The sequence below is a fragment of the Maylandia zebra genome, linkage group LG14, assembly GCF_041146795.1.
Source record: "Maylandia zebra isolate NMK-2024a linkage group LG14, Mzebra_GT3a, whole genome shotgun sequence".
Lineage (NCBI taxonomy): Eukaryota > Metazoa > Chordata > Actinopteri > Cichliformes > Cichlidae > Maylandia > Maylandia zebra.
The window spans coordinates 14,079,924-14,224,102 of NC_135180.1; the positions used below are offsets into that span (position 1 = coordinate 14,079,924).

Genomic DNA, 144,179 nt, shown 5'->3' on the forward strand with positions numbered 1-144,179 from the left:
GGCAAGGGAGACGTAATGCAAGGGTAATATAATTACAAAAAGGACTGGACTACCTTAAAGAACCTAAGCAAACAATAAACATCAAAATAGGTTAAGCATAACACACTGGGTCACACGACCCAGGACCATGACACTTTCAGGTGTATGGACCAATGTATTCTTTTCTGATCAAACCAGAAAGCTTTAATGAGCAGCTGGATTTGTCTCGCATTAACTGGCTGGACACAGATGACATCGAAATGCAGCTGATTGAACTGAAAAGCTCGACTCTGTGGGGGTCAAAGTTTGCAGAACTATGAACGCAGCTGGAATCCACAGCTGTGCGTGTTCATGGAGCTTGCATTTTCAGCTGCTGGACATTACTACCTGACAAGTTTAACTGCTTTCAGAACATTGCAGAGACCTTATTGACAGTTGGCTCTACATATCTGTGTGAGCAGATTTTCTCTCACACAAAGAGTGTCCTCAGGTAGCCGTCTGAATGCTGGACACTCGGAGACCTGTGTCTCTGAGTGGGAGACCAGAGATCACATTAACGTGTATCTCTGTATTAACAAACATGCCATATTGGCCCAGTTTATTTTTCTTATCATTGCTGTGAGGAGACAATAAATAGCATTTGGATTTTCTGTTGTACAGTTTATTTGCTGTTATGGAGTTCTTGTTATGAATAAAAAAAATGTCTTTTTTTGTTTCAAAATAGCTGAAAACTATTCGCTGATAGCTGCCAACATCTGCGAACAAATATAATTCGATAAAGTTGTTCTATATAGTGTGTAACTGTTAATATAGAGCGTTATTAAATTTATTGCTAATGCAATCATATGGCACATTGACTTCTGATGAAATTTTAGATGGCACTCATCATCAGAAAGGTTGCCTACCCCTGGACTAGAGCAATGACATCATCATTGAGTTTGTCAGTGTTGTAAGGAGTAAGCAATGTAAAGAATACACTAATAGGTAATTAAGTAAAGTTACCTCCAAATGTGGTGCCATGATAACTAATAAAAATACACAATAATACACAATAAAATAAAGAGGTGGTTTAAAAAAAAATAAAACTATGCCACAGAGTCCACAGAGTCAGTTAAATGTAGTTGTAGTGGTAAACTGTTCCACAGCTTTGGTGCCACAGACCGACAGAGGTTCTGTCCCTCTTAGTCTTTAGTACAAGGAACAACTAACAAAAACAGCTTTCTTGGTGTATAAGAAAGTAAATACAAGAATTTAAAAATGAATCCTAAATCTGTTGGGAGTACCTGTTAAGAGTACAAAATTGAACTGATGAGAACTCACTTGCTAGCAGCCAAACAGCCCGGAAAACAGGCAGATGAGTGATTAAAGATCTTGCTTGATGAACTTGTGCGATCAGTGCATGAAAACTCCATACAGCTCCTCGTCTGCTTTGTACTTTTTATATTGTCAGTACCGCCGTTGTTTCACTGCATAACACAGCAGCATGTGAACACAGCCATGGTTAGCAAGTACAATACAGAAGAAAACATCAAAGGAATACTGAAATAAAAATGTATAAATAAGTTAGATAAGAAATGGCACATTGTGCACATGAAAAAATACAAAACTTTATCCTCATGAAAAAGTAAATTAAAAAAAAAGATGTAACACACCAGTTACAGGAGTTTTTACATTTCAGCAACAGTCCATATGGTGTCATGCAATATATGTAACAGACAGTTTCTGGTATATGAAAGTGTTCCAGTTCTTCTGTTGATCATTATGCTCCTGGGGATGAGTTGAGTCATTGTATTAGAACAGCAAAATCAAATCAAATGAAGACTATAACAGCACACATTAAACAGAGAAAACATATTAGTCTGAGTGGTATATTATTTCGGTCAATTAATTTTAACTGGAATTTATTGTTGGTGAGAATACCTTATTATAGAAACATTATCAGAGAACTGATGCCGTATCTGAAACCGTATTACTGTGTTTATAATATTGAGACCTTGAGTGTTTTATTGTGTCCTGAGAAAACAGGTTGGCTGCGAAATATCAACAGCAAAATGTACAAGCACACACGTTCATATCTACACACGCACACAAGGTCTTGGTCGTCAGATATGCTGTACAGGTTTCCTTTCTAGACCCACAAGCAAACAAAAAGAAACACAGGTATACATGAACCCCATATATAACTTGGTTGGTTGGCAGCTCTCAATGTTGAGTGCCTAGTTTTAAAGTGACTGGATCGATACAGGGGAGTGAATTGCCAATTTCAGTTTGTTCTATTGAAATTGGCTGGCAGTGCATTCTTGAGGGAGAGCACCAGATATTGGCAGTGACAGAGTGGAATTGGATTTGTAAGGAGAGAAAGACCAAGAGGGAGCATAATGATCAACAGAAGAACTTGAACACTTTCATCCCCCAGCATGTACTACATGCAAGCTAAATATGCTCTTATGTATTTGCTGGACAGTTAAATTATGGCGACAGGGATAGAAGCCTCTCCTGCTTGAATGATTACACACAGAATGGCTCATTGCATTGTTTATTACCATCGAGCTCTATGTTGGAAGACTACTGTGCCACTACGTGATAAATACCTCATGTTCTTCCTCACTATTCTGCTTTGCAATGGTATAGAATAAATTTACTACTAAAGTATAACATGAAATGGCATAGATTATGTCTTGGATGTCACGTTTGGGATGAGCTAAATCAAGCAGCACTTGATCATGGAATAACTTTTCTTGGTCTCATGAATACGAGACCAGGGAAACTTCATAGTCATGAAATTATGTGGAAAGGAAGCCCCCTGTCAAAAACGGGACTGCATCTTAACAAGGAAAATCATGAAACTCATCAACAAGGAGTGCATCATACAACTCCTTAGGATAATACTTAGGAAGTGCTTTTATAATGCCAAGATAAAAATGAGCAATGCTGGCAACATGTAGCTCTCTTATTTCAAGTAGAGCTCTGTAGTATGTTGACATAATTCAGAAATTCTCATCCTCGAATGTAAATATCCACTTGCAGCCAGCTGTGGGGGGTTCTCCAAATTGAATTATTGGATTTGTTGACCCTTTATTTGCTAAACTGATATAACCTGAGAGTAATGTCCTCACATTTACACAAACAATTATTTCCCAATAAATTAAAATTTTTTACATAATATTCTATGTTCTAAAAGTTCCTAAAAAGTTTCTTCTTCCTGGTATAAAAATTCAGTTTTCTACTACCAACTGAGTGAATTTGAATCTGTACATGTGTTGACTACTGCGTTGAAGTGCTACAGCAACAACGGTGTAAAGATTGCTCTCTCTAAGTCACATCTTACGTAAACCATTGAAAATGCACAGTAATCTTTAGTTAAACTATAACCATACAAGCATAAACATGCAGACACACCCATACAGACTCCGTGACTGTGGTAAATGAATGATTTTAACACCCAGATGAGGGGATTTTGGGTTTCACTTCTTCTCTCAAACAGTGGAGACACAGCCCTGCACACACACAACCATTCATGGAACAGTAAAGGGGGCTGAGCCTCCTTGTCCATGTGCAACACTTCCACATCCTGTGGATTGAAAAGCTGTTATCTCTCTTGAACGGGGCACACTTTGCTCCAATCTCCAAAGAGAGCCAAGGTAAGATTACAGAGGCAGGCAGTTTCAGTCAAAAACTAATAACAATACCTTACAGTGTATATTACAGTCTTTTGATTGTACTGCACGAATTATGATTTTGCTGAATAATGATATATAAACAGAAAAGACAATTTTACATTCAAAGATCTTTCTTGTTATGACTACATACCTACAAGAAGCTGATGTTCAGTGGGAATTTTCTTCATTTTTTAACATTTTGTAGATTGTAGGCGCTTAAATTATATAATTATACTCACATTAATGTGGACAAAGAAAGACTGCATTAATGATTATGTTGGTTATATGAAGCTCTTTGCCAGTGGCATAAAAGCATAGTGTAAACTATATTGCGGTTCCATTGAACAGATATCTTATGAGGGTTCTTTGATGCTGATTTTCTTTTCTTTTTTTTGTTGTTGTTGTTACGATGCACATCACATATGCAATTTTTATGCTAGTCTTAAACTTAATTACAGGTAGCTAACTGCCTCCTGGTCTGTCATTGAGTTTAATAAAAGTTCTATTTAAATATAATATTTTAAACTTGCTGTACTCAGGGAACCTCAAAAGTGCAGCTGTAAAACAGTGTTAGTTTCAGGATTTCTGTGTGTTGGAAGATTTAGTGAAACCTACTTTTATGTATTCAGTGGAAGCCAAAAGGAGGAGTAGAGAGCCTAAAGAATTTGTACTTTAAACATACACTATGTTTGTGTATTTTTTTCTCTGTGCCTTACATTGCATGTTTGCAGGTGCTTTTCAGTGTTTCTCTATAATGTGCAGCTGATTGCTAACACACAGGGGCATGCAGACATTTGGCTCTCTGTCTCTCTCTACGCCCTCACCTGCTCTTCACAGCACATTAAACAGGATAGCTATAAGCTTCTCACACACCCAAACAGACACATAGCCACACACACACACACACACACACACACACACACACACACACACACACACACACACATCCAGATATTCACCTTGTTTTTGTCTACAAGAGTAGACTATACTGGAGTGAAGCCTAATTGCTTGAGCTGTATGTTGGGTGCCTTTGCAAAGAGTAGGCTAAGCCTGTTGGACAGCTTTCCTTTCCAGATTCTTTTTCAGTCTCACTCCACTCTCCTTCTCGTTTATAGTTTTATTTTACTGAATTTAATACCTATCCCACCTTTGTAAGACTTGTTGCCAAAAAATCAAGGTTAATGGAAGGAAAATGTATGTGTGTGTTAAATATGTTTTTATTTATTTTTATTTTTTTGCACGTCTGTGAGTGTGCCTCCTGCCAATGGGCATCATTACGCAGCTAAAGGTTTTTGTACCTCTGAGACCTTGCCTGTAGTAAACTTGCTATCATTAACGAGTGTTAATGATGCTGGCCTTTGTAATCACTGTGTACGTATGAATATTTTGTTCTTGTGCATTTTTTCTCTGTTAGATGGCGAAAAAACGCTTCTCTAAGTTGGAGGTGATGTTAATGGTGATGTTTACGATTATGAGTGTTATATCAATCGCATTCATAGTTCTTTTTGCCACGGGACAATCTGGTGTGAAAGAAGGTAGGTGGACCACAGAGAAATACACATCTAAGTTTTAAGCAACATAAAATCACTTCCTCCTTTACTTTTCTTTTGCTCACATGATTATCATTTCTAAACCAGAGAATAATCTGCACACTAATGTCAGTTTGTAAAATTACAAGGTTTACCCTTTATAATTGTGACTTAGTTGTATTGTTCTTTTCTCAGAAATTACAGATACATTTGTGCCAACATGTCCCAGCATGCCTCTGGGTGAGAGAGTAGATTGCTTCCCTGATTCTGGAGCATCACAGGTAAACTAATTTCCTAAAGTGTAAAGTGTATGTATGGGGATTTTGTTTATTTATTAATTTATGAATAATTAAATAAATAAATATTATTTACACAATTTAAGCATTTGCTATTGTGACAAAAATCACTTCTAATAGTAACAGTAATGACACTACAAATAATTATATTGGCAACAATACTCTTAACAGGAGATATGTCAGGAACGTGGCTGTTGTTGGAGTCCACGGGATGAGAGTAATGTTCCCTGGTGTTTCTTCCCGACCAACTATGGATATACTGTGGAATCACAGGAGACACCAAATTCTTATGGTAAAACCTTAAACCCCCTCTGTATTCTTTAATTCAGAGTCATGTGCTCACTAACTGATAAAAATATGCACATAAATAGAAAGAAGTCTGTATGTGCTTGGACTCAGTAGAATATTCAAAAACAGTCATGAATATATATATATAAGCCCAGCCTGAGATTTGTATGTGTTGGGAATTGAACCAACACATAAAAATGAAAGCATTCCTTTTTTTTATCCATATCTAATTTAAAATGTAATACCATTTGGCAAAGGTATTGCTTAAGGATACTATGCAAATTAGTACAACAGAGCCAACTAAGTACTCTGTAACCTTTTATCATGGAGGTAAAAGAAGTTGGCAATACATATTGTTTAAATAAAGTCCAGTCTAAGTTCACCTGAAGATTTTAATGTGGTGCTACACCTGAATTGAACGACTGACCCTGACGAATGTTTGCTCACACAGTTTCTCTTTATAATAAAATATAACAAAACTGAATTGTTGTTTTGTTTTCATTTTTTAAACTTATGTTTCTTATGTAACTGATTTCTACATTATGTAAATATATTGTATTATGTGGATGATATATTAAACTTCTTGCCATCTTACTGTCATCTGTTTATTTTTGCAGCTATAAAGGCAAAACTGACAAGAATGGAATCTCCACCTCTATTTGGTCAACACATAAAGGAACTGGCAATTGACGCAGAAATGCAGACAAAGAATCGACTCAGATTTAAGGTGAACATTGACACCATTCTGGGTTTATATTCTTGTATGCATGTTTGCAGGGCCAGATTTTACAGCAAAGTAATAAATTATGAGATACACTATTCATTTCAGAAGCAGTTTAATCAAAGTATCTTTAATATAAAAGATCGTGGCTCAAGAGTTGGCAGTTCATCTTGTAATCGGAAGGTTGCCGTTTCGAGCCCCGGCTCGGACAGTCTCGGTCGTTGTGTCCTTGGGCAAGACACTTCACCCGTTGCCTACTGGTGGTGGTCAGAGGGCCCGGTGGCGCCAGTGTCCGGCAGCCTTGCCTCTGTCAGTGCGCCCCAGGGCAGCCATGGCTACAATGTAGCTTGCCATGACCAGTGTGTGAATGTGTGTGTGAATGGGTGAATGACTGAATGTAGTGTAAAGCGCTTTGGGGTCCTTAGGGACTAAGTACAGCGCTATACAAATACAGGCCATTTACCATTTACCATAAAAGCTGTTGAGAATGAAGAATAGAAATATACACAACTGAGTATTACTGAGACAGCGAGAGTTCTGTCTAACTGCCTAAAATGACTGTTTCCTTTCCCTCAGATTTATGATCCCAACAATAAGAGGTTTGAAGTCCCCCATGAGCACATCCTTAGCCTCAACCCTACACCATCCAGTCCCATCAACAACACACTGCAGATCACACAGAAACCCTTTGGCCTTACTGTACACAGAGAGGAGAACCAAAACGTTGTGTAAGTGCTCATTGTGTGTATATACCATGTATATTTGCTGTTTCAGATTGGATATACAAAAGATATCAGACTATTCAAACTGTGTGTATTCATTAAAAAAAACACGATTCACATGAAGGTAATTGTTATTATAATTTCTTATGTACTTTATACATTTTTTTTTATATACTATGGTTGCGCTAGTAAAGAGGGATGAGGGCATTTCTGAGTTAAAGCATGTATAGCAGCAGAGGATTGCGTAGTGTGGAGGAGATTTTCCATAATAATGCTAAGATGCCATGGTACTGAAATTTTAATATAAGATAAATTGACTTATTAAATATTTATTTAGAATTACAAGTATTACTTATCAGAACTGTCCCCTTAAACATTTGACACTGGAAATTCGGAACCACAGGTTATGTGCATCACTTGAAGCAGATGTGTAAGGAAGCCACAAAGGTGGTCTCAGCAGCACACCAACTCGCTGTCATGCAAAACTGGCAGGTGACACCATTCCATGTTACAAGACAGTTTCTCAAACAATAAGTCATTATTTTCGTGTTGATTCAGTGCATGCTTTGTTGGCCCTGTGTGACATTGCAGTGACAAACTCCTCCACAGAACACACAAACACAGATAAATAGAGCAAAACAACAATTGCATACATTAGTGCTAATGGTGTTTTGTACATCATTATTGGCTTTTATGGTGCATGACAAATTTCCCTACTAGGTAAATGTGGATTTATTTACAGGAAAAGTGAAAGCCAAAGCAACCTTTGAAAATGTTTAATTTATAGTAGGGGTGCAAATTGTGTGGATGTCATCGATATAGGTATCACTGCGGCTTATCAGTCTTCCTGGATGTAACGATAATGAAATTTACAACCAGGCGCCAGTCAATGCGCCCTTTGTGCAGTTGTTTGACAAAAAACTAATTATTATTATCATTGGTGGGGAAAGGTTAAAAGGAGGTTTTTATCATTTCATTCAATGTAGGAAAATATATTTATTTTTAATAAATTCCATTGGTATAAAAAATAGCTTGTAGACAGAGGTCCACAATTATTTCATGAAAAAAATAGGATGTCCATTTTTCTGATTCAAACTCTCTACAGTGTACGGGGATTTCTTTGGTTGATTGCAAATGTTCAATACTTAGAATAATCTCTGTGCTCTAAAATACTGATAACGATAGTTTACACTCCTGTAGTTGATCTTTGCTCTTGGCAGAAAGTGGTGAAACAAAAGTTACACTGCCAATAGAGAATTCATATTGCTCAGACATGCCAACACATTTCAAAATGACAAAACATGTACAACAGTCATTTTATCTAATCCTTTGCTTTTAGTGTTTTGTCTTTTATTGGCTTTCTTTCATTGTTGAGTTATGTTTCTATAAGAAAAAAAAGAGTCAGTTAATTATTTTCTTCAACACTCTTTACTTACAAAAAACAAATAATGAAAGACAAAGTTAAAGTCACAGTTACATAAAATGAAAGCTGTTGGTTTGACCTGCTTTTAAAAGTTGCATTTATCTTTCTCAACACTGCACACAACTTTTAGTCACAGGCCTTTAAAATTATTTTCAAGATAAATTTTAAGATAAGCAGATGAAGATTATTTGTGATTTAGCAACCAAACTGATCCTTTTTGGCACTGTGGGTGAAGCATAGCTACAGAGACAACCATTGTGGGATTTTTAAGCACATGGAATGTTTACCAAGATCTAAATTGTTATAATGTAATTATAGTTTGATAAGAATATGAGAATAAGCAGGCCATGAACTGTAAAAAGTCCATAAAATACAGTGATAACAATATTTACATATTTACTTTTAAATCATAAAAATTGCAGGAGGTTACCCCAGGTATTTATTATGGCATTAAATTCCACTGACATCTGTTATTTATTTACTATATAGATAAATGGACAATGTTGCTCATAATCATTCTATTAAGCCTGTGTGCCTGTCATGTGGAAATGATCTTTTTGAACAGAATTAGGGTTAAGATGTTAAATGAAAATAATATCATATATTTACAGCATTTAAAACCTTTACTTGTAATATCTGACAGCTGTTTGAAAGTTCAGCAGGCTTGGTATTTCAGTAACCAGTGTATGTCTTGTTTTGAAGACTACAGAAATGTTACCCAGAGGGCTTATTACAGCTTGATGGGATGGCCTGTCTACTCGCTGTTTTTTTTTTTCCTGCAACTCAATTTGTCAAAATGTCTCTGCTCCAGAAGCTCCAGAAGCTAGGTGAGGCTAGACTCTGAGTAGGCAGGACTTGGGAGAGGGTTGGTAGAATTTTAGTTAATGGTTGTCTTGATACAACACATTTTATTTCGCCTGTTTTTGGTTGTGTAGTGAAGGTGTTGTGTGGCCCTTGAGTGGTTAGCTTGTGTTTTGCGGGCCGTTATGAGTTTCATGGCCACTTTTGATATTGCTGGATTTATGGCAAAGCCGTCGCTTGCCCTGCTGGATGTTTGTAGGAAGAGGGATATGCATGAGGTGGCAACATATTACGGGATCAGTGTCTCCACTGGTCTACGCAAAGCGGAGCTGAAGGCCGCTCTGGTGTCTGGGCTGTTGGAGAAGGGGGTGGTTGTAATGCAAGAACCCCCGAGCACACCCAGTCTGGTTGGACTTAGTACCTACAGCGCCTCATGTTCCAGGCCAGGTCGTAGAACCTCCAGTGTCTACACCTGTGGGCCAATGACACTGCCCCATTTTGATCCGCTCTCCACCCAGTCATCGGAGGGTTCTAAGCAGGATGCTAGGCTCAGAGTCCGTCTGGCTCATCTCCAACTGGGAAAGGAGGAGCGTGAGTTCCAGCTGAAAAAGGAGTTAGAGCTTAGGCGTTTGGAGGCGGAGCTGGGTAGCGCTAGGGAGGTCGAGCTGAAGAAGGTGGAGTTGGAGGCGGAGACTAAGGTCAAGCTGCGACAGCTGGAACTCCAGCAGGCCTCCTCCCCTCCTGTGGCGGCCTTGCTGTCACAGACAGAGGTACAGTTTGATGTAGGCAGTAATAGTCATCTGGTCCCTGTGTTTCGTGACACTGAGGTGGAGGTTTACTTTGAATCATTTGAACGGATAGTGACAGCCTTGCGTTGGCCGCGGGATGCGTGGGCCATCCTGCTGCAGTGCAAGCTGGTGGGCAAGGCACAGGAAGTTTGTTCCTCGTTGTCCGCTGAGTGCAGTTTGGATTACGACAAACTGAAAAGTACTATCCTGTTAGCCTACGAACTAGTCCCCGAGGCTTATAGGCAGCGATTTCGGGGGTTGAAAAAGGTGCAGGGTCAATCCTTCCTGGATTTTGCGAGGGAAAAGAGTGTCCTCTTTGACCGATGGTGTATGGCCTGTAAAGCTGCAGACCTAGTTTCGGTATGGGAGTTAATTCTCATTGAGGAATTTAAAAACTGCATGTCCGAGCGGATGGCAGTACATCTGAACGAACAGAAGGTCTCCACGTTGCAGCAGGGCCGCGACACTGGCTGACGAGTTAAGCATGAGCGACGCGGCACCCTAGCGAAGGCTAGCGGTGCTAGTGGTGAGCAAGACACAAGGGGAGAGGTACCTGTGCCTCGTCCCAGGTAAGACCGGAAATGTTTTAATGTTTTAAATCTGGCCATTTAATAGAGGACTGCGAGGCCTACAGACAGCCAGCCTCAACACCACGTAAGCCAAAAGGGATGGGGCTGTTTAAAATCGCTTCTCCTGTTAACAGGTGGACCTCAAAGCCAGGGGAGGACTAGAGTGTAGTCCAACAGATAGTGGTCCCGTCTAGTTTGCGTCAGCATGTGCTACAATTAGCCCATGATCATTCATGGTCAGGACATTTGGGGGTAACTAAAACGTATGACCGTATTCTGCAGCACTTCTTCTGGCCAGCAATGAAGGCAGATGTTACAAGGTATTGTAATACCTGTCGCTGGGTTTCGGGCAGGTTCACCCGGTAGAGGCAAAAGTCGAGGCTGTCCTCAGCTACCCAGCCCCAGCCACTAGGCGGGAGCTAAAGCGGTTCCTGGGCATGAGTGGATACTATCGCTGTTTTTGTAAGAACTTTGCGGTAGTTGTGGCCCCTTTGACAAAGCTATGTAGCCCCAAAATCGCTTTTGAGTGGTCAGGGGAATGCCAGCATGCATTTGAGTCTGCAAAATCTCTCCTTTGCAGCGCCCCGGTTCTGGCAGCCCCCAACTTCTCTCAGCCTTTCAAACTGGAAGTTGACGCCAGTGCCACCGGAGCTGGTGTGGTACTGTTACAGGACGACACAGAGGGTGTGTGTCACCCAGTCTGCTGCTATTCTACAAAGTTCAAGCGTCATCAGCTAAACTATTCCACCATAGAAAAAGAAGCTCTAGCGCTGCTGATGGCCTTGCAGCACTTCACTGTGTATGTGGGCTCTAGCTCCTTTCCAGTTACGTTGTATACAGATCACAATCCCCTTACATTCCTCCAACGTATGTACAACCACAACCAGCAACTAATGCGCTGGGCATTGCTGGTGCAGGATTATGATCTGGTTATCCAACACAAGAAAAGGACTGAGAATCTGGTGGCTGATGCACTCTCGCGCAGCGCATAGTGATGGGTTTGCTCTGTGTTTTGTATAGTGTGAATGTAAGGTCTAGGTCTAGGTGTGGAAAAGGCCTGCTGCGTGCGTGCGTGCGTGCGTGCAACTGGGCAGTGGTTTTGCTTAAATGACGGCAGCCTCCATTTCTTGGCCTGCCTGGTTATTCCTAATAGCAGCGTTGCTGTCTTATTCTATTGAAGCCTTATAGTTGTTTTCTTAGTTGAAGCGGTCGCCATCTCTTTGGGTTGGCCTGTCAGATTTGTCATTAAAGCAGCGTTGCTGTCTCTTTCTGTTGTTACTGCTTATATGATTATTGGGTTAATTAATTATAATAAAGATTTATTTTGTGTTAAACACCTCTGCCTGGCATCCTTTTCATTTCAACCCGGATCCAACTGTTACTGTCCCCCTCCCTCTTCGTCTAGCTTTCATGTGGGGACGTAACAGTCTCTGTCTCATTCCCACTCTCTTCTTGCTCCATCTCATGCTCATTTTCTTTATTTTTGTGTCTCACACAAATTCACTCTTATCTGCTCTCCCTTATTCCACATCCCAGTGCATCAGTGTGTCTCTTCACTTCCTACTTAACTTTACTTTTTTTCTGGTTTGACATTCAGGTTTGACACTAGAATGGCTCCAATTGTGTTTGAAGACCAGTACATACAGCTGTCTGCTAAGCTCCCATCCCATAATATTTATGGCCTGGGGGAGCATGTCCATAGGCAATATCGGCATGACACAAACTGGAGAACCTGGCCAATTTTCACAAGAGATGCTTTTCCTAATGGGGTAAACACAGCACACACACACACACAAACACAAAGAGACATATGTGCTTAAAATAAGGCCTGCTCAAATCAGGCCTGCTTAGTTGTGCGTGTGTGGCATGTTTACATGTGTGTCTTACATGTGCATTTGCCTTCGCAAAAGGCTTATAATTGAATGCCTTGTAAGCTGATTATGCCGTGTAAGCACCCCCTCAGTTTCAGTAAGTCTCCCACATGGTGGTCTCACAAGGCACCAATGCCCTATATTCATTTGTCTCCTCCTTTCTTCTCTACAGGGAACACATAACCTCTATGGACACTATCCCTTTTTCCTCTGTCTGGAAGATAATAGTGGGAAGTCATTTGGGGTGTTTCTCCTGAACAGCAATGCTATGGGTAAAGTTACGCTAACACAAATGCAAGAACACTTGTTGGTACTTGGATAAAAGCAAATACACATGGGTTCGAGCACGCAAACAAATGCACACGTACGCATAAAAAAACATTTGAGCAGCACTGTGTTTAAAAACTACAGAATGTATGTGCACAAGCACTCTCATACATACTGCCAAAAAAGTACAAACATATCGTATGTTTACACTGATACATGTAACATCGGGACAAGAAAATCATCTCTAAATGGTTCAAGGGCATACGAACCGCCAGTTAATCCTCATCCCCCAACACAAAAGGAGCTACTGTTGCATCAATCAAAGAATTGTGCTGACAAATCAAAGAGAATATTTCATGACTGCTTTATTCTGAGAAGGAGATGACTGAAAGCATTAGTGATTCCCACTGACATGTTTCTGTCGCTTATGCTTACAGTTGCTTCATGTAAGTTTTTTTAATATATTGATTTCCATAGAAATTGACGGATACGTCCTCCTTATACTATTGTGTTTAGGTCTAAAGTAATAATTCTCTGAAGAATTAAAACAACAAGAAAGTTGGTTTATCAAAACAGAGGACCGGTGGTACACAATGGTTTACAATCAATTTGGGGTTGTAATTTATTTTTAAACATAATACTGATACTTATACGTTTTGTCTCTGTGTTTTCACCAGATGTGACACTGCAGCCCGCCCCAGCTGTGACCTACAGGACAATTGGAGGGGTGCTTGACTTCTACATTTTCTTTGGTGACACACCAGAACAAGTGGTGCATGAATTCCTCGAGGTGATTTTCTAAATTCAGAAATATGTCTGGCAGGTTTTCTGGTTAATACTGTTGGGTGAAGTGGGTTTTGTGTTGCCTTGACGTGGTAATTACATTAAAAGTATTTCCAATCATGCTATTCAGCTCATTGGCAAGCCTGTCATTCCTGCCTACTGGTCACTGGGATTCCAGCTTTCTCGGTGGAACTATGGCAACCTCAGTATAGTCAAGGAAACAGTGGAGAGGAACCGTGCTGTGGATCTTCCATATGTAAGATTCTGTCTGCTTGGTTTTTATTCCTTATTTGTCTTTCATAACATGCATATTTTAGAAAAACATTTTCTTCAGACTATCTAAAATTGCTGTCAGAGCTACTGCCGCCCCCTTAAACATCTGTGATTTTGTCCTTATGATATTTTGATAACATGTTGAACAACTTTGCTTACATATTTTACCTCCATTATATCACAATATCATGCATTGTATGTAATAAATGTAGGTTCCATTTACATACCACTGTTACTGACCATGTGGCCATGATGAACATTCTGGAAATGGAAAACATGTGACTTGGTGTCACTGACATCACCTAGCCTTTTACTTCTTCCTAGTTCTTTGTTTCTTCCTTAGAAAACATGCATTTTAAAACTCGAGTGTGTGAAATGTAGTGGCAATGCATGGTTTTTATAGAGAGGGAATCCTTTGACTACTACCACAATTGTAAAGCTTTCAGAGGTCGGGGAATGTGGGGAATCAATACTTCACCTTGTGCACCCCTTGTTAAATTTGAAGCACTCATGCACCACTGTGTGGTTCCGGAGGCAAGAGCCTTAACCACTACACTATCTGTGGAGACGTGATACGAAGGTGGAAACAGGAATTCGACAGACAGACACAATGATAGGGATGGCCTTTAACTTACACAGGGTAATCCAGCTTTCTGTCAAATAATGGCGAGTCTGCTGGGCTATATAGGTTCAATCCTGGGATCACTATTTTTCATACGTCACTGAATGTTAGTGGTGATCAAAGATCAATCAATCGACTTCCTTTCATTATCTCATTCACGCTGAACTGAATGCTAAAACTACTCCAGTGCCTATTCCTTTCTGAGACATTTGGTAAATATCAATTCTAGTTGGCATTTTCTTTGGAATGAGCCCTACTGCTTATCTTTGTCGAGCCATGAGAGGTAACTGCTAAGAGTCTTTTCGATACCGAGTCTTTTGCAATGCTGTACATTTTTGTCTTTAATTACTAAGGTAGACTCCTATCCATGTTCTTTATGTGTCCCAATAAAACATTTTAACTCTATCACAACTCAGCAGTGATGGCAACAGTCGAGGATGTCATTTGAACTCTGTTTTATCTAACGCTCAAATGCAAACAAATTTCCAACCCATCTCAATATTTCACTCTTATAATCTCCAATCTCTTTTTTCATATCCAAAGACATTAGGATGCAGCTGCTTTCTCTCCGGCTGTACTCAGGGACATGTTTGATAACCATTAGATAGACCACAGAGGGTATTATCACATTCTCCCTAATATGTCTGGAGCTGATTACCATTAGAGGAAGGATCTGGCAGAGCCTTCCAAACCATCTGCTCCATCGATATGAAGTAGATTTTGGCAGGCAACAGACAGAGAGCAAGCATAAAGTCACACCCTGGCAAAAAAGGAAGACTGTGTTAACATTGCTATTGTCCTCCCAAGGTTTAGCAGCACATTACCAAAGTTGTTTGCACTCACATTAGGTCTCCAAAAGTCCATCAGAGGTCTTTCTGTTAGTAAGACTCTATGCAAATGTTCAATATTTCTTTTGCTAGCTATGTTAAGATGAAAATATACAGTGTGAAAGACACATTTAAGTAATGCTGAAAATGATGATTCTTTTTAGCAGATGTGCCAAAATTAAGCACAAAAAGAAAAAAAAACACGAGTGGGTACATTTAGGAGGCATTATGAGACATTTGGAATCTATTACACTGCAATCCAAGATGCAAATTTAATTTTAATAAATAGAAGCCATGCCAAAAGTTTTGTATTTCAAAAGAAGCTTTGAATATCTAATGCCCATTTCTAAAACTCATTTGAAATTAACTCACAAGGGTCAATGCATATATAAAACTTGGTAAATTAACTTCATATGCTATTAAATTTAGAGCTTTTTTTGAAACACAAAGATTTTGGCTATGCTAGCCTATATAATTTCTGAAGTAAAAAAATGCATGCACATCACATACCAATGCAGCATTTTTCTTTACCCTATGCAGGACATTCAATATACTGACATAGACTACATGGAGGATAAAAAGGATTTCACCTATGACAAGGTGAAGTTTGCAGAACTTCCACAGTTTGCTGAATTCCTCCATGAGAAGGGGCAGAAATATATCCTTATCCTGGTAAGAAATACTTTGCTGTTCACAAAATAATTTGTGTAATGGACATGTTAACAAATATTACTACATGAACTTATTCTTGTATTACAAGCAATTTTGTGATATGAGTTCTGTATATAATGTGTGATGATACAATAATACAGTACACAGTAACATCTTTGTAACATCAGATACAACAAATAACAATTGAAACTCATGCCAATGGTGCTGTGTAATTTTTATGTATTTACTGATTTGTTTTCAACTTATATTATTATGACAGGATCCAGCAATAGCCACCAGTAAGAGGGTTGGGGATGCTCTGTATGAGTCCTATGACCGTGGAACTGCGAAAAATGCTTGGGTCACTGAAGCAGATGGAGTGACTCCTCTAATAGGAGAGGTGAGCCACATTTGTGCACAAACCTAATTTAAATAATTACATGCACACAACAAACAAGAGGAAACTCACTTAAAAAGAAAATTACTTAATTAACTTTGAAACTTCAGCTGTGCTTTCAATCAAACTTAAACACAGGAATGAATGGGAACTATTTTCAAACAGTTTAGAGTCCGCTACTTTTAAGGCTTATGAAATTAGAGGTTATATATTAGCATATTCTTTCAGTTATCAAATTTGGCTTTTTAAGATAAAGCCTTTCAAACCTTTTAGCTGCTTAACCCAAAACATAAAAAAGCATAACAGATTTTGATCAAATCAGACAGTCAAACAGTTTGACTGGCATCCAAATGACTCATCATGGTCTGTTATTTATTTAACCTTGGGGGACTCATAAAGGGTTAACTAATAATAAAATTAACAAAACTATGTGAACTATAACTATATAAACTTTTATTTTACTATATAAACTTTTATGAACAATTTAAAACAGTTGTAAAAAATAAAGGACTTTATGCAGCCATGTGAAAAACTAAATATAAGCATCAGTAGATATACCAGTAGGGTTGTGTGTGGTATGGTTCCCACTATATAGATTCAGTCTGGTTTAATTCCTGAAAGGCACGCAATGATGCAAAATAATCGATACCTCCCCTAGAGGTAATGAATCTTTTTTGAAAATGTAAGCAGTACAAATATCTTTACTTCATCTACAGTTTGTAGCTCTGTTGACTAGTAGCTCCTTCCTGCTACTTATCCTCTTAATTTCTATTGAAGCAATAATAGCACACATAGCTCTTTACAGGACTGCTTATATTACTGACACAATCAGCTGATATTTGATGCAAGGTCACAGGTTTGTTCTCATGGAAAATAATTTTCCATAGAACAATCATAGAACATAAATATATTCATTGAGAGATCTTTTTCCCCGTTGAGAACATTTTTTAAAAAAGAGAGTGGAAGTGCAGAGTAAAATGTCTTGCTCAATACTTTCTTTAGTGTTGCTTTTGATTATGCACACAGCGAGACCCTGCCCCACTGTTAATAGTTTTTCCATCCTGTTTATAACAGGTCAAACATATGCATTGATTCTGCATTAGTGCTTAATCTTAAAAAGTTCTGCATCACCACATCACACATTAGCCATGGGTCTGTGCGTGTGTGTGTGTGTGTAGGCCTGTGTGTGAATGTGTAATGGCGAGAAATACAGAGAAAGGTAGAAAGAAAAGACCCATAGTCCCCGCGTTCATTTATATGCATCCAGCTGTGTGGGTTAAAAAAAACTTTTTTGTAATTTGTGGTTTGTTTCTGCACACAAGTGTGGCCATACTTGTGTGCAGTTTATTTACATATGCAGTTCTATGTATTCTCATTGTGAACATTCAAGTGTCTCTGCCAACAACCTCTGCTGTTGCTGCCTCTGTAATCAGGTAGGCACTGAAACAGACCTGGTATATATTCTGCTTTTAAAATAGATAATAATTGCTGAGAAATATGTAGATAAAAGCTTTTCCTGGCACCCATGTTGGAGTGCCTGAGTAAAATCATAGCAGGACCTCATTCAAACAGGTGGACATTTCTGTTCATACCACAAAAGTAAAGCTAGATGAGAGTTAAAATAAAGGGCAGTGGGGAGAGCTAAAAGAAACCTATGTGGATTTAAAGGAAGGTTTAACTGTTGACAGAAACATGCACAGAGAAAGGGGTATGTGCAGACAGTCAGAGAAACACAAATAATGGATTAGATGAAAATGTAAAGGGAAACAGACTGGCTGTCTTACTGTGGCATGGTGACAGAGACATGCACAAGAAGCAAAGAGACAGAAGAGACAAAATAGATAGGTTATCAGATACAGACAAAAAAGGAGGGGGTAGACGATATGCGAGGTAGAAAGAGACTTTGGAAAGAAGGTAGGCAGAGGGACTGATACCGGTAGAAGAGAAGAGAGACAGGTGGATAACAACTTCGAGAGACAGACTGGCAGACAAAAGACCATAAAAACAGTAAAAGAAACAGTGAGATATGCAGCTACAAATGACAGCACATTCCATATCCTGTTGTCAGAATTACTACGCAGCTGGAGATGACAAAATCTGGCCTTGAAGGAAGGAAGGGCTCAAAAAAAGATGCAAGGGAAAGCATCTGCAAGGGACTATCAATGAGCTTTGACCTTGGATTTCTGACCATCTGCCAAAAACATCTGCCTATAAATCTTTGTGTTTGTGTGTGTGTGTGTGTGGGGGGGGGGGGGGGGGGGGGGTGTCTGTGTGCGTGTCTGCAAGCACATGAGCGTACATAAGTATGATTCATGTCTTTGCTGAAAACGAGGTTGTAATGTTATTGCCCATGGAAGTAAAGGTAAAAGATAGCTAGAGTGGAGCAACCTTGAGATTTAATATCTAGTGTGCTCTTCAAGAGTGTTCACATACAGAAATACAGCCACATACACACACACAAACATACACACACAAACGCACAAAAACTCTGTCTTTCTCAGTGGATTAATCATTTTTCTCAATACATGTCATTAAGGATGACTTCTAACACACAGTCACGTCTGGAGATTTCTATTGCATTATCGATTTCTCCTCTCCTTTCTACTCTTCCTCAACTCATTTGTCTCTTTATCCCTTTTCTCCTTAGCCATCTCTCTCTCATCAATCCCTCTTCTCCTGTATTTCATCTGTCCTCTATTTTCTGTCATTGCCACTTCCCTAAACTGGTCCTGCAACATCTACATAGGAACATTTATATTTTTCCTGCAGAGCTCATAATTTTGACTGATCGTGCCCTGTTATGTTGATTGGTGATGTTGTGTTATGTTGATATAGATTATTTTGCAGACTAAATTGCTGCTTTGTTTCAGACATGTTTCACATCCATATATGTTAAGTGCATAAAAAATGAGCACATAAATAAAAAAATTTGTACTTACACCTACACAGAACCAGAATTGTAAACTGTGAGTGATGATAACTAATGTAGACTAGTCAAGGTTTTTTTTCTCACATTCTCTCCCTCAAAGGTGTGGCCAGGAGAGGCTGTATTTCCAGATTACACCAGCCAAGCCTGCATAGATTGGTGGGTGGATGAGTATGAGCGATTCTACAGGGAGGTCAAACATGATGCACTGTGGATTGTAAGTCAGTTTTGAATACAGAAAACGGAGGTATGAATAGTTGTGGCCTGACCGAAAATTGTCAAAATGGCCAAGGGCCAAGAAAGAGCATTAATAATAAGAATTGTGTTAACTTAACAAACATGGAAAAAAATTTACTTCATAACCGTCTTTAAACAAAACAAGAGTCCTCTCACTGAAATCTACTGTATGTCCTTGCAGGACATGAATGAGGTCTCTAATTTCAAGCAAGGATCAGCAAAGGGCTGTGCTTCAAACAACCTCAACTACCCTCCATTCATTCCAAGTAAGAGATGTTGTTTTTTATCTTCTGAGCCATGATCATGCTAATCATTTGACGTACATGGCTGTTCTTATAGCTGTAAATTGTGGCTTTTAGAAGAAAAAAAAGAAAAAAAGAAATCCAGAAAAAGCTGGGCAGTCATTTAAAATGCAAACTGAATATTATGCTACTAAAATACCAAAGAAGAGGCCCTGAACTATAGAAATTATATTTCAATAAAGAGTAGAAAATGATTTACTATGGCAACTACAGGGAGAGCAGAATTATTAGGCAAGTTGTATTTTTGAGGAATAATTTTATTATTGAACAACAACCATGTTCTCAATGAACCCAAAAAACTCATTAATATCAAAGCTGAATGTTTCTGGAAGTAGTTTTTAGTTTGTTTTTAGTTTTAGCCATTTTAGGGGGATATCTGTGTGTGCAGGTGACTATTACTGTGCATAATTATTAGGCAACTTAACAAAAAACAAATATATACCCATTTCAATTATTTATTTTTACCAGTGACACCAATATAACATCTCCACATTCACAAATATACATTTCTGACATTCAAAAACAAAACAAAAACAAATCAGCGACCAATATAGCCACCTTTCTTTGCAAGGACACTCAAAAGCCTGCCATCCATGGATTCTGTCAGTGTTTTGATCTGTTCACCATCAACATTGCGTGCAGCAGCAACCACAGCCTCCCAGACACTGTTCAGAGAGGTGTACTGTTTTCCCTCCTTGTAAATCTCACATTTGATGACCACAGGTTCTCAATGGGGTTCAGATCAGGTGAACAAGGAACAAGGAGGCCATGTCATTAGTTTTTCTTCTTTTATACCCTTTCTTGCCAGCCACGCTGTGGAGTACTTGGACGCGTGTGATGGAGCATTGTCCTGCATGAAAATCAGGTTTTTCTTGAAGGATGCAGACTTCTTCCTGTACCACTGCTTGAAGAAGGTGTCTTCCAGAAACTGGCAGTAGGACTGGGAGTTGAGCTTGACTCCATCCTCAACCCGAAAAGGCCCCACAAGCTCATCTTTGATGATACCAGCCCAAACCAGTACTCCACCTCCACCTTGCTGGTGTCTGAGTCGGACTGGAGCTCTCTGCCCTTTACCAATCCAGCCACGGGCCCATCCATCTGGCCCATCAAGACTCACTCTCATTTCATCAGTCCATAAAACCTTAGAAAAACCAGTCTTGAGATATTTCTTGGCCCAGTCTTGACGTTTCAGCTTGTGTGTCTTGTTCAGTGGTGGTCGTCTTTCAGCCTTTCTTACCTTGGCCATGTCTCTGAGTATTGCACACCTTGTGCTTTTGGGCACTCCAGTGATGTTGCAGCTCTGAAATATGGCCAAACTGGTGGCAAGTGGCATCTTGACAACTGCACGCTTGACTTTTCTCAGTTCATGGGCAGTTATTTTGCGCCTTGGTTTTTCCACACGCTTCTTGCGACCCTGTTGACTATTTTGAATGAAACGCTTGATTGTTCGATGATCACGCTTCAGAAGCTTTGCAATTTTGAGACTGCTGCATCCCTCTGCAAGATATCTCACTATTTTTGACTTTTCTGAGCCTGTCAAGTCCTTCTTTTGACCCATTTTGCCAAAGGAAAGGAAGTTGCCTACTAATTATGCACACCTGATATAGGGTGTTGATGTCATTAGACCACACCCCTTCTCATTACAGAGATGCACATCACCTAATATGCTTACTACCAAGGCTTTCGAGCCTATACAGCTTGGAGTAAGACAACATGCATGAAGAGGATGATGTGGACAAAATACTCATTTGTCTAATAATTCTGCACTCCCTGTAAACTCTGCAGTTATAATTAATTATAATAATTTTTAATTAGTAATCTATTAAATATTAGTATTATTATTAATTAAGTTAATTATTTATTTATTTTGTGGCTACCTAATTCAAAATGGGCACCTGTCAGTAAAAGATGCAAGTTTTAATGATTTTCATTTTTTCCCCATTTTCTGCCTTTTCTGTGAAAACTAGTCATACTGGTATGCATTTAATACAAAGAAACAAAGGATACCATAGAAATGCAGGTCATCGCCCAAATATTGTACACAACTTGATAAATTAGCTACACTAGCACACATAATAATAGAAAAGCCCTTTATTGTCATCGTACATGCACAGTGTATCCTAGATGGTTTTCTAGAAAACTCATCTAGAATCGTAGATCCCTTAAGAAGAATTTTGAAAATGACTCTTCTGCCATGTCTTTTATTCTGACTGTGTCCCAGATAGGATGATCATAACTGGAAAAGGCACGCTCCCCTGATGCCATCCTTGTTATTGCCCTCCTCCTTAGTCATCTTCCTGCATTGCTCTCTTTTCTGTCATTTCCTCATTGCTCTGACATCCTATAGGAGTATACATCAATGTCTATCTCATTCTTTCTGTCCTTTTACTTCATCGCAACACCATCACTGTTTTTTCGTATTCTCTTCATGCCTCCTCACCCCTTGTTCCAGCTCTTCACTCCTTTATCTTTTCTCTCCCTCAGACATTCTCGACAACTTGATGTACAGTAAGACTCTGTGTATGGATGCCAAGCAGTCTTGGGGAAACCATTATGATGTCCACAGTCTGTACGGGTACTCTATGGTGCTGGCTAGTGAAAAGTGAGTACATCAATAATCAATGACAGGAAGAGTTCAGGTTGTGCTACGAAGGCCAACTTTCTGCCACCCATTCAGTATATTGAGACTCTGGGAAACTCAAAATACACAATGTAATATACATACTGGTGGTGGTCAGAGGGCCCGGTGGCGCCTGTGTCCGGCAGCCTCGCCTCTGTCAGTGCGCCCCAGGGCAGCTGTGGCTACAATGTAGCTTGCTATCGCCAGTGTGTGAATGTGTGTGTGAATGGGTGAATGACTGAATGTAGTGTAAAGCGCTTTGGGGTCCTTAAGGACTAGAAAAGCGCTATACAAATGCAGGCCATTTACCATTACCATTTACATAATTTTCTAAATGAATAGTTGTAGAATCAGATGTTACTGACCCATTGTGCTAAAGTCCAGAGCAGTTGACTTGACTTCAATGTGTTAAATCCGAAAACTTGTTTTAATGAGTCTAGCTTCCAGTGTGTTTGAATGAATTTCTCATTGGAGTCTGGCGCTGAAACAGTTTAGTGACCCATTATGTGCACAAACTTAGAAAGGAGTATTAAATATATTGTCGGTGCCAGCAATCTGTTGAGGAGGGATAAAAAAGTGCTTCACCATACTCAGGTTTATTATTATTAATGTTTTATACTTGCTAACCAGTTAGCATTGGTTCATCTTATTTCCTTATCTGAATGCTGTTGAAGGGCTCCAATTCCATTGTCTTGAACTACAGTAGTCCTTGTTCTCAGCAACCTTGCTGAATTTGGCATAGATGTGTATGAGCCATTTTTTGGCCTACTGCAATTTCTTATTACAGTGGCCTCTGAGCCCATTGCTGATCCTCCAGAGAGCATAACAAGGCCTACCATCACTACCTGCAGTCCAACGCAATGCAGTGGGAGTTCTTCTTAGAGACAACATACTCAGCAGACAGAAAAACACTGGGGAAAATAAAATAAAGTTCCCTAGCCAGCCAGCATTTAAAGAACCAAGAGACTAGGGATGGGTACCGGTTCTGACATAAACGGTAGTAACCAGACCGAAAAGCAGCGCACATTTCGGTGCTTACTTTCCTGAGATGTCATACACTTTGGATTCCAGCCAATCATTTTACCTTTGCAAGCGTAGTAGGCGGGCCCAAGTACGTACGTTCTTTTAGAGCAGAGCTACAGATTAAAAATGCCCAAGGCGAAGAGGTCAAAAATCTGGCTGTACTTCACAGCAAAAGATGCAAACTCAGCAGCCTGCAACAAGTGCTTTAAGATGAACTTTTTAAAAGCCGAGAACTGCACCGTATTTGATAGCTTGCTGCGAGACCTCACATCGAGCACATCTACTGCTGGTGTGGTGCCTGTTATCGGTCCCGGAGTTAGCAACATCCCCCAAAAACCCGAAGAGGAGAGTCCTGGCTCCTAGCCCTGCCAGTGTAGCAGAAATGATGACGGATGATGATGGCAGCAGCAGCCGTTCTTCTCTGGGTCACTAGCTTAATGTTGTTCGTGTGTAATTTACGTTGAGTAGGCTAACCATGTTATTACATTAATGCAGGTAAGGTGAACTAGCAAACACCATCGTAGTTACATGCGGCTGTCTTCTTGTTTGATGGCAGATACTCCCTTCACCCTGGCCAAAAAGGCTAAAATGACCAAAGAAAAAGTGGGAAACAGTTAAACATGAGAGGTTTTTGGACAAAGTTGGTGTCTCCCCCCCCTATTGATTAAGCACTTTTTCCAGCCAAGAGTGATAACATAAATCCCCTATAGCTGCAGAAAAGGCTAACATTGTTATCTTTTTACAAAAAAACAGCTGAACATGAGAGGTTTTTAGACAAAGTTTGTGTTCTTCATTCTTTAATCACCGGTTCAAGCACAGTTTAAGCACCGGCACCGTTTCAAAAGTACCGGTTTGGTACCGGTATCGGATAAAACCTAAACGATACCCATCCCTACAAGAGACATGATTCAAAGTTACAGTTTGACAGGTTGGTTTAATACAATTTGTAGACCTAAGACAGCACTGTGGATCCAGAATAATGGTGAAGAAAACTGTTGCTGCTGATCTGTATCAGAAACCTAGATGTCAAATTTTCCTAACAATGCAGCCAGTAATATAAAGTAATATAAAACTGTAATATTCTTCTGCTAGTGTATCCTGACTCATCAGTGCATAAGCTTTAAGAGCTAACTTGAATGCCAATAAAAATCATTAACAAAAAAATCTCATAAAACCATTTCACAGCCTTGCATTTTCCTCAGTGTGGCAAATGTTTTATAACTTTTATTTAATGTTTAAACTCTGCTCATGTCAATTCTCCGAAGTTACATCACTACCCTCGTAACCACATTTACACTCGAAAGAAACAATCTGCCTATATATGGTAACACACACATACACAGACACAGCCCACTCAAGACCATGAAATACAAGCTCCCTGAAGTGAGCTTGCTGACGCACTGTTTTGGTATTAAAGCTAGCTCATCATTCTTTTGTCAGCTTTCCTACTCATTTCTTTTCTTCTTTCTTAGTCTACTAATTAAAATGTATTACTGGCAGGAGACACATTTTGTAAACATCATCAGGGCTTTATATTGTCGTGGAGATTGATAATGCTTCGATTTTGTTTGAATAAAATATTAATGTGTAGTGGTAAATCAATTCTGGCTACGCTTCCTTGCGTTATCTATCTTTCTCTCTGATCATTTGTGTTTGTGCATATGCATGCAATATCTGTTTCTCCCTTGTGCTCTCTCTGGCTCTCTTTTTTGTCCCATTGTCCTTTTATCTTAATGACCCTGTATCATCTGCTTGTCTTCTTGTTGAATTCTCTGCCACAGAGCTCTGCAGCGTGTTTTTGGAGCAAACCGTACCCTGTTGCTGACCCGCTCCTCCTTTCCAGGTGTGGGAAAATATTCAGGTCACTGGCTGGGGGACAATGGTGCCAACTGGAATGACATAAAATGGGCTATCCCTGGCATGCTAGAGTTTGGCCTCTTTGGAATACCCTATGTGAGTAGCAAACATTCAGAGAAGGTCATGTAATGGTCATATAATTTTTAAAATAGCTAAAATCATTTGATAAGACAAATAAATATGACCATTCAAGTTTTTATTTTCACTTCAGCAAAGCATTGAAGAATGAAAACATATATATCTATATCTATATATATATATATATATACACACACACACACACATATATATATATATATATGTGTGTGTGTGTGTGTCATTTGTACTCTACAGAAAGCTCCAGAACCAGGCATAGAACTTAATCTGTTTGTTAGCGTGTGTTTCTGGCACTTGGATGGTTCTCTCTTTTGCTTTTTTTAAAGAAGATTTAGTTGTCATTGGGATGTATGCTCCATCATAATTTCAAACAGCAGACAAGAAGAAGTGTGTCTTGAATAAGATCCATTAAAATGTCTGCACCAACAGCAGTTTTCTTTCCTGGAACAACACCACGTTCAGAAAACACACTCCTAGCCAGTAACCGAGTGGACCTTGTACTTGCTTGTGTGTATCGCTAGTTTCCAGATTTCAAACAGCAGTAAGAAAACGACAGGGAGTCCAGTGCACATGCAAACACACACATGCACACTCCTCCAGCTGTGCACAGCAGGTAGTCATATATACATGCCAACTTCTCCTGCTGGGACTGTGTCAAGCAGATTTTGGGTTCCTCAGTAGACACACGCTCACACGAACACAGAGAGAAAGACGGAAAGAAAGCAGGAGAAATAGGATTTGGATCGATTCCCTCCCATTGAGGCTGTTGTAAAATGTGGCCGGTAGTAAACAATAGAAAGCAAACAGTCTCTGCAGACTGGCCTTTGACTGAAGTCTCTTTCTTGGACTCCATGAAAGCAATTAATGTAAATATTTTTTTTTATTTTTTTATTTTTTTCACCTTTTATTGTTTATTTTATTTTCACTTACTGAATACGGGACAGACTTGACTGGGGGAAAGAAGGGGAGAAAGAAAGAGGGAAAGAGAAACAGCTGAGAAGAGGGACGGGGGAGAAGGGCAAAAGACAAAAACCAACAGAACGGGCAGAGAAAAAAAAATGCATATGCAATTAATGTAAATAAAGATTACAACCCACATCTACTGTTTGCCAGTAAATCCTCACTAAATGGAGCCAGCATGAAGAGAGGCATTTTAGAAGATAAATATAAAGGCAGTTATCACACTGGTGCTACAAGAGATTTGTTAACCTTACAGTTGGACCATTTTTTAACCAGGCCATAATGAAACATTAGTAATCTAGAGATCTTTTGTTTTCAAGTTCAAGTTTTCTCAGAGTTTGTCAAATGTTATTCCAGTTTGATTTTTCCGATATAACAATATTAGGATGTTGTTAGAATTGAACCTGTAGGTTTTGGCTAAATGTCATTGTAAATGTTTTTCAGATTGGAGCTGACATCTGCGGTTTCTTTGATGACTCCACTGAGGAGTTGTGTCGTCGCTGGATGCAGGTCGGGGCTTTCTACCCCTTCAGTCGGAACCACAACGCTGAGGGGTACAAGGTACTCCCAGATTTATTATATTAGATTGTCAATCTATATATTACAACTTTGCTGTTTGGTGCAAAGTACTGCAGGGTATACACATTATTCTATAACATTGTATAGGTGCTATGAAATCCGAGCAGTTAAAAACTTTTTGTAGCCGTGGAGATTATCACCTCACTGGTGCAAGTACAGCTGAATCTGTGTTTAACACTGAGGATGCAAGCTGCTGAAAAACACAACATTTGAGTCTGAAATAAAATATTACTCACAATCTCAATGGTGCAATGAAATTTAAAGGAATTGATATTAATATACATAAAGTTATTGCAATATGGTGGATTCTCCACATCAGCTGCAGTATTGCACTGACTGCCTTTCTTAACTTTCTGACTGGACAATCGCTCTTCAAGAAGAGAGTCAGTATTCATTTTCAGTGACAATGATTTTCAACAGGTGGTAATATTAACAGAGTAAAAATTATGTTTATATTTAACAAGCAGGCTAAAACGTTAAATGTCACAGGTCAGATCAGTGGCTTAATGTCACTGAGAAACACAGGGAAGGTGCCTGCTGAGCCTAGAAGAGTGCTTGTATTGCCACTGAGCTATTTATACAGATGAACACAAATGGCTTATGCGAAAAATCATTCTACACTATTGAATCGCATGAAAACTGATGCTCCCACAACATTTTCCGTTTGGGGTGGGGGTTGGTGATAGTACTTGCTTGAAGACAGGGACACGATGATGATGAATCTGATGTACAATTTCCACTAAACAAGACAGCTACAGTGTGACCTTTGCTTTGCCCTAATCATGGCGCTCATCACATCCCATACAGATAGTCCAAACACACACACAGACACAAATGAGTTTTCATCAGACTGTCAGAGTTGCTGGAGGCATAAATGATTAGCCAGATGAGAGGACCACGGCCTGTAAGCAGCTAATCACCCTCACACTTACCACACTTACCACTGTCATCAAATTAACATCATACCTCTGTTTCTTTCTCTCACTTTTTCATTTATTTTTTTCCTTTTGCTCTTTGTCTTTATAAACTGTACTTTTAGATTGCTCCAATGTAAAGGTAATTTTGTGGTTATTCATTATGATTAAGGTTAATGTGTATTTGCTCATGGTAATTTTCCACTTTCTCATCCCTCCTCTTTACTGCTTTATCGTCACTCACTTCCTTTAATTTCAGCGATTTTCTTTCCTTCTCTTGCTCAAACATATTCCCTCCTTTGCCATCTTATCTCGTTCCCATTGTTTTTCAGTAACTAATGGACAAATATGTGTTTTATTTTCTCTATTATTTCTTGTTCATTAACACCATTCCCTTACTCCATCTTTCTGTCTCCAGCCTCAGGATCCAGCTGTATATGGTGCTGACTCAGCACTGGTCCGGAGTTCCAAACATTACCTGAACATACGTTATACACTTCTGCCTTACCTCTACACGCTATTCTACAAAGCCCACACTGCAGGAGAGACTGTTGTACGTCCTGTTCTGCATGAGTAAGTCCCATCTACTATTGAGTTAAGTCATTATGCTACCAATTCAAACAGCGACACAAATAAACTGCAGTTGCTTCGATTCACCTGTGGACATAACTCACAAATACCTATTCCTAACCACCAAAACCTTAAATCTTCCAAAAGTATTTCTCATGTACTTCATACTGTGTATTGCTGGAGACCTCAGTAAGTGCAGTACTAAACCGGGGCGTTCTGAGGAGTGGATGTCTTTTCATCTCAGCTAGGTCACTTTGGCATCATCTGACAGATCACAGATGATATTACACTGCTGTGACCTCCTAATGACCAGATCACACAACATAGTTGATAAATCAACCTCCAACGATGGTGACATCCATATTTGTTGATGTCCTTGTGATTCCTGTGACAGTGGGCACTGTGCTAGTTGCATACAAGCAAAGTAATTTATTCAATAATAGGGCATTTGTCTTGGTCACTACCATCATTCTGATGCCACAGAAGAGTGTGACATTATCATCTGCAAGGTCATAGGTGATGTCACAGTACCTCTGAAGGTGTATCTAGGAGCAAAGAGAAGACTAGCATCATGTTGTTTGGATAACTCCCTGGTTATCCAAACAACCTGATGCTACTATACCATAACTCTGTCCACAAATACTCCCACCAAGACGGAAATAGACAGTATAAACAACTGTCAAGGCAGGCAAAAACAAAAATTCCTTGATTTCCTTTTTTTCCTAAAGAAAGAAAATGAGCAATTTTACATAGTGAAAAGCTCTGTTCCAAGTGCCTGAAAGCTAGTAGCTGAAACCTGGCAACCCTGGCCTATAAACTAAAAAGTGATGTCACTGGCAATGAATGAAAGGACAACATGCCAACAGAAACTAAGACCTTGGCAAGACAGCAATTCCAAATCGAGTGAATACACTCCTGTTTGAGTGGTTTTATTTTTAAAAAGCACAAGAAAAATTAAATGTTTTGGCAATCAGACAACTAGCAAACCACATGATAAACAGATAGCGAGAAGCACAAGGACCGTGTTGCAGTACAACTGTTCATCCCTTTCACCATTCAAAAAGACACCAAGGGCATTAACAAAACATAATGGCATCCAAGTGACAAGTTGTAAAGTATATGCATGACTCTACGAAAGAAAGAAACGGATTGGAGATTAGTAGCCACACAGCTTAAATGAGCCAGCCAGGGTAAAACATGGAAAATGTGATCTAGTAAGACATGAACTAATAAATTGGAAAAATCAAAGGGTGAACATTAATTTAATGTTAAGATAAAGTTTAGAATTGTAACAAAGCATAGACATCCTAAAGCTTTTCTAAACCATAAACTGGAAAATAAAATGTACGGTCTGTAGTTTAATTACATTTTGGCTGGACACAGCATAATGACAAAGATGCCTAATTTAATATATATTCTTCCTTGCCCAAGGTTCTATTCTGACAGCGCAACCTGGACAGTAGATCGCCAGTTCCTCTGGGGAAAATACCTGCTCATCACACCTGTATTGGATCCAGTAAGTTAAAACACAGAGAGAGAGACATATCAGAAACAGAATACATATACATATGAAGATACTTTGGTCAAAATGACATCATACACATTACTTAAAGAAATGTACATAGAAAATGGAGAAACATGTCTTGCAGCTGAACAGCTACTCACTCACACAGTCACACACACGCACACAGCGTGACCTCCACTGGGAAAACATGACATGGGATTTTCTTTGTTGCCCTCCCCTACTCTCATCCCTCTTTCTTCTCTCTTCCATACCCTCCCTCTTTTCTCTGAGCTCTAATGAGAGCACTGACCTCATTACGAGCAGATTAGAAGTGTAGATAGAGTGTGTACTCTTGTGTTTGTTTCAGTGTGTGTGTGTGTGTGTGTCTGTGCGCTTGGGTTTTGGTGTGTGCGTGTGTGCGTGTGTGTGTGTGTGTGTGTGTGTGTGTGTGTGTGTGTGCATGCGTGCAGCTGCCTGCATATGTAAATGTGTGTGCCTGTAGGCACATATGTATGTGTGCATATGCAGTGATTGCGGTCATGTCAAAGTGGCCTGAATAATAAGCAATTTAGTGCGGCCTCTCGTGAATTACAGAATAGTGGAAAGCGAATTGGATTCATTGTCGGCCTGAGGATGAAGTAACTTCAATCAGTGTAATTGTGAAAAAAGTTTCTAATACAAGAACTGTGTGTGTGTGTGTGTGTGTGTGGGGGGGGGGGGGGGGCTTTGTGATGCTTTAGAGTTTACGTCTTACAGAGTATAGGGAAAGGAAAGGAAGAAGCATGAGGCAACTGTGCAGGATGTTATTTTTGTGAACCAAGACAAATGCACCTATTTGGGATGCCTTCACAGCCAGAGACACAATTCAACTGCTGTTGTGCAGTTGGAAACAGGATAGGATAAAAAGACATCCATTATCAGTGGGTGTGTTGGGGCATCAATTATGACTCACTGCTCATTTCCCTTCTCTTTAAAAGCAATGTGCTTTCCATCAAAGTGCCCTGATAATTGAACAGAGAGAAATGTTTAGAAGTCCTCCAAGGAGGGGAAAATATGACCTTCCTTGTGATGGTGAAGACATGCCCTTGAATAAATTTACAGTAGGTAAAGTTATTCAGGAGTTGGATTAAACATTTGCTTTACAATGTTGTCTTTGTCTGTAGGTGGCATTGGGAAGAACTGCAGGGTTACTTTGGGTAAATAGGGTCATCTTCCAGAGCCTGACCTATAGAGGTCATGCGTTTAAACGTACACGCTATACCAGCGGTCCCCAACCTTTTTTGCGCCACGGACCGGTTTATGCCCGACAATATTTTCATGGACCAGCCTTTAAGGTGTCGCGGATTAATACAAAAAAAAAACTAGTACCGGTACCGAAAAAAAGAAAATTTATTCATAACATGCGTGAAAAGACCCAGGAAAACCGAGTAAACAATAAAAACGGCAACAAAATAACGCTGAAAACCGATAAAAACCCTGAAAACTATACATTTCACACCTGAGCCTCAACTGTGAGCCTGCTACCAAACGACTCACGGACCGGCACCGGTCCGAGGCCCGTGGGTTGGGGACCACTGCTCTATACCCAAACGTATTTGCTTATCTGGCTTCATATGTATATGTATTTGAGTGACGTCGCATCTTAATCCATAGGGTTTAATATGATGTCGGCCCACCCTTTGCAGTTATAACAGCTTCAACTCTTCTGGGGGGGCTTTCCACAAGGTTTGAGAGCTTACCATTATTCCAGGAGAGCATTTGGGAGGTCAGACACTGATGTTGGAGGCCTGGTTCACAGTCTGTGCTCTAATTCATCCCAAAGGTGTTCTATTAGGTTGAGGTCAGGACTCTGTGGAGACCAGTCAAGATCTTCAACACCAAACCTGGTCATCTATGTCTTTATGGACCTTGCTTTGTGCAATGGTGAGCAATCATGTTGGCACAATGCAGTTAGACAAGTATTGGTCTCTGACAACCACCAAATCCAGACTCAGAAGTGTGACTCGTTACTCCAAAGAACACTTCTCAATGCGCCCTAGTCCAGTGGCAGCATGCTTTACACCACAGCATCTGATATGTTGCATGGCGCTTGGTGATATAAGGCTTGGCTGTAGCTGCTCTGCCATGGAAATCCATTCCACTGTTCTTTAGATCAGCGGTCCCCAACCTTTTTTGCACCACGGACCGGTTTATGCCCGACAATATTTTCACAGACCGGCCTTTAAGGCGTTGCGGAAAAATACAACAAAATAAAACCAGTACCGGTAACGAAAAAAAGATTTATTCATAACACATGTGAAAAGACCCATGAAGACCGAGTTAAAGATAAAAACGATAACAAAATAACGCTGAAAACTGATAAACACCCTGAAAACCATACATTTCACACCTGAGCCTCAACTCTCGCGGCCCGGTACCAAATGACTCACGGACCGGTACCGGTCCGAGGCCCGGGAGTTGGGGACCGCTGCTTTAGATAATCTGAAGGCCACATGAAGTCTGGAGGTCGGTAGCGATTTACTCTACAGAAAGTTGGTGACCTCTGCACACTGTGCACCTCAGCATCTGTGATTCTACATGGCCTACCGCTTCATGGTTGAATTGCTGTAGTTCCCATTTGGTTCCACTTTGTTTTAAATCCATTAACAGTTGACTGTGTAATATTTTATAGTGAGTGAAATTTCACTACAGGACTTGCTGTACAGGTGGCATCCTTTCACAGTACGCTGGAATTTACTGAGCTTCTTAGAGCAACCCATCCTTTCACAAATATTTGTAGAGTTAGTCAGCATGCATAGGTGGCCACTTGTGGCCATGGAGGGGATTGGAGCACCTGAATTCAGTCATTTGGATGTGTAAGTGAAAACATTTGGCAATATAGTGTATGATCCTGACCAGTCTGCATAGTTATTTATGCATACATGGACATTAAAACTTTTGTATTATCATTTATGTAAGGTTATGACTTTTACAAAAGGGTCTAAATTTTCGTTTCACCATTTTGGAAAACAATGCCATGCAAATAATGTTCAGGTACAGAGCCCGGCGCCTTAATGGATGCCCCTGTTTCTGTCTGTTTAGACAAAAACAGTAAATTTTCTTTTACCATGAAAATTGTTTTCATGTGATTAATCAGCTTAAGAAGGGTTATATTGCAGTGTCGTCGAAGTGTTTTTGTCCTCTTGTATGCAATTTCAAAAGGATTCGGGTGGCAAGAGTATGCTCACTATATGTGACGGCTGTGTCATGCTCTGAAGGGCAATATAAAGAGATATCATCAAGGGTCAAAGGATGATCTTTAACAACCCTTGATATTCTACACTCACCTTTTTAACTATTCTCTACTATACTCTATCTGTTCTTTATTTATTCCTTTGTCTACTTGCCTATCCATTTCTCTAATGATGCTTTCTCCATCATGCAGATCAATCAATGCTTTAACCTTGATCTCTGTGATAAACTGAAGAGATCTCCTGCACTCTATCTCTGTCATCCCCTCTGGTCTTCATCCATACTTCTACTCTCATGCCCGTTTCTCCCTTTTTCTTTTCAGCTCATCCTTTCATCAAACGTTGGCTCCCTCGTCTCATCTGCATTCTCTTAATCAGCTGCTGTCTACTCACCCTTGTGATCCCATTTCATTTCATCCCACTTCTCTTTCACTCTGTGTCTCATACTCTCCCTCTCTTTCTCTCTCTCTCTCTCTGCTGCTCTCATTTAATTCAGCTGCCATCTGATCATTCTGCCAGCATGAATCTTTGGCTCACCTGATCAAATCTTACCTTATAGCTAACTGAGATTCAGTGCTCCAAATAAGGATACAGGCTTCGTGCTGTTTCCCTATCAAACGCAGTTAGCAACCATGCTAAGTCCTGCAGTCCCTTCCCGTTAGTCAGTGGTGTGAGTGATAGGAGCCGCGAGCAAATCCGACACCAGAAAACGAGGTATAGGGGGAGCATCCATTTCCCCAGGCTGTCATCCTACAGGCTGTGCAGCAGTTGTGGCTGGTGATTTACGTCAAAGTGTGAATCTGTGGCCCTTAAGGGGGTGTTAAGTCATTTAATTTGGTTAGCAGGCCATTATTTTTATATATTTGATCATATTTTAGTCTTTCTTCTTTTACTATGTCCTGTTTTTTTCTTTTACTTCTCAAATTTAATAATTTGGTGTTATTTGTCATTGTTTAAATATGCCTCGCCACTATTCTTCTTGTCCTCCTGAATCCCCTATTTCATGTTCCTAATGACAGACCTTAACAGTCCACAAAAAGGACAGCGTGAGAGAGACAGAGAGAGAGAGAGAGGAGGTGAGAGAGTAATTGGAAGGGAGATGCTTTTGCCATCAGTGCCTGTGACAGGCCTTGGCCTGTGCAGTTGTCACACTGTATTTCACAATATAGAATTTTTTTGAGAAGGACCTGTAGTTTGCGCTTTCTTTAGCTGTGCCCCCTGTGAATGTCTCTCTCTCTCTCCCTCTGTTCTGCACTGTCACAAAGAACAGGGAAGTGACAATGCTATCAAAGGCTTGGTGCTCGTCTATTGATTGCCCCCGTCTGTCCACCACCTTAAGCCATCAAAGGCTGTCACCTATCAGTTGTTGCTTGATGCCGTCTTTCCCATCGTCTCTTACATCATAGTATTGTAGACTGAAATGTCACAAGGCCTGTGTGGAAACTTTGTATTGGATGATAGGCAATTTAAGAACATGTTTACTTGATGGGGACATTTTATCTTCATTTTTACAATTAAGTTGCAGTTATATATAGCAGAAAGGGCTATCCTCACTTTATCCTCACTTTATTCGAGGCACTTTCTCTGGAGATGCAAATAGATAGTCATGCAAGTGTTGTGTTCTTGTGTTTTTTGTAGGGTGTGGATAAGGTGTCGGCATATCTACCTGATGCTCGGTGGTACGACTACGAGACGGTAAGGATATTTTTTCCTCATTGGAAATGTTTCCTCTAAAGTAGCACAACTATCTGTTAGATGTATGGGTCTGTAACTGTATTTGTAAAGTAGCACAACTACTGCCTTTAATGGAGTTGTATACATTAATTTACACACTTGTAGAAACCACAATTCTTTAAATTCTTGCTGAAATGTTCACTTTACTTAATAGCAAAGGTAACTACCAGAGGCTTACTGGAGGTTGTCCAAGTTAAGTGCAAATTCATAAATTGCACTCTTTTTATGGTTTGATGGTCATAAAACTGTGTATAACCCACAATGCAGGAAAGCTGGGTTTTAACTTCAGACATCACAGTATAGGCAGTTTTTAAATCCCATTTAGGGAAGCAAAATAATAGAATATCTTCAATATAATACACTCTCAATCAAAAACAGCTTCCTTAAAAATCTCATTGAGCTGAATTAACATAATAAGCCTTGTAATCAAAATAAATCAGATAGATTTGGGGGGGGGGGGGGGGGGGGGGGGCTTATCACTATCATGTTATATTTGTCACAAAAACATGTAAAGCACAACCTGTCACATGAAAGTTGATCCCTCAAGTTGTTGTTTGAGACTGAGAGACTAAAGTGATAAGACAGAGTAGGAATGAGGACAAAGAGTGAGAGAGGGGACAAGGAAGAAAAGAGAGAGACTATCTCCCTGACAGAGAGATAAAAGAGGTGTTAAGTTCCTTTGGGACCTTATTTAGCCGTCACAGTGGCGATGTAAAGCGCCCACTGATCAGATGAACGATTAGATTGGCTGTCTTACTGCCGGCCCCTTGTCCTGGTTGGTCCCCTGTGATTATCTGGGTAGGAGGATAGAAGGGTGGGGGAGCAATGATGTAGTGAAAATGACCATGAAAAACAAGTTACAGAGCAAAGAAATACTGGAGAAGCACTCGGATGAGAACAAAACAGATGGGATGGGAGTTGAATGAAAAGAAAGGGGAAAGGATGGCTAGCGCAATTACACAGAGATAGAGGAAAGCATAAACAATAGAGAGGATGAGAAAGAGGCAACAGAAATGAAAATTACAGTATGCAGAAAAGAGGAAGATTGCAAGACTAAGAGGAGAAAGAGAAGAGAGGGCTAGAGAAGACCTCCTTAAGGCAGACAGTGAGGGGGAGATAAGATCTGAAATTGCTTATAGATGCTCCACTAACTCTAGCCCACACACACGCCCATATTGTACTGCATAAAATGACACACACGCACACACAGAAACTGACACATGCACACCCGGACACACCCTCACATAGAGCTCAGTGGGAATGGAGGAAACAGGATAAAAAAAAAAGAATTAGAGCATCACAAGAGAAAAAACAGGACACGGTGAAGGAAGGAAGTAAAAAGGAGAAAAGGAAGAGATTTTTGTTGTTAAATAGTTTTAGGCTGCTCTGAGGATTTAGTCCTCAGGGGATCAAACAGCTGAGCTCTAACTGGACCAGAGATGAATGGAGGGACACGTTTAAAAAGAGAGAGACAGAGAGAAATGTGAAGTTTATCATTATAATATTTTGAAAGCCAGTTTAACATCCAGATTTCATAAGGCCTGTTGTCAAGGGTGAGACAGGAGAACACCCTCACAAAAGGCCCAGTGTTAGTTTGTTTCCAAATCAGTTGTCTTTTATAAATTACAGGGTGGTCACCTCATAATTGTTGTTTACATACTCATTTGTGAATACCCCCCCCCCGCGCTCTGCTTATAGTATGAGACTAGAGTTTGATTAACAATTACTGATGATGACTAACTGATTTAAAAGATCGGTGAACTCTGATTAAATACGATGAAGTAAAAAGTGATTAAAATTACATACCCTACATATGTATGGTATAAAAATAATTATATTTTTTCAGTAAAAAGGAAAAACAGTCTGCATCGCATAGATTCTTTTGCCCACAAGAGGGAATTCAGTTAAATTAATATTTTATTCTGCTATCCTTCTGATCAGATGGAACAAGTGGGAGACCGCAAAAGGCATGTTGAAATGTACCTACCAGCAGAGAAGCTTGGATTACACATCAGGGGTGGAGCAATCCTCCCAACACAGAAGCCTAATGTCACCACAACATACAGGTACACACACACACACACACACACACACACACACACACACACACACACACACACACAGAGAGATTATCACAAACATGTACATAATGGCAAACGTTGTATTCTTACATTTGGTGCATTTGTTTTATTCATGTGAACGCTATTTGTAATTTTATGTGTGTTTATGTATATTTAACTAGTCGGCGTAATCCCATGGGTTTGATCATTGCTCTTGATGACCATGACAGCGCAGCTGGAGAGCTATTTTGGGATGACGGTGATTCCCGAGGTATTGTCTCCTTTTTTCTTTTTTTCTTTTTTTTTGTCTGTTTGCTAGTATGTTGTGTATTGCTATTACCACTGACTGGATTCTGGATACGTTTTTTTTTCATCAAATGAAAGTTCTTATCTTTTTGAGTACAAAAAAAGGATATTAGCCAATCACTTTCAGTTAGCTCATACGTATCAACAAGCTGAAGCTGTTACACTTTGCTGTGTAACTATGCATCATTTGTGTCCAAGTGCTGTGACAAAGATAAAGCTCTGTGTGTGCTTCTCTTTACAGACACAGTTAAGAATAGCAACTACATCCACTACAAGTTCACTGTTACCCAGGTAACTTTCCCACACAAGTTCATACATCCTTTCTTTCAAATTGAGCCAAAATATTTCTTTCAATCTGAGCTTAAGTCTAAAGTTCAAAACCACCCAAGAATTTTGACTTTTTCATTCCACTTTACCACTCATGGTTGACCAATGTTGGGATGCTAAAGTATTGCTGGATCAAACGTTTTTTATGCTTTAAACTGCACTGAGGACTAAATTGGATGTTTAATGTATACATTACGTTACATTACATTACTCTGGGGTGCATGGCACTAAACTTAGTGTGTGTTTTCAATTTGCAAATCTGGGATCATTTTTAGAAGGTCAAATTATGTGACTGTGTCATAATCATAGTCTGCTGTCTTGTAGGGAACACTGACGATGCAGGTGACCAACAATGGTTACAATGACCCAAACAACCTTAAGTTTGACAACATTATTATCCTTGGGGTACCTACTGTCCCCGCATCCGTCTCTGTGACTGATGTTGATGCTACAAACACTACTACAATATTAGATAACAACAATATAGACTACGATGGAGCCAAGAAGGTAAATACAAGCATGTTTCTAGACATAATTATGCAAAAAAAGAAGCAACCTTTATTGTTTTTTTTCTTGTTTGTGTTTGTCACACAGTCTTTATTTATAACACACGTGAATGTAGATTTTGTCAGACTATAGGTGATCTGCAGCAGCAGAAACCATTTTTTGAGTAAAAAAATCAAATATAGGAATAATAAAAAGAAAATCTCTAATCTAATATCGACAAACAAGCAACATATATGACAGATATATTTAGTGAGTAGTTAATGGAAACAATCAATATCAATATTATCAATCAATGAATTAATATAATAATAAGAAGAAGAAAGCACAGACTCTAGTATTGCATGACTGATGCAGAATGGATGACTTCTACAGCAGCCACACTTCTGTCATTTGTTTCAGTTTGACCAGGAATGAAACCATTATTGTTCACTTCAAGGTTAGCCTCTAAGTGTAACAAATGTTAACAATTTACATTGGGTGAAAATCATAAAAAAAAAAAACATCTGTGAGAGTGTGTGGGGGCATGTCATTACGAGAAAGAGAAAAAAAGAGTGAAAATGAACAACTAAGAGCAATGATTCTACAATAAGTGCCCAGGATTAGGAGCAAAAAGGCAAGAGTCTGTAAAGTGTCGAGAGACGCTTTAAGCAGTACTTTTTAGATTTGTTGTGTGTGTGTGTGTGTGTGTGTGTGTGTGTGTGTGTGTGTGTGTGTGTGTGTGTGTGTAAAAGTAACTGCATGTACATACACTATGTTACGTTCCCCTGGGGGGGGGGGGGGGTCTAGGCGTTAAGGGGGAAGCAACAAAAGTGACCGGGTCAGAAAAAGGAGTCAGGGAGGCAAAACAGTTAAATAAAACAGTTTTATTGAAGTTATTCAACTAAAAGAGACGGACAAGCCGTTATCACCATAAAACACCAACAAAACACAAACAAAACTCAGGCGTTGGTCAAATAAAGCAAAAAGTCAAAAGGAAAGCGCAGCTCACTAGCTGGAAACCACACTACACAGCTCACTAGCTGGACAACACACTACACAGCTCACTAGCTGGAAACTACCGCAGAAACACTCAGCTCACTCGCTGTACCCACACAAAATGGCACTCTGGCCCAGAGCTCACCCTGCTCTGGGCTTAAATACCTTTAATTGCTGATGGGAGTCAGCTGTACAGGAGGGAAAGGTGGCATCTCAGGTAGGAGGTAGTGGGACACGCCCACACAGGCACCTTCAGGAGGAGGCCCTGCTAGGGCCGTAACAACTATCAAGTATATGTAGCTGTGGCAGTGTTTGTGTAAATCCTTGAGGTCTCCTTGGTCACGGGCACAACCTTACATTTATCACAAGACACTGAGTTGTAATAATTTTCTGCGTGTTAAAGGCATCTGTGCTGTTAAACCTAAATTCTGGTTTGTCATGTTCATCAGTCTCCTTTTGCCTAGTCTGACCAATGAACATAGCTCACAGCTGCTAAAGATCATTAGTTTCATACACACTAAAATATAAATCAATATTAAACAAGTCAGCCTGGAAGCTAAAATGTGTTTTATTTGATTACTTTATTTGATTTTTAAACAATTCATTCTTACTGTATGTTAGGGATGTTCTTGGTGACTAACTTGTTAGTGATGTAAAGAAGAGAAAAAAATAGACATAATAGACAAAAAATAGAAAAAAAAAAGTGTGGACACTTTGGCTAACCTTAGCAATGCTAGCAGCGGTGATGCTGTCCACATCCCGATGTGTCATAAAGATGACACAGTCACATCGCCAGGCAGATCTGGGCTTTGTTCTCAATGGCTTCTGTAATCCCTGCACAAACACTTTCCTTCCTTAAAATTTATCCAATCCACAGGTGCTGACCCTGCAGAACCTTGACTTGATCTTGGGGGAGACGTATGTGGTAGAGTGGAAAGTACTACGTATTAACTGTCATCCAGAGGACAATGCAGATCAGGCTAAGTGCGAGGCCAGAGGCTGTATCTGGGATGTAAGTAGCCTACTGAATTTCTCATGTCGTAGGCTAACATACACATATCATTTAATTTTTCTATCAAATAGTTGGAATTCTGTGTTAAAGGTAAATGATGAAAAGTGCAAATGCTTTCATTATATGGCAAATACTACTATGCAGACCAGCAGAAATCCAAATGAAGCATATTTGGATAAACATTTTGCTTTCAAAACTGCAGTAAATGAGCATCATCAATGCCCAAACACTTACACTTACCCAGCTTCTTTGAAACCTGTTGCTGGCATCAAATTCAAAGTTAGCACATATTAGAAATGCAATGACAATATCTCAGTTTGAACATTTGATTTGTTGCCTTCCTAACAATTGACACTTAAACATAGCCTTTTGGTGATTTGATGGTGTCAGTCTTGAAACTTTATTTCATAGTGCTCCGTTATGTTTTCTTTTTTCCCTACATAGCCAATTGCCATTGAAGGTGCCCCAAATTGCATCTATCCAGAAAACTATGGTTACAATGTCACATCATTAAGGGAAAGTAATGAGGGGATGACAATTGATATCATTCGGAACACAAAGTACAGGAGCAGTGGCCGTCCACAGTCCCGTGATATTGACACACTCCGTGTTGACATTAAATATCACAGCAGTGACATGCTGCAATTCAAGGTGTGTGCCTATTTTTTTGTTTTGTTCACGTAGTGGGGCAATAATTGATTCATGATTGATGTGCATAAATTGATGCAATAACAATTCCTCCACATGCAGATCTATGACCCAAATGATGATCGCTATGAGGTACCAGTGGAGTTGTCGGTTCCTACAACTCCTGAGACTGAAGAGAGCAATAGGCTTTACAGGGTCGCTATTGTCAAGTACCCATTCGGCATCCAGATTATTAGGAATAGCACCGGGACTATAATGTGAGTATCCAAAAGTTTTAGGTATGTTGAGGCTTTTCTTTAATGGAATTTTTTTTTCATGTGTTAAAATGGGTTTTCAACACTTGTATTTATTTGTTAAATAAAGCATAAATAGATAAAGCATAGATAGATAGATCGATATTCTCAGTTTTTCTTAAATAATACTAAATTGTCCCACCAAGTAATAAAGTCAAAAATAGGTTAAAATTTCCATTTCAACTATTTCAACTAGAAACTCTTTTATCCTAAAAGATTAAAGTAACAATGCTGAGTCAAACCCTCTGGTGCAGTTACGCAGTCACATGAGATATGCTCAGGAAAGTTTCTCAGTCCATCAGTGCCTGAAGTTGTTTCCGCTTGTTCAGCATTCATGATGATGTCACATGAAGCAGCACAGGTTTGGAGTCTATTCAAAGAATATTTCAAAGCAAGGGTGACATTATTTTGTAGTTAAACCTCCAATGTTTTTTTTTGGAACCGTCAGCTGAAATTTTACTAATTAAAATGTATGTTGAAGGGGTGCCTGCAGTTGCCCATGGGTCTTTATGCCTATTTATTTAAACATAATGTGAATTACTACCTTTGACTACTCCTTACCTCAACCACCACACGCCTTCTCTTTTCTTTCTCTCGTCTCTCATTGGTTTAATTCCCTATCTTTTCTCCTAGTTGGGATTCATCTGTGCCAGGTTTTACCTTCTCAGACATGTTCATCCAAGTGACAACTAGACTGCCATCTCATTATGTTTATGGTTTTGGGGAAACAGAGCATAAAACTTTTAAGCACGATCTAAACTATCATACCTGGGGTATGTTCTCCAAGGACCAGCCTCCTGGTGTAAGTATACCATAAACACGTAATGTTTGTTTCATTGTTTCATTGAAACCATTTTTATGCTTGCTATGACATATGTAAAAGTTATGCAGTGAGTCTCTTTAACCTCCTAAGACCCCAAATCTTCCACGGCATGCATTTTTAATTTCTCTTTGATATTTGGGCACATTGGGGAGCGATGAATGTAAAAACAAAGAATTACCAGATTTTTTTTTACCTTATTTTTGTTTTTAAAAAAATAAGAGCCACATATGAGGATATTCGTTCAAAATTTTGATAGAACAGTAGCAGTATAATGTCCTCGTAAGTGGATATCAGGCCCTTGTAGAGCAAAATTGAGTATTTTGGTCTAAATAACCCAAAATGTGATGTCCACATATGTGGACGCCAGGTCCTAGGGGGTTATATGACTTGTAGAAATTGTGAAGAGTAAACCACTTTCTAGACTATGTAAAGTTCTCTCTTTTTCTTATTAATGATATTTGTGTTTCTATTGACATGACCATTTGTCATCAGGTTTGTCATCACAATTTCAAGGTCAGTTAGGATATAGTTCACATCACCATTATCAAGGGTAATTTTTTTTTTTTTTTTTTTTCTTTTTCGCCTGTCCCGTTTGGCTCTTTTGCCCTCAGAATTGTTGTCTAAAGGCAAAGAAAGATGCCCAACGGATTTACTTTACCAAACTGACCATCCCAGCCTTGCCGTAATGGTCCATTTGATTCACCTTTTATTGTTTATTTTAGTTTCACTTACTGAATACGGGACAGACTTGACTGGGGGAAAGAAGGGGAGAAAGAAAGAGGGAAAGAGAAACAGCTGAGAAGAGGGACGGGGGAGAAGGGCAAAAGACAAAAACCAACAGAACGGGCAGAGAAAAAAAATGCATATATCAATCACCTGGGTCACCTGCTGAGAAAGAAAAAAGAAAGCAAGCAGAAGAGAACAAGAGTAATAGAATAAACAACATCACAATGATATATGGGAATATGACAGTAAATACTAAATATTAAACATTATTGTGCAGCACATAAGATCAACAGAACACAGTGTGCTTTGAGGTAGGAGCCAAAAAGGGTGTAGTTTGTGGGTGTGATCACCCGTGTGTACACCTGTGAGCATGGACGCGCTTGTGTTTTTTTTTTTAAAAGGTTCCTTCATGTAATAATCTGCTAGAGGGTGTGGGGGGGCCACAGCCCCGTCCTCCAGGGCATGAAGCAGGTGTGGAGGAGATCAAAACTCCAGACATCCAGAGGCCCCCAGAACACAAGAGACCAAGGAAGACCAACAGAGGGGCAGCTGCGCCACTGTCCCGGAAAGAGCTGAGGAGAGTCCCAGATGAGGGCTCACTCAGCAGCCGCGGAGCAGAAGCCAGGGGGAGTTGCAGTGACGCGCCCGTGAGCTCCGCCGGCAGCCAGCTGCGCCTGAGTGACTGAGCCCCAGGCCGAGAGGCCGGGGGCACCCCACCTCCGAAGTGGCCCGAGCGAGCCCCAGGCTCCAGGCCCCGATAAGCGGCCGCCAAGGAGTGAGCCGGTGTGTACCTGGATGCCCATCCCCGGACACAAAGAACCACCAACGCACTGATGTCTGAGGGGGTCCGCCACTGGCAGGGGAAGTGGTGGTGGGGGGAGATAGGCCTCCAAACCTTGGAGGGCCTGAGATGTCCCCAGAGAGGTGGCGCCTGACACCCAACCTGACATATAGACACAGACATACAGGCACACACAGATACAAACATCCATTCCCACCCTCATGCTCTCATATGCACTTACTCCACACTCAACCAACGTGGAGACAGACATAAAGAGACGTTGTACACACGATCACACTCCCCAAGCGTACTCTACAAACCGGGTCTAGGTGCCCCCGCCCCTGGAGGGGGGAACTGCACCCAGACCCAGGTGGTGTTTCCCTTTTCCCTGCGGTGGGGGGAGGCAGACCGCCCCGACTCCGCAGCAGCAGGAAGGCTCCACACTCCAGACCGCAGTCGGACGGCCAACTCCTCCTCCTAGCCCCCCTGCTCCAGCAGGTCGCAGAGAATGGGGGTGAGAGAAGACTCCAAACCTCCCTCCACCCGCTCATTGTAGTGTTGATGCATGTGTGTTTTAAGGTGCATTTTAAAACAAACAACCATTATCAAGGGTAATTGCTGAGCTTTTAAGATTACACCACAGGGTTCAGATAACTGTTATGGGACTTCTTGGAGAGGAAGAAAATTTAAGTTGGGGAGGAGGCCAAATAATTTAAAGATGGATAATGAAACACTTAAAAAATAATAGCTGAATCCTTGGTATATCAGAGCTAAAATATACTGTGGAGAGGGCATCTTCAGTCATTAAGCATGTAGAAATCCAGAGTATTTGAAGGAAAGGTTTTGTAAGGCACCTGAAAAACTGGTTAACCCAAATTTTGCTTTATTTTGAAGAGTGTCCATGGTTGAACTATTAGAGTCCATGTAAATGTTTCCAGAATGAAAATCCGTGTCTGCACATTTGTTATGACAGAGTAGTCGAGAGAGACCACAAGGCTTCAACTCTGTTGTTAGTGAATTATCTAATGACCTTTCTCCCTCTTAAGCCACAGCCATCACACTATGTACCAGGGCCATAAGGACACACTCACACTTATCAAGAAGAGGCACACATCTAAACACAAGTGACACAAAGGCAGAGCAGGTCCTCAGCGACACTGTATTACAATTCAACAACTTCTTATGTACCAGAAGTGCAAGAGGCTGATAGAGTGTAACGTGCCCATGAGTCTCAGGATAGTGACATCTGAAAGTGGCAGATTCCCTGTCCCCCACCACCTTTCTGTCTGTCTTTGCCATGTCTGACTAGTTCTATTCTAATCTAAGCACTGAAGACAAGAGAACCTCTTGGATTTTTACTAAAGGAACACTAACTTGGCATTGAATAGTATGGTAGCAAACAAGCTACAGTCTTCTCATAATTAACTGGCTCCTTTACTTAGCATTCAAACTTTATATTTAAAACTTTTATTATGTGCACGTTAATTTACATAGAAGATAGCTGTAGGAATATGTTTCTCTTACTCACTCTGGGGAAAACTTCAGAATACAGAGAGTGCTGGGAGCAAGCCCATTATAGCTGGGTTGCTGTCATATCCATAAATAAAATTAGAAATGTACTGTCAGGTGAAAAGAAATGTGCTAAAAAAAAAACAAAGCTGTGCAGAACTCAGCATTAGCACAAACCACACAGGGAAATTCCTTAACCAGCATTCACCCATTTCACACTGTGAACTTGATACTTACTTTTTTTGTCTCTCTCCTACAGTACAAGATGAATTGCTATGGAGTCCATCCCTTCTATATGGGTCTTGAGAATACAGCTGATGCTCACGGTGTGCTGCTGCTAAACAGCAATGCTATGGGTGAGAGAAGCACACACACACACAGAGTCCCACGGAACTTGCGCATGAACACTATTGCCAGGTCATGCGTATACACAGATTTAAGTGCATCCATTCACTTTCACATGTACACACAGTCATGCTCAATTATGTATGCAAGTAAGCATTTAATAATTAATGATGAATTGCATCTTATAAGGTTTGAGAACAATTGCTTTGATATTTGCATAATGTAGTAAGCGCATCGCTGCCTCTGTATATTGTATTCATCCCATGAAACACAAATGGACATGCATCACACAAACTGTCCTCACATTTCTCATGAGGATAGTTATGCCTTCTGTGACATCGTGCTTGTAACCTATTGGATTATTAGACTGAATATTGTAGTCTAAATGTCTTCACTAAAAGTTTTTGTCGGCATTACTGTACACTGCTATTTATGCTAGTACACACTGTACCAAAATGAAATAAAATGTTTCGTTTGTTACTTTTGCATCTTCTCCCTCCTTTCTTGAATGCATGCTTTAAACACTAAAATATATAGTGGAAACACACACACACATACACACACACACCTAGGCTTCATGTAAATTTCTAAGTAACATATAAATTTTTAAGTAACAAAAATCTCTTTTATGCTTTGTTTGCAGATGTGACTTTACTGCCTAGTCCAGCTTTAACCTACCGAACTCTGGGAGGCATCCTGGATTTCTACGTGTTCATGGGTCCGACGCCTGAGATGGTGGTGCAGGAGTACACTCAAGTAAGTCTTCTTGGACTTGTGGTTTGTTTGTGCCTGTGTGCGCCTGTGTGTTTTGTGTCTGGCCCTGGGCCGCTGTTGATGGACTGCAGCAGCTGTGACTTCTTCGCTTCATTGCGCTCTCTCATTTAGCCAATCTAAACACACATATGCACACACACACACAGTGATACACACACACAGACACAAATAGTCAAACAAACACTTTATGGACACTGTCCCGTTTTCCTGCAAAACAACTTTTGCCTGTGCTTAACTGTTTTGGTTTCCTTGTTTGCTTTCTTCTGAACAGTTGATTGGACGACCTGTTCTACCTGCCTATTGGTCCCTTGGGTTCCAGCTCTGTCGCTATGGTTACGCGAATGACAAGGAAATAGAAACGCTATACACAGAAATGAAGACAGCTGGTATCCCCTATGTAAGTTCCTGGTGAAAGATTTTTTTTTTTCGAGATGTCTGAAATCACCATAAGAACAGCACCAAACCAGCAAACTAAATGCAGTTCAGAAAATATCATTCAAAGAAAGTTCGCACATGTATAGTTTTATATTTGTTTATATTAAACACTTTTTTTTATTTATTTAACATAACATGTGAGAAACAGAAAAAGTATGTTTGTAAGATCCTTCCAAAGGAACCAAGATAGGTTGACACGTAGAATTTTCCTCAGGAAATAAATTATGAAAATAATCTTATTATACACCAAAAAACACATACAAAATAATAACAAAAAAGCAGAAGAAGGAGAATAAATTAAGAAAGCTATTTAAAAAACTGATCTGTTCCAGATGTCCACTAAACAGTAGGCAAAATACCTACATCACTTGAATACTGGTAGCACTGTGGGTTTGCTACACCATAGTATCATTTTACCTCATTTTGGTCCCCTTACATACACTGATGTGGTTCTGTAATTTGGATTTATTGGTAAATATAACTTCTTTCCAATTACACAGTGCAACTTCAGTATGATTTAGTCCATCTTGAGTGTTTGACCTTTTTTCTCTCTTGAGAAATGGTTGGAGATTGCTACTTATCCTCTGAGACCATTACTAGACCGCGTTCGTTTGACAGTAGCGCTGCTGATTGAAGTTCTGCCTTCTTTATCTAGCAAATCCTTTATCTGTGGTGAAGATGCTTTTTTTGTTTCTTATAGAACAAACCTGCCTAATGCTTTGGATCCAAGTGATCCTGTTTCTTCAAAGAGTGCTTTGCCCCTTTCTCTACAGTCAAACTATTATGTTCTGACAATATTTGACATTATATTTTGAAATCTAAGACAATCCCATATTTATTTATTTAGATTGGTGAACAATAATTGTACGTTTCTTAACTTCTTTCTCTGATAAATTAAAAAATTCACCTGCCAACCAAACACCTCCTTCTGAGCAAGTGAAACAACTTAAGGAACTCTGTCTGCAGGACACAATGCTTATACTCTCTATAAAACATGTGGCTCAATTACATAGCAGTATATTTGTCTGCTTTTGTCTGATTTCATTCAGTCAGTGCAACTGCACAAGGAATTATTTCATTGGCTTCATCTGGACAAATGCAACCTGAAAGCTTATCCATTGTAGGTTGTATAGTGCAGAGCCATACACTCAGTGGAACAGACAGAACTAAACCCAACACAGTATCTATGTTTTTGCAGTATAATGATTGTATGTGGCCTGTAACTGAATTACATGAAATTGGGTTTTCGGGAGAAGAAAAATGGAGACGTGGACTTTGTGGATTACACTGGGTACATCCAGTTTAACCTAATCAAATGTGACCTATAATTTTATTTGAAATTCAATCAATTGTATGTTTCACAGCCTCTAGACATTTCCAGTTTGTACTACACATTTCCTCACAGTGAAAACTGAAGTGCATATTAGGGTAACATTTTGGCCAAAGATGTCCTATGAGGAAACAGGCCAGAACCGAATCCTCTTCATTATGCAGAACAGAACACAAGACTTTCCATCAATAATCAAGTGATCCCCAGAATATGCTTTCACAAAGCCCTAACCTGCAAGAAGCTGACACCAACCAAAAAGATTCCTGCATCATTAGGTGGAATGAAGGATTGCAGAAAATTCAGATACTTAAAAATGCTACACATCAGCTAGCTTTATACACCAGCCAGCTTTAATCTTCCACAGACATTTTAGGCAACCAAAGCAGATCAAGTGTTATTTTCATTGGAAGAAATGAGACCCAGAAACAAATAAAACTCTCACGTCTCCTACATCCCATGTGTAGCATGCATTATAAGAATAGAGCAGCCGATTTGACATATTTATCCGCTACAGCCCAGCATATGACACCTGTGTATGAAAAGTTATCAGTTGTTATTATCATTATTTATTAATTAATTATACTTGAAATGTGCAATCCACTTGTATTTTAATTTTTATTCCTATTTTTTATTCTATTTATCCCCTTCGTATATTTTATTTTATTTATATATGTCTCTGCATTTGTGTGTGTGTGTGTGTGTGTGTGTGTGTGTGTGTGTGTGTGTGTGTGTATATATATATATATATACATATATATATATATATATATATATATATATATATATAATATTCTGTAACTCTGTAACTTCTGTCGGTGCTGTGCTTTTGGAGACCGAATTTCCCAGAGGAACCCACCCGAGGGATTATCTTATCTTATCTTAATTATTATTATTATCATTTGTATCCAAAGTGTTTTAGCTGTTTAGAGGTTTAGTAAGAAATGTGTTTTTAAAAACAGCTTTAATTTAAACGTAATTGTATCTACTAACTCTGTACACAAAAATGAACATGCAACAAAATGTTAGTTTAAATTTTCTTTTAAGCTTCAATTGGCATCTTTTGCAGGATGTGCAGTATGCAGACATTGACTACATGGAGCGTCAGCTTAACTTTGTCCTGGACAAAGACTTTCAAGGACTGCCTGCCCTGGTTGATAGCATGAGAGACGAGGGCATGAGGTTCATCTTCATTCTGGTAATAAGATATTGAGATCTTTACATTGAAGTAAAGCTTAATCATTAGCAAACACAAGGCAGATGTAAATATAATAAAATAAAATTGATTGACTCTATTGTCAAATGTAGTGTAATTTCCATTTTATAAAGGATACATCTTACTGAAAATCTGCATTCTCTCATGTACTGAATACACAACACTTGTGCATTTCCAATTCCAGGATCCCGCCATCTCAGGTAATGAGACCCAGCCCTATCCAGCTTTTGAGAGAGGGATAGCAGCAGATGTTTTCATCAAATGGCCCCAAACCATCAGTGATGGCATTGTGTGGGGGAAGGTAAGAAGGAATGAATGTTCACAAAAAGTTAAACAATATATACTTCAGGATTTGCTGTGTTGAAAAAGAGAGATTGTGCATGTTGTGTAGCAATCATTTGTGCTATCATTATTTTTATTATATTTATATTATAACTGTTACAGGTGTGGCCTGATTATCCCAATGTCACTGTAGATGAAAGTCTGGACTGGGATACTCAAGTAGAGGTACAATATTTTCTGTATTCCATATATATGTGTGTGTATATATTTGTGTGTATGTGTAGAGAGACAGAGAGAGAGAGACATTAATCATTACTGGGCTCTTTCAGTTTTCATAATTTCATTTTCTTCTAATCTCCAGCTCTATAGGTCATACACCGCATTTCCAGACTTTTTCCGGAACCAAACGGCAGATTGGTGGCACACAGAAATTAAAGATTTCTATGAGAATACCATGAAGTTTGATGGTATTTGGATCGTGAGTGTCCTGAAATAGAAAATCCAATAAAGGCACCTTGTTTCTGTTTACCACTGATTCTACCTGATTTTCTTTTCAGTTCCATCATCTATACTTTATGTTTTTTTGAAGGACATGAATGAGCCTGCAAGTTTTGTCCATGGCACAGTTGGAGGAAAGTGTCTTGGTGATCCAGTTCTGGAAAATCCGCCATATATGCCACGTAAGACAGACTACAGTATTCGTTTACCATGAGAAATAATTAGGTTATTTAACAATATCAACATAAGCTGTGTGTGTGTGTGCGTGTGTGTGTGTGTGTGTGTGTGTGTGTGTGTGTGTGTGTGTGTGTGTGTGTGTGTGTGTGCATTTTGCAGCCTTGGAGTCAAAACATCTTGGTTTAAACCATAAGACTCTGTGTATGAACAGTGAACAGATACTCAGTGATGGAAGAAGAGTCAGACACTATGATGTCCATAGCCTCTACGGCTGGTCCCACTCCAAGCCTACCTATGAGTAAGTATATATGCATTTGTATGTGTGCCGTATGTGCCTGTTTGTGTGTGTGGTTTTATGTGTATTTTATATATGTGCTTTTGTGTATTGCTGTTTTCTTTCCTGCCAGCTTCAGAAGCTGCTATACGGTATTGTTTTATATATAACAAGTGCATTTTTCGCCTACAAAAACACAGTTCTTTTCATTTTATTTTAACATGAAAGCATAAGCTATCCATGTAACTCAACAAATATGAGAGCTGCTCAAGTTTTATGACATAATAATCACAACATCCAGGCCATTTCACCCGAGAAATGTAAATCATCCCAAAGAAATGCTGATGTTGATGATGAATCTAAATCAGAAACCCAGACATGGAAGGTAAAACACTGATATCTTAAAGCTAGAAAAGTATTTAAAAAGACACTACTAATTTACATGTAAATACATATTAGTCACCCAGCTTAATCATTTCCAGCGATTAAGAACCCCGGAATATACTTTCTATGTGTTTGGTTCACGAGCGACTTTTTGTCTTTAAATATATTATCACCCCCTGCTGGTAATGCAGCTTCTGCAGAGGCAAAGTGTGAAATCGACATGCAGAATTGGTGTTTCTATGACACGTTTTGTGATATTGGGTTGTTTATTTCCATATCCATTTATTTCCAAATTTCTGTGTCCTTCTTCTTTCCACAGTGCCCTTCTGGATGTGACAGGTAAAAGAGGCATAGTGGTCACCAGGTCCACCTACCCCTCTAGTGGAAAATGGGTTGGACATTGGCTTGGAGACAACAATTCTGGTTGGGATCAGCTTTACAAATCCATTATAGGTACATACAGATATAATTGTTTTCTTTAAGATAAAACTTGTTATTCATAATTAATGGTATTCAACAATAATTATTTGGGTCTTTTTTACTTAGAGAAAAAAGTGACAAAAAACCCAAAACAAAAGAAAAAATACAAATCCACAACTTTCCATATTCCTTTCTTCTACAGGTATGATGGAGTTCAGTCTGTTTGGCATCTCTTACGTAAGTATCATCATCTGTCCGGCTTTTGACAAGATGTAATCTTATTGAGCGATCTTGCCCTCGCTAAATAGATTACAGTAGCTTGAATTATGTTATTTTGTTTGCTTGACCCATTTGATCAGAGGACATTGTGAAATACAACGCGAAGCATGCGACTAGAAGCCCCACCTCACTAAAATTCCCATGTATTACTCCGTCAGGACATGTTATTAAATTAGCAGTCCTGAATGAATCGTACATTTTATATTCTTGTCCTGGCTCTCTCTGTCTTTACTTGTTTGCTTTTTTCTCTTTGCGCCTCCTCTCCCCTCGCATATTGTCTTTCTGTCTTTTCTCCCTTCTGTCCGTCCAATAATAGTTATAAACTGACACCTTATTGATTCTTAATTGAAGACTCATTTGCATGTGTCCAGCCCAGCTGCAAGGTTATACGATGGAAAGACATCTCAGAAACACGATGATTGCAAAATAAATAAACTAAAATACCATGACCCCAGTTCCTGTAGATCAGAAGTTCTTTGTAGATACACCTGCTCTTTGATACACATGTTTCTTCTTTCTGTCTATCTCCATCTCCTCACACACACATTGATAAACTCAGACTCTTTGTCTCTTTCAGACCGGGGCAGACATATGCGGGTTCTTTAATCCAGCTGAATATGAGATGTGTCTTCGTTGGTCACAGCTGGGTGCCTTCTATCCATACTCACGCAACCACAATGGCAAGGGTAACCCGGTGAGTGAATTAAAAATAAACTTTTGTAGACTCAAGAGAATATATAAAAAATGTTTATATATGGACTTGGTGTCTTTCTTACGGAAGAGGATTAGGGTCACAGAAAAAAAAGTGTGTATGTTTTTTTTCCTTCTTTTCCAGAATTCTGAGAAAAAAAGTCAGAATTCTGACTTTAATCTCTGAATTTGGACTTTTTTTCTCAGAATTCTGGAAAAGAAGAAAAAGAAAGACGTACCCACTGTTTTTTTTTGGAAGGCGCCCTAATCCTCTTCCGTACTTTCTTCCTCACGGTCTTTGTTTTTTTTTTTTAATCATACTTTTCGTTTCATAAAGTGAAGTTATGCCCAGGAGTCCAGGAACAATTTTTTTTAAACCACTGAATAAAAGCACATAAAATGTCCTTAAACACACTTCAGAAGATACAGCATCGGCTACTTACATGAGTATATAAGAGCAAAAACAAGATTAAATGTCACCAGTGCAGTGTATATGTAAAATATAATGTTGTTGTAATGATTTAAATATACATTAATACATTTTTGTTCAACTTTTAAATTGCATTTGTAAAAATTAAATATCAATCATCTGGGGGAAAAAATATCAGCAATTCCACGAAAACTATGACATTGTATATCCAAAAGTAGTCATGTTTTTATATTCATGAAATCTTGTAACTTGCATTTGCCTAAGATTAAACTTCACAACATTCAGCTCCGAATGTTGGATGAAGGGTATATGAGCTGCTTCTTCTGGCCTTAAATGACACAAATCAAGGTGCTCACTACATCTGAATTCTCCTATAGCCAGCATGTGTTTGTGTTCTGAAAATATGGGGTCAAATTCTACTGATATATTACGAACACATACCAGCTTTTGTGCAAACTAAGTTACTTCCTATTTCCTTTGCCATCTCTTTCTTAATCTCTGTTTGACATACGTGCACACCCACACAAACACACAGAAGGATAGACCTGTTCGGCGGTGTTGTGTTGGTGGCATTCATTCAAGCGCTGACCTTTAAAAGCGTTGGAACACATCTGAGAAATCCAATAACGCCCGTCCGGAGATCGATCCCACCAGGCGAAATTTCTCTGCTCTACAGTCTGCAATACTAGACAGGACACAGTTGTGTATGTATATGTGGGCGTGTGTTTGTGTGTGTGGGTCAGTGCCTGTGCTTTTTAACAACATGGAGTGGGGATATAATTGAATTCTCAAGGTGATCTGGGCACCACTGCACACCACCTAACCTCCACACACACATGCACGCCATGATACCAATCGTTTAATAATGGGTTGCAAATGGATGTTTAAACATGGGTAAAACTGGCAGAAAAAAAGTACTCACACGGCAGGAGAGGGTAGCTCAAAATGACAATTTCAGAGGAAGCTGTGAAGTCAGAGAGAGAAAAAGTCAGAGGTATTAGGAGAGAACTGATGAGCATGCACACTGTGTATTTATAGCAACCTGGAGAAAAAAAACACACAAAAAAACAGAAGACCTGTCAGGGAAAATACTGACATGCAAAAAAAAAGAGAAGGAAGAGCTGAGGAAGTCATATGCTTTGAGAGAAAGCAAGACAAACTACGGATAAATCAGTGGCGATGTACACAAGATGACAATTGAGTAAGTTAAATGGCCTTGACACAGGCTAGTAATAATGATGTGAGAGGTGGGAAAAGATAAAAAAAAAGAAAAGAAACTATTTACCACTTTTGAAGCACAAATCTGAAAAGGAATGTATTGAATGAGAGTAAAATGTGGCTTTTATCTAGCACAGCCAGATAAAAGCTATGCAATCATCAGGCAGTTAGTGACTGCAACATCTAGTCTGCTTAACAAGCCATTTGACAACGAAGTATGTAACAGCACAAACCAGACTGGAGGGTATCCAAGGTCAGAAACAGGGGAGACGGAAAGAGAGAGGAGAGTTTTTGCAGAGTCATTCCCAGAGCTCCGTCACGCCTAGTGTCTCTTTGCCCTCAGACAACTTTTAGTGTTGACCTCTAGATAATTTTCACCGCACTAGCAATATACTGCCGTGTCCACAGTGATATCAGAACAAAATTAATTAAACAAGAGACCTTCTCGACCAAGCCTTGCTTCAGCAGGGCAGTTATATTGGAGTCATGTATATTGTTATTCACCCAAAGGGACATATTACTCTTCATCTAAATATATTTTCTTTTTCTGATATGAGCTATGCAAAACAGAAACTCAGATGTTTATTAGATAAGGTGAGGGGGTAGATTCGAGACAGATAAAATGAAAAGAATGACCATATACTGAGGAGGATATAAGAATGGGTAATGCAGCCAAACAGATGGCATCTTTATTTTCTTTGAAGGAGCGAATGTCTTGCCTTTTTCCTTTTGCATTTTGCCACTATAAATTATATGAATTCATAGCATATGGACCCCACTTTTCTTGCACATCTCCATCAATCCCATCTCTCGCTTTCTATGAATGAAAATTCTACCTTGAAGGTTTTGCAGAAAGTGGTATAACTGTCAGGCCATGCAATATATGTGTGGTGTTTTAGATTGTATGAAACAAGTTTGGGGATATTTTATGTTGGTTATTGTAATTCTTATGTGCTTTTGTTTAAAATTGTTTGGCCTTTTTTTTTTTTTTTTTTTTTTTTACGAATTGTGTTTCAATATTGGCATCCCCTAAATTCATTATCAGAGAGTTTGGGTGGCTTTAGGTACAAGTGTAAGAGCTTTAGAAAAAGATGACTGAACCATGTTTTTGAAATTGTTTCACCTTGCATCCTAGAGCCTTCTCCAGTTCTACAACCAAAAGGTGGAGAGTCCCAGGTATTTAAACCCAAACTAGGGTTTAAATATCTAGGACTGCTATTTGGTAACTGTTAACCTGAATATATTGTGATGATGTTTAGACAGATTAACACATGCTGATAAGCTTCTAAAGTACTTAGAGTAATATAATGTATACACATACATACACAGCACACTGTAACAGAGAGCAGGAAAACAGCATAAGAATCACCAATCAAACTAAGTTTCTTTATCTTTTTGAGTCTTCCAGTGCACGACCCAGACACACAGCCATATAAGCTTCTAGATAATCCAGACAGCAAAAATTCACACAACTGTGAAACACTGTAGCCAGTGATTGATGGGGTGCTGTGTCTCTTTGTCAATGTTTGCCAGTGGTTAACAACTCATTGCTGTACTAGATCAATAGGCTAATTCAACACTGCATTTGTGTTTTTAATTTCTTTCAAAAGGCGACGCATATCGACTTGCTAAGCGCAAAAACAATATATTTGTCTGTTTGCCGGAGACAAACATAGACACAGACAGTTACATTTAAGAAAATGAAAAAAAAAAATCAGATCAGATCCAACTTGATCCTAAAAGTTTATTAAAAAAGGGAAAAAAATCCCTTGAAAATTTGGTAAATGGTGATTGGTGTATTCATTCATGTGCTGTTAGGTTCTGTATTTAGTTACCACTGTCCAACAGTTTTTTTTAAAAAATACAAATTTTGTTAATATCATGTTTAATGGTTTGTTTGTTTTTCTTTTAGAGGCAAGATCCTGTTTCTTGGGATGCGGCATTCGCCACTGCAACCCGGGATGTTCTGAACATCCGTTACACCCTCCTGCCCTATCTATACACTCTGATGTTTGAGGCACATACGAAAGGAAGCACAGTGATCAGACCACTTTTACACGAGTAAGTGTAAACCGACAAAACACAAGGCTCTTATCTTTGATGATAATTTTTGGGGCGATTTAGCATTACATTTAGTCACTTTATCAAATAATTGAGCTATTACCAGCATGGATCTTTCATCCTGATCACTGGCAAGATGATCTGATTTTATACTACACTGCTTCTCATTAGAGAGCAGTGTGCAACGTAACATGAAGAAGTTTCTGAATTTAAAAAAAGGAAACTTTCTCTTTAGTGTACAACATGTTTTCAACCCCAGTATCTTTTAATGACTGATAACACAAGTTATATCATGTTTCTAAAAGAAGGCTTTCACAATTGGCTACAAATGCTAAGTTAAATGGGAGATAAAACTGACTTTAACTGAGTGTCCATGAATTTTGTAGTGAGGTAAGGTTGCTTTGAGAAATGGGCTCTTGAAAATAACTTGAACTGGTAAGAAAATTAGAGTTGTATTCCTTGCCACAACAGCTGCCTTTAAAAAACCCTCTGCACAAGGCAATGTGACTGTGTAGTGTAGAGGCCAAGCATAGATGACTGTGGCTGCACTTGGTAGCTCCCAAATGTGAATGTGTGAAATTGTTTGAAGAAGAAGACATATTTATTCATTTTAAGAGACTCTTATAAAGTCACAGATGGTATTTAAGGAGCTGGCACGGTGAGTCTGCAGGGTTAATTGGCTTGCATCTGCAAACCGTTGAATTCTGAATGAGTACTTGAATAGTCATCTGGGTTGAGGATGCATAAGAGAGCAGTGGTAACATTTCTTTCAGTCATGTTTAATGGCCTCTGTGGTTGTATGTTGTAGGTTTGTGGATGATAAAACTACATGGGAAATCTACAGACAGTTCCTGTGGGGACCTGCCCTGCTCATCAGCCCTGCACTGGACCCAGTATGGTGCAACATGTGCACACATTTTGTATTGTTTTTATTTTTTTTATAGCTTTAAGGTTGGCTCTGATTTTCTGTAACTGATTTTTTTGACAGGGAGTCACAACTGTAAGAGGATATATTCCTAAAGACCGCTGGTATGACTTTCACACTGTAAGTACTTGTTCGTAACAACAGTAAAGTATTTAGTGTCAAAGTTCTTGCAGAATGCTGAGAACTAAAAGGTGCCTCTGTTTTACTGACTTAACAATTTTAACAGGCTAAAATAAAAACTACAACAAACATTCACCTGACAGTAAATACAGTATGACAACACCATCACGGAGCTACAGCTTAGCCACTACAGAGAGCACCTTAATAACAAAAACCTACTCTGTGGGGCTAAGGGAGTCCCATCTGTTAAACAGCATTACAACCCCTTGTCACTATGCACACATACTAACACATTTCCACATATGCTAGTCTGTGCTTTTAGTCTCTACCCTACCGATGCAAAGGACCTGTTGAATTAAATTAATCAAAGATAATAACCTGTAGTATTTCTAGTACTTTAATAGTATGTAATTATTTCTTTCATCAGGCCAAACCTGTTGGAGTGTATGGCACAATGGTTGACATGCCAACACCCTTGAATCATATTAACCTTCACGTCAGAGGAGGATATATCTTACCCTGGCAGAAACCAGAGAACACTACATATTACAGGTAAGTGAGCATACATTATGACTGATACATCTTGAGAGTTTGCAGCTACAGGTCAGCATCCTGTGTGTTGTATGACTTGTGTGTGCACGCGCGCGTGTGTGTATGTGGGGCTTAGTGCCTGTGCAGAAATGCAGAACGGAGCATATATCACTTGTGTGTTTGAATGAGAATGAAAGAGAGAGAGACAGTCAGAGGGCGATGACTGTTCCAGCAGGAAAGAGGTCAGATGGATCCCCTCAGCAGGAATATATTTGTTCTCAGCAGCAGGTATAAATAGACATTGTCCTCTATTACAACAAATCTATTACAACCCTTTCTGCCCCTTTTGTTTTAGTCGGAAGAATCCTTTAGGACTGATCGTTGCCCTGAGTGATGCTGGAACTGCCAAGGGATCATTCTTCTGGGACGATGGTGAAGGAATAGGTAAGCAAAAGGTTACTTTTGAACACGTACAGCCACCAAAACAGCAAATACTGTATGTGTTCATGGAGTCATTATTCCTGAATAGTAAAATGACTCACTAATTTCAATGACAATAAAGTTTCTGATTCTGACTAGAACTACATTTTTTTTCTCTCTCTTGTTTCCTTTTGTTTTTTGTGGAGTGGCCATTAATAATAGCCATAAATAAGAGTTAGCATAAGAAATGCAATCACCAGACAGTTTTTTTCTAGGCATTAATAGTTTCACTGTCTAGTGAGGCTGTGCCAGGCCTGAAGTGGACCCAAATGCAGAAACTCGTGCACGAAAAAAGAAACTTTATTAGCAGCTTTTTCTAGCAAATAAAGCTGCTAAACTTTATTTAGTATAACTTACAGAAAACAAATTAAAAATCTAGAACATAAAACTATGAACAAAATTCTGGGACACTAGAAGCACGGAAAAACCAAAACCAGAAACACAGGGAGACTTACAACACATGAGGGGGTATGATACGACAAAGGAAAACACAGGGCTTAAATATACAAGGGACTAATGCAGGGATGAGAAACAGGAGGGAAATACAGCTAGGACTAATAAGACATAAGGAGACAACAGGGTGCAAAGGTAGATACACTGACATAGGACATGGGACTGTCAAAATAAAACAGGAAATGACATGAACATTGAACCAGGACACAAAACACAACACCAGGAACACAAGGCAGGCACAGAGACTAAAAATCACAGAGGTGCTAAAGAATAACTAAGGAACACGAAATACAAACGACTAAACCACAAAAAAGCCCACAAAATCCCAGAACATAGAATAAACAAAACCTGACTCCAGACCATGACATTCACATGAATATCATGGTACAGGAAGAGCAGTAGAACATTTTAGGTATTTGTATCACAGTTTCTAATCTTACTTACAACCCTGTAACCAGATACGTTTTCAAACAGGAAAATCCTTTTTTTATTCTTATCTTGAAATTTACATTTTCTGTTTTTTTTTATTTATGGGTTTAAATCACCTATTTCAAAAACTGATATCATTACCACAAAAGACAGAAGTGGATCAATGGCCAGAACTTGATGCTTTTTAGTGGACGAAAGCTGCTAAGTTGGTGTGCAAACAAAAGAGATCAAGCTTGTTGACGTTGTATGATAAGAATAACAGGCTTGCTGTTTAAATTACAAGATGTGCACTGATTAATGAAAGATACAGAACATTTTGGAAAATTAGAAAATCAGAATCCACTAATGGCTTTTCATCCCAGTGTGTGTTAAGCTCCTGCGCAGTTAGTTATTCAGTGAAAGTAATTCTGCTACTTTCACTGAATATGAAATTCAGTATGGATTTTATCAGAAAGACACAGTGAGCTACAACACGTCTATCTCTACTTCCTCGCTTATTCTCAGACATGCATATTTACACATACACGAACAGAATCAGTCTCAGAAGTGCTTCTGTGAGAAGATGCACTCGTCTGTGGACGGTCTGTTTGTGTTGGGACAAAGGAGAGAAAGGCAGATAGTAAGCAAGTGAGGAATGCATAGAAGGGGAGTGACAGAAACCATTACAGTAATTCCCTGTGTCACAGCCTAGAGATATGCTCTCCATCACTCCTCTTTTATCTGGTCCCTTGCTTCTCTCTTCTGCGTCTCCTTGTCTGTCTGCCATGTAGCCTTCCTATGTCTTGCTTGCTTGCTTTGCCTCTCAGCGTATCGCTTTCTTACCTGTACTATCTACTTTTCTGCTTGTTTCGGCTTCCGCATTTTTAAGTTTTACCTCAGAGGTTTTGCTATTCTCTCCGCTGTCTGTCAGGTCGGTCCAGCTGCAGCACTCATTGTGCTACTCTGTCATTCACTGGTGTTCTCTCGTGCATTCAACTGGTTTTACTTTCAAGCATTAATACCACCTATGTATATTTAAGTGGCATAGCCAACTGTTTATTTTACTTAATTGGGTTTTCTAAGGTGATTATTTACTTGCTCTTTAGGTAATATTAATATGAACTTAAACCTTGATCAACACAAATTTTTATGCATCCCTTATTTGTCGCTGCGTCGCTCATTGCATAGTCACATACTCCTTTGCATACCCTCCATGCCTCTGCTCTGAATGTAATTCACTCCTGTTTCTCTCCTCAGACACAGTGGAGAACAAAAAATATCTTCATGTCACATTTTCAGTGACGTCGGTGAGTTCAATGGCCAAATACAAGCCATACTTCCCCCCCCCCCCCCCCCCCCATTATCATCATTATTACTATTAATGCAGCAAGACAAGCAGATCAGCTGATACCTTAGCATTTAAAAAGGCTGTGGTGGTGTGTGTGGCTGTGGTCAACATAATTTTGATCAGGTGCAAAGCTTTTGTTGTGCATGAACCCTAATCAGAATTCTGTGGCCTAAAATTAACATGCTTAGACAGAAGAGCCTGAAGTTGAGTGGATATGTTAATGCAGATTTCAGTGTGTTTCTGGCATTACAAATGATTTAATAATCCTGCCTTTTTAAGGCAACCTCTAATGTAGAACAAAACATTTTTTAGGGATTTATGTGGAAAGAAACTAACTAACTAACAGAAACAAACAAAAAAAATCCCAAATAATCAGACAAATAGTTCCCAAAGGTATTATGACAAACCTATTATCTACCTTGTATAAAACCTCTAACCAGTAAGTACATTGTCTCCAGGCTCACAAATCAGAATTATGTTGAAATGCAAACCTTGTGACTCACCACTCAATCCAGTTTTGAAGTGCATTTTAAACAGGTTTTCTGACTCTCTATTAGCTCTCATGTTTCTTGAGACTTTCTGTTTTAAAGTCTATATGCTGATGAACATGAACAGCTATATGCTTTCTGTTTGATTTCCTCTTGCTGGTTTGGGGAAATCAGAAAGGAACATGCAATACTCCAGAAAGGTCACATACAGTCCTTTAGTTTATACACTTTAAATACTTTGTCTACCTAAAGTCCAGGATCAACCAGGATCATGAAGGATAACAGAGTAAAGTCATGCAGGTGCAGGAAGAGCGTGTAAGGACTTATTCCTTGAATTTTGGTCTGAGACAACAGTGCCAACCCTGGCAACACCATGCCACCATGCATAAACAACTATCAAGCTTATTGAGTGAAGTGGATGAACGAGTTTTGTCCACTGACATGAAGACATTCTTAAATCAAAACATAACCCTAAAGGATGTGTTATCTATAAGGAACAAGATAGTAAAGGATTCACTTGTGATTCTAATGAAGTTTTACAAAATTGAATTCAAATTTGGCACCAGCAACAGAGTTGCCTCATTGGTGTCTTTTGGGGTAAATTTTAAAATATTGCTACTATGTAAGGATCATATCCTTCTGCAAAAGGTATTTAAGTTCGTTGAAAAAAAGAAAGAAAGGTGGCCTATGTGTTATGGCAAAGTTTGTTTGGTAACAACTTGATAGTAGTTCAGGTCGGACATGTTAAAAACTCCCGAATAGCTAGGACCAGTGGGAATAACCCAGCCACATTTGCCTCTTTGCCAGGCAAAAACCCAAAGGCACACATTAATACACACATCTAAACCCAAACACACACATATATGCAAAACCCTACAACATACACTTAAAGCTACCGTGGCCAAACATCTGTGGCTGTCCTCTGCCTACAATCAGGCTCAATTCAAAGCAATTTCACACAGCGATAAAACAGGCACTGCCTGACAGCCAAAGAGGGAGAGAGAGGAAGTATGTGTGTGTGTGTGTGTGTGTGTGCACGTATTTTGTGTGTGCACGCATGCGTATGTAAGTGACTGTGGGGATGCATGTATGTGCGAACAGGCAGATGTGAGAAGATGAGGATAAGTTGAGCAGAAGCAGCCTGGCAGATTAGCAGATCGTATGCCACTTTGGATGTCTATCTGAATGTAGGTGCGTATGTGTGTGTATTCGTATATGTGTGTTCTCTTAGCTCTGTATGAGTGTTGGACCTCAGTACAGCTAAAAGGAATCAGAGTAAACAACATTACCTGTTGGATATAAAACTATAGGACTAAAAATAGAACTATATAAGGAAGAGATTCAAATAGTAAATCTCACTCACTGAAAAGATGAACCAAAAAATAAACAATAATGCATGACTGGGTAAATTTCATGACTCAGCTTAAACATTTTTCCAGCAAAGTGAATATGAAGTTCATGATTGTTGTTATCTGTCCTGTCATGCAATTCCTATAACAATACATATATTCCCATAACACAACAAAATGACATTGTGTTTTGTACATATACATATATATGATTCCCCTTAACGCCTCCTCTTTGTCTTCATCACTTTCAATTTTAGAACACTTTGACCAATGCTGTGGGAACATCTGGCCTGGATGCTGTAGATTATTTGAAGCTGGGTGTGGTGAGGATTTGGGGCGTGGGAACTGAGATCACAGAGGTTACCATAACTTTAAATGAAGGCCCTCAGCCACTAACCCCACAGCACAACCTTGAATCACAGGTCAGTACATTTCTGGAACACTTAATTCAATTATGGTTAATGCCAATGTCTAAATATTGTGTATATCCACATTAAAATAAAATTAATCAAGTATTATTCATTAAACTACAGATGACCGTATAAAACCTAAACTGCATATAGGAAATGGTCTATCACCACAAAAGCTCCTAACATAAATTAAATGTTGAAATGAATGTTGTGATGTTCAAAAATGAGCGTTGGTGCTCTGTAGGCAACCCAGAGGTTCATGGTCAATAAAGTTCAGCCGCAGAAGGAGGGTGTGTACCAAAACATGACATGAAACACAGATTTTCTAAAGCCTTAAGATACTCAAAATAAAAGTATAAATAATAGCAATAAAATTCTCAGAATCCAAATACCCAAATTGTAAATAAGAAAGAAGAGTTTGGGTCATGTGTAAAGATCTAAAGCTGTTTTGCAGTGCTACATTGGTTTGAGGTGGGAAATGAAAAAAAGGAATTAACAGTCCAAGAGGATAGCATGTATTCCCTCTCCTCATTTGGCTTATGATAAAATATTCCTGTCAAGGTTGTGTACTGTACTCAGTGCACTTATCAGAAGCATGAAAATGATAGCAGCTCCATAAATAATGGTAGATGAAAAAGCTGTACATTTATACTGTTCTTGAGAAGATGGACAGGGAGAAGCCAGACGAGAGGGCAAGAATTGCAGATGAAGAAAGTCAGAATGACAGAGGACTCAGTGTTTGTGTGTGTTGGGGATGCAAGGATGGGTTACGAATACTGAAAAGACAGAAAGATGGTTCATCTGTAGAAAGAAGGGAAGGACAGGCAGTACTGGTGGAGAGAGGGAGAATGCATCACTGTAACTAGATGGAGGGAAAAAATAGAGGTGAAAGAGATAAACGTGAAGAATGAAGGATGTGTGGGGGTGGGGGAGAAAAAGGGCAGTGAGGAACAAGAGAAACGGAATAAGGATGACACAGTATGTGCATGGTAATAAGTAGTTTTTCAGCATGAGACAATCCATTTATCTTCTTAAGTATTGTCTGATGGGGTAACAACTTGAAAGAAATAGTAAGCAGCTGGTGCTGTGTCAGTTAAATACAGTGAGGTGGGAGAGCTATTTCTGTCTGGCACAGGACGAGATGTTTCATCCTGAAGACGTATAGGCCTGCTCTTACTGTCATGCACAAAACACGTCTCAGCGTCAGCTTGTTTAACTTTACTGGAAAGATGTACTGTGTATATATTAGAAAAACTGAATTATTAGCCTTTAGATCAGATCCAATTTATAGAACAGAACAGAAGGCAAGTGCTGTACATTCAACTCTTAAGTCCTGGATGATGTTTATTTAAAAAATAGTAAACGTGAGCCACCAATGAAGAAGTAAAACTGATGTTTCCTCTTGCTTTTACAGGAGCTGACCATAGATATTACTGATCTGAATGTGAATGTGCAACAGACTTTTCAGTTAACATGGAAGACCAAGGCTTGAGTGCAGTATTTGTGTTCACTTGTAAAAAAAAAAAAAAAGATATCTTAAAATAAGGGTTCATTAATTTAAACAAAGATGTGAAGAATACATTTTGTTTTTGAACATGAAATGTGAAACCTCAGTGCCTCCCATCAACCTATAAAACCGAATAATGTTTTCCTTTTTACCGTTAGACTGTGCCTTTAAAACAAATGTTTGATTTACTCTAAATAACTTCAGAACTTTATTGTCATTCAATATCCCAAAATGTGTGATACCGTAGACAAAATAATGACTGCCAATCATGTCTATGGTAGGAATATTTTTTCTTGCAATCATGTATACATGCTGATTACTTTTAAGAAAATGAGAATAAGGTAATGTTAGGATCCAACTGCAATGAACTCTGTGCATCATATGCATGTCGTTCCTGCAAATAAGATATGAATAAATCAGTGAACTAAAAACTGTGTTTGGTCTTCTTCTCCAGTTGGGGTGGCTGTAGCTCAGGTGGCATTGAGGTTTTGTAGGTACTAAGAATTTAGTAATAGTAAAGTACAAACTCCAGTTTGTACTTTGCGCTTGTGTTATTGTCATTTAGTGCTGTGCTTTTGCCACTTGTATTTTTCACAGTAGATATGCGCAGACTTGTGCATGTATGGGTGTTTGTGTGGGTGTGCCAGCATCTATTTATAGCTCTCACCTGCAGCAAGCTGTCTACCTGTGCTTTGTCTCATCCCATTATTTTCCCATATAATGATACAGCCATCCATTATTCAGCCTGCAGTAAACCTAATGATGTCAATTTAGCCATGGGCACCTCAAATTGATTTCCACTCTAATCGCCACTCCACGGGAAGCAATGTGTTTGGGGGTTGCTGTAGAACGTTGTGTTTATGCGCTCATGTCCAAAAAGTTTAGAACTGTGATGAATCATTCTAAGCCCTGTGTTCAGGTTAGCTATTGTTTTGAAAAGAGAATTTTTACACTTTGACTGTGAAAACATCCTTACCTTCAGTGCCTCTGGGACTAATTGAGCTGATGATCTGAAGAGGCATTCTTCCTGGATTCATACTGAAGTCATTACTGGTGTAAGAAAGAGATAAAGACTGTAGACTGTGAATGAATTCGAAGTTTTGTATTCTTCACATTCCTGGTGGTTACTGGTTCCTTTTTTTACACATATATATTTTCTCTCTCATTTTGTCAAAGAAAGAAAGTTAATAATGAATTACCCCTGACACTACCATGTTTTGAATTTGTTGTGAATGAGACTTAAATGCTTTCTTTCTGTCAAACATTTGTAAAAATTGACAACAGCATTGGCTCAGATTTTTCTTTTCATCATTTCTGCTTTCCTGTAATTTCCAGCTCAATTTTGTTCTCATCATTCTGGTCAAATCTCTTGCCTGTCTTCTGTGAATCAATTAACCTCACTCCAGTTCCACATGGATGTAGCCCAAACTACATGTTTTGGAAGGGTGACTGGTTTGCAATTAGTTGGCCACCAAAGTTTTCTGCTCTGTACCACACAGAGGCTTGTCGAATCAGTGTAGGTTAGAAAGATTTGGGGTTTTTTGCTTTTTTTGTTAAAATTTCTAATGCTCAGAAAAAATCACTGCTCTCGCTTTTCTTTTGTTTTAATATAATCCCCGTAGTCAACCCATGTCAAATACGGGTCTACTCAGTACTTTAAAGAAGTGTTCCTTAGGCTTGAACGTCTCTCTCTGGGCCTGACCCACTAGATAAACACGGCAGGTTTCCTGTTCTCAAATATGTCATCATGCCTCTGGCCCAGTCATTTTTACCCATCTCCTGTCTGCCAATCAGCCTCTGTTCTGTGCTCTTTAAATCTCAGTGCTTAGTGCTGTATTTATGCAAGATACAATATACTCCAATAAAATCCTATTAGAATGTTCCAGATTCCTGAAATTTGAAAAAAAAGGGGGAAATCTGATATAAATTCAAAATACCTAAATTTATCTTTAAAAAAAGCTATTGAAAGAGAGCTGTAACATAAGAAAATGTGCATAATCATGTTCATTTATTCCTCATTGTTGGAGATAGTCGATACAGCTAACCACGAGCCTGCTATAAGAGCAGTTAGTTATCAAGGTAACTGCCAGCCAAGATTAGGCTTAAGGGTCCTAAAAATTATAGTTTGCCTGTGATAAATAGTTGGATTACATTCACATTCAGACTCAAGTCAGTAAGTCTGACAATATTAGATGCCCTTCAGAGAAAGTTTAGGTAACACTGCCAAAACAGCGGTGCTTACACTGCCAACAGAAAACTTCAGGATATCTTTGACAACTCACCTGAATATCACTGCCATCAGTCATAAGTGAGCTTCACTGACTTATCGACCCGTATTGGAGCCCTTTCACAAATTTCTACATCTTCCTCTGGAGTAAATAGACAACGAATACTTCAGACACCCACCATTTTGAGAGCTGAGGTAAACAGTGGACTGACAAGCTACACTTACTACAGATGAAAAGTTGGAAGTGACTCAGATAAAAACACTAAATATTTATTTGACACATATCTGGGATTTTTGTTGTTGTTGTTTTTTTTTTAAAATCCCTGAGTTATTTCTATATAAATATGGTGTGTAAAAAGTGTTTTCTTATTTTATACACAAACAGTAAAAGAAACTTGCTGGCTGTCTATGGGTGTATAGCAGGGCTCTCCAACTCCAGGCCTCGAGGGCCCGTGTCCTGCAGTTTTTAGATGTGTTCTTGATCCAACACAGCTGATTCAAAGGGCTAAATTACCTCCTCAGCATGTCTTGAAGTTCTGCAGAGGCCTGGTAATGAACTAATCTTTTGTGACCCAGGGCAAGATCTAAAACCTGCAGGACACCAGCCCTCGAGGCCTGGAGTTGGAGACCCCTGGTGTATAGGGTACAGAGGGCTAAATGTCAAGCAGATATTAGGTAAACAAAAAACTAGAGCTTATAGTATTTAATGAACCACGAGGATTTAAATTTAAGGATTTAGAAATTTTAAAAAAATCTACATACAAATAAATAAAATAATTAAAACGCACTGCAATAAAAATTAATCTTTAAAATGTATACAAAAAATATATACATAATATATATTTAGGATATTTTTAACAAAAAAAACATAAATAGCATTCTCCATCAGTGTTCAAATAATTCAATTCTAGTTCCAGATTGTCAAAACATGATTTTCGCATGATTTTTCTAAATTAATGAGGTCCAACGCTTCTTATGGATAGTTGTCTTTTTCTCTGACTTTCTAAAAGAGAAGCCATCTTAGCAGAAAGCATGCCTTCAAGTAAGTTGCAGTAACAGTAATGTGTCTTTGTTCCCGGGGTGAATGACAGATACAACAGAGGCACAGATGGGTGATGGGGGTGGGGAAATGAAACAACATAAAAGACAGAGAGAAAACACTGTGGCAAAATCAAAGTCTGTCAAATGTGACAGGCGCGTGGGTGCGTACACGTGTGCTATTAACATGTGAGCAAATGGTGTGAATTATATATTTCATATCTTTATGCATATGCCATATTTGAACTATTAAGAGCTCGGCAAAATCACCTGTGAGGTGTTACAAAACCAGTAATAATGAAAGTCAAATCCATGAGCACATTTCTGTGACAGTCACATCAGAAAAACAGCAAGGTGCGTAAAATGTCACCTGTCACAATAAATTCATATGCTAATTTTTCAGGACAAGCTGAATCTTGAAAATATGCATCATTTTAAAATTAGAAATAGTTCATCTCTCATGGATTCGCAACGCCTTCCCCCCACAATCATATACACAGGCCTTAAAATGCAAATATAGAATATAGACTTGACCTCGTCTCCCTTTCTTTCTTTCTTTCTTTCTTTTTTTTTCTCCCACACGGTTTTTTCTGTCATATTTTCATCTGATGAAGACAAATAGTTTAGAGACAATGAAGCAGAACCCTGCTGAACCAGGTCCTTACAGCCAGGCTCACCATTTGACACACACAAGCACTCTCACTTACACACAAACACATAAAAATGTCACCTGTTTGACATGAGTAGTTTCACCCCTCACATTTGCTGATCTGTTGCTCATTTAGGGAAGTCATCTGCCCAGTGAGAGCTAACAGTGCAACTTTTATAGACGCATGAATGGTTCCTGACCCTGTCTGAAACACACAAGAAAACGCTTTCACAAAACCTTCTGTTGTAAATAAATAAATAAATAAGAGGGGGAAAATCAAAAAAGCAACTCTGGATAACAAAAACTGAAAGGGAATGGGGAGGTGGGTTTTAAGGTTGGGATGCAGGGGGTTGTGAAAACATTAAAAACTAATAAACATAATGAAAAAATTAAGTAATTTATGGTATTTGTTAGTGTAACATAGCTTGATTTTTATGCATGTTCTTCTAATAATCTATTATTGAGAAATATCTGGCTAAAATGCCATTTTTGTCTGTGATAAAAACTTTTAAGCTGGCAGTTTTAAAACTGAATGAAGAACCTGCATCACTTTTTTCCCACTTTTTCCACTTCGCTGATCATTTGAATGTAGGTACAAGTCACATTGAGAATATTGATATTTCACATGGACAGCCTGCTAGCAAGTTGTTGTAGCACTTCTAACACGATTGTCTGTATAAACCAAGTGCAACCAAATACGAAACAAGCAGAAGAGCTGCGTATTAAATATAGCTAATGCTTCCTTTGATGTTGTGCAGACACAAAGTAAACATGTTTGTTTTCTTGCTAGAACTGATTTGATTCCATTCACTGATTCTGATTGGCTTGTCAGGGCAAAAATGAGCTGTCCCATTTTATGGCACTGAAAGAGATTATGTTGAAGACAGACAAAAAAACAAGACCGAATGTGGAAACCTGTTTATATTTGCTGAAAAACCTGGTAGAAAATGTAATTCAGAGGCGTTAGCGTTTCTTTTGTACTGGAATGTAAATTGTTTCGTTTTAGACCTACGAACAACATGGCCTGTCAGTCGCACTGTGCTGCAGACTGAAAAATCTGCTACAAAGCTACAACTGTTGAATTGGTTGTGACATTCATGGTATCCATAATGCTCTTCTAACATGTTTTTCCTCTGTTGAATCAGCATGTCAAACTTTGTATTTATTGTGAAACCATCTCCGACATGGATAGCCATAGAATTCCAGACAATGAATCCTTATGACTTTAAGCCTTTCTTAGATTCTGTCTTAGATTTTTTACATTCTTAGCCATAGAATTTAGCAACTAATGACATGCCTATCATTTCAGTAAACATGGAGGAAACACTATAGCATCAGCCAGCATCTCAAAATAATATTAATTCTGTAGCTGAATATTGTACATTGTACACGAGGAAAAATTATGTTGATTTAAACATATGTGTGACTAACTTTAATCAGTAAAGATAAAAATTTGATCCATAACATTGTTTGTTTTTTCCAACATAAAAACGAGGATTAATTTAAAAACATGACTGAAGGGACCTTTTCCTTCAAAAGGGACATTTAAAGATGAAGGATACAAACTGTGGAGAGCACTAGACAGCCATTTTGTTTAATATAAATAATAAATGTCATTAAAGCACATCTGTCGACACTTGTTCGCTTCCCCTTCAGGTATCATGGCAATCATAATTGCACCATTACCATCATCATCTTGATCACTATTGTCATTATTCTTAACATGTCTCATTCAAGAGAAAAAGCCCATTCCACTACCAAAAGACAAAGGACACTTTTCTTTAATTGTGGAATTTAATTAGGCATGAAACTAAGTATTAATATTATGTTGAATAAAATATGTGCATTATATAGTACTGTGCCACACCATTGCTATAAAAACATGTTGGGAAATATTGAATAATTTCTAGACAATGTTTTTTTTTTTTTACTCTCCTTGTGTGTCTGTTTGCTTAGAAAGAACCTACTGATCAGTGGTGCACAAAGATCACTTTAAACCTAAGGTGGACACAAGAGTTCACTGTGTTAAGCTGAGAGAAACTAGAAGGTTAATTATGAGTCAGTGCAAACTGGAACAAAAATATTTCTCTCTTTTACTGGATAGAGCACTGAGAAGAAAAAAAATATTTATTTCTGCAGATAGTGGATTAAGCACCAAAGGATGGCCACATGCATGCAAATTTATAAATCACATCAAATGGCACAACCGCACACCCACACACTTACACACTCATATAAACATCCCTTACAAATCAAATCAAAACAAGGCAAACACAGAGGGGGAACCATTTTTGAACTAGCCAAACCATCCATGCAGAAAAGGATTTAAATATCCTCGTGATTGCATCACTTCCGGTTCAACAGAGCTAGTCAAATGCCTCTGGTGGCCAAGTAATTCAGTGCAGTAAAGTGTGCACAAAAGCCTGCAAATTATCCAACTTGCATGATCACCAACAAACTCAAAGTGCAAGTTAAGATCACATGGTAGGGTATTCAAAGAAACAAAAGAAAAAAAAACCTCAATTGCCCTCAACACATGGGTATCATTCTATTTATCTATTTAGCAGCGCTTACGTAGCCATCGGCTAATAAAATAAGGACACCACAAAAGACGACCAATGAATGAATAAATAATCCATGTTCAAAATATACACTGTCAAGGCAGTGAAGTCTCCTCTAAGCTTATTCAGTTTATTCTGGGCGCTGCCATAGAGACGCAAGGACTGAAGAATCTAACTCTAGCTTCATTGTGGATTGCAATCACCAGCTTAAGGACACATACGTGAGTTACCTGCATACTTCACACACTTGTGTTGGCTCAATTAATGAATGTTTGTGGGAGAGACATGTTACATTCTCAGCACAAGAAGATGAATATAGCAAAAGATGGCAGTCATGCATGGTAGTAATTGCAAAGCTAAAAACAGGGATGTGTTTTTTTTAGATAGTTTACGAGTAAATGTTGCCATGACAACACGCATTGCCTGATTGACATTTAGAAAGGACATACTGGGATTACGCTCATCTTTGTGTGTGTGTGTGTGTGTGTGTTTGCATTTCAAAGCATCTGATTCTTTCAAATTTCAAGAAATCCAGAGCATTTCCATTTCTTAAAAAGCATACTTTTTTTGTAAATGTGATGCTTTTTGCATACAACTGATGACAGCAAACTTGAGAGTTCCTGAGAAAAAGAGATTACCATCACAGAACAATACAGCGGATGATGACAAATTGAGAGTGATCACTAAAAGTGGATAGGGGAAGATGAAAAAGGAGAGTAGAACACAAGAGAGGGATGATGAGCGATGGAGAGCACTGGCATGGTGAGGGATCAGGTCAGGAAGAATAAAGGATGGTGGATGATAGTCATGGAAATACAGAGTAGAAGGGATAGATGGTAGGAAACAGAGAGGGGGGGGTGTCCTCTTGGTAGAATAGTTCTGATTGAGGTCAGTTTTCCTACCAGATGAGATACCACTTTAATCACCCTCTGCCTGTCTCATCACCATTGAGGGGATGGCCTCATCAGGGAAAGAAGAAAGACACTGCTTAGAGACAGAAAGAGAGACAGACAGAGAGAACAAGACATATCAAGAGAAAGAGAAAATACAAACGGAGAAAAACATACAAAACATGAGTGAGATATGGAGAATAAGAGACTAGGGGCTGATTTCCAGAGAGAGAAGGGAAGTGAGAGAAAGAAAACATATACTGCATGAGTTACAATGCGAAAGTCGTTTCCAAAAGTTGAACTTACATTTAGTAGCTATTCACTAAATCTCTCAACATGAGGTTCAAAGAGATGTCGATGCAAGTGAACGAGGCCATTATTAAGCTGAAAAACCAAACAGGAGCAGTCTGGTACATAAAAGGCCCTGCACAGATCCAGAAAAAAGAAGGAAAAAAACACTCTTTGGACAGATAAAACTTGCTCTAGAAGGATGGGAAAATAAACACTGGAGAATGACAGGAACATGAGCTCTTCTTTTCATTTTCATACCACATGATCTGAGGCATGATCAGAATCAGAATCAGAATCAGAATACTTTATTGATCCCTGGGGGAAATTATTTTTGATGGAGTATATTTTATGACATTGGCATGTACTGGTATCATTGGTGTTTACTGATGATGTGTTTGCTGATAGAAGCAGTGGGATGAATTTTGAAGTGTACAGGGCTGTACTCTCTGCTCAGATTTAGCCAAAAATCTGTAAATCAGATTGAAAAGCACATCTCAGTGCACATGGACACTGATCTAAAGCATATTGCCTGAATTATACCAGAGTCAAACCTCTCTTTATTGCTTTAATTTAGATAGCTGGTCTGCAGTGTTGGCACATGGCATTGAAGAAAACAATGGAATGAATCAATCACGTCCCTAAATTTAATTTAGCACTTTCAGATAGATATCTACAGTAAGAACTTTTCCCTAGTGCTGTGTAGACCATTATGCTAAAATGGTCAAGCTAAAGAGAATTTTCAGGAAATATTGGTAAATGTTCAGTTTCTATGCCATATGTCAAGACAAGGTTGAGGGTGCCTTAACCGTTTTGGGTTTTTTTTCTCTTTTCCCCTGTCTCGGCCAAGTTTTGAGAATTGATTAGAAACATGAATGGGTTGGTGGTGTGTTGAGGGCTGCTTTGGATTATTATCCCCACAGTCACCCAGCTAGCTTGGCTTCCAGGCTGCTTGGGGATTTTTGCTGAGTTTTGAGACCCACGAGCTATGTCTATGTTTTAATAGTTTAGATCATGCCTATTCAACTACGAAGTTAGTTGGGCCAGATTTTCAAACCGAGGAATTTATCTGGGCCAGATATTTTTTTTGAAGCCAGTAAGCAGCAGATCATGATCAATTTCAAACCCACACAACTGTACTGAAAAACAAGTATTTTTTTTATTCCTATTCCCCTGTAAATCTGGTGACCTCTCACAAATGCACACCAAAAGGTCCATTTAAAAAAAAGGGAGCTATAACTAAACTATTTTTTGCACATTTGAAATAATAATAATAATAATAATAATAACAAAAAACATTTTGATAATTCCCTTTCAAATTAAAATAAATATTTCGCTGACCACTCACTTTTCCTGCCATGGATGGAGCCCCATCGTTCACAAGTATACAGACACGCTTCATATCCAGACCATTTTCCTCAAAAAGAGCTTAAATCTTCTCAAACATCATTTCGCCAGCTGTGTGTCCCTCTAACGGTAGTAAACCGAGCAATTTCCCATCCAAAAAATGGACATATACGCATAACTGTGCATTATCAGTTCTGTCTGTGATCTCCTGCTATAGACATTACATCAGTTTTCTTCAGGTCATCTAACAGCATTTCAAACTCGTCTGACGCCAGAACTTCAATTCTACAAATATTTGAACTGTCCTACAGGGGTACGTTTTTAATAGCAGATGTCACACTCACTTTTCACCGCATCCACCACGGCCAGCATGCAGTATTTCATTGTTTCAGAATCTGTGAAAGGCCTTTTCTTCTTCGCCAAGAAGCAAACACGAAGGGAAGATGCTGCAGCTCTCTCTTGGGCTGTACAGGACCCTCACCATGGTAGTACAACTCCGGTTGTAAGATTATTAAACTCGGTAAAATGAATAAGTATTTGTCAGTCCAGGCAGGGTTAAACCGACAGTTTTCATTGTCAATTTTGCGCTTTTGGAGTGAGAAAGACATGCTGTTGTCGCATCATATATTACGATGATTGTTTAATATGTTTACATCACGGTGCATTGTGGGTTAAATATTGCTAGGCTACTAGGAGTGTTGCATTCACAGTCTACACTACGCTGTAGGAATTTTAAATTTTTTTTAAATTAATTAATGAATTCATTTTTTGCGTTTTTCTGTGTTTCTGCCAGGACCACAGGCAGGGCCACTCGCAGGTTGCTTCTGGGCCGCATTTGGCCCGCGGCCCGCCATTTGAATAGGCTTGGTTTAGATAGAACTTAAATCAAGCTAGCAGACCTGAAAAGTTTGATGAATGAAAGCTATACCTACAATTTGCAAGTGATTAAACAGAATCAGTGCTTTGATAAGGCATGCATAGTTTATAATATAAAATTGATTGCTATGTAAGAGACTGCAAGTTATCAAGCTAGAGAGATCAGCTAGCAGAACACGACTCTTTGTTACAACAGACAGAACAGGAACAGGAAGTGATACAATAGCACATCAGAGCCAGCACCAAGTGGGAGAACCACCAAGTCTTACAGCCAGGCAGAATAATCAGCCTGTATGGAGACAAAGATAAAAATAAAGAAACAGGCAAACAGAGAGAGATCAGAGAAAAAGATGAATAGATAGGATTCTGGTTTCAGCATGAGGTTTCCCATCTGTCTGTAGCCAGAGTGACACCTGCTCAGCTTTGATTCAAAACTGCACACTGAGCTTTAACAGGAGGCACACATCATGAACAAAAAGAGCAGCGTGCACATATGTTTGTTCTCACATATGCCAACAAAAAAACTGAAAATCAGAGTTCACAAGGCCCTCAAAGATACAAAATTCTGAGAAAGCATAAAATATATGGAAACTATAAGAGAACAACACGTTTTCTTGGTGAGGATCTAATCCTATGGAAAGCAGAAACTTTAGAAACTATTGGGTAAATAGTAGTCTATGAATTATTTCCTTCCTTACTTAAAACGATGTAATGATTCCACCCAGCCTGTGGAAAGGGTTCGGAAGAAGGACAAAACATGTTTACAATCACAGGAGTCTTTCTTACACAATCACCCTCAAGGCGGAGAAATATATCACATTTGTTGAATAAATGAGGACTGATGGAAAACCTCTTTGCAATTCTCTTCATTTACAGCTTGTTTGGAATCAGCTTTCCTTTGGTATTAAGGGGATGATTATCTTGGGTGGGAAAAAAAAACCATCAGGAAAAGAGATCATCATGCCTGCTTATACACAAAAGACATGCATCCCTTAGTTTAGACATCATAAAGAAGTACTTGTCAAACAGAGGACTGTTCTACTTACTTGTTACACACATTTGCTTGGTCTGATCATCTCTTAGTTTCAATTGCTCTTCAGTAAGATTTATGCAATAAAACATGGATTCGAATAATCTGCACCATGCAGCTTCATTTTGTTATGATTCTGGCAATCATGTCAAAAAGACAGTTTTAAATGGACTCTGCACCTTTAAGAACACCCTTACTGCTTCCACAAGAATTAAGAGTCCAACAGCTAAAAGCTGACTGAAATTGGCTCATGGAACAGTAATTTTTTTGATACTAAGCACACCAAAAGATCTATAACACAATGGCTGATAAAGAACATGATGGCTGATAAAGAAAAGAAGTTGTTGCAATGACCCAGGTCCAGACCGCAACCCAATTCAATTTCTCTGGCAAGACCTTAAGAGAGCTACGCCTGTAAGGCGAGAGACTGATTTCTGAAAACACTTACCTACCTACGCTCCCATTCACATTCCTTGGCAAGTTTATTGGATATTGCTACAATATCCTACCTCATTATATATACCTCTGGTTGTTTGTAATAAATATTCTAAACGTATCATCTGTCTCTGGGTTTGCATCTGAGTCCATAAAACAGCAAATGGTGATTTTCTTTTTTCTCTTTTCCTTTTTTTTTACACACAGGCAAGTTTTGTGTCAGTGACAGGGCCAGCAGAAAACATTTGGCTAGGGACCTACGGTGCCTTTTTAAGCAACCGAGGGACTCCTAGTGAAGTCTGGCAAGCTACCCTGCATGTTAAAAAATTATGCTAAAGGGTTACCTGGTGTGTTATAATGTGACGGTAATAGGTCCTGACCAAGTGTCTTTGGAAATGAGACAGCTCTCCTTTAAAAAAAAGACCAAAACCAACAATGTGTTAACCTCTCTCTCTGTGGCTCTTACCCCCAAGCCTATGAATTCTCACTGAAAAACATGCTTTAACTTTCAGTAAAGGCTAAGTTATTACTAAAGTTAAGTCCCGTATCCGTTAAAAATAATAGATTTGAATGTTTCCAGTCATGTGTTTCGTGCATTAGTGAGTAAATGTTAAATGGAATGGTACTAGAAAACTAGTTCATGCATTTATTACTTCTAGGCTGGAATACTGTAATTTGTTATTATCAGGATGTCCTAAAAACTCCCTGAAAAACCTTCAGTTAATCCAAAATGCAGCACCAAGAGTACTGACAGGGACTAGAAAGAGGGAGCATATTTATCCTAAATTTGCTTCGCTCTCAGACTGCAGGCCTACTTGTTGTTCCTACAGTATTTAAAAGTAGAATGGGAGGCAGAGCCTTCAGTTTTCAAGCCCCTCTTCTGTGGAACCAGCTTCCAGTTTGAATTCGGGAAACAGACACTATCTCTACTTTTTTTTGCTAAAGCATATAGTTAGGGCTGGATCAGGTGACCCTGAATCTTCCCTTAGTTATGCTGCGATAGATGTAGGCTGGTGGGGGATGATTCGTTGAGCATTTCTTCCTCAGTCACCTTTCTCACTCACTATGTGTTGTACAAGTTTCAATCACACATTAATACAGTGCTTAAGCACTTTCTAACCTATCCGAACACATGGATAAACTAGGTAGAACTTGCCTGATATGTAGGAACATAGACTGGGTTTGTCAGAGTTCGATCCACTGCGTTTCCAACTAGGAGAAAGCCCACTCTGCTACTGGAGTCACAGTCACCCTATAGTGAGTATAAAGTCAGTTTATGAAGAATTGTGGCCAAATGTTTTGACAGAGTTTGTTTTTTCATGCATTTTGATGCTTCAGTTTTCATTTTGATTAATTTTTACACAATTCTATGATATAGTAAAAACAATGACAAAGATTCAAACACACACAAACAAAGAAAAAATGGGGCACAACTGCAAGGAACAAATCCACATGATGTTTTGACAGCTCATATTTGTTAGAATAATCCTTACTGTACTTAAGGTATCGCTAGTAGAACTTTGCTTTTACTCGGTTGGCTTTAAGACAAAGGATATCTCCATAAGTTAATGGATGACCACATGCATATCAATAACTTGATGAGTATGGAAAATGCTGTGTTTCTCTATATGACCGTTCATTCTGATTTAGAGTTTTTTCTTAGAGTATAAAACTTCATAAACCACTGATTGTCAAATATTTGTTTTAGTTTGATCCTAAAATCTCAAGGAAATATGTGTACCATTAAGTGAAATCAGTGCTATCAAAGAACTGGGAATACATGTGCACAGGTGTGTGCAGTGTGTGTAGTGTGAGCACTCTCAAGCTGTATACATGTACAGTGGGGCAAAAAAGTATTTAGTCAGCCACCGATTGTGCAAGTTCCCCCACCTAAAATGATGACAGAGGTCAGTAATTTGCACCAGAGGTACACTTCAACTGTGAGAGACAGAATGTGAAAAAAAAATCCATGAATCCACATGGTAGGATTTGTAAAGAATTTATTCGTAAATCAGGGTGGAAAATAAGTATTTGGTCAATAACAAAAATACAACTCAATACTTTGTAACATAACCTTTGTTGGCAATAACAGAGGTCAAACGTTTACTATAGGTCTTTACCAGGTTTGCGCACACAGTAGCTGGTATTTTGGCCCATTCCTCCATGCAGATCTTCTCGAGAGCAGTGATGTTTTGGGGCTGTCGCCGAGCAACATGGACTTTCAACTCCCGCCACAGATTTTCTATGGGGTTGAGGTCTGGAGACTGGCTAGGCCACTCCAGGACTTTCAAATGCTTCTTACGGAGCCACTCCTTTGTTGCCCGGGCGGTGTGTTTTGGATCATTGTCATGTTGGAAGACCCAGCCTCGTTTCATCTTCAAAGTTCTCACTGATGGAAGGAGGTTTTGGCTCAGAATCTCACGATACATGGCCCCATTCATTCTGTCCTTAACACGGATCAGTCGTCCTGTCCCCTTGGCAGAAAAACAGCCCCATAGCATGATGTTTCCACCCCCATGCTTCACAGTAGGTATGGTGTTCTTGGGATGCAACTCAGTATTCTTCTTCCTCCAAACACGACGAGTTGAGTTTATACCAAAAAGTTCTACTTTGGTTTCATCTGACCACATGACATTCTCCCAATCCTCTGCTGTATCATCCATGTGCTCTCTGGCAAACTTCAGACGGGCCTGGACATGCACTGGCTTCAGCAGCGGAACACGTCTGGCACTGCGGGATTTGATTCCCTGCCGTTGTAGTGTGTTACTGATGGTTTGCACTCAATGTCATTTACTCATTATATTGTATATTGTATAGCTTTCTTGTTATATGTAAAAGTTGTATTGTATTTATTTATTTAAATTTTACTTTTTAATTATTTTACTTGCATTTTTAATCACTCTTATATTTAAAAGTTCATTTGCTATTTTATCTAGGGATTGAGAGTAACGTAGTTTCTATTCTCTGTATGTCCTGTACATGTGGCAGAATTGACAATAAAGCTGACTTTGACTTTGACTTTGACCTTTGTTGCTTTGGTCCCAGCTCTCTGCAGGTCATTCACCAGGTCCCCCCGTGTGGTTCTGGGATCTTTGCTCACCGTTCTCATGATCATTTTGACCCCACGGGATGAAATCTTGCGTGGAGCCCCAGATCGAGGGAGATTATCAGTGGTCTTGTATGTCTTCCATTTTCTGATGATTGCTCCCACAGTTGATTTTTTCACACCAAGCTGCTTGCCTATTGTAGATTCACTCTTCCCAGTCTGGTGCAGGTCTACAATACTTTTCCTGGTGTCCTTCGAAAGCTCTTTGGTCTTGGCCATGGCGGAGTTTGGAGTCTGACTGTTTGAGGCTGTGGACAGGTGTCTTTTATACAGATGATGAGTTCACACAGGTGCCATTCATACAGGTAACGAGTGGGGGACAGAAAAGCTTCTTACAGAAGACGTTACAGGTCTGTGAGAGCCAGAGATCTTCCTTGTTTGAGGTGACCAAATACTTATTTTCCACCCTAATTTACGAATAAATTCTTTACAAATCCTACCATGTGAATTCATGGATTTTTTTTTCACATTCTGTCTCTCACAGTTGAAGTGTACCTCTGGTGCAAATTACTGACCTCTGTCATCATTTTAAGTGGGGGAACTTGCACAATCGGTGGCTGACTAAATACTTTTTTGCCCCACTGTATACAGCTTGAGTGTGACCCTGGTTTAATGCTTGTGTCTGATGTCATCCCAGAGATATATTGGTTTGGGAGTAATCTAAGCCTCAACACATTAAGGGAGTGTAGCTTCACTGAAGGATTACTCTGCACAGCAGGAGCCTGCCTTTAAATGTGTTAGCATAATGCTGGAGACAGCTAGGAGTAGAGGAAGGAGGCAGACAAAGGATAAATAGAGCGAGAGAGTTTGTGAAAAGGAATAGAAAATCAGACAGGAACCCTACTGAACTGAAATGTTCAGTTCAGTAGGGTTCCTGTGTACTCACAAAATGTACTAAAGTCAGTTGTAATCTTGTCCATATAAAGAACAAGATTGTTATTGTAATACAGTGTAATATACAAAGTAGACATTTTGGGTGATTATTGCATTAGCCTTCTTGAGAAATACTGTCCAGCTTTAGCCTATAATTGTCTCACAATTAACCTAAGTAGAAAATTACATGGTGTGTTGTAATCTTGCTCTCTTTTAACTCTTCTGCACCTTCATTACTAAATTTTTGCAGTCATTATTTTTTGACTGGTGAGTACAAGTATTCATTCAGTTTATTGTGCTTGAAAAATTATTGTATTGGGAAAAATCTGAATGTTTTAAGATGTTTTTAACTGAAGCTGAATAACCATTGATAAGCATTTTGGAAACTTATTTCACCACTATCTACAGTATAAATAGCATTTATAAAATATCACAGCATTATGACACTGTGGTGTTTGAATCACCACAGTGTCATAATGTGTATTTTGTGTCTTTGGCTGACAATTTAGCATATCTGTTATATTTACATTAAAGCCTATTTTGCTTTATTTATGTGTCTGGCATTCATATGACTCATCATGCTTTCACCATCTGCCCAACATTTTTGATGTCTGCTTGCACAAATTAAGCTGGAAAATCTGGTGAACCCAGTTAGTGCTTTAGACTCGAGGAATGTCTATTGCTATATAAAGAATTAATTCGTTTTAGGGTAAAAAACGAACAAAAAAAATTATGACAAAGGGTTTTATATAATTGCGGATATCAAAGAAATTTTGAACATATATTACTGCACATTAAGATGGACAGGCTTCTGAATGTATGAATATGTCTTATTTGGATGAACCAGATAGGGTAAAATTCACTGGCAACAAGGTGGCAAATGTTCGTGTACATTAAGCATGAAGAATCACAGTGGATGTGACATATGTAATCTTATTTGAAATTTGGCCATGCATGCACCCGTGGTATATGCGAGAGAAAGCCTTATGTGTGAATGTTGCTGTGTGTGGGAAGCAAGGGTAAACAGCTAAAGCAAATGCCAGTTTAGATTATGCATGAATAAGAGATGAAAATATAAAGCTGCATGTGATGGAATCTGTGCTTAACATGCATGTTTAGATGGATACATGTAATACGAAGAGCATCCATGTTTATTGGTTGCAAAAAGCAAAATCAGTTCTGGGTTCACCATTTTTGATTTTGTGGTTAAGAAGACGCCAGAAAGTGAGGGTGGCGTATTTGGACTCGTGTTGGTTTACACATTTTTTGACCTTTGAAAGTCATTTGAAAAATGTGCTACTTTGTTGAAAATACAGCATAGATATAAACAGGGTATGTGGACAGTGATGTTGACAATAAAGACGTCAGTCAAATATCTATCTATTCATATATGCGTGTGTGTATAAAAAAAAAACACCCAGCACGCCCCTGCGGGCGGTTTTTTATCCTTCAAGCTCGGGTCCTCTACCAGAGGCCTGGGAGCTTGAGGGTCCTGCGCAGTATCTTAGCTGTTCCCAGGACTGCGCTCTTCTGGACAGAGATCTCTGATGTTGTTCCCGGGATCTGCTGGAGCCACTCGCCTAGCTTGGGAGTCACCGCACCTAGTGCTCCGATTACCACGGGGACCACTGTTACCTTCACCCTCCACATCCTCTCGAGCTCTTCTCTGAGCCCTTGGTATTTCTCCAGCTTCTCGTGTTCCTTCTTCCTGATGTTGCTGTCATTTGGAACCGCTACATCGATCACTACGGCCGTCTTCTTCTGTTTGTCTACCACCACTATGTCCGGTTGGTTAGCCACCACCATTTTGTCCGTCTGTATCTGGAAGTCCCACAGGATCTTAGCTCGGTCATTCTCCACCACCCTTGGGGGCATCTCCCATTTTGACCTCGGGACTTCCAGGTTATACTCGGCACAGATGTTCCTGTACACTATGCCGGCCACTTGGTTATGGCGTTCCATGTATGCCTTGCCTGTTAGCATCTTGCACCCTGCTGTTATGTGCTGGATTGTCTCTGGGGCATCTTTACACAGCCTGCACCTGGGGTCTTGCCTGGTGTGATAGACCCCAGCCTCTATGGATCTTGTACTCAGAGCTTGTTCTTGTGCTGCCATGATTAGTGCCTCTGTGCTGTCTTTCAGTCCAGCTTTGTCCAGCCACTGGTAGGATTTCTGGATATCAGCCACCTCCTCTATCTGCCGGTGGTACATACCGTGCAGGGGCCTGTCCTTCCATGATGGTTCCTCGTCTCCCTCCTCTTTCTTGGGTTTCTGCTGCCTGAGGTATTCACTGAGCACTCTGTCAGTTGGGGCCATCTTCCCAATGTATTCTTGGATGTTCGTTGTCTCATCCTGGACTGTGGTTCTGACACTCACCAGTCCCCGGCCCCCTTCCTTGCACTTAGCGTACAGCCTCAGGGTGCTGGACTTGGGGTGAAACCCTCCATGCATGGTAAGGAGCTTTCTTGTCTTTATGTCAGTGGCTTCTATCTCCTCCTTTGGCCAGCCTATTACCCCAGCAGGGTACCTGATCACGGGCAGGGCGTACGTGTTGATGGCCCGGATCTTGTTCTTACCATTCAGCTGACTCCTCAGGACTTGCCTGACCCTCTGCAGGTACTTGGTGGTTGCAGCTTTTCTAGCGGCCTCTTCATGGTTCCCATTCGCCTGCGGGATCCCCAGGTACTTGTAACTGTCCTCTATGTCTGCAATGTTGCCTTCTGGTAGTTCAATCCCCTCAGTTCTGACTACCTTCCCTCTCTTTGTTACCATCCGACTACACTTCTCCAGTCCAAACTACATTCCAATGTCATTGCTGTATAGCCTGGTAGTGTGGATCAGTGAATCGATGTCTCGTTCATTCTTGGCATACAGCTTGATGTCATCCATGTACAGGAGGTGGCTGACAACTGCTCCGTTCTGTAGTCGGTATTCGTAGCCAGTCTTGTTAATGATCTCACTGAGGGGGTTCAGGCCTATGCAGAACAGCAGTGGGGACAGAGCATCTCCTTGGTAGATCCCGCACTTGATGGTGACTTGTGCTATGGGCTTGGAGTTGGCCTCTAGATTTGTGCGCCACATCCCCATTGAGTTCCTGATGAAGGCTCTTAGGGTCCCATTGATCTTGTACAATTCTAGGCATTCCAGTATCCAGCTGTGGGGCATTGAGTCATAGGCCTTCTTGTAATCAATCCAGGCAGTGCACAGGTTGGTCAGTCTGGTCTTGCAGTCTCGGCTGACTGTTCTGTCTACCAGTAGCTGGTGTTTTGCGCCTCTGGTATTCTTGCCAATTCCTTTCTGTGTCCCGCTCATGTATTGACCCATGTGCCTGTTCATCTTAGCCGATATGATGCCTGACAGGAGCTTCCATGTAGTACTGAGGCAGGTTATTGGTCGGTAGTTGGAGGGGACCGGTCCCTTCTTGGGGTCCTTGGGGATCAGGACCGTCCGACCTTCGGTTAGCCATTCCGGGTGTCTCTCGTTAACTAGCAGCTGGTTCATTTGTGCTGCCAGACGCTCGTGGAGTGCAGTCAGCTTCTTTAGCCAGTAGGCGTGAACCATGTCGGGCCCTGGTGCTGTCCAACTCTTCATACTGGAGACCCTTTCTTGGATATCTGCCACTGTGATGGTTACTGGACCCTGTTCAGGGAGGTCGCTGTGGTCTGCCCTCAGATCCTGTCAGAGATTTACAGTTAACAAACAGTCAGGTGAATAAACAACAATGAGACACTTGTGTAGGTTAACGTGCTGCACGGGTGAAAAGCTCAGAGCAAATCACACCGAACTGCAGTATTCGTTTATTTTTATAGGTTACATCGTCAATATGCAAATATAATCACATTTCCTGTCACGCAGGTCCTGATGTCTGTCTGCATGCAAGCTGTGTGTGTGTGTGTGTCACAGAGTATGTGTGTTGCAGGTCAATTTCTAAGAATAATATAATGCAAGTCAACTTCTGCGGATATGTATTTCTGTGCTGGTCTCTTGTCAGTGTCACAGGGTCAGCTTCCTGTTTCAACAGAAAACTGTCTGGTGAAATATGTATAACATAACTTTTGAAGCATAAGCAAATAAAACAATAAAAACTCCCTAACAGATCCACTAGCCACTGAGCATTGCCGTTATGGGTTGCGTCCTTCTCCCATATGCTCTTCCAGTATTGCTCCGTCTCCAGCCTTGGTGGTGCTGTTCTCTTATTATTATTGTTCCCTTGCCACTGAGAGTACACCTTTGCTGGTTCTGTGGAGAACAGCTGGTTTATTCTCCTGCCTTCGATCTCTCTGGTGTATCGAAGTGCTATATATATATATATATATATATATATATATATATTAGGGGTGCAACGATATTCGTATCGATATTGAACCGTTCGATACAGTGCTTTCGGTTCGGTACGCATATGTATCGAACAATACAACATTTGTAATTTATTTTATCAATTTTCCTTCTGACGATGCTGTCTGTGTTGAGCGCTCAGTGAATCTGTGTTTGACTACTCCGCCTAGGCTGCACTGTCGAGCGCAGATCCACTGAGCGCTCAACACAGACAGCATAGTCAGAAGGAAGAGCGCAGGGCAAGCTAGCGAGACAGAAGTTAAGCTCTCCTTGCAACAGGCAAATTGAACGTCATTCAGATCTGGCGTTTGGAATTATTTTGGTTTTCATGTGACGTATGACCCTGAAGGTAAGCGAGTCATGGACTAAAGTAAAACAGTATGTTGAATGTGCCATGCAATGCTCAATTACATTGGTGTGAACTAGTGTGTTAGCGCAGTTAGCTCGTTAACGTGTTGGCCATCTAGCCCCATGCACGGAGTGATCGGCGGTAGCTCGTTAACGGAGATTTGCCGTGTTGTGGCGTTAAGGTCATTTCAACGAGATTAACCTGAAAGCACTAGTGGGAACACAACGAATATGACTGCACATTTACGCCGACATCATCGTAGTGCAAAGACAAGTGGAAGTGGAAGACAAAAAAAAGCAAGCATGCTACTAACTTTAGCCGAGTCATTTAGACAGCTGTTAGCACATGATTCTCCCTATGCTGCTGAGAATATAGCCCAGAAGAAGCGGATAGTATAGCTTTTATTTTGGAAAGAGACATTTCTCTGTAATAAACTCTCTTTTCCAAAGATGAGTGATTCCTCAATCAGATACAGGGCTTGCAATATCGCTAGCCCGACGTCCCGGAGCTAGCGATTTTTTCAGTCGGGCTACCAAAATCTATCTCTTCCCTGCCCGTCGGGCTATTGTAGGAAAAATATATGTCAATGCTTTTGCATTCTTTCAGAAATGTAGCTGGGTAATTATGTCATTGGCATCGGTGAGCCACTGTCAATATGTGACATATTGAAGTCGCGTTTGAATTTGCGCTTGTTTTTTTGCTTTCACTTTGCAATCGTGCGAACTGTGTATAGAGAGCGACAGCACTGATCTGTGAGTGATGATAATTTGTGCACCAATTCCTCTGACATCGTCTTATTAATCGTTAGCTTACTATGCAAACATGACAAGTGAAATCTCCCGCAGCTTAAACATGTGAGAGGTTGATCGCGCAGAGAATCGCTGAGCTTATGTGAGTGCGTGTGTAAAAGCATTTCAGTTCTGCTGAGCCAAATAAGACAGGTCAGGGTGAAGAAGTGACAGCCAAAGAAAAGCTTACCACAAAACGGAGAAGTTATGACAAATCAGACTATGAGGCAAAAAGAAAGTGCAGCTTTATGGTTTCATGGACAAAAGAATTTCTGTGGCTGCAATATGATGAGCTAAATAACCAGGGCTGCACATAAGTGGTCCGCAGATGCGCATTCGCTGTCAAAATAAAAAACACGCACAAGGGTTAGGGTTAAATTTAAAAACTGTACTTTTGAGTTAAAATATATATTTATAATTTTAATAAATGACAAATTAAAAATGCATGAACATTTTTTTGTATCGAAAAAATATTGAACCGTGACACCAAAGTATCGAACCGAACCGAACCGTGAATTTTGTGTATCGTTGCACCCCTAATATATATATATATATATATATATATATATATATATACATACATATATACTAGGGGTGCAACAATACTCGTGTTAATATTGAACCGTTCGATACAGTGCTTTTGGTTCGGTATGCATATGTATCGAACAATACAAAATTTTTAATTTATTTTATCAACTTTTCTTCTGACGATGCTGTCTGTGTTGAGAGCTCAGTGGATCTGCGCTCGACAGTGCCGCCTAGGCTGCACTGTCCAGCGCAGATCCACTGAGCGCAGCACAAGCTAGCAAGACAGAAGCTAAGCTCGTTGCAACATGGCAAATTGAACCTCCCCCACCCTCATTCAGATCTGGCATTTGGAACTATTTTGGTTTTCATGTGACGTATGACCCCGAAGGTAAGTGCGTCATGGACAAAAGTAAAACAGTATGTCGAATGTGCCACGCAAAGCTCAATTACATGGGTGGGAACTACTGAGTTAGCGCAGTTAGCTTGTTAACATGTTGGCCATCCAGCCCCACGCATGGGGCGATCCGCGGTAGCTCGTTAACGGAGATTTGCCGTGTTGTGGCTTTAACGTCATTTCAGATTAACGCTGACAGCACTAGTGGGAACAAAATGAATATGACTGCACATTTACGCCGACATCATCCTAGTGCAAAGACAAGTGGAAGCAGACAAAAACAACAAGCAGGCATGCTACAAACTTTACCCGAGTCATTTAGACAGCCGTTAGCACATGATTCTCCTCATGGGGACCTGATATGTTTAATATGCTGCTGAGAATATAGCCCAGAAGAAGCGTATAGTATAGCTTTTATTTTGGAAAGAGCCATTTCTGTCATAAACTCTCTTTTCCAAAGATGAGTGTTTTCTCAATCAGATTAATTTTTTTATCCCCTTGTTGTTTCAGCAACATTAAATTTAAAAACTGTACGTTTGAGTTAAAATATATATTTATAATTTTAATAAATGACAAATTAAAAAAGCCTGAACATTTTTTTGTATCGAAAAAATATCGAACCGTGATACCAAAGTATTGAACCGAACCGAACCGTGAATTTTGTAATGCATACTAATAGAGAATCACAGACATATTAATTTTAAATGGGAAGGGAAAAACAATACTAAGAAGTGCTTCATAGTTTGAAAAATGTGCCATAAAGCAGGGGACATCTGAATAGAAGTGTTTTCAAATAATTCAGCTCTGTCGAAAGTTTGAAGGGCATGATTCATAGAGAAGGCTGCTTTATTACAGAGTCTGTTATATTAACTAGAAATGTGTGCGTAACAGCTGACCTGTGGGATGTAGGATGCAGCTCTTTCTAATAACAGATTCAGTGTGTCATGTGCATTATATGTTTGTTACTGGCTTCCAAATAAGTCATCACTCATAGTGACAACTATGCATGCTTATGTTTGCTGTTACCTTATCCATGATGCTCTCAAAATGTTGCTCCTACAGTTATATGAATGTGCCCATGCTTTCAGTCGCAAAACTGACAACGTTCTACTTTGGTAAATACTGACAGTAGTCATTTTTTTGGCAAAAACAGCTCATGCTGAAAGACAGAACACTCTGTCAGAATAAGTGTCTCTTAAAATAAACCAAAAGTTACTTCTTATCATTAGCATTTCAGTGGGTGTTTTTGTCCGCACTTAATGGGAGACCATTCAAACAGCTCTCTCGGTTCCCATAGTCGGACCATGATTTTCAAACATCAGCACAAATATGTGTGTCATGGTAAATAAACTGAATGTTTTCTCTTGAAAAAAGTTCTGCGTTTGGGTCCACTTCATACCCACCCGCCTTGACAGTATGGTGTCATTTTTCACATGTCTGGTCCTCTTTGAAGTAATCATGGACAGAAAACTTTTTAGCATAATCAAAATGATTGTTTAAAATAATTTATTTTCCTGAACTGTAGGACAGTTACAGTGAGCGATTGTTGCTTTTTTACTCACAAATTTTACAATTCATTTTAAGATTATTAACAACACAGAAAGAAAGTGAAAGTGTCTTTTCAATTTTGTTTTCTTTATTGTTTTGTGAATGAAAATGTAATCATATCTTTTGCAAACTGAAGGTGGAGAAAAAAAAACTTTACGGCATCATGCTGACTTAAAATTAATTCCTGGATTATTTTACAAAAATCAATGGAATGATTGAAGAATGTCAAGTTAGACTATAGTTAGACAATCAGTTAAAGCAGACCAAGCCATGAGAGCATTTATGTTACCACTTACTGACAGGAATACTTGAGCCTCTGACACAAGATCCAGGTAATGGTTACAGTAAAGAGGTAGCAGATTGTCTAAAGCATTTAGAATGCAACAACAGCATTGACAAGTACAGATTATACTTCGTGAAGGCTTCATCAAATATATATTGTTGACCTAAGCTCTTTAAATAGGAAATACTTTGAATTATATATATATATCTCAATATTATCAGTTCTGTTATGTACAACATCTCCAGGTTTCTGGCTTTGGTCCACAACCCAATGGCAGAGGTAGCAAAAGTACAGGCATTCTGTACTTCAGTAGATGTACAGATACTTGTGTTAAAAACTCTTTCAAGGACATTTCTATCATTTATTTTTATGCACACGCCACTGAACATTTTGTTATATTAATATAGTACAAAAAATAATATTAGGATGTGAGAATACAAATGTTATTTGAATCTAAATTCTAATCCTAATACTTCAGATTCAATACGTGATAACTTAGACCACTGACAATGTCATTATCAATTTGTAAGACTTTGAGAAAACATGGTAGAATATTTAAATATGTTATTTACAGTTTTGGGTAAGTTACTTAGTACTTAAATTAGTAACTTAGTTACATTACTAGTTACTTCTATCAAAAGTAACTCAGTTACTTCAAGTTACTCGTTATTTTCAGAGTAACTAGTTACTAGGGAAAGTAACTTTGGTTTTACTCAGAATTCTCTTGTTAATGTGTTTCTTCCGTAACTGGATACCCAGCAAGATTGGCAGTCTTCTAGCTTGCTTACTTGCCACAAGTGCACTGTGCCACCTACCAATAGAAAGGAAAAAATAATGTGCACATTTCCACGAGAGAAATCCCACGCCTGATTCTATTCTAGCCTGCTTTTTACATCCAACACAAAAACTGCAGTCGTGGTGCTTTCGATTGTCCTCAGAACTCGGAAATTCTGCCTTCTGAATAGGAAGATGTAGGTAACACCAGACTGCAGCTGAGCTGCATACAGGGCTGGACTGGGACAAAAAAATCATCTCGGGCATTTTGACTAGAGACCGGCCCACCATTATAGGAAAAATCATAAAGCCTTTGAATGAAAATAAACACTGTTGTGACAGTGATGTACACTATTCTGATGGTATATATGTATCAATCTATCAATCGTTTGTTGCAAGACTCAGATAATTATTTTTTTTTAAAGTGAGACATTTTAAATGAGAATAAGAAAGTATTTCCTTGTGCCCCCCTTTCCCTTTTAATGCCCTACATGGACCCCTGGCAACACTTTCCTAGATCCACCCCTGCACAGTTACCAGCTGTCAGCTACTTAAAAAAGGATCCTGGTGTTATTTGTCTCTCAGAAACAGTTCATAACTTCCCTTCAACTCATTCATGTTAACTAAAAGGTAAACCTTTTTCTCCATCACAGCTCTGATGATTCAGTAAGGACATCTCCTGATTTCATCTTCATGTTTCCCTCTCACCAGATAACCAAACCGATATCATGACCAGCAGGTTTACAGCTGTGGCTCCAGCGAACATCAGCTGATACTAGAAATTAATATTAAATAAATTCTAACAACAGCTGATCAAGCTTAAACGTGCTGCTGTTGTTTACTGCGACATCCGCTGGTTTTCTTCTTTCTGGCGCAAAGTGGGCGATAAATAAACAAGAGAGAAAAGCCGATCAGCTGATCATTGATCAGTTTCATGATTGAAGTAGAAACAGGAGAGCGATGGTGAGAGAATGAGAGGAGAAGAGGCAGCTGTGCAGCGTAAACACAGAATAAATCCAGCTTTGTGTCTTTTTCATTGTAGCTGAAGTACGAGACAAACTGTGTTCCTTTTTACCTCAATACGAAACGCGCAGTATTTTCTCTGAATACGAGACGATTCTGTTTTTTACGGGATGGTTGGCAACTCTAATAATTAACCTTATGAACAAAATAAAGTTCAACATCAGTAACATAGCACCACCCAGCTGTATAGAAACTCCGTCATGCTAGCTAGCACGCAGTACGAAAAAGTCAGCATAACGAAAATAAACTCCACCTAAACTTGGTTCATATCTGACCCAGATAGACTGCAGGTTATAACTTCTTACCTGAAGTTCAGTTCACCTGACACTCTCGGACCAGTGGCTGCTTCGGGTCTCTCCTCTTGCCTCCCTTAATCCTTCATCCACCTGCTGGCTTCCACCACTTGCTAATGTTATTGAATCTGTGGAAGCTCCGCGATAGCCACCACACGAAGTAACGAATAACGAGCCTATCTAAATCCCAGTAACGAGTAACGCGTTCCCGGTTTTGGCATAATAACTAGTTACCGTGCTCGTTACCACAATAATAACGTAGTTACTGTAACGCGTTACTTAATAACGCGTTAGTCCCAACACTGGTTATTTATGACACAAGCACTACAAGCGTTTAAAAAAGCATAGGGAAAATACTAACAACTCACAAAAACTTCTAATGTGAGCTCCAGTAGACTTTCTTAGTGGACAAGCTGTGATCAGTTGGCCTGTTACTATTTGTGGATTTACACATAAAACAAGATGTAAGTAGCTGTTTCACAGCTATTTCAGTTGAGTTCAATTTCCTACACTAATATTATACTGTGCATAATACAGTATACTATTAGTAATACTATTATAGCATAATGATTGAATTAAATGAATGAATGAATCTAAGTCTCATCAACTTAAATGTAAATTAATCTCTGCTACACTTGATGTAACCTAAGACTGACCACAACAGCCATTGTGTAGAAGTCCAACGCAGTGCTTTACTGCAAATTCACCACATTAATGGAGCTGACCTGTTTATCCTGCACAAAGTTACCCAGAAATTTAATCTGAATAACACAAAATTGGTATACCTAGCTTGTTTTCCAAAATGAAAATGCATGATTTGTCAAAAAACATCATATACTAATCCAATATGTGATTACAAATTATGACATTGCGTGTAATTTTAAATCTGCAGTTTATCAAGCTTCACTGAGTAGTCTTACCTTTAAATATAATCTCTCTTCTTCCTTCCTTCTCCTGTCTTTTCTTACACATTTCTCCATCTCTCAGTGAAGTTAGCTCTCTTTCTTTCCTCTCAGCAGCTGGACCTTTTGCTAGTAACATACCAACTGCACATTAACAATTTGTGTGTTTGCTGATGTTTGTTGAGCTGAATGGCACCTATTTGTTGAGTAAAAATGTTACTCCTTTTTCGCTTGTTCTGTCCTCACTAAGCGTTGTCCTCGTGAACGTAGACTCAGCTATACAGACAGCTAAACACTCTCCTAATCAAAATCCAGGGAACAGGCCAATGTGTTGAGTTGGATGATTTAATAAGGAAAAAGTGTGAAACTGTTGACAAAACCAGAAATAAACCAATAAAAATGTTGCCTCAATATACAGTATAACAAACACATATTCAAAAATATGAGCACAATATTTATCTGCTTAGTGAGTGCCCGAATAAAACATCAAATGAAATCACACTCATGATCAAAACGTTAAAGAAACCACATGACATATGAGCTAGCTTAACCTCACTAGCTTAGGTTATACATGCATTCAAATTAAATTCTAACTACAAACTATATCACGCCTTCATAACAAATAATAATGCACACAAGTTGTCTCAGTGATAACAAACAATATTACTCACAGATGATGCCGTTTATCAGCTTGTGAAGGCATGGATGGCAACAGATTAATGGAGGTGAAACTGCCTCTGGCTCGATCTTACAGAGTAAAAAAAAATACACAAAAACAACCACTAGAGGGCAAACTGCTGCAGAACAGAAAATACCTAATGCCAGCATACTCCCCACCTGACATCCCTAGGATGTCAAACTGCACATCACTTGACAGAGTTTCTCTGCAACAGGAGTATAACTTCAGACACTGGCCTTAAGTAAAGTTTTGGAACACTGTCTCTGAAAACTTTCACCTCGACCTTCCTGACCTTCCCATCGTCACTTGGAAAAGTCCTTGTGATCAGTCCTGTGGGCCAGTCATGCCTCTTCAGTGAATTGTCTTTCATCAGAACAACGTCTCCGTCCATGAGATTAGGTCTCTCCGTTCTCCATTTCTTTCGACCTTGTAGACTACTGAGGTACTCCCTTTTCCACCTCTCCCAGAATGTGTTGGCCAAGCTTTGAACCTGATGCCACTGACGTCTGAAGATATTACTATCATCAAAGTTACCAGGAGGAACAGGAAGTACAGCAATCTTCTGAGTTAGCAGCATAGCAGGAGTGAGGATGAGAGGTTCGTCTGGATCTGTGGACACTGAAGTAAGTGGTCTGGAATTGACAATTGCAGTTACCTCTGCCATAAATGTTGTCAGGACCTCATGTGTGAGCTGAAAAGACCCAAGCTTGAGGAACATTGCGTCAAGGATCCGACGTGTGACACCGATCATCCTCTCCCAGCTTCCCCCCATGTGTGAAGAGTGGGGAGGGTTAAACAGCCATACACAGCCCTGATCAGACAGGTAGTTGGACACTTCCTTGTTGTTACAGCCTTTGGAAGTGATCCCAAGCTCTCGACAGGCTCCAACAAAATTAGTACCACAGTCTGACCTTAGCTGTTTGACAGGCCCTCTAACTGCAAAGAAGCGTCTTAGAGCGTTAATGAAGCTGGATGAATCCATTGATTCGATGACCTCGATGTGTATGGCACGCACGCTCATACATGTGAAGATGATTGCCCAACGCTTACTGTTGGCTAGCCCTCCACGTGTCCTCCTTGAGGTGACACACCATGGTCCGAACACATCCAATCCAACAAAGGTGAACGGAGGATCTGTACTCAAGCGATCAGCAGGCAGGTCTGCCATTATCTGCTCCTCCTCTCTCCCACGCAATCTTCGACATGTCACACAGTTGTAGACCAAACTGCTGACAGACCGTCTTCCTCCAACAATCCAGAAACCAGCACTCCTCAAAGCGCCTTCCGTCAAGTGTCGTCCTTGATGGCAGACTTGTTCATGGCAGTGTCTGATAAGCAAGGAGGTAACATGATGTTTACCAGGCATGATAACTGGCTGACCCTCTTCTGCTGTGAGCTGTGACTTTTTCAGTCGTCCTCCGACGCGGAGAAGACCTTCAGAATCAATGAAAGGACAAAGCTTGCTGAGAGAGCACTGTTTAGGGACCTGACCTCCCTTTTGTAAGCAGTGTATTTCTTCTGAATAGACCTGCCTTTGGACAGCAAGAAGAATTCTGATCCTTGCATGATGCAGCTGGTCTGGACTGAAAAGCAGCTTGCAGTTGTGCCAACCGTGGCAAGGACCTTCTTTTGCTGCCCTTGTAAAGGAGTAAGCAATGTGGCAGAGCCTGGCAATAGCTCTGGTGAGTGACCTCCAACTTGAAAATCGCTCAAAGCGTTTACTGCCCAGCTGAAATGACAAATTTGTGGCACAAGTCACTACTTCTGGACGTAGTTCCACATCTGTTGCGGGTTCAACTAGGCTGAAAGCTTCCTGTTTTAAGTGACAATGTTGCTTGTCTACAAGAAAGGCTGGTCCAGACAACCAGGAGGAAGCTGCAAGCTGGTTAGCTGGAATCGCTCTAGTTGCCTGGTCAGCTGGGTTGACATCAGAAGGAACATAGTTCCATTGGCTTTTGTTGGTTGAACGTCTGATCCTTTGTACCCTGTTATGAACATAGACGTAGAACCGTCTAGAGTCATTAAATATATACCCAAGCACTACTTTACTGTCTGAGAAAAGCTTGATGTCGTCTACCTGAATGTCCAACTCTGCAGACATAACCTCTGCCAGTTCCACTGCAAGAACGGCTGCACAGAGCTCAAGCCTTGGGATGGTGATGTCAGGCTTAGGTGCCAACTTTGTTTTCCCAAACAGGAATCCAACTTCGCTATGTCCTGCAGCATCTGTGACTCTCAGATAAGCAACAGCAGCAATAGCTTTGGTAGATGCATCACAAAAGATACAGATCTCCTTGCTCTGAGCTGTGGAGAGTGGGACCATTGTGTAGGCCCTTGGGATCTTCAACTCTCTTAGGTCTTGAAGAGATGTGCACCACCTCTGCCACTGTTCAAGCTTTTCTCGGGGCAGTGGTGCATCCCAGTCACAAGTCTCAGTGGTGAGTTCTCTCAAAATGAGGCGGCCCTGAACACTGAAGGGAGCAGCGAACCCCACCGGGTCAAATAAGCTGTTGATAGTAGACAACACACCCCGACGAGTAAAGGGTTTTTCAGCGCAGTCCACACGGAAAGTTAGAGTATCTGTAGCAAGATCCCAACCAAGACCCAGGCTGCGCTGCATGGGAGGGGAGTCCTGACCCACGTCCAGGTCTTGCAGGTTGCTAGCTAGATCTTCAGCTGGAAATGCCCTCATGACCTCAACACTGTTAGACACAATCTTGTGTAGCCTGAGGTTGGATTGCGCTAGCATGTCTTGTGCACCTTTCAGCACTTTGATGGCATCTTCTGCACTGAGGAAAGATTTCAGGCCATCATCAACATAGAAATGTCTGTGCACAAAGCTCCGCACTTCGGGTCCATAGTCCTCTTCACCCTCCATAGCCGTCCTCTTCAGGCCATAAATGGCCACAGCTGGCGAGGGACAGTTACCAAACACATGAACCCTCATGCGGTACTCCAGCACTTTGTCATCAAGTTGGTGGTTACGAAACCACAAGAATCGGAGGTGGTCCCGATGATCCTCCCTCACTAGGAAACTGTGGAACATCTGTTGAATGTCTGTCATCACAGCCACTGGGTCCATTCTGAAACGCATGAGAACCCCAATTAGGGTGTTGTTGAGGTCCGGGCCTTGTAAGAGCACATCATTCAATGAGATGCCTTTGAACTGTGCGCTTGAATCAAAGACGATCCTTATTTTTCCCGGTTTCTGGGGGTGATAGACACCAAAGGAAGGTAAATACCAATACTCTTTGTCAGGCTCTGGTGGAGGAGCTGGCTCAGCGTGTCCATTTTTGAAAATATCCTCCATGAAATCTATGAAATGATGTTTCATCTCCGGTTTCCTATTCAAGGTACGGCGAAGTGACATCAGTCGGCTGAGGGCTTGCTCTCGATTATTTGGTAAACGTGGTCTTGGACTACGAAATGGCAGGGGAGCCACCCAGCTGTTGGAATCATCTTTCTTGAACTCCTTGTTCATGATCTGGAGGAAGATTTCATCTTCGATGGAGGGTGCCAGCTTATCATCCTCTTTTGAATGGCTGAAGACCAGCTCACCTAAGCTTGGCCGACTGGAAGTCAGTGTGTCAGGGGATATTAGCTGTTCCTCTATGAACTTTTCTTTGCAGATGATCCTGTTCTCACAAGGCTTGAAGTAGCTTGGTCGTCCATTCTCAAGGACATTGGTCTTGAATGTGTTGACAGTCGGCCGGTGAGCCCCACCGAGACAGACGTCACCGACTATTACCCAACCCAGGTCCACTTGTTGGGCATAAGGTTCGTTGTGACGGCCGTTACGCTGACTGCGCACTTTGTGAACTCTGATGATGTCCCTCCCAAGTAACAAAAGTATCTCAGCTGACGCATCAAGAGGAGGGATCCTGTCAGCAATACACCTGAGATGCTTGTGGCTTTGGGCGGCTTCTGGAGTAGGGATTTCGTCCCTATTATTGGGAATCAGGTTGCACTCAATAAGAGTCGGCAATGATAAGTGCAACTGTCCATCAGCTGACTCCACCATAAATCCAGAGGCCCTTCTTCCAGCAGTCTCGGTGATTCCTGAGCATGTTTTGAGGGTATAGGGGGAAGCCTCACCCTGGATGTCAAACATGTCAAAGAATGCTGATCTGGCTAGTGACACATTGCTTTGGTCATCCAGCATCACGTATGTCCTCACCTTTTGGTCTGAGCGACCCTTGGGATACACACTGACCAGACAGATTTTGGAACATGATTTACCTTTAAGACCCTCACCACACACGGCTGTGCATGAAGAGGCTGCTATGTCAGTGACACACTCAGTAGGCTCCCCACCATGCTCTGCAGAAGGTGGTCTGGAACTTGGAGCCCAAGGTGCCGGTCCAGGATGGAGTGCTGCGATGTGCCAGTCGCTGTCACACTCAGAGCAGTGGGTGTCAGCTTTACACTCTTTAGCTTGGTGAGTTGCTGAAGCACAACATTTAAAACATATGGAGTGCTCCACCAGGAAGCGTCTTCACTCTGCAAGTGGTCTTTCTCGAAAGCCTCTGCATTTCCTGAGGGAGTGAGGTTTCTTGTGGAGAGGACACTCTCTGTCTAGATCAACGGTGAGTCCTTTGGAGGACTGAGAGGTGGGGGGGTTTCCTACCTCAGTTTTACTTACGGATAAAGGAGGTTTGGATTTCCATTGTTTGGAGAAGGATCCGTCACCTTTGAACACAGCTGAACTGAAGTTAGCAAAAGCAAAGCTAGGATCATTTCTCATCTCTGCATGGTTATACACGAAGTCCACAAAAAATGAGAAAGGGGGATATGGAACTTGGTGCTCCCTCTTATAGCGAGACCCCTGAGTTATCCACTGTTCTTGGACATTGTGGGGCAGTTTCTCCGCTATAGGGTTTATTCCCCTTGCAGTGTCTAGGAAGCTGAGCCCTGGCAAATATCCCTCTTGCTTAGCAGCTTCGATCTCTAGGAGCAGGTCTCCGAGTTCTTGAAGCTTCTGGTGATCTCTATTTGAAAGCTTTGGGAAGTGGTTCAATCTATCGAAGAGAGAAGCTTCAATGGCCTCTGGAGAGCCATAACACTTGTCCAGCCTTCGCCAAAGCATGTTCAAACCCATGAATGGATTGTTGACATAAACTGCCCTTATCCTCTTGGCGTGGTGTAGCGACTCCCCACCAAGCCACTTAATGAGCAGGTCCAGTTCTTCACTAGGTTTGAGGCTAAGTCCCTCCACAGCGTTAACAAAGCTAGATTTCCATGACAGATAACTAGCAGGCTGGTTATCAAACACTTTTAGTCCAGCTGTGACAAGGTCTCGACGCGCCAGATATACAGCTAACTCAGATACACCTTGAGCCTCCAGTGGTGAGCGGGGTGGAAGTTGGTTTGTTGAGTCTGTGCAGCGATGTGTGTGCATGGAGGGGACATCTCTATCTGTGTTAAAAGGCAGAGGGTCAGGGCGATTCTTTCTCTGGTTGCCTGGGTGCAGGCCTTCAGCCGAGCAAGCAGAAGGATACGGCTGTTGTGTGTCACGACTGACGCAATGAACTTTGATACCTGGGAGGTGTCTGTGTTGTGGTACAGAAGCAGCAGCCTGTGTTTCTTTCTCATTTTGAGCTAAAGCATAACTCTGCCCTGAAGAGAAATGTGCTTGGATGAACTCACCAGTTCGCTGTAATGACTGCTTCGTTGCTTGAGCATGACTGGCTTTACTCCCAAGGTCACAGTTGTCTAAATCCGCAGCAGCCTCAAACACTTGAGCCTCTGCTGAGGCAGCCTCAGCTTCACACTCTTCTTTTAGTGCATTCAATGTAGCCTCTATGCATGCTTTCTCCACTTGCATGTCTATTTGACGTTTTGCATAGGCTGCTCGTGTGCGTGCAGCTTCCGCCTTTGCACGAGCTTTAGCAGCAGCGGCACTAGCTGAAGATTTATTTGAACTTTGCTTGGAAAATGCAGCTGAGGCAGCACACTCTGACCTAACCTCCAGGCTCTGAATATCGGCGTCAATAGGGTTTGAGCTGGACATCGTTTAATACAGGCAGGTGAATGGGTCTTCAAATCCCGTAAAAAGATACAGAAGAAGCGAACGTAGCCTCTTTGATGTTTTTCTTCTACTTAGTGGTTACTGGTGGCGAAGAAATAGGCTGCCGAGATTCCTTCAAAGCTTGATGTGATGATTCATCTTTTCACTGTTCTGTCCTCACTAAGCGTTGTCCTCGTGAACGTAGACTCAGCTATACAGACAGCTAAACACTCTCCTAATCAAAATCCAGGGAACAGGCCAATGTGTTGAGTTGGATGATTTAATAAGGAAAAAGTGTGAAACTGTTGACAAAACCAGAAATAAACCAATAAAAATGTTGCCTCAATATACAGTATAACAAACACATATTCAAAAATATGAGCACAATATTTATCTGCTTAGTGAGTGCCCGAATAAAACATCAAATGAAATCACACTCATGATCAAAACGTTAAAGAAACCACATGACATATGAGCTAGCTTAACCTCACTAGCTTAGGTTATACATGCATTCAAATTAAATTCTAACTACAAACTATATCACGCCTTCACAACAAATAATAATGCACACAAGTTGTCTCAGTGATAACAAACAATATTACTCACAGATGATGCCGTTTATCAGCTTGTGAAGGCATGGATGGCAACAGATTAATGGAGGTGAAACTGCCTCTGGCTCGATCTTACAGAGTAAAAAAAAATACACAAAAACAACCACTAGAGGGCAAACTGCTGCAGAACAGAAAATACCTAATGCCAGCATATCGCTCATTCCTTTTCTGTAGAGCTAGCATGTCCGTATGCTATACGGACATCTGCAGAACAAGTATACTGGCCTATGTTTACCGCGCGTACAAATGCCATAAATGATACCACTGAACCTAAAGTCTGTTTTAAAATGTAGAAGAGTAATAAGATTAGAAAGTACATTTGTGTTAAAATGTAGCGAGTAAAATGTAATGCAGCACGGTGACACGGTGGTTAGCACTGTTGCTGCACAGCAAGAAGGTCCTGAGTTCAATTCCAACATCAGTCTGGAGTCTTTCTGTGTGGAGTTTGCATGTTCTCCCCGTGTTTGTGTGGGTTCCCTCCGGGTACTCCGGCTTCCTCCCACCGTCCAAAGGCATGCACCGACATGTGAGGATAGTTTAATTGGAAAATCCAAATTGCCATTAGGTGTGAATGTGCGAGTGAATGTGAGTGCGAATGGTTGTCTGTCCCTGTGTGTTGGCCCTGCGACAGACTGACCTGTCCAGGGTGTACCCCGCCTCTCGCCCTATGACAGCTGGGATAGGCTCCAGCGCCCCCCGCGACCCTGAAAAGGAGAAGCGGAAGCGAGTGGATGGATGTAGCGAGTAAAAGTCAAAAGATGTCAGAAGAAAAATAACTCAAGTAAACTATGGATACCTAAGAATTCTACTTAAGTACAGTAACAACTTATTTGTACTTAGTTATTTCCCGCCTCTTCCCGTTGGTAGTTAGCACAAAACATCACATGCATAACACTGGATTTTGTGGAAAAGGTGAGGGACGATGTCACACAGAAACAACATTACCAGTGAATTCGTGGCTGTCACATAATTATGTTACATCTCTCTTCAAGTGTTCCACGTACTGAAGCACTGGAAGTAGTTACAAAAAATTACAGGATGACCCCACCCTTAACAACAGCAAGTGTTACTGACCAAGTGTGTCCTTTCACTCTAAATATTTCACATCTAAGGGGCAGTACTAGAGACAGAAACATGGATACACAATATTTTTCCCTGTCGCCCATTCTAACTTGTACATAGAGAAAGTGGAAAACAGGGTCGTCATATTCTATGCTAAAACACCACTGATCGATTGGTTCAGGTATGTGGATGTGTAGGGTTTTTTATGAGAGAGAACACAGCAAAATCTCCAGTGTTAATTCAACTCCTATAGTGTTAAAGTTAACACTTTTCCAGTGTTTATATAATTCTCACTGGTTTAGAGTTAAAGTAACACTTTGCAAAGTGTTATTATTTTAACTCCATTGTAGTGTTAAAAATATAACACCCATAGTGTTAAAATTTCACTCTGTATGGTGTGAAGTGTCTTCACTCAGAGTGTAACTACCTAACATTTATAGTGTTGTTTTAGGACACTGATAAGTGTTCACTTTTACACTGGCTTGGGTTAACTCTTTTCACTGAGGGTGTTACTACACAACAACTATGGTGTTATTTATGACACTTTTAAGTGTTTATTTTCACACTGGATTGTGTTGACTGTTTTCACTTAGAGTGTTATTCTGTAACTTTTACAGTGTTATTTTGGCACTTTAAAGTGACATATATGAGCTTTTAAATACTAGTCTGTATTAATTGTCTGAATACAAAAATGCATTAAAGTGCAATTACTGTATGACGACTGTGTTACATTCAGTGAAAATCCTTGTTAAGTCCCTTTACAGGATAAAAGGAGAAAACATAAAATTGGTCACATAAGAATTTTAATAAATATTAAATTCCAAGCACCATACAGCATACGTTCACAACAAAAATAATGGCACAATGTACAGACCATCATCATCACCATAAGCACTTTGCAAATCAAAGGGCTTGTATATTTCAATACAGTCTGCTTTAACAACATCTTTTTCATCCGTTTCAAACACTTTATAAGCATGGCAATGTTCACTGAAATTTTCAACCACAAGCTTCTGAACTATGAAGTAGGTGTGACTATTGACCAAAACTATTGTTTTTATTCTGCAAAACACCGGCATCTCATGTTCAGAACCACAACAAATGACCAATCCTGTTCTGTACTCAGTCCCATTAATGTTAACCCAATTAGCAGAGAAAGCCTCTTCTGCAACAGCAGGCAAGCCTAGGGAGATCATTTCACTATTTTCCTCACTATCAACATCAAATGATTTCAAGGGCCCATACTCAACATGGCTTAAAGGACATGTCTCCCACTTGTATGCTATGGATGTTTGATGTTTTTTGGCAAGTGACACTGTGATGTTCTTAAAGTTCTTAAGGGTGTCTTTGAACACCCTATGTTTAGCCTCACCTCTCATGCTCCATACATGCAATAATGGCCCAATTTTTCTGATGCAAGTTGGGTAGTGCAACATAAAGTGGTGTTTGGGAATCATGTTCCTACCTGGATACAACAATTTGAACAAGTCATGATGTTCCATTGTTAAATGTTTTAGAAGCACAGTCATGCCATGTGTAACAGATGGAGAGAATATGATGTTAATTATTTGCAACAATAGCAATAGCATAGTCCAGTTCTGATTTCCTTCTGGCACAATATCACCAAAAATTAAAGGAATGTTTCTTATCAGACAAAGAGTCTGAATGGAGTTAAGACCTATACTATTACCACTACTGTCTAAGTTCACCCTTGTTGGACGATTTTTGCTCTCCAAGTAGCCATAGTCAAAAGCATAGATCCGTGACAAAAGAGCAGGTTTCGGCAGAAAATTGTCTGACAGATATTCCAACAGTAACTTTATCTCATATTGTGCTACCCCTTCGAGAATATCATGCATAATGTCCAAGGAAAAGTTCTGGCAAACATGAAAGAATTGAAGAGTGTTCAGTGTAGAATTCTTTCTTAAGCCAAACACATGTAGCTTTTGAGGATCAGATTGCAACTCACTGCAGTGCATTTCAAAAAGTTCTTTCCCTCGTAAGATGATCTTTGGATCATCCTCAGTATACACACTCTGTGCATCCTGTTTTGCAATTAAACACAAACGACAAAAGTAACGTCCACTGAAAGACTCAACAAAACCCAAAATTGAGTGCATCCCCAAGTTGTCCCCAGTTATCTGACATATAGTGCCATGGACCTTTTCAGATGAGAAGGGTAAATCAATGCCATGGCTCTCCAAAAACTTTATGTCATCAATCAGAGGCTGTAAAATAGGATCAAAGCCGTATTTTTTCACATCTTCTGCATGAAACAATGCAACCAAATGAATGTTCATCAATGCAGAATTTAACTTTGGAGGCAGATTTCTGAGGACAAAATAGATTGCACCAACTTTGTGAACACCACGTTTGGAACCAAGTGGATTAGCAGTCTCAAAGTCATCATAATAAAGCTGAATTTGCAAAGAAGTCTGTGGTTTTGAAAACAATGGATGAGACTTATAGTAACTCCCATCACAAAAGTCTTCATATCTGTCTTTTTTGATACACATGGTTTAGCAAGCAGCTCGCAAATATAAGAATTGCGACATATAAATTTGATTGTTTCCAAAATTGGAATGTACACAAAAGTGTCTTTTACTGGTACCTGGTCATAAGTGCCTGATTTTTTATTTAACCTTGTATCATAGCGTATTCCTAAAGTCTTTTCCACTGGATCCACAATTCCCCATTTTTCACGGAAATATGACTTTCTTTTAGCTTCAGTGTCGAACTTCTCAACTGGATTGTCAAAAGTCTCAAGACATTTTTCCACTGGAGATCTAACAGGATTTTCTGTTGGCACAACGTTCAGTACTTTATGTTTAAACTCACAGTGCAGTCCATCAGCAAAATCTTCCAAATCACAAACAAGTGATGACACAAAACTATTTGCCAAACCACTACCATTGAGTTTACCAATAATTTTAGTGCAAATTGCTTCAGAATTTTTTTTAATTCTTTGACCTGACCCATTGTTTTCAGAACACCCAACCTCTAGGCTCTGAGTAACACTTGTTCCTGCAACTGCTATGTCTGTATCTTGTAATCTGTCAAAATCAGCTTGAAATGACTCTGAGGGTTCTGCATCACCACTTTGACAACAATCTTCATCATGAACACTATTTAAATGTTTTTTTAAACCAGAATATGTAGTGAACTGACGGCTGCAACCATCTTGTGAACAAGCCAACTTAAATTTGGTGCTTGGATAAAAACTGTGACCTAGTCGCAAATGACTTATCAAAGCCTGACTGGTGCTATGCAGAGTTTGACAGATAAAACATTTAAACATGGTTCTCATTCAACATTTTGGCACGCAACTCACGAACACGTGGTGACTCATCTGTTGAGGTGGCATCAATGTTGAATATGGTGGTCTGCACAAAACTGTAGAGATGAACCAGTGACTCGTCGTAAGATAAGTTGAACACGTAGTGGGATTTGAAAAGTTCATCAAAAGCACTGAGTGAGCTGGTGGCTTGGCAGGGGATGAGCTGTTTGTCCACTGCGATGTAGAAGGTGTCAATGCTGTTCTGGGTTCGACCAACAGCGAGGATGTATGGTTGTTTACCATCTCTTGCTTGCAAGTGTTCATCAATGCTGCAGCATGACTAAAAACAAATGAGATATTGACATATAGGCCTAGCTTATACTTGCTGAGTATGAACCATTCATTCAGTTTGACATTATGTGCCTTGCTAACTTATTACAAAATACTAAGACACATACTTCATGGAGAGGAAAACTAAAAAGTGCAAAAACTGAAAAAGTGTTTTGTAGGATTTTAAAAAGTGAGACAACATATTTACCTTGTGAAAGTGCACCATTTTGTGTGCTGCATCAGTTGGACTTATTTTGGTTCTCCTCTTTCGTCCAGCTGTGGGTGGCAAAAGTTGAAGGAGTAGCAGCAGAGAGGCCATGTCACTGTCCCAGTCTGTGTATGGTTGAATTTATAAAACAATTTCAAAATGACAGGTAAAAATAAATATTATTAAAATCAAACAAGCATGGTGCGACGCCTACCATTTACATCACTCTCTGTTGGTTTCTCAGCAGCTTTTATCAAACGACACAGGTCAGTTGACTGAGTCAGCTGTTTGGCTTCTTTAATAACCTTTGGCTTGAATGACATGTCCCACTTCTCAAGCAACTTGGTGGCTGTTTCAGCACCAAACAGCAGCAGGAAGTCTTGATTGACCTGTTCATCATACACACAGGACATAAAGACAGTGCTCAACATTGTTTACATTGCAATGTGATTTTGACCAATATGGGATATAGCCTGACTGGGATGACCAATGATCACATCTTTTACTGTTGCCATCCACATCAGCAAAACAAAAAAAAAAGGATTAACAGTTGAAAATATCAAGTGATTTGACTTACTAGTCCTTTGACATCCAAAAAGCGTGGAAATGTTTTGAAGACATCTGCAGTTCTTTGTGGATCATGCACCAGATCCTGGCGATGTTGGAACGTCATTTTCATCTTCTGAAATACACTTGCTTCATCAGGAGAGTGAACAAGAAATGAGATGGCCTCCTTGCAGGCATCTCCATCAAGTTGCTGAGGCAATGTGGTTGCTAATCTTCTGCGCTTAGGCCCTTGTTCTTGATGCACTGGGACTTCCTTCACTGGCCGTTTGGTTGTAGACCTGGACATGGTTTTGAGGCGCCACGCTATATATCCAGTGCCTTTCACTCCGTCGTAGAAATGCTCCTGTCACATTTAAACATAGATGAAAAATAAACATCAAATGCGATCTTACAGACTTTGCAGATTCAGCAAAAAGAAACCCAAGGACTATTATCATGTAACAGGTGCAATACATGTTAAACAACATCCACAATTTCAATACAGTTTTATGACAATAGTTATTACGAAAGAGGAATTAAGATTTTTCTTTTAAATCATTTAGCTGATGTAATTATTCCATGATGAAAACTAAATAATGTGCTGTTTTACAATCACTGCATGACTTACATAGCCGTTTGGAGAAAATGGATCCTTCAATGAGGGAAAGAGTGTAATTATTCCAAGGGCATATTTCTCCTTTTGCTTACGGGAGGGAATTCTGCTATAGAGGAAATACAATTGACAATGTTAAATCAGAAGTATGTGTCTTTACTGCAGTATACATTACAAGAATATTCCATATGGCCCATCTTTACTTTTTTATTAGGTACTATTACTCTTACCCATGTCTCTCAGTCATATCACTTGCCAATATGTTAACAAGCTGCCGCCGGGTGCGGTGGCTCAGTGAATTTTCGGCATTGTATTCTTCAAGAATTTCCTCTCCACCAGGTTTCCTAGTCAAGGCATTTTTAACCATCTGCTCATATAAAAGGGAAAATAATAACAATAAAAACTTGTTTGTCAGTAAAGGTGAAAGTTTAGAGGAATGTCAACAAACCTGTGAAAGACATATCTAGCAAGAAGCACTAACTTCTACTAACATTTTTTCATACAGGGCAAGTTGGGAACCACCATGTTTTGAATTTCAATTTGTATAACAATCTACAGTATAAATGGTGTCAACTCAAAAATACAAAAGACATTTTCTGTTCTCAATTACCTCTTTTGCAGCCTCTGACACAGAAACATTTGGTGCAGAACTGTCTTTGCTGGATCTACTGCGGCCTGCAGGAATGCCCTTTTCCCTGAGGTCACTGTCACTTGATGAAAGTGATATAGTGTCCGTGAGGGAAGATAATGTATCCGAGGAGGATGGTGTGGAATGAGCTAAAGGACAAAAATCTTTGGGAGAGATGATTTGGTTAACTTTCTTTAGGCTACTCCACAATGCCATTAATAACACAATTTCAATGTTCATGTTCAGACAACATTCTATACAAATATGACCCAGCCCTGTCCACTGTCATGTATATTGCATGAAGACAGGTCAATGTCATCTGCATCAAGAGCAAAAGAACTTGGCTCTACATTGAGTGGGCTATACTCTGAAAATTTAAGTTATGATAACATTTACCTTCATCTGAAATCTTTTCACGTATTGTCAGGCATAGGTCTGGTTGGGCCTCCAGTAACTCCAGAAAAATGTCTTCTTCGACAGCTGTGTCAGTTTCATCGAAAATATCAAGGTCAGCAGCATCCGGAAGTCCAAACTTGGTTTTGGCTTTACAAAAAGATAAGCATAATGTCACCTAAAACGCCTGAAAAACTTTTTTAAAAACTAATTTTGACTTTTTTATTTAGCTAATATTTATTAACAGCTGTTTTACCTGTCTTTAAAATGGTTAAATTAGACAAGTCTGCAGCAACAATATAGGCCTAGGCCTACTGCTCTGTACTGTTTTTAATGTCACACATTAAAATAAAATGTGTTAACATTTAATTCGTTTTTTAAATAGATGAGATGCAAACATGATGAACTGATACATGTGCAACAAATTTTGTTCTGCCAGGTTATCTTACCTTCACTGATGAATTCTAGATAAGTGAATCCTGCGTGCAATTTAATGTACTTCTTTACATTGAGGTATTTCACTTTCAGCAACATGTCTTACAACAGCACCTGGTGGAGAGAAGGGGGCACAGAATATTTTTTACCATATATTTAAACCATAGCTTAAGTGGCAACAAATCCGGACAACTTTAAGAAAATATTAGGCTATACATTGTGTGATGATCTGTGAAGGGGTGACAGACCACTTCAACCTCAGGAACATAATTTGGCTTCCCCCTGCGCACTAAAATAGCTGAACTTGGGTACACAGAAATAGCATCCAATGAATTATCCACCCATCCACATGTTTATAAGACGACAACGGCGATCTTCTCGTCTGCACGCAGGCTAGATACTTAGTTCTGCTATGTTGCGAGTAAATCGCTGTAGCCTACTTGGGGAAAAGCATCTCTGTTTAAACCATGTCAGGATGATAATCCACATAAAATTTCCTGTTGAACGCACACCTGCCTTCATCACGCTTTCACTTATGACAACAAATATCCCTTATACTGTAAATTAATGAGTGCAAGTCTTACATTTATATCGGGAGTTTCTGACACATGCACAGCCGTCTGGCTAGTTGCTACTTTGTGGTGGTTGTTTTGTGACACGACATGCTAGGATTATCAGTGGAGGCGACGTCAACGACCCTCAGTCGTTATACCGCTTTGTCTTAAACACTGGATGGTAGCCTATTTCACTAAAACTGTAGAAAAGGGGAAAATGTTCCCTTAGATTAGGCCTACTACAACATAGGGCTGCTCGATTATGGCAAAAATGATAATCACGATTATTTTCACTGAAATTGAGATCTCGATTATTTGACGATATTTATTTAACAATAACAATGTATTGAATAATGACTTTAAAGATTGTCAAAAAATAATATAAAATAGTGTGCAAATACTGATAACAGTGCAAATGTTTGCAATATAAAAAATAAATGAAAAATGTAAACATCTATGTTTAGTGAACGTTGCAGTGTTGCTCTGTGGTGCAGCTACAACACTGTAGCAAAGTTTACACACTATGTCTACTTGATCCACGTCTGACTGAACCCATAATGTTTCCACACCACTGAAGTTTTTTTTACCTCTCTTTTCAACCAACGGCAGTCACTCTCCTCTCCAAATAACTTCTGCTTAGCTTTCCGAGCTTCCCTCGGGTCCTCTTAATTGTTGTGACACGTGTTCGAAATGCAGAGAGGTGCGCTCGATTTGCCACACGGAGCAGCGCGAGAGTAAAGCACGAGGGAGGGGCTAATAATCGGCTCAGTCATTTTTAATGATCGTTGAAAGCCCAGATCGTAATCGTGATTAAAATTCGATTAATTGAGCAGCCCTACTACAACATGTATGATATATCCTAACCGTTAGCAAGCAACCCATGCACAAACGCAGCGCGCCTTGCTTGGTCACTAACATCTAACAGAATTCCATAACCCCCTGCCACTTCAAAGATTTGTAGGCTAGGCTACTGCTAAACTCGCTGGTAGCACGTGTAATTAGCCTATCTTGACGCTTTCCAAAACTTGACTTGAACGTCTCCATGTGATTGTTTAGTTCACTTTTAAATAGGATATTTCTGAGGCGAATGTTCGCTTCCCTTAAAAGCAGTGGGCTAAACGCATTTGTCTTAGCTGCCAGCTAGGCTACCACAAATTCAAATTTTAACATTACATTTAACATATCCAGAGGATAGCTAACTCCTCCCTCGTTTCATTTAATAAGCATTGAACACTGGAAAGCATTTCTCTTATGACATTAGAACTAACTAGAATTGAGAATTATATTAAGCACGCATTTATTTTCGCTGCAATATTAACTTGTTATAGAGGATAGTTTAGCTACCTAAGCTAACGAATCCCATCTCTTACCGCAGATGAATACACTCCACATTAGGAAAATATTGCATGCTTCTGATAAATAATGTTATAGGCTAGTTAGTTACAATATTTAATAATGATAAAATAACATAGGTCTTGTTGTATAGTTCTTACCTGAACAACCTCCTCGATCTTGACAGCAAACTTCTGGCGGACTCCTCATGCCCATGAGCGCGAAAAACCCGGATGTGGAAATCAACTCCAAATGAGTGTTATAGTATTGACTCTTTGAAATAACTCCAGCTACAGAGCTTTTTCAGCACCGTTAGTGTTACTGTAACTCTCAAACCAACACTTTTCAACTCGAAATTTTTAACACCAGTAATTTTAACTCACATCAACACTTCGGATTTTGCTGTGAAGACAAATATGCTTAAATTATGAGTTTTCACAATCTATTATTAAACGGTTAGAATTTAAAAGTTGTTTCACATTGCACCATGGACCTCCTCTCTGTGGCTCAGAGACAAAAGGCTGCTGCACCCAGGCAGTAAACACTTTTTTATTGCATGTCTCAAAAACACACTGTTAACACGGTGGGTTGAAACTGCTTAGGGTGGCCTTAGGTCTGATGTTGGCTCACATTTCTTCTGCAACTTTCTGGGCATCTCCTTATTTGGAGACGCCACTTCACCCATCACCATAGCAACCACCTCTTGCCCACCGACTTGCATAAAGAGGTTGGAGAAAGAGAGCTTCTCCAACCTCAGAAATTTACGACCATGTTTACCTTCTGGTGACTTCAATAGTGAGACAGACCCTTCCCCTCAAATTCCTTAGAGAAGGGGGCTCATCTCTGTTTATGTCTGTTAGTATTTGAGTACAGGAATCTACTTCTAATACTACTCTACAATGCTTAACTTTGTGCAGTAAAGTATAAAACACAAATATGTGTGCTAATTATGAGATATTAGCCTTAAAGATAAAAATTAATCCCAACAGATGATACCTGGGTGATTATCAAACCTCAGGATGTACCATAATTCATCAATTACATTAATTCAGTACACAAACACACTGGGAGGGAATATATGAAAAATGACATGCTAAGATTCTGAGACAGTGAAAGTATCATCAGGAATGAGGGGCATTTGAAAGTTGATGTATACTGTGATATATAAACTAACGAAGGTCAGATCAGTGTTTAAGGTTTGGCTTTCATCATCCAGTGGAGCCCAAATTAGCTGTCATAAGGATACTGCAACACAGAGCAAACACCATCCCTACAGACACAACGGCCAACAAAGCAGGGGAACATTATATCAAAGAGGCCCTGAGTAAATGCAGTTATCCCACCTGACAATTTCTCAAGCAGAGAAGACACCTGAGGAATGCTTCAGGTTATCCAAAAAAGAAGTAGGACAATTCATGTTTAAGCAAAAACCACTAGTGATTCCATATTTGTCAAGAATACTGGAACAGCTGATATGCATATTTTCATTATTTTCATCAAACATAGCTTTCAAACCCTAAAACACAAAATTGGTCCACCCGAAGGATCGTTGGGTGTTCACAGTTAAGTGCTAGGAAGATTGCCATGAATTATACATCGGGGTAATCAAAAAACAATTGGCTGAGTTGATGGCACAGAACAAAAAAGAGCAACTTCAGAGGCCAGGGCTCTGCAGTCTATTTGTACCTACAGGCCAGTGGCCACTCTCAGTGATACCAATGTACACATCCTGGACAGGGAGCATCTCACAATGCCGTGATTGCAGCCATTTCCCAATTCTGTGCGAATAGTGCTCATGGCCATCGACTAATGGTATGACAATTTGTATATCAATGACCATGAAACTAATCTTGTGGCTCATTGTTATGTGCTGGTGCTGGGTGTGATCGTCATGCAACTGTACTGTTAATAAGGTTGGGGAAATCTGCAGTCAGTTGAGACTGAATGAGTCACTAGGATTTAAAGCTTCCCCACAAAAAGTGCTGGGATCGAACAGAAGTTAGCAGATTTAATCGGCTACACCTACCTGTGTTAGCACACTTGTCAATCAAATCAGCCATCTAAATTTAAGGCTTACTAGTATTACCCCATTAATGTGCTCACACACACACACACACACACACACACACACACACACACACACATATATATACATATATATATATATATATATATATATATATATATATATATATACTACTGTAAGATTGGGTGTTTTAATTTGGGAGTCACTAAGGGCTAATTTTCTTTTGGAAGCAGCCATCAGAAAAATGGAGTTTTTAACAGTTCACTGTGGCTGTCATTTATTTAAAGTCATTTTGAGATTCTTATTTTTTTAATCCCTTGCCTGACTTAAAGGGAATGACAGTTTATTATCTATTGTAGGATAAAGTTCTCACACAAGGATGCACCTGCCCACAAACTGAGTGAGAGCTGTCCAAGGTCCTGAAAGTTAAGCTCCCTTCTTGGCATTGGCTGCATAATGAAGCTGCCGCTGGCCATGGTGCTAAAGTGGCTAGGTGCTCTGGTGCTCTTGTGTTTGTTTAGTGTGTGTACTTTGCAGCTTTTGTAACAGGTATGTGGCATTCCAGTGAATCAGGTCCCAACTACATTGGATTCAGCACTGCCAATCCCAAACAGCTTATCTCTCAAAGAGACTAAGAATAGAAAAAGAATAATCTCTCTCAAAGTAGGACTTTCCAGACATTTTCAAGCAGCAAACTGTGGATCTAAAACATACACAAAAATCCCCCATCTTCTTCTTTATACACACTTTGTCAGTGGCCCTTGATGAATTGGAGTTCACCCTTTGCCTGGTTAAAAGCCGCGTAAGCCTAATGATGACAGGCATCTGGGGAAGAGAGATAAAGACAAGATGTCCTCAGACTTCATGACCCTAAGAATTTCTTTCCTTTCATATGCCCCCTCTAATCACTACAGTTCCACTCAATCACCTTGTATAGGCATCACTCAGATCTTTGACAATAAATCTGGATAAATGGCAGGCTTGGCCTGTCCATTCATTTTCCTTTGGTATCCTATAGACATCTTCAGCTAGTGGAGAGAGGAAAACAAAATAAAAGATTTGCATCTGAATAATGCAATAGCCTAGTGGGAGTTAGGAAGAAACAGTGTGGAGAGAAGTGGGAGGCAGATAGAGAGATGATTGACAGAGGGAGGAGAAAGATAAAAACAAAGAAAGAAGAGTAAGAGTTGAAAACAGGGTTGCAGGAAAGGGGGGTGGAAATAGATATGAGAGGGAATGTAGAAGAGGAATGAGGGGATATATAGGAGACAGTCGAAAACCAGGATCACAGAATTGAAAATGCTGCGTAAAGATGCAAGACAAATCAAAGAAATAAGAGCAGAATGAGAAAGCAAGACCAATAGTGGAAGTGGGAAACAGAAAGAATTTGGTAGACAACAACTCTGTGCCACTTTTGGAAACAAGAACTGCAGAGCAGAGAAAGAACAGAGTGCAGTGCTATTCTCTTCTCCGACTATGTTGTCTTCTTTCATCATCGTAGCGTATTGTCATTCTTGATGTGCCTTCTTTTTTTGTGGTTGTTCAATTGTTTGTGGCTTTTCAATCACACCTGTTTCAATACCTTGCTCTCCTGTAACATTCCTTACCTCTTGGGATGTCTTTGACCTTTCTCACTCCACATTTCTCCTCTGTTTCTATGACCCTCTTCTTATCCTGCATTCCTGTATTGCTAATCATTTGTTGCACTGTTTTGTTTGCCAACTACTGCAGTGGCACCTAATATGACAAACCTATCAATGATGTATGTTGTCGGATCAGGGTTTGATTAATGCATTTCTGTGTCAGATAGTTTCTTATTATCTGTGCCTTTCTATTTTTTGTGACTCCTACTATATTGCCTGTTGTGTTTCATATGTCATATATGAATAATAATAGCAAACTCATTGTCTGATAATTCATATGGCCTACTGAAGCCTACTTTAAAAAAAAAGGAAAGAAATTAAGAAATTGTAACCTTACCTTGAGGAAGCTTTAAAAAAATGATTTCAGTGGCATTTCCACATTTACCATATATAAGACACAGAAGACATCTGCCTTCTATGGAGGCATCCTTAATGCTAAATCATATCTACAACCTTTGGAGCAACATGTGCTGCCATCCCCATGACGGATTCTTTAAAGGAAAAATCCTGCTCATTTCAACAACACAAAGTTAATCAAATCAGCTGTTCTACTTTCTATGACACTACATATGACAGGACGACACTGTACTACAAAAGTCCAGGTGCTACAATAGTCTCATTGCAGTCAAATATGCCATTATGTCAGTTTGCATTGGCTGATTTAAGTTATTCTCTGTTAGGTTGCAATTGTTAAATGTTGTCATTGTTTTACTTAAATTTGTAAACTGTGCCTTAAACTGCATGGTTAGATATTCTTCTGTTCCTCCCCTACACATCTATAATGCTGGAGGAGGTAAGTAGCAGACACATTCCATGTGAGATTCTGGTTTCCTTATCTTGTGAAGGATGTCCACTCCCAGCCATTTCGGGGCTCGCCTATGCTTGCATATGGTGAACCATTAAAGTTAAGCCATATACGGGTAATACAGGAAATGTGGTTAAACAGTTGTAAGCATATATTGTGTGGCAGGAAGTCATGTACACACACACATGACATGGCTGGTTCCGACCAGCCTCCCTTGCTAGTAAGTAAAACCCGGTTACGTTGTTGTCTTGCTTTCCTCATGGGTGATAAGGCTCTGAACTAGCGGGCCTACTGAAGTGCAGACCCAACATTCTCTCTAGGTGTGCGGGACTCCATTAACTTTAAACTTCATTTATTTATTTTTAAAATTTACGGGATACCACTGAACAATTTTGAAAAGTCTGACAGTCTCTTTTTCTTTCAGTCCTGTTTTGTGTTATCATTCACTAAATTAAGAGTTTAAAATGTTTGAAGTGTTGATTTCTATGCTAAAATATGATAAAAAGAAAGATGGGAAACAACCGGGGGGATGTAGAGTGAGGGGACATCTCACTGAATAATGCAATAATAGACACCATGGGCTTCTCGTTATCATTACCTATTTATTTATTTTCTCAGAAGAACAGTACATCCACTCCTCCTCTCAAGCAATTACTTTTAATTGGATAACCTTTTCGTTTGCTGAAGAGCACTATTTTTAACTTAGAAAGCACAAGGTGTTGAAGCGCCATGCTTTCCCTTAGGAATAGTGACTACATAGAAGGGTAGAATGAAGTGGAGAAAGTCTGTTAATATGGAAAGGAGATGCAAAACTGGGAGGGAGACAGGAAGAAGCACACACATCAAAAAGATTGAGATGCCTTGTTTAGGACGATTTCACATAGAAGGAAAAGTAAAATAGACTTTTGAAGGAAAGCAATAACAAATAGATCTTACCTCTTAATACATATGGACATGCTGAATTAATTATATATGAAGTATATATTGTATAGGGGACTTTGTTTCCTTGACAAAAAAGGAACCAAATGGGAATCTGGAGTCTGATAGAGTATTTATTAGTAGTAAGTCTTAATTAGGATTTGTCACAATACAAGCAGTTCTGGGTTTTCTTACCTTTTATTTTCTCTCTCTTTTCTATCTGTCTCCTCTCTTGCTTTCTTTTTCTCAGATGGAGATTGGCTCCGTGGTTGCCCTAACTGTGGGCGGAGCCTTTCAGTTCCCTGGCTCCAGCAGTCACAACTGTTGCCAATTTCCTCATTAACCACGTTGTTTAAGGACTAGACTGAGCAACTTTGCTCCATGCATTTATTGTTGCTCTATTGGTGGTAATCAGGGCTTCTTGCTTTTTGAGCCTGTACTTACCTTTTCTAATCCTGTTTTCCTGCCTACTCCCAGTGAAACTTTCTATTTAGAGATAGCTGGATTTCTCCAAAAAAAACATGCAAAATTACCAAGACTTTCACACATGTAACTACTTACTTGACTTCTAACCTGGACTCCTTCCTCAAAAGGGAAAAACTGTAAAACTAAAAATATCAATCTATCTAAAATACAGGTAAAGTTCAAAATCTATATGCATTCTTCACATTTGTCTGGTGGGCTGCATTTGAGTCTTTGCCAGGCTGATTCTGGCCCCTGGGCCTTATGTTTGGCACCCCTACACTTACCTGCATTCCCCTTTCTGGATATTTCCATCACCAATCCAGGCTCACTAGCCTGTTGTTTGAACCCACAACTGAGATTCCACTCAAAAATTCTTTTACATATTTTAAAAATCAGTAAGTTGTCATCTGTCTCCAGATCTGCTATTTGAAGCTTGTCAGTATCTGATGTTTAGTAGTTATCACTGCTGTCAATGTAATATTTATAGAGTAATTTTGAGCTTCAACGAACTTTGTACTGTCACATGTAAGGTTCAGTTTAATTCGCTTTTATATTAACTGTATGTAAATCAGAGCAGCAGTCACCTCAAGGAGCTTTATCTAGTAAGACAAAGACCCTACAATAATACTGAGAAAATGCCAAGAATCAGATGACCCTCTTTGAGCACGTACTTTCGTTAAACTCCCTTTTAGTGCAAAAAAGCCTCTTGCAGAACTAAACTCATGGAGGGGTGGTCATCTGCCATGACTAGTTTAGTGTGAGAGGAGTAAGACAAGACAACAGACGAGATGTGGCTAAGAGCCAGAGATTACTAATAATTAATGATTAAATGCAGTGAAAACAGAAAAACAAATTTGCTATAGTAGATTCTACATGTCAGACTAAAAAATGATTCTCATTTGATAAGGGACTTCCTGTGGAGAGGTCATCTGTGGTTCAGCTCTCCTCTTTTACTGAGACTTGCAAGAGAATTGCAAGACAGTGGAGGAAGCAATCCTTTTCCATTTCTCTGAGTTGAACACTAGATCAGGTGACTGACTTGACCATTAAAGAATATCCTTGAGAAACACTCCAGTTGCTTTTGCAGTTTGTTTTATGTTATTATCCATTTGTGCCTGAATCTGAGCAGAGCGTACAGCCCTGTACATTTTAGAATTAATTCAGCTGCTTTGATCGGTAGTCACAACATCAATAAACCCTAAAGACCTAAATATCTATTGGCAGCCTTACCAGAACATTAGCTCTGTTTAACAGATTGCGTGGTATCCTTCGGATTATAAACCATTCCTGGCCTTCTCTATATTTTGATTAAATATTGGAATGATGAGAATCTTAGTTTCAAGACACTAAAGATTTTCTTTTTTCTTGATTGTAGGCCCTGACAATGACAAGCTTTATCACTTGACAATGGATCTGCTTTTCAGGATGTCAGTTTTACTTTTTGGTCCCTGAATGATTTTAACTGAATTAAAGGTGGAAATGTGATGGTAAATCACATCTTAATTGTTTGGTTGAAAATCCATATTGGTCCTGTACAGAAGCAACATAAATTTTATCATAATGGAATATTTTTAATTTGACAATCACATAGACTTTTTTTCTTTCTCATGTCACTACATGAGAGTCATGATATTATTGTTAAACCAAAACAAATCTCAAATAAATAAATACATACATAAATAATAAATACATCTCTCCCAGTTAAGATTACAAATCGCTTCCTACATTATGTAGATGTACATCTACAGTGGTATGAAAAAATCTTTGCCCCCTGCTTGATTTGCTATTTTTTTTGTGGTTTTGTTACACAAATGCAGTTTTTTAAATGCAGGTGTTTATTATTAAGGGGGGGAATAATCCAAACCTACCTGGCCCTGTGTGAAAAAGGGCGATCTTGATGATCCCCAAGACTCTGTGAGCTGATGAGACAAAAACTGAACGTTTTGGAAGGTGTCTGTCCCATTACATCTGACATAAAACTAACACAGCGCTTCAGATAAGGAACATCATACCAACAATAAAATATGATAAAAGTGTTTTTCACACCAGTGCATGTTTGTTTAGCATGAAATGTCATGTTGCCTTTCATAATGTTTGATTAAAGATAACAGCATCATTATAGACTTCCCTGATTTCTATTGTGCTCATCAAGCCACTCACTCAGGTTCACAGAAAGACAATGAAAGAGAGTCTTCAGGTACGCAATTAAATGTCAGCATCACTTCTTAATTTAAACAATAAAATTGTGTATACTTGGAAGGTTACACACAATAAACAGGGAACGGGGATGTATATGGCAATGGTAAAAAATATGTTTGTTCAGATGTGGCTCATCATCACTGGGTGTTTGTTTGTTTGTTTGTTTGTTTGTTTGTTTGTTTGTTTGTTTGTTTGTTTGTTTGTTTGTTTGTTTGTTTGTTTGTTTGTTTGTTTGGTTGGTTGGTTGGTTGGTTGGTGGGTGTTTTGTATTGTTTTGTTTCATTTTTGTTTGTTTTTTTATCGTGGCTTTTGGCCCCAATTTCAAAACTGTCCCAACTTTTTTAGACAAGTTACTTTCATCAAATTCAAAATGAGCTAATATTTTTCATGAAACAATAAAATGTAGCATTTGAAAACCAATTTTTGTTCTCTGGGTTTCAAATCAGAATGAATTCAGAGTACTTTAATTTGTTGTTTTTACTCAGGTTTTCTCATTTTATGTATTCCTTTCTTCAACTCTGGCATTTTATCCTATTTTTGTTAATTGATTATTTTAGAAATACAGCACTTGGCTTCACTAGCATGTCTCTATGTTCTACTGTGAATGAAATATGGGTTTGTCAGATTTGCAAATCATTGCAGTCTATTGTTATTTGCATTTTACACTGTCTCCTGACTATCTTAGCATTGAATTTGTAAAATCAAACAAAAATAAAATACACTGCCTTCTCAGTTAATTGCCCATAATGTAACAAATCTGTATGTTACAAAGCATCTTTTTCATGTGAGATCACTTTTTTATCTATTTATTTTTTGACTGTATGCCATGCTGTATGTGGATTAAAGACTTCCTGTCTGATCACTCCCAGTGGGTGAGAGTAAGCTGCTAGATCTCCTCAGTCCTCAGTCTCAGCACTGGCTCCCCACAGAGCTGTGTGCTGAGCCCCCTACTCTTCACCCTCTACACCCACAACTGCACCACCACTCACTCCAGCAACAACGTCATCTAATTTGCCAATAACACCACCATAGTGGGGCTCACCTTAGGGGGCGATGAGTCTGCTTATCAGGATGAGGTGGAGCAGTTTTTCTGGGCGATGCAGGGATAACAACTTGATCCTTAAGATCCCCAATACCAAGGAGCTGATTATTAACTACAGGAGGAAGAAAACAGACATTCACCTTTTCATCAGTGGTGACTGTGTGGAGAGGGAACTTCCGGGTCCTGAACACACATGAGGACCTGGCCTTGGATTTAAAAACAGCAGCACTGGTAAAGAACGCACAGCAGCATCTTTGTTTCCTGAGGGTTCTCGGGGAGAACTACCTCACCCAAAAGCTTCTTGTGTCCTTCTATCACTGCTCCTTAGAGAGCACATTGACATACTGCATCTGTGTCTGGTTTGCCAGCTGCACAGGAGCAGAGAGGAAAGCACTCCAGAGCATTGCTACCACCACCCAGAAGATCACTGGATGCCCTCTTCCACCCCTGGAAGATCTTTACATTTCCCGCTGCCTCAAAAAAGCCCAGAGCATCCCGAAAGATCCATCTCACCACGGACACTTTCTGTTTCAACTGCTGCCCTCAGGCAGATGTTTCAGGACATTAAAAACAAGGACAAACAGATAAAAAAAATAGCTTTCATCCAAAAACAAAAACTGTACTAAATGCTGTTAGAACTGTGGAGTTTTGTTCAGGGAATGAATCATGGAGTGAATGCCTATTAACCTATTGCCTGTTGCCTCATTTATTTTATTGTATACCTGTACATATCATGATGGTTTTTAATAAGCACACATTTTCATGAACAGTTTTTCTAACAATCTTTGATTTGATTTGATCATGTTCATATCACAGTTATTTTAGTAAAAACACTGATACCTAGCTAGGGCTGCCACAAACGATTATTTTGATAGTCAACTAGTCACCGATTATTTTTGCGATTAGTCGATTAATCAGATCATCATCCATCGGACGTAAAACGTACAGCTTATTGCACCAGCAGCATCTGCTCTTATATAACTATCATTAGCTTACAGCTTTAAGTGTTTAAGGTCTGTGCTAACTAAAAATAAAGACAAGATGATAGTTTATTAAATTTTAATGAAATTTGCAGATTGTTTCGGTGGAGTTGAGTAAACAGATTTACTAAGGAACAAATAAAATACTTAAAAAAGCCAAACAATAACATTTTGAAGTTATCTAAGTGACTTATGTATCATGTTTAACCTGAGTAGCGAAAGACGGCGGTGGGTTTGAAAACGATTAGCCGGGAGTCCGGTGTTCTCACGGCTTTAGTGAGCCTAGCCCCCGGCTAGCTATCGAGCTAGTGGGTAACGGACGTCTCCGAAAACGTCGGAGCGCTTTTGAAAATATGCGGTGTCTTGATAAACTGAGCAGATATTTGAGGTTTACACAGCTACATTCTCGCCTGAAAATATGTTAAACGTTTATTTTGTGACCCAGAAAGAATAATAAGAGTAATATTAAAACTAACTAGCTGCCGCCATTGTTGGAAACTGAGCTGGGCTGCGCTATGAATTCTGGGACACAGCTTCTTCTTCGTCGGGGTTTAACGGCAGCTGGCATCCTTGTAAATGCAGTGCTGCCATCTTCTGTTTCAGTCGGTTATTACACTCTTAAATCCTGCGTCTTTTGTGATCTTACAAAGCTTCAAACGACGCGTCGACTATTAAATCAGTCGTCGACGTTTTTAACAGTCGACGTAATCGTGACTAGTCGACTAATCGTGGCAGCTCTATACCTAGCCTTAAGGCAGGCTGGTGAAGCAGTATGTTGAAATTCCAGTGGATGTGGTTGTATGATGTGGGACCCCATCTGTATGTTTTACCTGTTTCCAGGTAAAACATACATACATAACACTTTTATCATAATCAGAACACTACTACCATGATCATGTTTTAAAATGCACTGCATTTGTGCATTTTGAGCTCTTCCCATTGCTGTGTCTTTGGCACACTGTTGTACCTACATATTATTGTGCATGAAGTGTTTATATAGTTGGTAAATTATAATCTGGAGCTACAACAAGATGTATGATATATGCATTTAATTTGAAGAGTATTAAAATACTGTCATAATTTTCTTTCTACTAAACACTAAACGCTCACATAGCAATAAGTATCATGACCACTACATAATGGTTTCTTTAGACCTCTGTGTTCTTTCTCCCAAACAGGTTCAGATAACAAAACTTTTCCATAGCTAATATAACATAATGGGGTCATTGGTCTTCTCCTGTTGAGTTTCAGCAAGGCTAGATCGCATAAGAGGACTTGACCTCTCTTTAGGCAAGGCAAGGCAAGGCAAGGCAAGGCAAGTTTATTTGTATAGCACAATTCAACAACAAGGTGATTCAAAGTGCTTTACAGAGACATTAGAAACAAAAACAAATAAAAAGCATGATTTAAAATTGATTAAAACAAGCAAATAAACTAACTAACTAATTAACAAACAAACAAAACAGTATATAAAATCAAAACAGATAAAATCAGAACAGTAGATAAAATCAGTAGTTAAATGTAAGTTTTGAAATTTAAGCTTAAAAGTGTGGATTTGGTGCTTTATTCAAATGCAGCTGAGAACAGGTGAGTCTTCAACCTGGATTTAAATAAACTGAGTGTTTCAGCTTTAGATAACAACTTATGTTGTAATCAACCAAATATGAACTTATCTCTCGTCAGTTTTCTTCATTAAAAGCACACGAGTACAAAGCTGAAAATGAGTTTGTCTGGTGTGTGTATAAAGATTCTTTTATGTGCCTCAGTTCTTGACAGGCTGGCTTCCTAGGTTTAGCCAAGCTGTACTTTTTTGGCCTTTTTTCCAGTAATCTTCTCAAACTGCAAAACTGCATGCCATTGAATCAGACATACTACTTACTTTTCTGGACTGTGATGGTGAATTATGATATGAAAATTACCCCATCGCCATTTCCACTGTTTCCAAAAAGTCTGGCTTAAGCAATAAAAAAAAACTTTGCTGAAAACCTGGCAACATCTCTAAACAGGCACATTTCTGAGAGTTCATCTCATACCCTTGACTCTAGGGAATGATTTTAGGATGCTGCAGGGATCTAAAATTAGGCTCTCAGCCTAGTCAAATCAATCCTACTTTTTTTAAAAGCAAAACTCATCTTAACTGAGCCTAACATATGCCACCTGTCAGTAATACAAATACTGTGCTAATGATGCTAAATGGCCTGAAGCCAAAAAAGTAAACAAATATTAGCAGATCCATGTGTTCATAGACCTAGAATTTTCATACTAAAACACTATCAAAAACTTAAATTATTCCTTTTTACAGCAAGACATCACAAACCAACTCTACTAAACCAAAAGAAAAGAGGGTTTTTTGTTTGTTTGTTTTCTAAATGAAGTACTGTTCTCTTTACTTGCAAAGTACTCAAGTACTTTCAGTGATACTACCCGAGTCATACTTATGACATAAACTGTTGATAAAAATATAAATAAAATGTATTCAGACCTGTGACTTTAGTTTTGGCATCTGAAATATTTGAATGTTTAACACTGTTGCTTTTTAAAATATGTTTGAGATAGGATGTTAACGTAAGGTTATTGCAACTGATATAATCTACATAAATTTGTTCACACTAAATTTATCGAAAGATTTTTGGAATTCTTTTAAGCGATAGGGGAATATAGGTATATTATTTAAAAACAAGCAAGAAAAGGAAGGGAAAGGAGAGAAAAACTTAGCATTTTTGTAATAAATCACTGGCACACCATTCATCAATGAACAGATAAAATTAAGACATAACTTATCATGCATGCATAAATAGTGTTGATATATTTATCAGATGAATGTGTGTGAAAGTAGATGTGTGTTTAATTCGATTCTTTAAGACAGTTGTGTTTTATAAAGGTTGTGCACCTGACTTCTTAAATGCATTATCTTCAACTAAGTCAGCAAAGCAGGTCACAGTGACATACTGCATGGTTGCATCCCCCCCCATTTTTTTTCAAAATAATGTTCAATTTCAATATGAAAGGTCAGGGTAAACACTTACAAAAAGCATTGCTAATTAATGTGAACTGAAAATGTAGTGCATTAGAAAGATTAAGCTGAATAGAGATTAGATGTGTGCGAAACACTGTGCTTGTGTTTGTGCGTGCATGGATGTATGTATGTAGGTGTGCTTTTAGTGGGAGAGGGATTTTATTTCTGTAGTAAGTGATTGCTTAGTTGTGCAACTCTATAAGTGTCAGTGTGTTTATCCATTTGGGTGTCCATGCCTGTGTGTTTGCATGTCAGTGTGTGTAATTGGCCAAATTTGGTTTGCGCATTTCAACTCAGGGGAGGTAAGTTATTGGACTGACCTCTGTAGTGTGACAACAGTAGAGTCTGAGGCAGTCCAAAGGCCTGAACATCGGTAGCCACTGATGATCAAAGTACATTAAAGATTAAAGCAGTCGCTCATAACAAAGTCATTGGTATGTGGTTTGTGCATTGCTAGTTCCATTGAGGTTTATGGGGGTGCTGAATTGTTTGCTTATGGTCATGTTTGAGTGTGTGTGTCTTACTATTGTGTGATGTGTTATGTGTATGGAAATATGTAAGTGTAGCTGAATTCATAGTACTCACATTGAAAACCTCTTATGAAATTACTGTCATGTGTGAGTCTGTCTGTGCATGTTTTTAATATTTTTATTTTAACTTTGATTTTGCAGGACATTTGTGTACTAGGTATTGTTGTATGCTTTCAAAATAAGCTCTTAATATTTGTCAAAGTTTGGTGAGAGTGTTTTTTTTGTTCTTTTTCTTTCATTTTTATGATGAAAGTTTGAAGGCTGTGTTTGTATGATTGTGGATCATGAAGATGAGAATTTTGACAAACAGCACCCCTTTGTTAACTTAGAATTTGTCCCCTTGTCAACTTGTCAACCGCATCTTCACAGTTACTCGCGGCCTTTGTTAAAATTGAATCCAAAAGCTCATTTTGTGTATGAATGTGTGTTTTGTTAGCCAAGATGTGTGAGGTTTTATCCAAGTTTCTGTATTGTAAGCAAAATCTCTATGTGAGCAAGATATCTTAAGCAAATAACTAGAAAAGACCAAGTTTGCTGTGAGTAAAATATGAAAAGAAGGTAAAAGTCAAAATAAAATCTTTTTTTTAAAAAACCTACTTGACAATACATAAACAGTCATGGCCACTTTATTAGGGATACTTATTTGGCTCCGCATTAATACAAATGTCAAACCAGTCAATCACCTGACAGCATGTCAATACGTCTATGTATGCAAATGTGGTCAAGATGAAGTTCAAACCAAGCATGTGAATGGGGAAGGAAGGTGATTTAAGTGAGTATGGCATTGTTTTTGTGCCAGAGGGGCTGGTCTGATCTTCTGTTCTACTTGGATTTTCTACTACTACCAGACATCTGGGGGTTTGAGACTTCTGCACAGTATCTTAGATGTTCCTAGGATTACATTTTTCTGGACAGGGAGCTCTGATGTTGTGCCTGAAATCTATTAGAGCAACTCTTCCGGTCTTGGGCTCCTAATGCTTCTGTTCTCACTAGAACCAATTTGGACTCCCCAGGATTGCTATATCTATCACAACTGTGGTCTTCTGCTCCTTGTCAGCCATAACTATGTTTGTGCTAGGATGTTCCAGATTATTTCAGCCACTTGTTTGTGACTCTCATTGTATGCAGTCCAGGCTTGCATCTTACATACTGCTACTTATTGGATAGTCTCTGGGGCACCTTTGCACAGATGCAACTTGGTTCTTGCTGGCCTGTGTTGCAACCAGTCAGCCACACTTATCCAGTCCAAATGATATGTCAATGTCATTGTTATAGATACGGGTGAAATGGATGAGTGAAATTATCTCTCGCACACTCCTGGCATATAGCTTGATGTCATCTAGGAGATAGGCGATGGTCACTCTACTTCTGAATTTATATCCTTATCCGCTATTAAGCTGGCTTAGGGGCTTTAGACATGTGCAGAACAGCAGCAGGGATAATGCATCTCTTTGGTATATTATGCACGATGGTGATTTTTGCCTTGGAGTTGGTGTTCACTGTGATCTTTCACAGTCCCATTGGTTCCTGATGAATGTTATTAGTATACTGTGAATTTTGGAAAGTGCCAAGCTCTCCATGCATTCATGTGTGCATTTAAGTAGGTGTCCTTGTAGTCAATCCAACCGAGGCTCAGTTTGGTCTCCTGGTCTGGTGCTTTAGTCCTCTGGTATTACTTTCTGGGTTATATTCATGTATTGACTCATGTGCGTATACAGCTTCGTCACTGCCATGGGTGAGATGAGCTTATATACAGACACACATACACATATGTAAATATTAAAAAATTAAAAATGATGGGTTTTTTTTTAATGAATATCAGTAAAGGTCAACTGGTATGAGAATGTAAGAGATAGACAAAAACTTATTTCAAGAAACTATAAATTTAATTGAAAATTGGATCCCATTCATCAGGTTTAAATTTGTTGCTTCATTGATCTGACAGTACTTTTGACCTTAGTTAAGTTATGTTTGTCTGAAATACAATCACACAAATGATTTTATCAATGAACTATCCTGGGAGAAGTGTAAAAGAAAAAACATTATCTGCTTGGAGAGGCCAGTTTTGATTGGTTTCATGTACCATTCATATTAGAACTAGGCAGTTGAGCATGCTCATGTGTTTTTCTCAGTCTTTTTGTGTGCAACAGAGCATGAGAGAGAGGAAGATGCAGGCAGAAAAACTGACTCAGAGGATTGATTTCTGTATGAATGCAGAGGATTGATTTGCGTGCTTGTCTTTAAAATGGCTTTGTGTAAAGTGTTTTGGCAAATCCATATCAAATCCATATCAGAGACCAAGATATTCCAGACTTAATTGTGCCTTATATGTGGTCAGGTGTTTGAGATGTGTGTGTGTTTGTGTGGGCACTGAACTTCCTTTGGTCTCATTAGCCACCTGTCCTGACTAGACGCATTTTCAGCTTTGCCTTTCTCTTTCTTTGCTTCTCTCCCTCCACACTCCTTTCTGAGCCCCTGATTGCAGGATTAAACATACACACACACATACAGACACGCACACACACATGAAAAAAACAAAAAACCCAACTGATAGCACACACAAAGTCTCCAGAGTTCTATGCCAACAGACCTGTAACCGTCGGCAACTGCTCTTGTTTACGCTGGAGATGAATGTGACAGATCGTAGCTCAACTTGCCTAAATAGTTCCCCATACCCCCAGACAGGTGGTGTGCATATATTTGTGGTGTGTGTGTGTGTGTGTGTGTGTGTGTGTGTGGGTGGGTATGAGAGTAGTAGGTGGTTGTGGAGCATGTGTGGTGGCAAATATGTTTCAGCGATCCAGTGGCAGGTGGCACCATTTCATTTGTTTGTTTTTGCTCCCTCTATGCTCACCTCTATTCCCACTTGTTAATTGTCATCTCTCATTTCAGCTCCCTTTTGACTTCCCTTTGCCTCTTTCCCTTCTTCCACTGTTCCTTGTATCCGAGGAGGTGCTTTCCTTAATTTAAAAACAAAAATTGAGCTATGCAATTTTTAGAAAGCCAATATGTTTTTCTGGCACATGTTTAGAATTCATTTTGAGCAAAAATGTAAAGCTGGCCCCGATCCAGTCAATTTAATTGCTTAAAATTTCACAGGTGCTCATATGCAGGGGACGCCAGCGTTCATTTAGTCCAGTGAGAAAAGTAGAACATGTTTTTATTTCCTCAAGCAAATAAAAAATTTACTAAGGAGGGAAGCAAATGTGGAAAAATGCCCACTCTTTCCCTGCTGCTAAAAGAAATGCTGGTTGGAAAATACAGCCTAATAAAACAACAAAACAAACAAAACCAGAAAAGAACCAATCTGTGGACAATGTGGGAAATAAAAGATGGCAAGATGTGAAATGAAGGAGAAAGCTGTGTTTAACAACTGATCAATATGTTTGACTGGGGAAGGACCACCATAGACTTAACCTTGATAAAGGAAAAAGTTAAAGTAAAATTTTCTGAGTCAAAGCAAATAGATCTCCAAGGAATTAGAACACTTTAAATGGAAAGGAAATGCAGCCTTAAAAGTCATAATTGCCTTCTCTTTTCCTAGACAGATAACATTTTTAGCCTTTAGTTGTTCTGCCCGAGAATGCACTTCAACCAGATCTCCGGACCACACACTCTCTCACCACTTTTAAATCACGTCTCAAAAGCCATCTATTCAGAATTGCATACATCTGATCTGTCTTAGTCCATTTTTGCCTTGCTCAGCTTTTATACTTGCTTTTTTACTTTTATGCTTGTGGTTTTTCTTGTTTTGTTTTTTTTTTACCCTGTCTAAATTTTATTTTGCCATGTTTATATTTTATTGTTACTATTGTTCTTGTGTTATTGTACGGTGACCTTGAGGGTCTTAAAGGCGCCTATAAATAAAATGTATTATTTTTATTTTTTTTTAGACGACCTTGTCATAGACTGTATCACCCTGTGAAACTTTGTTTTTGTCTTGTTCGTTTTGTTTAATTTGAGCATCCAGCAAATGGAATAAATGGACCAAACCATGGAAAACCATATGTGTGAATTAACAACAGAAATTAGATCAGCTATTAGAGAATGATTCAATGTAATTGTTTTCAGAGAGATACAGACACATCTCTCATATTTCTTTTTTTTTTTTAATCGTATTACGTTGATCATCCTTGCACTGTTTCTTCCATGTATTTACATGTGTTTCCTGAGAGAAACACATGTAAAACCCATACGGCACTGATTTGCAAATTTGCAAAAGGCTTTGCCTGTGTTTTTTATTAGCCTACTCACCACTTTTGCTTGTATGTGACCTGCTAATTTGTTTTTGCTAGTTTGTGTTTGTCATTATAGAAATTAAATGAGTGGGTCTCTTCATAAATGTATGCATGGTTAGCAGAAGATTAACTTTTTTATTCCCAACAGCACTTTTGCTCATCATTTTAAATTGCTCTGCTTCATAAATATGGCCCTTGGCCTGACTACATTGGAAAAACAAAACTTATTTATATAGGCCTAGCTCAAAGAGTTGCCAGGCATTGTGTAGAGGCGAGGAAGAAGGAACCCAAACGCAGGACTGGCAGGTAGGTGAGGTTTATTATAAGGAGTGGGTGAACGGACACTGACTGGCTGGACAACTGAATGGCGGACTGAACTGAGGGAACACACGGGAAGGACAACATAACATCAATGACACGACAGTGAACGAGTAGAAACAGAGGGCTTAAATACACAGACTGATGAGGATGATAATGAGAGACCGGTGAGCACACAGCTGAACATAATCTGGCTAATGACACAAGACGAACTGACACAGGAAAAGCAGGAAGTGAGCACATGGAAGTGGCAAAATAAACTGAACATGAACAAAACTGAAAACACTGGGTCACGGACCCAGGAACCCTGACAGTACCCCCTCCCCCCCTCCAATGGCCGGCACCCGACGGCCAAAAGAGAAAAAAAACCAGAACAGGGCGGAGGGGGCCCAGGACGGAGGGACGGAGTCCACACTGAGACAGCACCGGTGGGCGGCCACGTGGAAGGCGGCGGCGACCACTGAGCCGGCGGCCGCGGCAGTCGAGATGAGACGGTTCCGGTGGGCGGCGGCGAGGAAGGCGGCGGCGACCACCACCGAGCCGGTCCAGTGGGCGGCCGCGGCGGTCGAGATGAGACTGTTTCGGTGGGTGGCCGCGAGGAAGGCGGCGGCGGCCACTGAGCAATTAAAATTAAAATCTATTGGTGCATCATGAAACAAAAGAAAAATGCAACAATGAAAAAGAGTGTGGAAAGCTAAAACTCTTTGTGAGACAAGCCCCAAAGGTTACGCAGTGCTACACCAAATTACTTTTTTTTCTTTTTTCTATGCAATTTCTACAACTTTACTGGGAGCAGATACAAATATCTAAAGGAAAAAATATATATTCATCTGAAATACACTGAGAAAAAAAATCAAAGAATTTTTTTATTCAAAACCTTGGATACTTTAAAATCTTTATTGTATCATTATTTCAGAGTCACATATACAAAATAGAATAACGTTCTATAAATAAACATAACAAAAAATACAAGACTTTTATCAGGAAGGTTTTGATATATTTAGTATTTATTATACTTAAAATATTTCACTGGGGGTAATTTCATCTGTTTCTGTGCCAGTATATCAAAGAGACATTGGCATTACAAAGATCAAGTAAAAGTTTGTATGTTTACGGGCAAGTTTCGGTTTGTATGTGTGTGCAAGGCTGAAGGAGCAGGTTGTTTTCCAAGTTGTCAGTCCCAGATTCTCTGCATCTATTCTACCTATGAAATATTTACACCAATTACAATGAGACCTCATCAACAATTTACAGGAAACCTTCAGATATCCGAGACTACTAGCAGCTGCAATAAATGAATAAGTATAGTATTACCAAATCATCATTTTTGAAGCATAAATAATGGAGGGGTTTTTATTATTATTTTATATTAAAAACTGCTTGGAAAATGTTGAAAAAAATCGATTCTCAATATGTGTCAAGAAAAAAGCCTACACATTTTAGGAATAAATCTGACAGCTCCAGACCCCCTACAGGTGTTCTTAAAAGCATAGTGCTATGTGCTTACCATTCATAATATGTAGCACACAATAAATTCAACATTTTTGCTACAGTCATGTAAAAAAGTGGATCTCATAGAGCAATATTTTGGACATATTTAAATAAGGATACACACTATTTCTTACTTAAAATGAGAAATAGTGCATTGCTGATAAAAGTGACAATGTGCATATAAAGTTTATACTCCCATATCTATACATTTAAGGGTTATCTGCCAGTGAACAGTAAACCTGTCTTATTTAAATCACTGAGATCTCAGATCTACTGTTTTATTTGCTATCAATGTGTGATGTTTCATCATGCTAAAAACTAAAAAATGTGTTTAAAGCCTTATGAACAAGGTTATTGCAAGTTATTTAAAATAAATCACTTTCCTCTCATCCTTCCTCTTTTGGCTCTTCCCATTAGGGGCCACAACAGAGTGTAATCTACCTCCATTTCACCCTGTGCCTAGTATAATATTCTGTCACACCACCCCTCTCCATGACCTCCTTCACTACATCCGTGAATCTTTTTTGTGGTCTTCCTCTTTTCCTTCTCTCTGGTAGCTCCACCTTCAACATCCTGTATTCAGTAAGTTCCCTATCCCTCCTCTGCACATGTCCAGACCTTCTCAACCTTGCCTCTTGAACTTTGTCTTCAAAACATACACAACCTGAGCTTTCCCTTTGATGTGCTCATTTCTAATCTTGTCCTTTCTGGTCACTCCAATGAAAACCTTAGCATGCTCAGCTCTGCCACCTCAGGCTCATCCAAACACATCCAGCTTCACCTTCTCTGCTTCTTGAACCTTCCTTCTGCTTACTCTTATTACTCTTATTCTCCAAAGCATGCCTCCACCTCTCCAGGTTGTCCCCGCTCTCGCTACAGGTCATAATGTCATCTTTCAAACGTCACAGTACACGAAGACCCCCACCTGTCACTCCTACTGCACACATCACCGCTGTCTCACCGTTCTCATACATGTCCTGCACAAGCCTCAAATATTTTTCTGTCACTCCCGACTTCTTCATGCAGTACCACAATTGCTCTCTTGGAACACTATCGTACGATATCTCTCAATCGACAAAGACACTGTACAACTCTTTCTGACCTTCTGTGGATTTCTCCATCAATAGTTTCAAAGCAACATCTGCAGTGCTCTTTCTCAGAATGAAGCCATGCTGCTGCTCACAGATCACTTCTCTTTTTAACCTAACTTCAGAAACCTTTTCTCATAGCTACATTACATTTCTCATCAGCTTTATCCCTCTGTACTTACTACAGATCTGCACATGACCCTTGTTCTTGCAAACTGGTACCAGTACACTTCTCCATTCCCAAGGCATCTTTTCACCTTGTAATATAGTGTAAATAGCCTCATTAAAAAGTCTAACGACCTTTGGCACAAACAATTCCATAGCTCCTCAGATATGCCATCTGGACCAATCACCTTTCCCCTTTTCATCCTCTTCATAAAGTAGCTACCCTCACTTCCTCTTTACTAATCCTCTTAACTTCCTGATTTACTAACTGCCCTCAATTTGTTTTCCTTTCTTTTTCATTTTCTACGTTCATCAGTTCCTCAACGTACTCCTTCCATCTTCTCAACACACTCTCCTACCCTGTTGATATATTTCCATCTCTATCCTTGATAACCCTAACCTGCTGCACATCCTTTCCAGCAAGATCCCTCTGTCTAGCTAATCAATTCAAGTCCTGCCCTCTTTCCTAAATGGCCAGCTTTGCATAAGCTTTTGCCTTTTGCTACCTCTCTCTTACTTTCTTCATCTCAACAATCTCTTCTTTTGAATACATTTCTGTACTTTCTACATTCTTGCTTCCTGCTTCCTAAATTCCGCATCCTATCAAAATTCTATAGACTACGTTGTGGTGGATCACTAGAGGGCTCCACTCACACCCAGTGTATAGGAAGTGTGTTCCTGTTTTTAGTGGCGCGATATGCGCAGTTGATGTTGGAGACGAATAAAGAAGGAGTGAGAACTGAGAGCTGTGTCGTTGATGCTTACCTCCACATTGGTGACCCCTGACTCGAGCATGCAACGGGCCGTAGATAACGCACACTCCGCTATGGATGCATCAGCGGCCGCCGGACCTCCGCCTCCTGTTGCAGCTACGTTCGCTGTGGCGCTGAAACTGCCGGACTTTTGGCTCCATGACCCCCCGTCATGGTTCGTACACGTGGAGGCTCAGTTCGCCCTTCGCGGCATCTCGGCTGACGACATGAAGTATCACCATGTGGTGGCCTCGCTCGACCCGCTGGCCACCCGTCGCGCGATGGCGCTCCTCCGGGACCCACCCGCCCAAGGGAAATATGCCGCCCTCAAAGAGCTGCTTCTTCGGCGCTATGCCCTCTCCGACGCCGAACGAGCCGAAAAGCTCCTCAACCTGTCAGGCTTGGGTGGCGGTACCGCGCTCGAGCTCATGGAGAACATGCTATCGTTGCTCGGGCCGGATGATGGTGGTTTCCTCTTCGTGCACCTCTTCCTCCGCCAACTACCGGCCGCTGTGAGAGCTGTCCTCGCAAACTCTCCGCTTCTGCCTGCGAAGGATTATCGCTCCCTGGCTGAAGAAGCGGATCGTATTCTCCTGGCTAGCCGCACTTTCGACGTTCACGCCCTGGCTACGGACATGCCGGCGTCACCTTCCACGCCTCCACCTGCCTCCCCCGGAGCGTCCGCCCCCTTGCTGACGGCAGGGATTGCTACACGCCGGCACCGCGGAAAGAGCATCTGTTTCTACCATCAGCGTTTTGGCGACAGAGCGCGTTGCTGCCTGCCGCCTTGCGCTTTCACGGCCCAGGGAAACGGACCCGCCAGCGCGCCGTAGCAGCCGCGACCGCTGGCAATACAGAAAGGCTGCTCTTCATAGAGGACTCGCGCTCCGGGAGACGTTTTCTCGTGGACTCCGGCTCCCAGAAGAGCCTCCTTCCCCCTACCGCTGCCGACGGACTAGCAGCGAACTGTGGGCCGCAGCTCATTGCTAGAGATGGCACGATACCACTTTTTTATGTCCGATACCGATATCATAAATTTGGATATCTGCCGATACCGATATGAATCCGATATAGTGTTTTTTAATCAACAAAACTGTTTTTTAAAATATCTTGCTGCATTTTGCAAGTCTGCAAGTTCATACTCAAGTTTAAAACAACAACTACACTAAAGCTATTCTGTTATATCTGTATACAAAAAAAATATTTCATAGTTCAGCAATACTGATCAATCTAATAAACTTAGACCTACACCATCCTCCCTATTCTGGTATTTTAAAGAGTACTTAGCGTAAATATTAAGCAACCTAACTAATAGGGTTCCAACTCCCAGCAACAACAAAATTAAATAAATAAAAAATAGGGAACCACCCCTCACGCGCCACCTCATGATGCTTAATCGACGTAATCAACCTTAATTTGATGCAGTGTGAAAAAAAATGCACAGAAATCAATTATTTTTCAAGAAATATTAAATAGATTCAACATCTTTCTTCAACAAAATTGCAGACTGCACAGATGGTACCTTCCCAAAGTAAAAAGTACTATAGCTTACTAGGGTATATATATTAGACTTAATAGTCACTATGTACAGTAATTGACTTCTATTCATTTTACATCAAATTAAAACTTTGGGTGTCAGATAATTATTTATTAAAAGCTAGACATTTTAAATGAGAATAAGAAAGAAAAGTATGTCTTTGTGCCCCCTTTTCCCAGTTAATGCCCTATCGGCCCCCCTGGCTAAACTTTGCTAGATCCGCCCCTGCACAGTTACCAGCCGTCAGCTACGTAGAAAAAGATCCTGGTGTAGAAATTAATATTAAATAAATTCTAACAACAGCTTATCAAGCTTAAACGTGCTGCTGTTGTTCAGCCGCTGGTTTGCTCTTTCTGGCGCAAAGTGGACCAAAAACAAACGAGAGACAGACTCGCGACAGAAAAGCCGATCAGCTGATTTAAGCAGTTTCACGATTGAAGTAGCAGCCGGAGAGCGAGAGGCAGTCGCTCGTTAAGCTTAACGTGGGAATGCTTTACAAACATTCAGAGATGGACTTACACACTTGCTTTACTTCTCTCGGGGATAACTTTGTCGGAGATGAAATGCCAGGTTGCTAGCGAAGCTCCACATGCTATCCAGACCACCGACAGGTCCTGCATGCCACAGCTGCTCTATCACGTGATGCATACGTTCTGAGGTGAGTTACGGGGTGTTGCAAGTTTTGTGAGGTGCTTTCGTGATATTTAATGGATCGGATTACATTTTTTATTTTTCTCCGATATCCGATCCAGTAATTTAGGTCAGTATCGGACCGATACCGATACGTAATATCGGATCGGTCCATCTCTACTCATTGCAGCTAACGGCTCTCCCATCAAAACGTTTGGGGAAAGGTTGGTGACTGTTTGTTTTCATGGCTGGGATTTCCAGTGGAACTTTGTTGTTGCTGCTAGCTCTGTACCTATTTTGGGTGCTGATTTCCTGTGTGCTCATGGACTACTTGTCGATGTCGCTAACAGACGTTTAATCGATGCTCTCTCGTTTTCTTCGCTACCCTGTTTTACTCGGGCCGCCGAGCCCCTGATTCGGGCTAATGTACTGACCTCCGGGGATGCTTTTCAGCGTTTGCTTTTAGAGTTTCCATCGCTGTCTGTCCCTAATTTCTCTAGCACGGTAACGAAGCATGGGGTTGAGCATTATATTCCCACGGTCGGGCCCCCGGTGTTCGCGCGCGCGCGCCGCCTCGACCCCACAAAACTGTCCGTCGCTCGGGAAGAGTTTGCAGCCATGGAGTGCCTCGGCATTGTACAGCGTTCGAACAGTACATGGGCCTCTCCGCTTCACATGGTGCCCAAATCGGACGGTCGGTGGCGGCCATGCGGAGATTTCCGCCGTTTAAATAATGCCACGGAGAATGACCGTTACCCCATCCCCCACATTCAGGATTTTTCTGCCAATCTCACCGGAACGTCGATTTTTTCTAAAATTGACTTGGTGCGGGGGTATCACCAGGTTCCCGTGCGCCCCGAAGACGTTCCTAAAACCGCTGTCATTACCCCCTTCGGCTTGTTCGAGTTTTTGCGCATGCCGTTTGGCCTGAAAGGTGCCGCCCAGACCTTTCAGCGGCTGATGGACTCCGTTTTGCGTGGGCTGCCGTTCGTTTTTGTTTATCTGGACGATATATTGGGCATGTGAAGGATGTTTGTCTGCCACAGTGTGTTAGTACACATACTAACACACTGTGTTAGTATGCCCACCCGCTTCCGTCGGCGGAGATATATATATATATATATATATATATATATATATATATATATATTTCGAAGATAAGGTCAAACATTTTAAATAGGAAATTTGGGTGAAGCAACAAACGGAGATAGATGTACAAAAGACAGAGAGAAAGGATTTAACGAGACAGAGAGAGTGTGCGGATAAAAGGAAGAAGAAGAGAGAGAACAGGAGAAGGAAGTGAGTGACAGAAAAGACTGGCAGCATAGTATGAAGAGTGAGGAGTTTAAGTGACAGCAGACCTGTAAAGCAATTCCTTTTTTGAATATAGAACAAGGTGACTTGTTATAAGCACTTGAGGTTTGTAGTTATTGTAACAGAGTTCACTGAGGCTTGCTTCCCATCTCAGCTATTTAGCTATTACAGAGATCTAAGCACTTTTACTTTGCTTTACTGTACTACACATCCCATATAGTATGTGTACTAACACACTGTGGCAGACAAACATCCTTCACATGCTCAAATGCTGCCTCAATCTTTGACACATAGCTGCACCTCAGCCAGGCAATGAGCTTTTCTATGTGTCCATTTGCACTGAACATTTATGACAGATGGAAGACACTTTGAAGAGCTTTTGGCCATTACACTTCCCAAAGGAGCAACTACCTGAAACGACAAATCACTCCTCTGTTCATTTCTCCTCCTCCCCCTGTTTCTTTCATTCTCCACAAGCTCCTGCCACAGCAGGGAAGAGATTTAACACAACACACCGCTGTAAATGACAACAACGTCAGACACATGAGAAGAACAAACTGGAGGAAGGGTGGATGGGAAGACAGAACTGCAAGGAGGATTTAGATATATTGACAGATGAGACAGAAAAAGCAAAACATACAGGAGCGAGGAAGAGCTCAAGCCAGAGATATGTACAATGGGTAGGAATTATGAAAGATGTAGGACTGAGCACAGCTTGGCACAAGTTGCAAAAAAACCAGTGGAGAGAGAAGCTTGGAGGAATCTATTATTATTATTATTATTATTATGTAAATTTGGACGTTCCACAAGAAAAAAAATCCATCGGTTTACAATAGGCAAATCAAGGCAGAGTCTTCTTGAGCCAGGTGATTCTTAAAGACTATTTGTGTGTGAGAGTATAATGATGTGAGAGCATGTGACAGGGCGAAGGCAATGGTTGAGAGGTGAAGATGGCCAAAGTGACAGAGACAGATAGAGATTTCAAAAGGCTACCGTTTCTTATCAGCAAAGGTCACTCAAGCAATTACGTGACACATTGATTTATATCCCCTGAGGCAAACACTCCCGCAAAAGCAAGCACAACACGCAAACACATGCATGCGTGCACACACACACACAAAGAACATAACATACACACACACAAACACAGTATCAATTTGCTGCCTACTTCTAATTATTATTGTTTTATGTGGAAGTCTTGTGGTTTGCTGAGATCATTAAGGTCTTAGCCACTGGTATGAGGCTGTTTCAAGTTTCTCCACTAGTGCCAGTCCAGTTCAACAAGCTATTACCTTCATTAAAAATAAACATCTCTCAGTCAGTCCTAATAACTATAGGCAAATCTTGGACCCCATGACAAGTATGTATTCTTTTAAAAAAAAAAAACAAACGGGAAAGTGGCATTCACACAAAAGTGTACATGTAGTCTCTATTCAATAATTCTTGTGAAAGACATGAGTGTAGACTTAGGACTGAACATGCAATAGCTAAACACTAGTTTAGGTGGTGGCACAGTGGTTAGAATGGTTTCCCCACATCATGGGTTCAAATCCACCATGTTGCAGGGCTTTACTGCGTGGAGTTTGTATGTTCTCCCCATGTTCCTCCTTTACTCCTGAGTTACTGGCATTAAGGTTAATTGGTGATTCTAAATTGTACATAGGCGTGAATGTGAGTAAGAAGAGTTGTCACTCTGTGTTGGCCCTGCAACGGGTTTGCAACCTGTCTGGAGTGTATCCCCACCACCACACACTGACACACCACACATGATCCTGAATTGGAAAAGTGGAAGAGAAATGATAGTTGGAGCCAGCTTACCCTCACATATCAAGTAATATAATACAATAATGGTATGGTGATATAATAATTACATAATTTCAAAAAATATAAACTAATGAGCAAAATGCTTCATCAAATAGCAGTCTTGAATTCGTCGAAATTCGAGACGGCATGTTTGTAGCCTTTACCCTGTGCCAGGGATTGGGGCAAAGCCACTTCTTGGTTGATTTAATTAAAATGCTACCAGAACCATATGTCAGTTTGTCTCTAATAGTATTAATTGTGACAGGGTAGCCTATTAAAATGCTGTACAGGCATTTAGCGATCTTAGTTCATGGTCCAGTTGCCATCATGCCTGAACTCTGATTTAACTCCACAGCCAGACCAGACATGTCCCTCTCAACTTTCACACACCAACTGTAATTAATAATTACATTTATTATAATTAAATAAAGCTAGTATTTTTTAATTCTATTCTGCTTATTATACACCTAGATGAGTGACTCAGGACAACTGCTGGCCAGATTTAAGTGATCCTTCATCGTCGAGATGAAGGATTGCTGTTTTTTTGGTCTAAACAGGCCTGAATTTGAATTACCCAAATGACATCGGGGAACAGTCTATCAAAGAAAAGTGATAAAATGTTGCATCTGATTATTTAAATTCGGTTAGTAAGGCTTGGAAAAGTTTAAAACACATCCTCAAATTATTGCTTCAAAATGCCAACCTTGTCATCCTGCACCATCAGGTCCATATGGCATCACAGGACAAAAATTCCAAATACTATCTTCTCCCAGATTTAATCAAGCAGTTTTCACATTTCTCTGCTGCCCTCCCAAGGGTAAAATGTGTGTACTCACTAGGAGGCAAAATAATTCTACGCTGCCACTAGAACAAAAGTAGCCTGTTATATGAATCTGCAAATAAACACACTCTAAAATGCACAGTAAAAACACATGCATTACCACATTTAAACAAATATTTGCCAAGTACAGAAATTCCTTGCATCTTGCTAATCTTACCTCCTGCTTTGACTACAGAAGAGATCAAAAATACAGCCAGGCTGGTGTATTATATGTTTGAAGTCCTGATTATGTGGCTATGAATATGAGGATGCATATCCAGCCAAAAGTTTTAATAAATATTGGTATTACCTGCTGTGAGCCTCAGTTTCCCAGGGCATTTATCCTTGGCATCAAATGCATAAATAGCACAAGGGAGACTTTAGACATACATGTATATTCACCAAAAACAAAATACCACCACATTTGTAGGTGAATGTAACATCATATGGAAATGTCCATGTACCACAGAGAACCAACACACATACACGCACACGAGCATGTATCTGCACACTTCAGGTGACAGTGACAGAGCTTTAGAATGGATTTAATTGACTTGTGGAGAGGGCACTTTACTTTGAACTGATTCATTAGTCAAAAACAATGGACAATTAATTGAATTTAAGCTCCAAATGCAAATAGGTGAAAAAGCATTAACTGTCCATACTAAGCCTGCTCCTGCATGCACTCATTTGCAAAAGCTCAAAAAGATCTCTCAGTAATGTCGTAAATAGATGTAGTCACACTAAAATGAGTTTTTTTTTAACTAGAGCACAATAAAATACAAAACATATATTAGAAAAGATGCAAGCATAAAGCAACAGAATTCAATAAACAGTATACAAGTAAGGTCTGGCCCGGATCTGGTATCAAGCCGGGACTGCTGGTTGACTTCTGGGTGGCTGCACACAACTTACACATGGCCCACATACCGCAAAGAATGATGGCCCTTTGGTGGCCCAGACCAGGTTTGCTAGAGGTAATCCACACATGGGCCAGCACAGGACCACCAGTGTGTCTGCAACTGGCCTTGTGCTGGCCCATGTGTGAGCTGATGTTATCAGGAAATGATCAGACAGGAGAGGGTTTTCAGGAAACACTGTTTCTATGCCATATGTTAAAACAAGATCTAGAGTGTGATTAAAGTGGTGGGTGGGTTCTTTTACATTTTGAGAGAAGCCAATTGAGTCTAATAACAGATTAAATGCCATGTTAAGGCTGTCAATTTTAGCATCTACATGGATGTTAAAATCACCCACGATAATTATTTTATCTGAGATGAGAACTAAATCAGATAAAAAGTCTGAGAAATCAGAGAGAAACTCTGTGTAAGGCCCAGGTGGACGATAGATGATAACAAGTAAGACTGGTTTCTGAGTTTTACAGCTGGGATGGACAAGGTTAAGCATCAGGCTTTCAAATGAATTAAAACTCTGTCTTGGTCTTTCGTTAATTAATAGGCTGGTGTGAAAAATTGCTGCCACACCACCCCCTCGGCCTGTGCTTCGAGGTTTCTGGTAGTTAGAATGACTTGGGGGTGTTGATTCATTTACACTAACATAATCATCCTGCTGCAACCAGGTTTCTGTAAGGCAGAGTAAATCGATTTGTTGATCAATTATTAAGTCATGTACTAACAAGACTTGGAGGAGAGAGACCTAATATTTAATAATCCACATTTCACTGTTTTACTCTTTGGTTCAGATGTGGATACTGTATTGTTCTTTTAGTGATAAACTACAAATTTACCCTAAATTACTAAAATATCGATATTTTAATGTGAGAATCGATTCTAGATCGATCAGGATCGATCCGCACATCACTAGTGTGAAGCAGAGTCTCCAATTCAGTAATCCTGGCCTCCAGAGCTGCAAATAAGCTACATTTGTTACAAGTATCATTACTGCTAAAGGAGGCCGAGGAGTAACTAAACATCTGACACAATGAGCAGGAAAGTGCAGGAGGGACAGTTGAGGTAGCCATGGTGCTAACAAGTCGGCTACGAGCTAAGCTAAGCTAGCGAAATAGTACAGACACAGTGAGTGAATACTTTGGCTATAAATTAGGTAGTGAGTACACAGAAAGTGTGCTTCGGATGAAGCACGTGAAGATTATATTATCAAAAAACAATGTATTTAAAAGTTTTTAATTAAATTGCTAAGCAGATAAGCTACTCTGTGTACCACTGTGTATGAGCAGGAACAGGAAGTGATACTCTAACGCAGAGCGACCGAACAACAAGTGACAGCGCCTGTAGTAACATGCAATATGTGCAATGCTGTATACATCAATTCAACCACTATGTAATTGATTTAAAACTGATTTAAAATGAAGTGTTTAAAATGTATCTAAAACAAACAAACTAAAACGTCTTCCTGTTTTGCGTTCCATCACTTGCAGGTTTTCTGTCTAAAAATTAATTTCCGCTGCAGGTCAAAGAAACACATCAAATCACTCCATAAAATTGGATTCTAAGTTAAATTTGTTCTGTAAAATTACTGTTTTCCATCTCAGCTTGGTGGGTTTGCTTACATTCCAAAGCTCCACCCACACATATCATATAATATCTCTTGAATGGAATTATTATTTAAAATAACATGTAAGTTAGAATGGCTGGTACCAGTACATGCCCATGCCCCCCAAAAAAATACCTGTTCACAGAAAATCAAAATGCAAAGAAGATATAGACTTAGTAGATAATATTGTCTCACAGATAGTATGCCTTTTGCTGCTGATTTAAGCACCAGGAAAACATTTGATTGTCTTCCAAGAAATATCATCTTGCCATGTGTGTGTGTCGGTACTTTCAGTTCAGCAAGAAGTAATGACTAATAACATCATTTTGCAGCAATATGCATTCAAATGCAATTTGAAATATGAGAAAGAAAGAAATTATATTTAATGTATTAATCATAATGAAGAATGAACTAAATAAAGGCAGAGGAAGGCCTTGAATCACAATGCATGAGGACCTCATTTGTTTTATTTACCCAGCTGTAATTTTCATTGTTCTGTTTGTTTATGGATATTTCATTGATGGTTGTAATTAATTTTGAGGCCATGCATCAAATAAGGGCTTGCTGTCAATAACACCAAATCAATGTTCACTTGGGTATAAATTTGAAGAAGCGAGTTTATTGAAAAGCACTGACACATACAGATGTGTATACATACAGCAATATTCTACAAAGCTGTCAGTGAGCACTCCACTTTTATTTTGAAAAGCATAACTTTGACTTTAAGACACTGCGTTTGACATTAAGTTTCCATGTTTATTTCAGTTATTTTTTGAAGGCAGTCAGGCAGGATTAGTTTTGGAACCAGTTTATTTTATAAGCAAATTTGGGTTGAATCTGTGCCAATGTCAAATAGCTTATTCTGCTACTTACTCTTGTTTGGTGTTGTTTCTTTGATTGGAAGATGAAGTCTGAAGAAATAAGACATACTGGTAATTTAACAATTAATTTATTTAACAAAGGGCCTCGGTAGCATTTGGAAGAACCATACACAGCCACAACAGCCTGGCACCTCCTCCTCCTCATGCTGATAACCAGCTCGGTCACACGCTGCTGTGGGATGGCATCTCCTTCTTCAACCAGCATTTGTCACAAGTAAGCTAATGTGGTTGCTCGGGATTTAAATTGACAGCAATCTACAGGAGGAAAGGAAATTAGGATTCAAATGTAAATATGTATACATCAAGAAATTTATCCCATTTCTGCCACCAAACACTGTTTGATAAATTCCCCATCAGACAGCGGCTTGCTGTTTTTTGGAGTTTTGTGAGAAATCACAATACAACTGTGTTGCTTTTATTTTGATGGTAACAGCTGTTTGTTTCCTTTTGCATACCTGCATGTGTTCAAGCAAATGCAACTTCACTAAACATGTTTGAACTAATGTTCATGAAAGATGTAAGTTGGTTAACCCTAAAAGAATGCCAGCTCACAGTAATAAAAGAAAGAGTCATGCAAAGTGTGAGAGACATAGATTTCTAAATATTCTTATTGACTTCAGGTGAAGCCATGGGATCAGTTTGAAGAGAGCTGATTGTTGTGTTTAAAGATTACAGTTTGAACTGAAAAATACACGAACTGATGTAACTGAAGTGCAGACTTTCAGCTTTAATTTATCATCATTTTAAATATAAAGGATGTTTTTAATACTTCATCATAATCTTTCACAAACATAACCCCATCAGAAAACATCAACATGGCAATGAATGTGAACACAAAGAAAAGTTCTAAATGCAGTTAAGACAAAATTTTTAATTCTATAACTTACAGAAGGTGCTGAATTTGAACTTACCATCTACAGTACCTGCGGCCTTTCTGTTCCCCCTGTGTCTGCATAGGTTTTGTCTGTTGACTTAGGGTGGCTGTAGCTCAGGTGGCAGAGCAGGTCAGCTACTAATCAGAAGGTCGGTGGTTCGATCCCAGGCTGCCTCATGGCTGCATGTCAAATATCCTTGGGCAAGATACTAACCCCATGTTTGCCTACTGGTGGTGGTCAGAGGGCCCGGTGGCGCCAGTGTCCGGCAGCCTCGCCTCTGTCAGTGCGCCCCAGGGCAGCTGTGGCTACAATGTAGCTTGCCATTGCCTGTGTGTGAATGGGTGAATGACTGAATGTAGTGTAAAGCTTTGGGGTCCTTAAGGACTAGAAAAGCGCTATACAAATGCAGGCCATTTAGGCTTCCTCCATCAGCTCAGAGACATAAAGTTGGTGAAATTAGGTTCATTGGTGATTTGTAAATTGGCTGAAGGTTTGAATGCTTGTCTGTCTCTCTGTGTTAGGTTGCCAGTCTGCTCCAGGGCTCCAGCAACACCCCCAGTACCCAGAATTGGATAAGCAGAAGAGATAACGATAGATAGGTATCGATATACAGTTTTAATATAGTTTTTGAACTATTATTTATTAATGGTATATTTTTAAACTATATTATTAAATGCTTTATATTTAAAAGAAAAGAATTATAGAACATTTTTATCATGTAAAAAAATAAAAATGTTATATTATTAGGAAATACTTTCCAGCAAACAATGCAACAGAATAAAGGTATAGCAGTGATTGTGTTTATTACAGCTGCCAGTCATCACTACAATTACTAGCAATAGGGAACTGCCTGCACACACCATGACACACACACACACACACACACACACACACACACACACACTGTGACACGCTCATAATCAGTCATGTGTAATTATGGTTTAGAAGGAAATATCGAGCAGTCGGTAACGTGTCTGCATTCTGAGAGTCACAGTATGACAGAATAATAACCATCATTAAGGTATAAAGACAGAGGCTTGTACTTCTAACAAATCTCACTTCCTCTGCCCATCATTAACTAACTGTTTGGGTGTGTATGTAAATGTGCATATTTGTATGTGCATTCCATGTTTTATTGCATATAAATTTCAGTGTAAGCCTGCAAATAGCAAGTAACACATTTTAAACCACTATTTCCAATAGACAGACTTAAAAACATAGGGATATAATTTCGCTTTCATTTAAAGGCTTTGCTGAAGTGTTTTCATGAAGTACAATATTAAGCTATGTTCATGTTGAGTTTCCTGGTAATACATATATGAGATGCCAAACATAGCATCGAACTATAAGTGGTTTGCTTGAGTCTACCTAGGATTCATAAGATGTGACCAGACTTCTTAACACAAGGCAATAATTTAGATAGACTCAATGGATATAGAGGCATTAGATAGTGGAGCTATTGTAATGGTCATTTCATGTAGGTGTGTTTAAGGTGTCAAGTGTGCCAGTCTCTGATGGCATAGGTACACATGTACATATAGTCTGGGAGAACTTTCAGAAATTCAACATCAACACACTAAACAGATGAAATCTTAGCATGCATATATACTCAGAAAACATTGAGATCTGTGTAAAATGTAAACAAAAAACAGTGTAATTGTTACCAATCTCATAAATACATGTTTTATTCACAATACAACATGGAAATCATATCCAATGTTTAAGCTGAGAAAATGTACAATTTTAATGTTTTTGATGGTGATCATCTCTGCTGCTGTATTTCTGTACTATTTCTTACAAATGTAATTTTTCTTTTGATAAAAGTTGTTCTTGGGCTAGTCTGCCTCTTCTTCACAGCATGGTGCTCTCTGGCTGCTCCAATCTATCTCCAACTTAGTGAAGAAAAAAAAAGATTGTGAGGTCAGGGAGGTTGGTTGCATCTTGTTAAACATATCAACCAACACCAATCACACCACTTTCTTTCAAGTCAATTTGTTAAACCCCTTTTAATTCATAATTTAACCTCTATGACATTTAACAAGAACGGGTGAGTTGAGTGCGGCTTAATGCCAGTTTGTTGGCCTTTTGGCTAACAACAAGCTTGCCAACTACTTGTGATCAATCAGGTAATTCCTCACATATTGATAGATACAGTCAGAAAATCTCTGAACTTTATGTCAGATTAGCTGAAATGAGGGGTCAATAATGTATATAACAATAAAGTATTAAATAAACAATTTTGCTGAAGAAAATGACAAGATAATTACTTTATTGTTGTGACGAATTGACAGTCTGGAATAGTTTACAAGAGAGATGTAGCCATAAGCAGACTGGAGAGCACACAACTTATGCTAGTCCAATGAATAAAAGTGGAGATGTGCACACACTGGACCAGAAAAGCATATCAATAACTTATTTGAAAACAAGAACATTGAAATCACAACAATGCAGCAGCCTGTTACACCTAATGCAAAAAGTCAGGAAGACAAAGCTCGTAAAAATAGTGGGGTTTGTGAAGGTAAAGCACAAGACTCAACTACTCAGACAGTCAAAGAACCTGAAGTTTTTCTAAATAAACATCTAAACAATGTAAACAAAGATAACTCAAAGACTTGGATAAATACAAATAAGGAACCGTAACATCTTGTGTTGACATCATGGAAATGTAAATGTGAAATCTGTCCACTTCAAGGAACATATAATTTAGGATTATTGTAATCAGTTTGAAAATTGTATCTCATGTATCAAGGAAATTCATGTTGCCAGAGTCAAAAATCTATTGAATTGACATGTATTACAAGGTTGTTTGAAATAAAAGAGCTACAGTATGAAGTTAATGGGAAAGTAATGTTCCAAAAAGCCTGGGGCAATGCAAACATCATACAGGATGTATCTGCCAAAGAGCTAAAACTGTGGAGAAATTGTGACAAGGAATTATGAGTATGTAACTGAATAAACTAAGTCTTTTTTTAAAATTGCGCTTATATATTTGTACTTAACTGATTATTTTTTAAATTATTTTTTTATGTGGTGAAATCTAGTTAAAAATGGTATTTGTAATAAGCATTTAACCTTCCTGCCTTCTTGGGACCTTTTTGTGCCACTGCTATGTGTTAAATGGCTGCCATTTCCACTGTGTTCAGTGGAATATAACCAAACTTGCCACAGGATAGTTTTTACCTGTCAATGTTAATATTCCAGTGTGAATTCCTTAAATCAGCCTAAAATGGCTGAGCAGCAGAAATCCCCACACCCATCACCCTGGGGACCATTTTCTGCCCATTGACTTCCATTATAAACGCTATTTTTCAACCCCAAATTATCATCATATGATTTTATTTTTTCTTCTTTTCTTGGATGTCAATGAAGACTCAGGGCCTTGAAGTTTTAATTTTTAAATTGCAAAAAAAATGCAAAAAAAATAATGGCAGGTCAAAATGTATGTTGGTGCCAATCTTTGGTCCATCTAAAGGCCTACTTATAATGACAATCACATATTACTTCAACTGGTTTTTTGTGGAAATATTTAGTTTCGTTTTTTGGTTTTTGGGGCTTATAACACAGGGCGCTCATGTAATAACACTGGGATTTGAAGGGTTAAAACAACGAAAATATAATTAAAACTTTACATGAATATTTCAGGGAGAAGTAGTTTTACAAGGTTGGCTAATTTAAAGTGGAATAAAATATGGATATATGGTCTTTTTATGGCGTGGCTGAGAATGGTCTCTAGGGTGATGGGTGTGAGTTTTTTAAAGGATGGCAGGAGGGTTAAGTTTTTGGCTACACCATTTTAGTCCTGAATTTGTGTTCTTCCCATTTAATAAAATCATTTTTGTCAATATTGTGATAACATTGTGTTGGCTGATGTTATTAAAAAACTGCAAACAATGACCAAAATTTAAAAACAGCAAAAAAAAAAAAAATCTTATCACTGTCATTTTCTAATTACTAAAATAATTGTGTTCTTTTTTCCCCCACACTGAAATATGATTAAAAATAAATGCATAAGATTCGGTATGTAATGATGCACACAATCAGACACTTTTCTGTGTATGCCACTTATTTGGTTATCTCTGCACATTTGTATGGAGATGTGTATGCAGTGGATAGGTTCTAGGTTCTAGGTTCTTTTGTGAGTGTGAGTTTCCCTTTGTTGGACATGAAGGGTAATTGCAGCTTTTGTTGACTGTTGGAGGCAGGTGGTGAGCCATCTGGTGATGGCAGGTAAGAGAGAGGGATGGGGGGGCTCTGGGGATACAGGAGTGCTGAATGGTGGAAGAAGGGAGATATGCACCCCTCTATCAATCACACATGGATGCACAGCAGGTACAGGGGCAATGGGAGGGACAGGAGGATGGGGTAAGGACAGAGTAGAGAATGGGGGATATAAATAAAAGAGGTGTTTTGTTACTTTGAGCATTGTTTGATCAGTATATGTAGGCATGCTTGTGTGACAAAAAGAAAAAATATGTAACAAAAATGTAAAAGAAGCGACAACATGAAAAAAACCCCCCCAACAACAAAAGAAAAGAGAAGCGCACACACTATACTGGTAAAATCAAAGCAAACATACTGTAACTACACTTCTGTCACTAATATTTTGTAGAGTTGTAGCAGATATTTGTGAAAGCATTCAATTTTGTTAGCTAGAAACTTATGCCAATAAAATTAAATTATACTGCATGCTGTCAAGGTTACATTCTCTGTTCTGAGTAGGTGCAAAGGGCTTAACCCTTGCTGTGACACCTACATAACATCCCTCATTAAAAGGAAGTCTAATATTCACAACATAAAATGAGGGTTTTCGACCATGACTGATGGAAACTGTCTGTCACCGTGGCAACCAGGAATACAAACTTTAAAAGATGTGTTAAAACTTTATTTCAACCAAAACCATGACATTTTTGTAAACCTAACCCAGTTTTTAATGCCTAAACTCTATCCAGTAGCAACACAGTTTTAATCAACAACTGTAGCATTTTATTTTTCTTAATTAGAAAAAGAAAATTAAAGTGAATGAATTGTGTTATATGATAAGTTGTTTAAAGAAGTGGACCAATTTCATCGCCAATACATTTTAGAAGAAGCTATTAACACCTA

General features: G+C 39.6%; 2 protein-coding genes across 3 annotated transcripts; one reads left to right on the forward strand and one right to left on the reverse strand.

The window, feature by feature from the left end:
• Positions 1-5,052: 5,052 nt before the first annotated feature.
• Positions 5,053-64,230, forward strand: si (sucrase-isomaltase). The gene is made up of 47 exons (XM_004561374.4): positions 5,053-5,173; positions 5,363-5,448; positions 5,635-5,755; positions 6,369-6,478; positions 7,049-7,200; positions 12,373-12,544; positions 12,819-12,918; positions 13,591-13,703; positions 13,827-13,952; positions 15,959-16,090; positions 16,350-16,469; positions 19,496-19,609; positions 19,811-19,895; positions 22,416-22,533; positions 25,356-25,527; positions 26,932-27,048; positions 28,399-28,553; positions 29,982-30,066; positions 34,923-34,979; positions 36,960-37,084; positions 37,261-37,349; positions 37,626-37,675; positions 38,036-38,218; positions 40,071-40,205; positions 40,650-40,856; positions 40,956-41,110; positions 41,780-41,948; positions 45,245-45,341; positions 45,974-46,086; positions 46,376-46,501; positions 48,936-49,064; positions 49,267-49,383; positions 49,527-49,589; positions 49,726-49,842; positions 49,954-50,044; positions 50,199-50,337; positions 51,017-51,150; positions 51,320-51,354; positions 51,974-52,090; positions 55,647-55,795; positions 56,604-56,688; positions 56,784-56,840; positions 57,268-57,392; positions 57,727-57,815; positions 59,970-60,019; positions 62,155-62,319; positions 63,722-64,230. Exons 1-47 carry the CDS (start codon positions 5,053-5,055, stop codon positions 63,797-63,799), a joined length of 5,445 nt encoding a protein of 1,814 aa, XP_004561431.4. The 3' UTR covers positions 63,800-64,230.
• Positions 64,231-101,220: 36,990 nt separating this feature from the next.
• On the reverse strand, positions 101,221-107,306 carry LOC106676404 (uncharacterized). 2 transcript variants are annotated; one of them, XM_076892264.1, is made up of 10 exons: positions 107,188-107,306; positions 105,155-105,254; positions 104,709-104,855; positions 104,295-104,476; positions 103,915-104,051; positions 103,700-103,793; positions 103,103-103,435; positions 102,740-102,914; positions 102,526-102,650; positions 101,221-102,327 (listed from the first exon to the last, which is right to left on the reverse strand). In XM_076892264.1, exons 2-10 carry the CDS (start codon positions 105,237-105,239, stop codon positions 102,001-102,003), a joined length of 1,605 nt encoding a protein of 534 aa, XP_076748379.1. In that variant the 5' UTR covers positions 105,240-105,254; positions 107,188-107,306; the 3' UTR covers positions 101,221-102,000. The 2 variants fall into 2 exon arrangements, with proteins under 2 accessions (XP_076748379.1, XP_076748380.1); XM_076892265.1 differs by lacking the exon at positions 107,188-107,306 and having other exon boundaries at positions 103,700-103,790; positions 105,155-106,225.
• Between the last annotated feature and the right edge of the window lie 36,873 nt (positions 107,307-144,179).

Bases quoted from the DNA above. Each gene is read 5' to 3' on its own strand.
- si (XM_004561374.4), top strand. From the start codon at position 5,053: ATGGCGAAAAAACGCTTCTCTAAGTTGGAGGTGATGTTAATGGTGATG. The intron at 37,350-37,625 runs GTATTGTCTCCT...TTCTCTTTACAG, and splicing joins GGATGACGGTGATTCCCGAG to ACACAGTTAAGAATAGCAAC. The intron at 41,111-41,779 runs GTGAGTATCCAA...CTTTTCTCCTAG, and splicing joins AATAGCACCGGGACTATAAT to TTGGGATTCATCTGTGCCAG.
- LOC106676404 (XM_076892264.1), bottom strand. From the start codon at position 105,239: ATGTTGCTGAAAGTGAAATACCTCAATGTAAAGAAGTACATTAAATTG. The intron at 102,915-103,102 runs GTAAGTCAAATC...TATGATGAACAG, and splicing joins TTTTGGATGTCAAAGGACTA to GTCAATCAAGACTTCCTGCT. The intron at 102,328-102,525 runs GTAAATATGTTG...ATTTGTTTTTAG, and splicing joins AAATGGTGCACTTTCACAAG to TCATGCTGCAGCATTGATGA.